General features: G+C 33.5%; 8 protein-coding genes across 10 annotated transcripts; 6 read left to right on the forward strand and 2 right to left on the reverse strand.

Annotated features, from left to right (window-relative positions):
- Nucleotides 1-11,360: 11,360 nt before the first annotated feature.
- On the forward strand, nt 11,361-15,464 carry LOC128168028 (retinal homeobox protein Rx2-like). The gene is made up of 4 exons (XM_052834099.1): nt 11,361-11,560; nt 12,046-12,180; nt 12,761-13,020; nt 15,039-15,464. The coding sequence occupies exons 1-4, from the start codon at nt 11,429-11,431 to the stop codon at nt 15,235-15,237; spliced, it is 726 nt and encodes a 241-aa protein (XP_052690059.1). The 5' UTR covers nt 11,361-11,428; the 3' UTR covers nt 15,238-15,464.
- Nucleotides 15,465-20,155: 4,691 nt separating this feature from the next.
- LOC128167696 (probable thiopurine S-methyltransferase) lies at nt 20,156-35,071 on the forward strand. Its single transcript, XM_052833560.1, has 9 exons — nt 20,156-20,333; nt 26,379-26,493; nt 27,089-27,181; nt 27,379-27,508; nt 33,173-33,228; nt 33,599-33,673; nt 33,876-33,961; nt 34,044-34,088; nt 34,687-35,071. The coding sequence occupies exons 1-9, from the start codon at nt 20,315-20,317 to the stop codon at nt 34,797-34,799; spliced, it is 732 nt and encodes a 243-aa protein (XP_052689520.1). The 5' UTR covers nt 20,156-20,314; the 3' UTR covers nt 34,800-35,071.
- A 2,038-nt stretch (nt 35,072-37,109) lies between these two features.
- On the reverse strand, nt 37,110-42,098 carry LOC128167751 (uncharacterized). The gene is made up of 3 exons (XM_052833642.1): nt 42,059-42,098; nt 39,019-39,270; nt 37,110-38,314 (listed from the first exon to the last, which is right to left on the reverse strand). Exons 2-3 carry the CDS (start codon nt 39,242-39,244, stop codon nt 38,106-38,108), a joined length of 435 nt encoding a protein of 144 aa, XP_052689602.1. The 5' UTR covers nt 39,245-39,270; nt 42,059-42,098; the 3' UTR covers nt 37,110-38,105.
- An 8,850-nt stretch (nt 42,099-50,948) lies between these two features.
- Nucleotides 50,949-56,523, forward strand: LOC128164532 (carbonic anhydrase 1-like). Its single transcript, XM_052828442.1, has 7 exons — nt 50,949-51,109; nt 52,366-52,578; nt 53,381-53,535; nt 53,906-53,998; nt 54,147-54,213; nt 54,382-54,539; nt 54,636-56,523. Exons 1-7 carry the CDS (start codon nt 51,049-51,051, stop codon nt 54,837-54,839), a joined length of 951 nt encoding a protein of 316 aa, XP_052684402.1. The 5' UTR covers nt 50,949-51,048; the 3' UTR covers nt 54,840-56,523.
- A 6,582-nt stretch (nt 56,524-63,105) lies between these two features.
- Nucleotides 63,106-68,871, forward strand: LOC128164533 (carbonic anhydrase-like). The gene is made up of 7 exons (XM_052828443.1): nt 63,106-63,306; nt 65,698-65,889; nt 66,178-66,323; nt 66,432-66,524; nt 66,781-66,847; nt 67,020-67,189; nt 67,326-68,871. Exons 1-7 carry the CDS (start codon nt 63,243-63,245, stop codon nt 67,518-67,520), a joined length of 927 nt encoding a protein of 308 aa, XP_052684403.1. The 5' UTR covers nt 63,106-63,242; the 3' UTR covers nt 67,521-68,871.
- A 26-nt stretch (nt 68,872-68,897) lies between these two features.
- On the reverse strand, nt 68,898-73,959 carry LOC128164534 (uncharacterized). The gene is made up of 2 exons (XM_052828444.1): nt 73,807-73,959; nt 68,898-69,489 (listed from the first exon to the last, which is right to left on the reverse strand). Exons 1-2 carry the CDS (start codon nt 73,907-73,909, stop codon nt 69,020-69,022), a joined length of 573 nt encoding a protein of 190 aa, XP_052684404.1. The 5' UTR covers nt 73,910-73,959; the 3' UTR covers nt 68,898-69,019.
- Nucleotides 73,960-74,147: 188 nt separating this feature from the next.
- Nucleotides 74,148-85,840, forward strand: LOC128164531 (extracellular signal-regulated kinase 2-like). Of its 3 annotated transcripts, XM_052828439.1 has the most exons (15): nt 74,148-74,289; nt 75,446-75,544; nt 75,715-75,835; nt 76,016-76,146; nt 76,310-76,479; nt 76,672-76,811; nt 76,987-77,044; nt 77,393-77,527; nt 78,023-78,128; nt 78,914-79,139; nt 79,310-79,416; nt 79,856-79,933; nt 80,635-80,787; nt 82,439-82,603; nt 83,690-85,840. In XM_052828439.1, exons 1-15 carry the CDS (start codon nt 74,224-74,226, stop codon nt 83,879-83,881), a joined length of 1,947 nt encoding a protein of 648 aa, XP_052684399.1. In that variant the 5' UTR covers nt 74,148-74,223; the 3' UTR covers nt 83,882-85,840. The 3 variants fall into 3 exon arrangements, with proteins under 3 accessions (XP_052684399.1, XP_052684401.1, XP_052684400.1); XM_052828441.1 differs by lacking the exon at nt 82,439-82,603; XM_052828440.1 differs by lacking the exon at nt 79,856-79,933.
- An 862-nt stretch (nt 85,841-86,702) lies between these two features.
- On the forward strand, nt 86,703-101,366 carry LOC128164530 (uncharacterized). Its single transcript, XM_052828437.1, has 12 exons — nt 86,703-87,077; nt 92,824-92,946; nt 93,032-93,220; nt 93,320-93,634; nt 93,907-94,126; nt 94,208-94,290; nt 94,602-94,809; nt 94,904-94,995; nt 95,159-95,455; nt 97,082-97,218; nt 99,139-99,190; nt 99,294-101,366. The coding sequence occupies exons 1-12, from the start codon at nt 86,732-86,734 to the stop codon at nt 100,427-100,429; spliced, it is 3,198 nt and encodes a 1,065-aa protein (XP_052684397.1). The 5' UTR covers nt 86,703-86,731; the 3' UTR covers nt 100,430-101,366.
- The last annotated feature ends 7,353 nt before the right edge of the window (nt 101,367-108,719 follow it).

Below are 108,719 nucleotides of genomic sequence, written 5' to 3' on the forward strand. Positions count from 1 at the left end.
AAAGAAATATTTCTAATTGCAAATTTAAAAAAAAAATTAAATTTACAATATGGCTGGTATATGTTCAACCCTAATTACGACCAAACGTCAACCAAACCAAACGTCTATTTACCGAACACGGTTTGTTCAACCATCTCTATTTGTTTGACTTGTTTACATTGTAAAAACCTCAGAAATTGTTCTCCTGAAATAAACAGCTACATCTGTATGCTAAAAGGCATACCAAGCGATTTCTTATGCCAAACAAATGTTTGTCCAACGGAATTTAAGAAGATGCCAAACATTAGTTCGTGATTTACAAAATTTATGCAATTAATTATTTATTCCTTTTATTGACTATAACACGTGTTGTGTTCACACTTTTCTAAATCAGTGCTAGCTCTTTAATATATTGAACGAAAGTTCAAAGGCAACTGTTGTGAGGTCTTCAAATATGTATCAGCTTTCAACATAGGCTAGCTTTGCATCCAATTTATAACATTTGATCATATTAGTGTAAACAATAAATTGCTTTCTTTGGACTTTTATGCAGATATACATATATTTATATCTTCAGTGTTTTTGTCTGTGATAACACAACAAATCGATTTTGTAATGTACAGTCTAATAAATTCTAATAACGTATTGCTGGAGCGCAAGCAGGGTTTGCAAAATCAAAAGAAAAGAATCACATAACTTTATGTCAATACCCCAATATCTAATCGTACAAATTGCGAAAAATTATATAAATATATATACTAAGGAATCATTCTTTGAATAATGTGAGGTGATTATTTTGGTCGGGGCGTGATCAAAACTATCATAAAACCCGTTGGGCTTTATTGGATTTGACCACGCCCTGACCAATATATCACCTCATAATACTTAAAAAATTATTTCTTATTACTTAAATAAAGGTAGCGATCATTGCAGAAAAAATTAGATAGATCAAGTTTATCCCTAAAAGATAAATAACTTTATAGAAAGACTGACTTTTTAAATGAATAAAATCTGGAATTGTTGTGTCCCTTCAGTCTTTTATTTATCAAAGGCATACTCATCTACTTCCTTTTATCGCTGTATCATAAATCAACCGCCTTCCCTACCCCAAATTTTGAATTTTTACTATTTTCGACTAATGTTTGTTTCAAATGCTGTGTTTCTGCTTGTGTCTGTTTATGTTTTAGAAATATGCAGAAAAAAGCCGTCGTCATGACTCAATTCAGAAGAAGTTATGAAGAATTGATGTGTAACACAGTTTTGACAGTAAAACATTTGCGGTCGGATTCTGTTATATCCAGATCCGACTGCACTTTTACGCTATTTTACCATAAACATTTGTTTTCTTTATCAAAATATTGTTATCTAATAAAAGTCATGACATTTCTGCAAACCATTTGTTTTGTGCCCTATTAATTCTAATTAATCCTTTTTTGGTATCTCTGTGTTTTGCTTAATAACCCGAATGAGCTAATAATGTATTTTTCTGCAATGTTTGTTACTTTTTTGCCAATACGAAACAGCAAAGAGAGAGCATTTAAATGTTTACATTTACATCTCTTTCTAGTTTCTTACCAAAACCCAAACAAGAAAAGTTTGATGTCGCTAGGATATAGGTTTTCAGTTTTACAAATTTAATTTGTTAATCTAAATATTGAATCTCCAAGTTTCGAATTTCGAATCTCGTATTTTGAATGATTGGGCTTTCGTCCTTTTTAAATATTTCTACCCAAAATAAAACGAGAAGAAGTACGTAAAACGTTTTATTATCGATCACCATGTTACATTGAAAGACAGTTTATGAAAATTTTACTGCCACCACCGTGAAGCCCGCGGAGTTCGTGTCCGTGGAATCCCTGCTCTCAATGAAGTCGATCACAAAATAATCCACACAATTCAATCTCAAAAAGTTTACAAAAAAGCATAGATGAACGATGTGAACATGATTTTTGGGGGGTATTTGAATTTAAGTTGATATATAATCAGCGAAACATTGCATTTTTGAAGCAGCTTTTAAAAGTTAAAGGAACAGATTTTTTTGACTGCTTGGAACGGATCGTGTAGATATATCTGTAAGAATCACAACATTTTATTTAAAAATAGGGGAGAAAATATTTAGATATACATATAAAAATGTAAGTGAAGAGTGAGTGATTTTTGTAATGTTAGACAACCAAAATATTTTTTCTGTCAAATCACCCTGTCGGTTTATAGCCATACATTGTACTTATTACGATGCTCTCTGTGCAAAAAGAAACTTAAAAAAAGTAAGTACTGTAGACTTGCGGCAGCAGTGCCAGGGTACGTACGTTTGTTTGAGCTTCAGTTTATTAGTGCTATGGTGAATCAATAAAGCTTCTTGGTCTGAGACGCCCTGTGATCAAGAGAGATTTATCGAAATATGTAAATGTATATATGTAAATATGATCGAAGATAGATTTGCGATTTGCAGTGCAAGTTGTTTGCATTTCAATGCAAGTCTCCTTCATCGCCTCTTGTGTAAAACATTATATACAAAGGTTGCGGAGAAGTGCAGACCTATTATTTTTCATCCGTACAAACAAAATCACAGAGGCAAATCAAAAAACAGGAGAGATCATTCAAACTTTTTACTTAGTACGAGTAATGTCACCTGATGAGCATTTTATCTCATCGTATCTAATAGTTATCAATAGGACAAATTGCATTAAGTAAGTAAAGTGGGTATTTAAACAAAATTGAAGAAGTGATATTCTCAAATAAATATGAGTATGTCTTATAGGTGAATTTACGTCAGAGCTAGTCTTGCCCTTCCTATTTGTACCTATTCGGTGGCTAAGAAACTACACAATGTGTATTGAATTTGTGAATTTAATAAAAGCTTTATGTTGGATTATTTTTACAGACCGTTATGATCAGCAAAAATTGTGAATTTTTACAGAGCATCGTGTTTTCTGCTTAACGCCCCTGATTTCACTAATACAGACCAATCGCCCGTGTTCCCGGTCAAAACAACAAAAAATTGTTGTATTGTGTAGCGTTTTAACAATTACCTAACTGAATCTTTATTACAAATCCAAAAAATAATTATATGCTAGTACTTACAAGGTACAAAAAATATAACTTTACAAATTTATCTAACTTCACGTGAGCTTCTTTTGAAGAAAAGATAATGAGGAGCTTTGAGTAACAGTGTGTTGGAAAGATAACATCAGTTTTGACAATGGATATACCCGGGGCCTATTTTGAAATTTCGACCCAATAAATATATATTAGAACATCGCAGGTCAAGCACCGGCACAAAGTCTACTCCACTCCTTATGATATGAACGTAGTTTCGAAACAAAATGTAGAAAAGGGTTATTCTTGAAGCCGAATGACGAAAATGAACATTTCAATTCTTGGTGAGATTCGGTTTGGTAATGATACTTTTACACTTCTATTCAATTCATCAGGTCGTTCTCTTTTAAGCCTTTCTTGAAATATGGTCTAAACTTTTCGAGGCATTTCAGTCTCGCATATCCATTTACATCTCGATGATTCGGATGTTGTTTATAAAAATATAGAAGAATTCGATTGAACGGGGCAGATAAACAGACAAACTAATCAAGAAGAGTCTCCATGCATGTACAGCAATTAAAAGGAGGACAACTCTAAAAGCAAAGATTATAATCCTCAAAGGAGACGCCATCCAGAGGCTTCAATGATTGAAAAAAGCTAAGGTTTAATACTACATATGAATCTGATATTATATATATATATATATATATATATATATATATATATATATATATATATATATGATAATTTGATAAATATCTATTTCAGGTTCCTAGGGTCTTGAAAAGAAGCTGAAAAATGTGTATTTCAACATGCTATTTTATTTAATTGTACTTGATTATGTGTTATCGTTTTTATTGACGAATATTGTTATAAGTTTTGAATAGTAGAACTTAAAAATTAATGTTACATGTACACAATAGCAACTTAAGCAGCTAAATTCTTTCAGTTTGTTACGAATTCCTGCAAACATTATATATATACATGTATATCGATTTCGACTGATTGATTCGATTTGGGTGTAAAATGAGATGTCCCAAAACCTTATTAATATGAAAGAGTAATTTCCGTTAATTTTTAAGATATAGACCGTCAAATATCCAATTCATAGTTACTTATGTTATAAAAGTATAAAAACCAATACGATTAAAATCATTTTAATAAATAGCTTGCTGTTAGCAAATTTGTGGGAAATATTTGAAAAATTAGCTTGCTTTAAGACTGTTTCGAATAATTTTGCTGTCGCCAAGGTGGTAATTTTCCAAAAGGTGGTAATTAAGGTGCAAAATTTTTCACAAACATCCATGGGGAAATAATATTCTTTAAATTTTTTTTAGAAAATGTTACAGTTTTATATTTCTAACAGGATAAAAGTATTTCCTACAGAAAATTCATAAAGGAATTTTAAGATTCATTCAAAATCGGATCAATAGAAACGTCTGATGATATATGTAAAATATAGTTTTAAAGGAACCAAGACACGGTTCAAAATTTGTGGATTTAATTTTTCCATGTTCAAATGTATAGACTGGTTCATATGCGTTTTTATAACGCTTTGTTGTAATTATAAAAACAAATATCACGTAAGAAGCAACATACAGAATTTGAACTAATTTTTTTTTTAACAAATCTCAAGATTTGTTTCTGTTTACATATGTTTCGTATTGGTATAAGTTTCAATAAAATGTTGTTTTCTTTTGCTGATAATATTATATTTATGAACATACCAAATCAGTTTATCTTGTTAGCAAAGAGTCATTTTTTTAAAAAGAAATGGTAAAATTTCTTTACTCTATATTATTTGTTGATAAATATTATAACACTCGATCTCTGTTTACATAACAATGAATTCTTACCTTTGTATCTCACTTGTAGTAGCTTGTAAACTGATTTTTTCGGTAAATGATTAAAAATGCACAAGTAAACAATTTTATACTTAAAAAAGAAATAAAATAAAACTTTGATCTAAAATCGTATCCACGTCCCTTTTAATTATAATTAAGGTCTGATTCAGTAACCAAAAGGTATACATAATAATACAACCAATATCCATTTTGTTGAATTTTCCTACTTCTTCTAGCATCAAACATTGAAAAAACAGATCATGCAATGAAAGGATGAAGTGTAATGTTACAAAGTGCATGATGCACCGCATGAATTCTACCGTCATTTGTTGGGATCTAAACACAGTTTTACAAAGGTATATAGAGATTAGTTTTACAGAAAATATAACCGACTTTTACCTATGAATATATCACGCATAAGGACTACATGTATAAGAAATCAGCTCAAAATGCTACAAAATGTACAAATCTGGACTATTTGGATTCTAGAACGGGGAGCATATTTTATTTATAGTCTTTATGAAAGAGCATGGTATTTTTGGACAAAATAAAAATCTCAGCGAATTTTCTATCCCATTTCTAATTTTTCTAATCATAATCAAATCTCAGGGGGTTAACTTCCACAAAAAAATTATCTAAAGTGAACATAAATATTTTGCTGATGCTACACCCTAATCATGATAAATGTATGACATTAAAACTACAATCCTAAAAGAAGTTTATAAGTTTATATACGATCAAATTAACCGTGAAATGAAGTTAACGATAATAATTTGGATGTTTGAAATATTTTCGTTAAGGAAGGAGTCTTCTCGTTATCAAACATACTTCTGATAATAAGAAATTCATAAAATTTTGACACAGTCAAACGGATCATATTTGCAAATGATTCTATTAGTTTAATCAAATTTGACCTTTTTGTTTTCGCATAAAGGACAGGTCAAGGTCACTACCTTTTTCCCCAACTTAAAGGGTGATAAAATTAAATGTATCTTTGCAGTTATGTGGACATTTGTTTAAGATTTGAAGATTCTATTCTTCAATGAAATGGTTGAATATCAGCATTATCAGCTAATACTAGTAAATTGGAATAAATATTTATACTAAAATTGATATTGCTTAGCCCGCATTTCCTCTAATTTTCTTAAATTTTGAAGAAATTTGATTATTTTTTTATGCTTCCAATAATAAAATATTTCTGATTTTTATGTTTTATGAAGACTTTATAGAAAGATATAAATTGACAGAAAAGCTAATATATTGACCGTTTAATAAAAGAGAAAAACTGATTTTAGTGATTTTTTTCACATAAGTCAATGTATAGAATGGGCGCTTTAAAAAGCTTATTAAATTGTAATTTGATAGGCAAATCATATTTTAAAAACATATTCTGAAACCCAAGTATCATATCATTAGTTCACATTAGTAAAAAAAAAATCCAACATTAATGTTATTGTTTTTAAAAATGCTAAAACAGACCCATTAATCTGCAGCAATTTTGAATTGCGAAACATGTGATCTTTTCCTGCGCCAATATTCCGCCAAAAATATAGTCCTTGTTAGATTCCAAACATTGATTACTTTTTCTTTGCCAAGTTGTATGATAGTAAAGAGGCAGAAAAATATACTATTTTAATTTCCTTTCATCTTGATTTAATGAACAATTAATCAAATTTACGTTTGACAAGTCGAAAACCAGAAAAGACTCCTTCCTTAAGTGTTTTAAATGAGCGTTATCACATGTAGCAACTTTTTTGCCCTCAAAAATCTATAAAATGTTACAGGACCAAGACACAATTCAAAATTTTTAGATTTAATTTTACAATTTTTAAAATCTCTGAAATGGTTAATATGGGGTTTTGTAACGCTCTGTCAACAGTTTGAAGATAAAATATCGTGTTACAAGCAAGATACAGAGTTTAAAAATCTTTGTTTTGTTTTGCTACTGTTTACATGTGTTGTATGAATTGGTGTGAGTTTCAATAAAATGTTGCTTTCTTTTGCTGATAATATTATTTATGAACAAATTAAATTAGTTTATTATGTGAGCCATGAGTGATCTTTAAAAAGAAATGGTAATTTCTTTACTTTATATTATTTGTAAATAATTTAATCCTGGTTGTAACGCGCTTTCTGATTGGCTAAAAAATTATTTTATATTGTATAAAGAATGGTGCCTACGTCATAGTAAACTAACGTCAAAAACGTATTAATACGCCTGATATTACGTTTGAATTTTTATTTATTTTTTTTTTTTTTTACATTTTTACGTCATTTTAAAGGTCAAATGACCGTTTTTATCTACAATGAAGAGTAAAAAAAAATAAATTATAAGCAATGAATTCAATACTTATTAATTCTATACGATATAAAATTGTTTGAAACAGTTTACGCTTTTTTAAAAACTGCCCCAAACCATTTTATCTCGTATAAAACAAATAAATTTTGAATTCATTCCTTAAATAAATATAAGACTTGAGCTTTGTTTACAAATATGTAACAATGAATTCTTACCTCTGTATCTCGCTTGTAACTTGACAAACATTCAAATATTGGTCAATCGTTAAAATGCACAAGTGAATGACTTTACACTCAAAAGCAAAACATAGAGCTTTGATCTGAAATCGTATCCACGTCGCTTTTAATAAAGGTCTGATTGAGTAACCAAAAGTACACAAAATAATACAACCAATATCCATTTTGTTTAATCTTTTTACATTCTTCTAGCATCAAGCATTGAAATAATAGATCAATGAATGAAAGGATGAAGTGTAATAACAGAAAATTATGATGCATGGCATCAAATATACAATCATTTGTTGGGATCTAAACACAATTTTACAACGGTATACAGAGATAAGATTTACAAAAAATATTACTGATGCTTACCTATAAATATACAACGCCCGAAAAAGAATATAAGAGATCAGCTCAAAATACTACAAATATGTAGTGTAGGAATTTTAGATGGGGAGCATATTTCATTTATAATCCTTATTTAAGAGCACGGTTTCCTCGACCAAATAAAAATCTTAGTGGATTTCCCATCCTGTTTCGAGATTTTCATTGTCATAACCAAATGTCAGTGATAACTTCCACAAACAAATAGTATACATAAAAATTCTACTGATTGCTACATCTTAATCGTAATAATTTTTAAAAGACAATCGACTGAAAAGATGGATGGCCATATGTTTATATACGATCAAATTAATCGTGAAATTATGTTAACTGTTATTCTTTGGATAAATGAAATATTTTCATTTTGTTTCTTAAATGAACGCTATCGAATTAAGCAACTTTTTCCCCTAAGTACCTTTAAAATATAACGAACAAAGACACGATTCAAAATTTCGATTTTTTTTTACTATTTTTTTAATGTCTAGAATCGTTAATATGGGTGTTTGTAACGCTTTGTCAAAATTTGGAAGATCAAATAGTAAGTCACAAGCAAGATACATAATTTGAAATTCTTTGTTTTATAAACAAAACTTAAGTCTTGTTACTGTTCACATATGTGTTGTGTTGATATAAGTTTCAATTAAATGTTGCTTTCTTTTGTTGATAATATTATTAATGAACAAATTAAATCAGTTTATCTTGTTAGCTACGAGTCATTGTTCAAAGAAATGGTAATTTCTTTACTTTGCATTATTTGTAAATAAAAATAAAACTCGACCTTTGTTTACCTAACAATGAGTTCTTGCCTCTGTATCTCACTTGTAGTAGCTTGTGACTTGACTTCTAACATTCAAATTTTGGTCATTCATTACAAATTCATAAGTAAACGATCTTTACATTAAAAAAAATAAAAAGAAAATTTTGATCTCAAATCGTGTCTAGGTCCCTTTAATTTAAATTCTGATTTAGTAACCAAAAGTACACATAGTAATAAATCAATTTTGTTTAATTTTCTTACATTCTTTTAACTAAAAGCATTACAATAACAGATTATAAATGATTAGATAGAGTGTAATACTACAAAATGATACATTGCATCAAATCTACATTAAATGTGTAGTTTTTGGATAGAAACACAATTTTACACAGCTATACAGAGATTATATTTACACAAAAAATTATTACTAATCTTTACCTATAAATATTAAACGTTCGAAAAAGGATATAAGAAATACTACAAATGTGTAGTATAAGGATTCTAGATGGGGAGCATATAATATAAATTTTGTTGAATCTTCTTACATTCTTCTAGTATCAAGCAATGAAAAACAGACCATACAATGAAGGGATGAAGCTCTAATATACTTATTACTTTCCCATGCTTTGAAATTTTTTAAAAATTCAATGCTATCATAATGATGAGTTGATATGAATCTGTCTAAATAAAAAAAATACCTGATTTTCTCAATCAAAATTTAAATATTTGGGTAAACAACAATATTATTTTATTCCAATTTTCTTTACCATCTTAAATGATGAGTTTGAAATTTAATTAATTTTCGATAGTTTTAGCAATATATACCGAATGTATTAAAGAGTAATGAAGACACGGTATCAACAAAAACAAGCATGTGTACCCTGAGCACACGAATTTCAATACAAGCTCAAACACTGTGTTTGAGAAATAAATTGTTTGACATTATGATTTTCCCTTACTTTGAAATGTTTAAAAAATCAACGATGTGATGAGATAATTGAAAGAATCTGCCGAAACAAGAAAATATGCCTGATGTATTGTATCTAAATTTTTCTTGAAGAAAGTACAAAGAATTTCGAGTTGATTTTAAAGAAAAGAACAGATACTTTGAAAGAGAAGATAGTCACTGCAGTGTGTTACTGGGTATAAAAATCCATTTTTTTTTTGAAATGTACTGATCCTTTCAGGTAAAATTACAAATGCAGGCAAAAAGTTATTCATTAGCGGTGGATAGTACATGTATTACAAAGTTCATATCTTACTTTGGTCCCACTGTTTTCTCGGCATATCACATCTTGCACAACATAATTGAGGTTATCACGGCCACTTGTTTTAAAACATTTTCACTCGTACAATGATAATGATAATGACAATTTCTTTATTCTCTTAGCTGCATAATTAACAGTGTTGAGAAAAAATACAATACACAATTTCTATTATACAAATATTACAACGCATGCGTTGAATGGCAAAATAAAGAAATAAAGAAATAAAAAGAAATCAAAGGAAAACTGACCTAGAGAGCTAACTGCAATAGAATTCTTATAAAGAATAAATAACTATAGCTACACGCAATGTAAAATAGCCAACATAGATTAGACGTTATCTGTAAAAACGTACGTTCATTTTTCCAACTGAAGAGAGTCGGTCCTGCAAAGATCAAGTATTATTTGTTTGAACGCTGACATAAATAAACTAAATTTCTCCCTTCTTGTTCATTTAATGAAGGCTAATATTTCATTTCATTTTTCATTAATTTGAAATCTAACCTGGCTAAAAGGTTCAAGATGGCTTGTTTGACATCTCGGGCCTTCATTACAAACAGCCAGTATGATTCTAAGCTCTTTGATTATTTCTTTGTTCTCTTCAAATTAAATACAACAAACATTGATGCTGTTTCTCATTACAAACTTTTCTGTGAATTATGACCATTTGTAGTTCCTAATTGTTTATATTAAATCTTTCTCGGTTTCACAAAGTGATGCAAAATATTGAATGATGTCTACAACGTCAGTAGTTATTAGCAAACTAAAACGCACTGGTGTGCTTATCCCTAATTTCATAATTTTTCATGTGTATATCTTTATATGTATCTGTACAATTTACCTAAGCCTTATAGAAATTGACCTAACTATAATTTTTCAGTTATATTTGGTTGTAATCTTGAATACTAAAAATTACTGAATATAACAATGTCCTCTACATCTACCTGTGTGCCAGGGTAACAGATTCAGCAGAAGAAAAATAATACCGGTCTAAAACGAAAGTAAACTCACTTCTTTCTTATTACTTTTCGTAATGAAAATCTGGCCTACTCTTTATCATCCAAATTAATATCAAATATTCCGGTTTTTCGTCTCCATTGTTCTTGATTACAAAGAGGTATCTTAATTTGAATGGTAACCTTTTATTAGGATTCGACAGACATCATTATTGGCTTTGACAGAGCTATCACAACAAGAGAAGTTTGTAAAATCAGGTGTTTGTTCAAATAATTCCCATTAAGTTCTAAATAAAGGGTGCATAATACCTTTAATTAAACTGATGTTGATGAACATTGGGCAGGCAATAAAATACACATATTACAATTTCCGACTACTTTCAGCAGTATTGTGGAACGTTTTTCTTTCAGATATTAGTTTCATTTCTAATAAAGATTGATGTTCTTGATGCGAAATATTTATCCGTTTTCTAATAAGCTGTAAATTTCTTTTACACGTCCTTTCCATATAAGGCGTGGGTCTCAAGCCAACGGCCAATCAAATAAGAAACCATATAGCTTCTAAAAGATATATTTAACTAATTTGTTGCAACTTTCACAAAATACCAGTTGAGTTCAGAATTCGAATGATATTTGGCTTCTCAGATCTGTCCTGAAATAAGACCCCTTGAACCTTGTTGTCTCACAATGGAACCTAAAGAAGCTTCTCTTTCATCAGAGAAACACGACTTACAAAAATCAACGACCTGTGAACCTCCGAAAGAAGTTTCAGAAGATACAGTTTCCCTTGAACATTTCCTTATTGGTCGAAGTAGACAGGTAAGCAATCTTTACAAATTGAACAAATTGAGTATTTTAAAATTTGAAAACTAAAGCCCATTTAAAATGTAGTCGTGAATGTAAAATTGAACCAGAGTCGAATGAAATAGAAAAAACAACACAAAAGATTTCTGATATCGTTTCTTTATTCAAGTATAACAAATTAAATAGTATCTTTTCGTTAGATGATATTAATGATTTTGAATTAAAAGATGTATAAATTAATTGTTTTCCAAATTAAAGGAATAAAAATTAAATAAATTCAAAGAATAAAAAAAAATACTTCAAATATTGGTTTTATAAATCAAAAATTAAGTTTCTGATTTAATCAAATGATTAAGGACACATTACCTTCCAAAATGTTTTTTAAAATGCTAATTATCTAAAAATATCTTATTATTATTATATCAATTATTTGATAAATAAACTAATGTACGAGTAAAATCACATACGAAAATCTGAAACCTTTATCTCTCTCTGCACAGAGACGACAACGAACCACTTTCACCCCCTACCAGATCACCGCCCTGGAGGACCTGTTCTCCAGGACCCACTATCCAGACATCTTTGTTAGAGAAGAACTGGCTCTCCAAATCAACCTGTGTGAGGCTAGGATTCAGGTATAACTAAATAGGCACCGTTATTAATAAATGATGTTCTAAACTGCTATAAAATCCAGTTTCATACTTATTCTTTTTTAAATCAGAAAAAAATTAATTATCAAGTGTTTTTTGTGGTCCTTTATTGACATTATTTTTATTTTTTCCCTTGAAAATAATATGGTCATTTAAGCCAGTGATAAACTTAGTTTCAGATCAAAATACTATGAAGTTCTTCAGACTTTTTTTATATTACCAATTTTGAATGTAACGGTGGCAGTACCGTATATGCGGTAATTTTCGCGATGATCTAATTTTATTTTTATTTAATTTTTTTTTTGCGATGTCTTTCAAATCCCAAAATATTAAAAATCGCAAAAAATGATCACTGACGCAAATTAAAATGCTTAACATTTTTCTCATTTCCGCAAATTTTATGATACGCTTAAAAACAGGATGTACGGTATATGCAAAATGTGCAATATGACAACTTTGAAAATATTGTAATTACTGGCACCAAGTTAAATCAATATTTTAATCATGACATTTTTGTGAGGCTTTCAACTCATGTCAAATATTACTAGAAAATCTAAAATTTCAGGTTTGGTTTCAAAATCGAAGAGCAAAGTGGCGGAAGGAGGTCAGATCTTCTGGATTAGATTCCTCCATTCGTCTTCGGAATATGATGCAGCAAATTCAGAATCAAGTTCAACCTTTTCAACCACCGATGAAAAGAGGAATTCCCCAAATATCAAATGGTATCTTCAGTTATCCGTTTATGCCTCCAAACAAGATGGATGTTCTGTCTCCTCATCAGCAGACGACATCGTGTCACCAAGAGGAACAAACAGTACAGCAGAAGTAAGTGGCGGCTGCTTTCTTACTAAAGTTTTCTCGTTAAATATAGGGACATTTGGTACAAGTCAACCCTCTCCTTTCTTATAACAATATAATAATTTTTTCTATATATAATGGGATTTTATTAACCGAAAATACATGTAGATTTGGATCCCCCTAGCTTATTACCCTATCTATTGAAAAGCATAATACCATCTTTGTCCACTATTCTTCTAACGTTGATCTATGTTTCCAAATGAATTGACAAAAGTATAGTTGTATTGGTTAAATTTCGTACATGTTTCGTATGAGTGAATTATTGTAGAATTCTTTAGATGTGCACAGTTTTTGTCAGCAAAAGAGATTCATTCTTTTGTATGACAAAAACTATAGCTATGTTATCCGAAACTAGTTTCGCTGTTATTTAAAAAGGTGATGTCAAACTGTGCACATTGTGACTCTTTTCAAATGTTCTGATCAAAGAATGAAATATATGTATTCAAATGTTGTTTCAATCAAGCTAAATCTTAAGTTGGAGAATTAGTTTTAATTTTTGTACATATTTTAATTTAGAGAAATCTTCGTCTTTTTTGCAGAAAACTAATATCAGGAACAATTATCGCATTAATTTATAAATTGAAATCAAAACAAAGTTTACTATTGTTTGAAAAATGATATCGTGTTTGCGAGGCTCAATTATGATGAAAATTGCAAGACACAAAATTTATATGTTAGCGATATGACCAACTAGCTATTGACATTGAAGTTTGTAAAAAGTAATTAAACAATACAGGCTTGATTAATTATCATTAGACATAAAATACAATTTTTTCCCGGATTTACAAGGGGTATCGAACATTGGGAATAGGAGATCCTAAAACAGCTAAATAAAGATCCACTGTGTTTGAAAACATTTTATACAGATGCCATGAAAGAAATCTAATTTGGACAATTTTTATGAAATATTTTCTTTGCCAAAATATTTCAACCGCATGATAATATAATTACAAATTTAGAATATTTCCTTATTTCCATAGTTTATTAGATTTATTATTATTCAATAAAATTCAAATTTTACGCGATAGTTCTTTACAAAATTTTCTATTACATATTAATTAATTAATGTCTACTATTTTCAGGCAATTTTTACCCTTATAATCTATTAAAATAACTGATAGCTTTAAAAATATGTGAAACTATTTCAGAGAAGATGCTTTAACAATCCATGAAATTACATTAATGTAAACTGGGCTGCAATTTTTGTTTTAGAATTTTTTCTGGTAAAATCATGCTTTCTTCTCGATTGAAAGAAATAACTATGATTTATTTACTTTTGTTATTCATATTTCTGTGGGGAAAACTATGCTGAATCTCTGATTTATAAAAAAGCACATTAAGTCATTTGCCACAATTGATTTCGATAACATGCTTTATATTGCATGATAAGAAAAATTGTTATTTATTATAATGTGGATTAAAATCACCTGTACTTTCGCAATAGCAAATTTTCATCAAAGCGTAAATTATTTTACTCTATCCGCGGTCCGAAACAATGTTTTGATATTGTAGAATGAACATATAAAAAAAACCCCAACAAATGAATGTGGATTTTCTTTAACAAATGGGGATATTAAATCGCAATTTATATTTATCACGCCGTCGCATCGCCGTCAGGACCATACATTACAACGCGTTACCCCACAAAAGGCCGCTGTTGAAGCAACGACGTCAAAAACGAAGTATTTCATGAATCAAAGCTGAAGTTCTAAAGGTTTATTAAGCATCAGTTTTTTTTTTAAAAAAATGATAACGAATTCTTACGGTAAAAATAGGCAGTTACACCAAGTTTACGAAGTAGTTCATTCACAATTATACATACTTTTATACAGGGATTAGGATTAAACAGGTAATTGGGGTTAAATTTGCTATTGGCAACACTGCAATAGATGATACATTTATGATTATGTACTCTAAGATGTATAATGAATTTACCAAAAAAGTAGCTGTTACCTGCAGATTAGCATTGGGCAGTCCATTTTCAGGGCTGTGCATTTACTTCCGGGGTTTCGATCTCATTACGGCGCACTGTGCAACTGTTTACACCATTCCATCTCTCTGTCCACGGATCCCAATGCGCATGCATTTTCGTTGAAGCCATTGCCATTGATGATGAAGAACCAAATCAACATCGGAAATACTCTGGAAAACATTTTAGAATGTCCAAGTAGAGAGAAAAACTGAGAGCTCATGAGGCGATAACTCCTCTTGTGCTTAACCGTACTTTCGTAATTTAACCCTTTTTTCAAACATTGATTCCGAATCTGTTTATTGTCTATTTGTTTAAATAGCTTTTTCATTTATGTAATTACAAGTTTCTTCGTCCTTATATTAAATGGTTTGTATGTTGAAATAATATAACATGTATTGTACATGTAAATTGATATTGTTTAAATTTACAATAAACTATACTACGGTATACCATATTAGAAATGTGTTGAATCGATCCTATGTTAATAGAATTAATTTAATTTTCAAATGAGGGCCTCATGGGGCATGACAAAACAATTATGATTGTATAAAAACATGGTATAGGTGTAAGACAGCAAGTTTTGACGTCTTTTTAATTATCTGATATCTGCTGTTAAAAGGGAGAGGTATATATACTAGATGTTTGTAATATGTAGCAGATAGTCGTGCAAAGAACTTCCTTTACTATCCACCTCTTCCAAAATATTTCAGGTTCTTTATTTCACAAATGAAAAGGGAGAAGCTGAAGCATTAATGATACGATGCCGTCTAACTAAATAAGAAACAATTATTATTCCAATATACCTTAAGACAAAGTGTATTTTTCATTGACGTAAGCTGTAAGCATTTTATTCCTCCCCCCCCCCCCCCCCCCCCGGGTCCAGCATCCTTCCAACCTTGTGTAAATATTTCACACTTATTTTCTTGAGCAACAAGGCCATATTAAAGTAATTTGACGGAGGATATTCTTTAATGAAAGAAAAACATTATTTTCAAGTAGAGTTTAGATGACCACAATCTTTTCTAAGCGTTAATGATTTAAAAAAGAACTGTATTTATTTAATATTCTAAAAATTCAACAAACGGCTAATGCTATACTGGTATATTAATTTCCATTAGTCTAAAGAGAAGTTATTCTGTAATTGTGTGAAAGTCTGTGTACTTTATCAGGAGACGGACATAAACGTTATTTTTGTCGTAGTTTTTTAATCGAAATTCAAAATGCTTATTCATGTCATCTTGATATCAAACAAAACGTTATCTGAAGGGGTTTCTTTACTACTGCAACAAAATGTTTAATGGAATGTAGAAGCAAATATAATTTGCATATCTATATTAGTTTAACCCGAGCAATGATCTTGCAGTTTTATAACAAACGTTTTATTTTTAAAACTGAATTTTCTTTCATGTGCTCCATTATACTTTGGAGGTTGATATTTCATTACAGAATATTTCAGATTTTACAAGCGTTCATGAATAGTTTGGTGAGATACCTATACCGTGTACTGATAAGAAAATTCTTCACAGGGTTTTGAATTTCTACCTTCTGTTATAGAATGACACTGATATAAAATGGGATGTTGTAATAAAGATTTCTATCTACGCCTGGGTATAATGATGGACAAGATGTTGGTACAAAGTACCTCCCCCTCATTATTTTTATAAATACATGATCACGTGACGGACGTTGTGCTTTTTTGACACAAAATGAATTATCCTGTATTGTTCTAGATATTACTTATGACAATATGTACGAGTTTTAACATGACGCAATCACTAAGCCCTGTCACGTTTCCATTGTATCAAGTGTCCCTTTGAAGGACAATTATGACAAAATTAAAACCAAGTCGGATAATTAAGTTTCTTGCTCACGTTTTCCCTTTCTTTATATGGTATAGAAGACTTAACAACAATAAATCAAATAATGGCTAAAAGCCTATACATTTATTAAATTACACATGGTCATTAATGATAATATAAACTCTTTGTTTATTATTGTCTTGAAATGGGTTATATAATGTGCTCCTCATTGACTGAATGTCGGTCATGTTCATTTATGAATAAAGATGAGATTTAAAAAATAAATGAAACCACACAAACCACAAAATCTTACAGATAAGTGGAAATTAGACAAATTATTTGATTTGTTGCAGGTACGCGGTTTTGTAGTTTTTCTAAATCATTGTTTGCATAAGAGAAAGCAACACTTTCAAGTATTATACTTAATGTTTTAATTTTTCACCAGTTCATATCTGCTGTTTGATAGTATTCCTATATATAGAACTGTCATATTACAACTGTGATTTGTAAACAACATCGCCTAGAACAGATTGTCGGTTTGATTTTCTCAGACTGATTTTGTTTTCTCGAATGCATTACAATACATTTCTTTTAAATTTTTTTTTGTATTGTACTACTCAATCATGTAACAAACCTGAGAGTTGAAATATTCATGTTCAAAGGCGAAAAAAGTAAGTTTTGAGAACCTTGTTTTTAATCATTTTTATTCTCATATACAAACAATCAAAAAACGAATGAAAATTCGATAGTTAATGATAAAAATAAATATGAGTTGTGAAAATGAAATTTACATAAATCAAGAAGGATGATTTAAATAGAGGATTTGTTTGTTTGTGTAAGCTATAAAAATATTGTTTATATTCTTCTTATATATTTACCACAAAATTACCATATCAGGTAACTTTATTTAAATGATCATTTGATATGAAAAAAAATGTAATTCTCTAAATCAGAAACAGAAAATCGAACGTTATTTCCCCCCTTTTTTTTATTCGAAATGACTTGTACCTTCATTTTAAACAAAACCCCAGTAAGGGTCGTAATATTGAAAGTTGATTGTCTTGTCTGTTTTGGATTGTGTACTTCACTTCACTTGAAGCATAATTTCAAAAACTAGTTCGACGAAAACCCTGGATTTTTTTTTTACGAAGTAACAAGGAAATAGGAAGCATGTTTGGAGAGAGGTCGGTCCCGCCGATGTTAAGTTGTGGTGTAAGTGTGATTAAAACAGGGTCAATATTGATTGATACGTTGTCAAATATTTCCATGAAGTACTGTTCAAACACTCATTTCTTTTTGTGTTATTGCTGCATCATGACTAGGCATTTTTATCGGTATTTCTCGGGTTTGGGGGAATGTAAGCTGTCACGGTATCTATTTCAAAAGATCTGTCATGGTTTTTTTTTTTTATATAAAAATGTCTTGGTTCAGCTTCACCGGAATGTATGCGAACTATTACTTTGTTCTATTTTTAGAACTACATGTAATATGATTTTATTTCGTTTTGAATTAATATATCCATTTTTCACAATACATTAGTTATTCACTAGTATATCAGTAAAAAAAGTAATATATAACAAATTCATTGGGCGAATTTATGTAAATTGGCTCTAAATTACTATCGTATATTTCAAAATAGTTATTACCATTGTCATCATTTGGTTGATTTTGGGATCGCGGCGGGTAAATGAGGAGTATAAAATCCCGCAATGGCCCGTCACACAACGATCGACTTAGTACCAAGTGTGGCAAATTGATGTGGTCTTCTGCGATTACAAATAAGTAATTGTTTTACCATCGAATTGTTAAAAGTTTATAAGTTCTTTGAAAAATTGCAGTGCGTAATAATCTGTGATAAGACATATTTTGCTAATAAATGATATTTAATTTTACCTACTCGTGGCATCACGATGAAAGAAGTACACGCAAACGGTACTTACAAAACCCACAAAGATGGAACACAAATCAATTGGCGTTGAAACGGTATTTATAAGTTCAGTTATTTAGTTCATTTTATTTGTGTGAAAATCCCCGTAAGAATGTTTGACAATGGAGGCAATTACATTGCAGGTCATGAACCTTGCTTCTTTTCACGGATGTCCTTTGCAACTATCAAAGCGATACCGTTAAAGAAATCTCCAATCTTTGCCACAAAATTAAATTTTTTTTCCAGCATAAACAGATCGCTGGTCACAACCAGTTAAGAACTACATTATAGAAATTTAATATGATGTTTACCTTAAATTGTAGTTAAGGTCTCGAAGTTATTAGAATGCCAAATACGGTAAAATTAAATCAAACTGTAACTTCATGAAGTCATAAAAATCATCTTGCAACTGGGAAATTCTGATAGGAGAAGAATCAAAATGTTCTGAAAAATGATTTCAAACTTAAATTCATATTAAAAAGTCTTAATATCTTTCAGCAGGAAGCTGGTGTAACATTTCCTGAAATTGTATATGGTTTTACATATGATAATATTGAAACAAATGATTTTAACCTTCCTACATTGATACTCTGAAGAGAATATCTTTGCCAACCTAACACTGTACGAAACTTCAAGTGGCAAAGTGGATAATCTAAAATAGAACACGGCCATTTATAAGATAGGATGACAATGTAAATTAAATAAAATTGATGCATTGAAAATGTAAAATATGATGATAGATATTTCACCAAAATGACTCAGCAAGAACCCTATTTCTTTGGAAAGTGATTGGAAATAATAATAGGACCTGATCGCCTTGTGCATAAACTGCATGGAAACGTGACTAAAGTGATCGATCTCCGAAATATTTCATTCAAATCCTCTTCTGTATGAAATTAATATCCCCTACATCGACTTCTGTATAGGTAGGCAGAGCAAGGGGGAATTCTGGCAGGAATGACAAGCACATTGGGCGTGAAATGCTATTTCGTAAAGCAATTGGTCACTCGACCAATCACTGTTCATCCTGTCGTATGTTTACAAGGCAGTCGATCCTAACGGAGTTTCCATATTAAATTCGACCAAGCACTGAATTTCATTCCAGTCTGCACGTCCACGAGGGTAAGTGCATGAGGTTTATTTTGTAAATCAGTTCATAAATATCTGTATAATTTTTCCAAACAAGCCTGGTATGCATAATTCGACCTTACCGGGTTCAAATTATCATCCAGTTTTAATAAAAAATTAATCCATAAACTAATCGCTATTTATTTCTCGTCATATTCAAATTAAATTGGTGGCTATCATATTAAATGGCAATCGAATAAACTTAACCGTGCTATTCAATAAGGAAGAGTTAAATCCTTACTCTCGTTTTTTTAAACAGACGTTAGATTATTTAGATAAACAGTATGCGTTCAATTGTAGAGTACATTTAGGTGGAAAAGACAGACCGTTGAGCGACATCTTAAAGGAGAGTGTTTGTACTGTCTTTGTGGCGGGTCATCCCTAGGTGTAGATTGTTTACATTGTCATCACACGGATAGCAAGCATACAGCCGACATGAACGGCCACAAGCAAGGTAGGACTGCAGCTTGTTGCAGTTTATTTATTTATTGCTTTTTTCCCAACGCATTATTCCTTACGCCGGTATGTTTTGAAATCGTGTATATGATAAGATGTGTGACTCAGCAAAACTAAGGGAAATCGCCTTACCTATTATTTATTTATGTCCGACAGGCTTATGTCCGCTGTGGACTTTAAACAAGAGTACTGCCACGGCCTTATAAACTGATAGGACGTGTCTATGGGACTGTTCGTATTTTGACAGTTGTCTTTTGAATATCCAATATTTAATTGAAAAATGGCAAACAAAACACCATTTACATCTATTGAAAACGGATTTAAAATTCGGTTCAAAATCTGTGCAGCGTGTCTTTTTTTCATTGTGTACATCAGTATCATTTGCATTTAGAGCAAAGAACAGCATGATTAATTGAATCGCTTTAAATCAACCTCCTTCCTTTATAGAAAGTAGGTGAACGTTTCAAAATCATGCATCTGTCATTTAATAGAACGTTAGTTCAAGCATACTACAATGTATATGACACTGCAGGATAACCCTTGAGTGTCCAATGGCTGAATAATAAGATATAAAATCAAGATACATGTATATTCATTGCCTCACAAACTATATATAAATTAAAAATGATACAATGCTTGTACATGTATTATATTAGTGGTTTGGCATGTCATACTGAGGTGAAGGTATTTCATTTCCAAATTATGTCTAATTCATGTCGTCAGAGTCCCCCCCCCCCCCCTGCTCTCTATGTTTGTTGATTATAGTGTGCACTGCAAGGTGCACTAGCACTGAGAGAATCCGCATCAAGTATGCGTTAAATAATTCATACTAAACATTTTTTGTTTAGATATATCTTGATAAGGAAGGTTTATTATCCTTAAACCATCCTCCATCAGTCATCATCAAGGTCTTAGCTTTGGATTGATAAGTAAATCGATAGTTTTAATTAAAAACATATTCCGAATTGGCCACACAAGGAATGTCATTCATAAATCTTTGTAATCAGGCTGTGGACTGATTAAGTCGCACCTTAAATGACAGAAATTAGTAACTTGGAGCTGAGAAATGTATTTCTAATCAACCCAGTGCGCATACAAGATCTATGAAGTACTGATATTGTATTTTCCTTCTGGTTTATTACTTGAAATTAAAAATTTCTATGCAAACTTTATCATTGAAAAACTTCACTACCTATTATTCATTGCACTTAGTTAAAATCTCAAGCAGTTTGTGTTGGGATATAACAGGAAATAGTGAAACACAATGACAAATAATGCTCTGTATTGGGTGCAAGTACAGCAGCGTCTGTGCTATTTGTGTTTTTGTACTTTAACAGGGGTTACAATAATGGCAGTTCTGTCAATTTTTTTTCATTTTATGCCCTAACACTTGTCTCTGCATCCAAAATTTCGCTTATATTATTATTATACTATGGGTAAACTTTATCGCAGACGTGATTTTAATGACCAACGTAAAATATGAAAGACAACAAATTTTTATCTGATTATGATAGTGTATAACCAGGATGTGATGACGTAAGGCACGTAACCTCATCGTTACGTCCTCTTGAAGAGCTTGGTAAATAGTTCATGAAGCACTCTATGTGTTTTCACTGAACATACTTCAGAATTAGTTTTTGGCTAATAACGTTCATAAATTCAGATAAATATTACGCGATTTTTCTAAAAAAAAAAATCCATTTTGAAGACGATCGTGTATGCAATGACGTCACACGAAGCGTCATGTTGTAAAAAAAACACTAAAGTACTTGATTTTTTTCTCATGAATATGAATGAATGCAAAATAAACACCTTTAACTGATATGCAAACATGTAATGAGTTGTTTTTGAACGTACATGTAATATTCTAAAAACATAACGAACAGCAGTAAGATGGAATATACAAGAACTAGTTATCAAAAGACTGTACTCTTCAAATTGCGTTTGTAGCAATCATCCACACCTAAATTCAAATATATAATGCAACTAATATAACACAGAACGGCGTACTTTGAACATATATTGAAAAAAACGGATGAAAGGTACAGGTATTTCACAATGAAAATCGAAACTCTCCCAACCTATAAAGACAAAAAATATAAGAAAAAAAATCGAATAATTTGTACAGTTACTCTAGATATCATTGCATGCATTGTTTATAGACATAAAATAACGACGCAGAAAGGAGAGGTAATCTGACATACTGATATTATGTGAAGAATTATTATTTCAGTTTAAAATATATTATATATATTATTTTTCTTCCTAAATAATTGTCTGAATCATAACTTTTGGGTATATGGTTATATTTGAAAACATGTATGAACAAGCATGTTTCGTCCGACATATACATGCATATTTTACATATTGTGTGCATTGATACGGTTTAATTTGAAGACTAATAAAAACCATTTGTCTGCTGAGTTAAATTCTTAAAGGCAGAAATATTATACTGACATGGTCCGCTAAAGTAAAATATATTTGTAAATGTTAATTCAGGAATGCAGGAAGTCTACATTATAGATAGAGTAAGTGCAAAAGTACGACCAGGGAAAGAGTGCACCACCATCCACAGAGTTGAAATAAAACGACTTGTGTCTATTAGAGATTCGTACTTCTTCTGAAATCTTCTAATCACGTGAAAACAAAATAATTGCATGATGATTAGGATTCTAAATAAAAACCAAACAGAATTTTGGTTATCACAAGAATATCACCTAATCATCTCTGAGTTCTTTGGATGATGTCAAATTTTGCACGATGTTGTTGCATAAGGATCGCTGCAACTCTCTGTCGAACAGAAGAAACCGGACTTGATCAAACATGTAAAGCGCATGTTTTGTGATCTGCATTTGATGACTAAGTTTACACACCCTTTATTTATTCAAATTTCTTTCTAAATTAAAAAAATCCTTTTAAAAAGAAAAATAACTGTCAATATTTTTTATAAAACAGGGCGTTCGATTGTTATAAATATTAATGCACCCTTTTTAAAATTCAATATGTTTTGGGATAACCGAATCTGATGTCAAACTGCAATGGAAATCGGGACGAGACAGAAAAAAGTTTATCTATTTTTCGGGCACTCTATATGCAAATGGCTTTGCATCAGGTATTAAGAATTCAGTTACATTGTTGCATTTCATTCAACGAGTGTTAAACTTCAATGGTATTTTTTCCTCTCGCGCGAAATCGCGGAAAGAGGCCAAGAGAGAAACGATCACCATACGCCATGACACAGCATTTACAGAGTTTTATATTCCCAAATAAAATTTCTACACTGTCTGTCGAAATTTCTTTCGTGACTCAGCAAAAAACATGTTTAAAACGTTAATCTTCCACTAAAACATTGTCGTTCTGTGTAGTGTGATTACAGGGGTTTAATCCAGAAAACGTCTCGACTATAGTATTGAGTGACACATGGGGTTCTAATTTTTATTAGCTGTACTTGAAAATAGTTTTATGAGAGAAAACTAGCGCGTTTTACCCGGGTCCCTTCTTAGCAATGCAATTTCACTCCTTGTTATTGTACTTGAAATTGAGATTTATTTAATAAGATTATCGTAAAACCAATCTATTAGAGGAGTTTTAATTCAACTTTGAATTGTCAAAAAATTAAAGGGCATATCGATAATTAAGTAAGTCGGTCGGCGGTGGTTTGAGATTTGATTTATATATAACAACGAATTTCAGTGAATTTAATTTCGTTTAACATGTCGAGACTCCGTGCAGTGCCCCCAGCGTTGGGGGGAAATCTCCCAGGGGTATTGCTCTATCATGACGAGGCATTATCACAAGGCTAACGACAGAATTGCATGTCGGCCTTTTGAAGTCTTTGTTATTCCCCGAGACAAATCGGGAGGACAATCGTTAATAACAAATAACCATTCAACTCTCAACAGTTATAGATAAAAAAAAACTTTATTAAGTTTTAATATGACGATAAACGACATATCTTAAAACACGAAGAGTTTTATATTCATTTTATTTAATTTGCAGGCTTTTATGATTGACAACAATGAAAGCCCCCCAAATCTTTTCTGATCTTCCGAATAATATGCCCATGATATACCCCCTCTTAAATGGACAGGAGAAGACAGTTAAATTATACTAGATGATTAATTGCAATGAAATTAACTAAATTAGATTATTTTTGTGAAACATCCAGTCACCAATCTGCTAAGACAGATTAGTGGTTCCCAAGTCTATTCAGGTTAAGAAATGGTTCTTGCTTTTAGTATATACAGACTCGTAAGCTAAAGGATCCTATATAATTAAGTGGACTTTAATTTTAGTTTAAATTAAAACTTAACATAATTGTGAAACAATTATCGAAAATAAAATCAAAATAATAGTACATGTATATGTGTATTGATTAACAATGGTTTGAAAACAACATTCAATGTACTTTGATACATACAATGATAATCATTGATATTTTTACGATCAAAACAAGTCCCATTAATTTTCGTGTGAAATAAAAGTTTTTCCATTGTAACATTTCATTTTGAAGCAGCATCCACATCAAAAAATGTTATATTAAAAAATAAGGAATAAAAATATCAAAATTGATTTGACTTAAAAACATTACAGTCTATTATGTTTACAGTGTAGTGTTTGTAATAATAGTAGTAATTTCATTTTCAAAAAACGGTTATTTATTCGAACGAAAAGCCTGAATTGAATGGAAAAAAACCTTAAACTATTTGTCATTTTAAAGCCATTTGGAATAGAATGTATTGTTTAAAACATGTATAAGAAGAAAGAGGCCATTTTATAAGCAAATTATAAGATAATTTCAAAAGGCAGGAGTATGCGCCGGCAAATTTATTATGCTTAGAACCTTGACTTTTGGATGAAGACACTACCCATATCACATTATATTTCATAAATATGTTTGTAATGCTATTATTGGCTTTTTATTACGCAACCATGCACATTTTCCTCATCAATTCCAATTTCAAAAGCGTTTCAATCAATTTTCCGTCTGTAAAGCATATCCAAGATACTATCAGTTCACAAATCATCGATGACAAATAGAAAAGCCATTGAGGTGAGAAATAAACTCCCCTGACTTTCATAAAACTGTGTTTAAATATTTATCTAACACATAGAAGTAAGGATCAGCTGACATCTTGGTACCTGACGGGTCTACCCTGAGTCTGTAGCGTGACGGGGGTGAAAGCACTCGCTCTCTCACGATGAGTGAGCAAATTCTACTTCATACCGTATAATTAAAGAGGCCATCCTGCGTGTAATGCTACTGTGGTGGAAATAAGACTTGGTCTGGCGGTTACAAATAAGATGTTTATGGACATTGACATACGATAATTATACTTTACACGCACATTTTAATGAAATTATTTTCAAGTTAAAATATTTTCAAATTTGGGAAAGGTTGGAATGCTGTGTCATCCAGGTGACCAGCATTTTACTACAAATTTCACTTTTTCATTAATGTTATATTGCTATAATAAATAAAAGTCAGATATGAATAAAAGCAATATATGTCAGACTTTATGATATAAGTATTTGCTCTCTAATATTAAATGTATTCGCACCAGAAAAATCTTAATGATGGGTCTTTAACTTTTCTTTACTTCAGGTATGATACATTTTAATTGACAAGTGTGATTTTTTTAGCTCATAACAAAATTGTAAATCTTGAAAATTACAGAAGACTTTCGTCATAAAATTGTTATCCTTCAGAGTGTTATAAAACGCATTTTTCGTACATGTCAATGAACTACATAGATTTACATTGCAACTGATATGCTAGTATTTACTTTTCTCTTTTGAAAATAATTTTTATATTTCAGTATTTGAATACATTGATGATGACAATGAATAGCAAAATAATAAAAAATTAACAAAGGTTCGTTTCAGTCAGTCAGTGTTCCCAATAACACAAAGCGGGATTTATTAGTGAAAGATAATCTTTTTTGAATTCTCTATCGATGCAAAGATAAAGGAATAGTGAGTAGCCGTTGAGACCTCCCCTGTTACATGAACATGTATTCAGTCATGGAGTCATCTGTTGTAGATCGTAAAATCAACCAGTTCGGAGACTATGAGGACACATCCAACATGAAACCGGAAGATTGGGACTACAGATGGGGTAAATCCCAGACACAATTCCACATGCCCAAGATTCACCCGTATGTATACATGATACGTGCACTTTTAAACTTTTTGTATTCTTTACTGTGTATGAAAGCAGCAACGGGCTTCTCGTTTGGTTAACTCTTTCGTCGATACAAGAAACATTAGCTATTCGTTTCGAATTTCTCGACGAGACGTTGAACAACAAACAGATTAAAGCACGACGATGACTCAGACTGACTGATCAGTTATAAAAATAAAATTTGTTTATTTGAGTATTCATTGTTCAAAGAGTGTGATATTTGAAACAAGTTTTATTTGTTTTCATACCATATTTTATCCTGTTCAGTAGTATATTTTGATGAAATGATATAAAATCCGCTTGAATAATCGACAGAGAAACGTATAAAGCCATAATTGTCTCTTAGAACAGCACGTATGCAGCTTGTATCAGGGTAGCGGACCTTTAAAATTGAGACCCATAGATAATTCATAAAAAGTGGCTTTTACTCAATTGATTTCTCAAGAGCAATGTTTCTTTATTAGAAAAAGTAATACCTTTATGTAACCTATACTTGATATTTTATATAGTTGGCACTTTCGTTAATTTACTACGATGCTTTTTAGTTCGATTTTTTTTTTTGGTTTCAGGATGCTTTCAAAACATTCTGATACACTAACTGGGAAAAGGAAAAACTTACGTATTTTCCTACCCCTTTGCGGAAAAGCAGTTGATATGAAATGGTTAGTTAATGTATCAATTAATAGTAGTATGAAAATAACTACTAAACTTTTTAACGTAAAAAATATATTAAATTGTTCATTTATAGTTTTAAGCTTTAGATCAACATCGACAACTATTTTAGCCAAAATTTGAAAAAAGCTAAATTATATCTGTTTACCTTTTCTGTATATAAAACCCTCTTGTATGTGGTTGAAAGGTTAGCGGACGACGGACATGACGTGGTGGGGCTGGAGTGTGCCGAGAAGGGATGCCGGGAATTCTTTGAGGAACAGGATATGCCCTACACCACCGAAAATCTGACCGAGTGCGAGGGCAAGGTCTTTAAGGTAAGATTGATTGATTGATTGATAAATATCCCTATGAGATTTTTGTTTTACTCAAAGCACCAAATATATAAAGACAGAGTCTCCATGATAAGATAAATGGGCTATGACATAGACAAGTTAACTACATCATGCCCTATTCACATCTCCAACATCAATGCTAATGGATGTCAAACGGATGTTAAACCAACGACCAAACACAGTCCGTTGATGGTTGTCCGTTAAAGGACACCGTCCCCGCTGATTCTCGTGTTGCCGCGACCAGTGTATAATTATTGAAACATGTAAAACTGATCACAACCTTATAATTACTGGAAACGTTCTCCGCAAGCCATGGTCAACTAACGGACTTACTATTTGAGTATCGAACAAACATAAACTACAACAAACGCGCAATGCATAGGTTTTCTTTTTCATGACCGATTATTATTGTATCTCGGGTCTAAAGGACATCTACGAATATCAAAGTAAGTTGGCTGCCAAATTCAGAAAACAAATCGAACAGTTTGCGTGCATAACGGATTCACAGCGCATGTAGCCATATAGCTACTGTGCCAATGCTAAACGGGTTTTATCGTGTCATTGAATGCATCTAACGAAAATGGTGAAAATAAAAGCAAAAAAGTTTTCAGTCTATGACAAACGGATGAAAATTGTCGCCATCTGTTGGACGTTCGTTAAGCGTTTAGAAGAAATATTAATTGCGTTTCTGGCCGTTGCAACTGATTTTTTGCTTCTCATACATTTGAAGTGCTATTTATGTGCATGACCTGTCGACTCCTAAATTACCCCGAAACACGGTTAAGTGCACGTGTTTTCACGATTTTTGTATAGGTAAACTGAAAAGACCAACTGTTTAAATGTCTGCACAAAAATTAGGCATTTCCATAAAAATAATCTCGGTAAGCTTAATTGACGGGCGATGAATGAACATGATTACGTGTTGTCAATGATGTTAGTTTTCAATGAAATGTATCAAACAGGCCAATTGTGGGCACGGAGAACTCAATTACCAGAAAGTGCAGGAGTCAAGAAATGTCAATTCACCTTAAACGACTGTAATGAAATTTGTTGCACAATAACTGACCTTCATTCTAAAATCTGATGTTCTACTTTTGGAATGATGTGTATTAGTTTTTAACGAATAAAGATTGACTATTAAAGTATGTTAAAGTTCATTCAAACCGGACCAAAGACTTGAATTGCTTATAAGGTTTCTGTTTTTGCAAACGCGCTGTGATTTTAGTAATCAGAAATGACTTGGCGATTTTTTTTTACTTTAAATACGGGTTAAGCTATCAAAAGGCGGCAAACATCACACACTTCCAAATGTAGGCTTAAAATCTATTAAGAAATACTTTAAAACGTATTTTCATGTGTTAATAATGCCCGTATTTTGTCAGGCTTAAAGCAAATACACGTATATCATACAGTACCGTCAACGCGGATCCCGTATCTGACCGCGCTCCCCCCGCGGTTATTTAATCCTTTCCGCGTTACACCATCGCGGTTAATTCATCGCGGTCCTCGCTGCAGCCATGTTTAAACCGCGGCGGTGTGACCTACCGTTGAATAAGGTGATCGGAGATTTTTACCTGTACGCTATTAGACAATAAGACGGCCACCTAATATTAAGAATATGTACTGATAATGTCTGATGAATGGCTTCATTTCACATTAAATGATTACGTATTAAATGCACGTTTTCAAAACTCTCTATTGATTTTTAAGAAATAATTATATGCAACCGTAACAATTTTCATGTAACGGTGGATAAAGCTATTATTTCGAAGACATTTTATTTTTATCATTTTCTTAATATAATCTACATGTAGGATAAGATAAAAACTAAAAAAAAATACCAATTTTTTAATGAGTTTAAACTTTTCCGATTCTAAATATTTTTAAATCCATATCAAGAAGTAGCACATCTTACGGCTTGGTCTCTCGATGCCAAAGACAGTAAATGTTATACTATAGTCCGTGACAAGCACATGCTTCACGGTGAACGTTTACCTTACGATCAACGGCATAAAATGAAAATTTTACTTTACTCTGAAAATACTACATGATATTATCATTCTATGTGTGTTGATTATAAATAAAGGTGCTAAAATATGTTGTAACAGTTGCGAATAACGTTTTTCGTAGCCCCCCCCCCCCCCCATCTTGAACTTTTTATGACTGTCAAAGTAAACTGTATTTAACTTTAGTCCCAATTGTTTTACACAGAGGTGTGAAACCATCGCACTGACAGGAAATCCACTCTACGCTTGAACGCACAGAATACACAGGTATAGACTGGTGGGTCATCCGTGAAACGAGTGACCATAAGGAATTCTACCCGTATCAAACAATTTTACTAACAGTTACAATAATTATTGTGTCATTTTATTTCGTTCTTAAATTGTTAAACGTATTTTAAGATGTTCCTCTCCGCAAAAAAACCCCATTAAAGCTTCAGTATAAACTAATCGAGAGAATGAAGATTAACAGAACGAAACTTTTTTTCCTTTACCATGGAAGAAACGCGTAGTGCAGCTAGCAGGCTGATTTGATTGACAGGTGTAGCACGTGGACTCTAAACTGCATGTTGGATTCAATCACAATGTACCCTATTATTATATGAATATCAATTTATGAATATCTAAAATTGGTATAGTTCAAATGAAAGTAGGTAAATTACGCCTTAAACTCTCTCTCTCTCTCTCTCTCTCTCTCTCTCTCTCTCTCTCTCTCTCTCTCTCTCTCTCATATGAAGATCAATCTTGAATTCCGGAGGGATTCCTTCAGTTGTGGGCGTTGATGAAGGGTTCTCTTCTGCGCTAGTCTGGCTGTGCATCGCCGAATTCAGCTGCGTCAAAGTGTTGTCGCTGGACTGCCTCCTTATAATGTCAATAATGATGTTTGTATTGGCAATGGCTGTTGTCAGTAGAGTTTCTAGATGGGTTGTGCGCCTGTTGGTGGCATCTATCTTCTTATTAACAATATCGACGGATTTACGCAGATCGGACACTTCCTTCAAAAGCCCGCCGACGAGAGAGTCACTATCACTGGTGGATAACCGGTGCGGACGGAATCTCACGACTGGTGTAGAAGCTCTCGGAGTTTGAAGTCCTATGGGCACAGATGCAGGCACAGCAACAGGCGGAGTCTGCGGTCCAGTTGGCACAGATGCAGGCACAACAACGGGCGGAGTCTGCGGTCCAGTGGGCACAGATGCAGGCACAACGACGGGCGGAGTCTGCGGTCCAGTGGGCACAGATGCAGGCACAATAATCGTATAAAAAGATACACTAGTATTCTACAACATGTAGTTCTCTGTTATATAACATACAACGACTTTTATTTCATATACTTCATGTATGTAAAAACCCCTGATTTCAAAATAAAAATACTGCAAGTATCACATACGCCACTTTAATATACAACGTCAAACATAATAGCTGCTTCTTCAGTATAACAACACATGATTCTACAAAATATACAACTATATCAAATATAACATTATATCTGTTATTATATACAATTATGTCAAATATGAAATGTTACAATATACAATTATATCAGATATTACATGTTGCTTATACTATAATATACAACTATATCAAATATAACAAGTTACTATAATATAAAACTATATCAAATATTACATGTTACTTTATACAGCTATATCAAATATAACAATCATGTTACTATAATTATACAACTATATCAAATATTACATGTTACTATATACATCTGTATCAAATATTACATGTTACTATATACAATTATATCAAATATTACATGTTACCCTATAAAAGCATAAGTACATGTATAGATGGTTACATATATTTTATATTTTATATACTTGTATATTGTAGTAACAAATATAACATATATGTTACCATCTACATCTATCTATGCTCGTCTTTTTTTTGCCTAGTGACTTGCATTTTCACCTTCTCACTACCCGGTCTGTTTGTATTATCCCAGGAGTCTGACCCCCCTCCTCGACTTGTACAATCAAAGGGCGATGCTTCTAGGGGTCCCCTTTTGCTCTTTTGACAGTTTAAGTACAAAAAGGTCACAGTAGGAGATCTCGCGGCGTTGAGCTCGTCCTTTGGGGGACACATAGTCAATATTGGATCAGGCAATCAGTACACAATGGCGTCATTTATCGTTCATTATAACAGCTACACTGAGTACCCGTTATATTGAGTAGAGTTTTTGAAATACTCAATTTTTTAAATAAAGCCCATGAATCTTCTTATCTCAGCTTGTCTAGGTGGGTCGTTTACTTGCCTAAGAAGGTCGGCGAAAACTAGTATTTTTATCTGGGATCGAGTGGCCAGGCTAGAGTTTATTTTTTTGGAGGTCTGATATAGAGGATGTAAGCTCTGTATTGTTTCATACTGTATATATGTGTGTGTATTTGGAGGGGATGCGGTAGGGGTGTGGAACCTATGGGGGAAATTAAAAAACTTATGAAATTCAAATTTCAAAATTCCCTAAAAGAAATAGGTATATGAAGTCTAGGATCTGACTTTATAGTTTTGAATTCGACGTCACGATAATGTCTCGTATTTTTATTCTCTCCTCGTTAGTGGAGCTCTACAACTTTGTGCAAAGGACATTCACACTTTGAAACTCTCTTTCGTATGCTCGAAAAAAACCCAGGTCTGGCATATGTACTATAACGTATACAAATTGCTGTATCACTCCTGAAATATTAACACAATAATTGCTAATATACCTGGCTTATCTAGCGCCCCATTTCTGCACCTATGGTTGATGCGATCAATTGTGAATGTCAACAATCTCGTTTGCCGATGTCTGTCATTTCAAAAATGTGATCGAATTAAGTGATTTTATAACGCTTTATATCATCTTTCTATAAATATCCATAAATTATGAATTCGGCAGAGTTTTTTCTTTCTGTGTCATGAATTTTTATTACTTTGATTGTATACTTCTTTAGTAAAATGTTCTGTCGGAACAAGAACTAGATGTATGAAAGCAATTCGAATTCAATATTATGAATGATTTATAAGCCTGTCCCAAGATATTGCTTCCATCACTTTTTGATGATTTTTAATAAAAATACACATACCTGTAAAAGAAATACAATTGAAATCGATGAAAGGGAATATATCCAAGATATTTTCATTGAACAATTATCCCTTTTCACTCATAAAATTTCACAAGAACGAAAACAATTTTCATACGGAGATTTATAATGGGAAATGTTTACATCTTATCTCCATTCGGAATACACTCGGAATACATCGAGCAATTTTTTAACGCTATCATCCGGGCTTATTAATGGCTGATGCAATGCTAAATCTCCGTAGACTTTCAATTTTTTGATGTGTATTGAAACCTGAAGTGGTAGAGGGGGCGTTTCAAAACAGATAATCTGGACATTTTTCATATTAGCGGATGAACGTAGTTTGAGCACAAAGGTATTTACTATTATTGAAATATCAAGCAAAAAGTGGTGGAAGCAGAAACTGGGGACAGAGTATAAAATGTACATCGCGAACGTCGGCCATCATCAATGATATAATATGTATTTATAGTAAGTTCTTGGTGATAGAGAAATATACATAAAGCAAGTCGATGGAATAAAAAAGGAATTTATCTGTTCAAAGTTCTCTATTTTGATTTTTTTTTCAATTTCAGGCTACAACTGATAAAAAGATAGCCATATACTGTTGCGATTTCTTCAAGATTTCCAGGTAAATTAATAATTAATAGCTAGAAAAGTTCTTTTATACAGGTATAGTCTATTCATTTATATTTCAGAATTAAAATACAATTTTATAGTAACTAGTGCACTTAATCAAGATGAAAAGAATAGACACTACGTGCTAGTATTTTTTCTGAGACAAAAATATATTTTTTTTTATAAAATAAAAATTCTTAGCCACTTTAATTCGATTATTTTGCATTATTTATTAAAATAATTCCTTTGCGCAAATCTCCATACACACAGTATTCAGAAACCACTGCTTTTGAACTCTATTAGAAATGGCTGAAACGGCAGGAATTTTGCAGACGCGTTCGAGGTGAGTTTAATAGAATGATATTGTATGACCTCTTTTTCAGCAAAACCCTCGGCAAGTTTGATTGTATATGGGACAGGGGCAGTTTTGTTGCGATTCCAGTTACACAAAGAAAACAGTAAGATCTTTTTATGTATAAATAAAATTCTAATAAGACAAGCAGCAGATTTTTTCGGTCTGAAAAGATAATTATGTACTGGACTTAAATTGACAATTGTTCATAACATAATATATTAAAACATAATTTGAACAATTAAAAGTAATATTGTTATTTTTGTTGAGTTGGTAATAACTACATGTATGATTTTTTATTCGTTTAGGTATAGTAATATCATCACCCCCACAATGCATAAAGACACTGTCTACCTTTTGGACAGCTTTCTGGTCGACAACACAGTGTTTGGAGGTAGGCTGTGGTGGATTAAGTATCATTCTCAGAGATTTTCTCCTATAATAACGCTTGTTATACCTATGCTTATGTATTACAGGTCCACCATTCAATTGTACAGAGGATGATATCAAAAAAGCATTTGGTAAGAACAAATTTTACACCCCCTCCCGATTTTATAATGTGAAGTATCGCGGCCAATTGGAGTTAAAAATGTGCTTATACATGTAGTATATAGATTTACTTGTAAAATAAAAGTATGAAAACCGTGAAAATGTACTTTAATTTAACTCTAGTAGATCTGTTTTTTCAAAAACATAATTTAATTACTATAGTCTGAATACGCATTAGATAGAAAATTGAATCTTTTAAAACCATTTTAACAAGTAGTAGGACGAAGCTATCTATTTCTTGCGTCAAACCAAGTTAAAAATGCGGCTGTTTCAAGCGAAATATACACCGATTGCGTAGTCTTAGCTCAAAAGCCAGACAAATTTTGTTGATTTCAAAGAGCCATTGCTGAGAGGCCAACAATGAAACAGACAAGCCTACGTCACATTGCTGTTTGACACAACTACCCAAAGTCCAAGCTCTTGTTAAAATGGTTCTAAGATAAATCTGATTCACGGAGACATATTTGTTTCCGAGTTGTCGATATAGACCGAAACAGGTCTTACCTGATTGACATGATATACCTGTATTTATTTTTACCTGTATTTATTGGAATGTTCTACCTTTGCCAGGTTCACAGACCGACATCAAGAAAATCGACGAGAGGGACGCGTTCGGAAAGTGGCAGGAGAGCTGGGGACTCAAAACGTTTGTGGAGGAGCTGTATATGTTGAAGATGAAATGAAGCTTTTTTGTGATATTGACTATTACAAACTCTCAGAGTTCTAAACAGCATTTCAAGTCTGTCGTAACGAAGAATACGCAATAAGCTGATTGGAGGAGTATATACAGTTTTATGAACTTTTAATTTATTTATTATGTCAGTTTCATTTGTTCACAATTTTTATTATTATTATTTCATTTTAAACACCTTTGATGCTTGATAAAGATTTGTTTTGATGTAATATACTTAATTCATTTCAATATTAAATGATTATAAATTACAAATTGACGAAAGGTGCGTGTTTGTTAGTACATGCAGTTTTCTCTGCAGGGGCTGCTCCTTCATTGCCCGTATGAAACACTAAGAAAGTTCTGTTCTGTCTATGTATATGTCTCTTAGAATAATATCTCGGAATAATTTTCCTTATTCATATCAAATAAGGAAAAGTACGCAAATTCTCAACACGTTACAGTAGATGGAACAACTAATATTCCATATGCATGTATGTGTAAATTTATACCTCCCTCGAGCTCGTCTAACGTCAGCCTGTGAAATCAATGGGGTACTTGCTCTCAGTTCTGAAAGTTTTGATCATCACGAATTAATCTTCTCAGATTTAACCTTAAAAGTGTAAAAAAGAACGATGTATGTATTATGTTTTAAAGTTTACAATTAATAAGCAAGTTACAATTTATTAAAATGCTGTCTTTAAAAGTTAACAAAATTTGTGTAGTTATTCATAAGCGGGTTGATCGCTTTTAAATTGGATAAAACTGGATCGTGTAAAGTTTTTAGTACAAATCACAAACGATTTTTATAGGAAATAGAGAGAAAAATACTGATTGGGTAAAATATTATTTCACCATCGACCTACCATAACTTGGCTTTATTACTAAAACCGATTTGGTTTGACTTTACCGATCGCGTCGCGTTCAACTCTTTCAGCTACGTCATACATAAACAATACCCGCACCTTAACCACAATTTTTTTTATTGGTGGATTCAGCTTACCGCTGATTGGCTGCTGGTTAACTAAGACTAAATTATGCACGGACAGAACAACAACATATCTGAGAATGAAAAATTCACATGGGTACTCGTGACTGTCGAAATTGGGCTATTTTTCGAAAGTGTACACTTGTGATAAAACAATACATACGGTACATAACATATATAGCTGTAGCTCTATGTATAAATTTTGGGTTAGAAAATATAAAGCTACAGTGCATACAATACTTACATGTACAAAAAAACTTTACGGCCATTTGCCGCATATAAAAATAACGCTATTTTTGAAAAAATAATAATTCTTCATTTAGTTTACTACTGTTAATAATTGTATTTTACTTGCCCCAAACTTTCTCCTATTAAACAACCTTCTTCCGTACTCGGAAGGCGGATCAAGAACTGTATTTTTTATGTATGTAAACAAACCATTGTTCATGTATGGAGCTGGTGATCGGCGGTTCAGAGACAGGTAAAATAAAGAAATCTGCAGTAAATGGTTTGTGGATATTTTAGTATATATACATGTATTTACACCGAAAGTGATAGGGCAACAGAAGAGAAACTAATCGGACCTTGTCTAATGAAGACGCACATGTACAAACCCCCTTGCACTCTCCACTTCCGTCTCGTTCTTTCACACCATCGTTCAATTCTTTTATTGACTGTCGATTGCCGATCGAAAGGTGTAGAAATCGAGGAATTCATATCTATCACTTCGACTGGCAAGTTAGTAGGTAATACATGTGCATATTACACATTTACGGTATTTACATGAATTGAACGCTTAGCACATGCAACTTCTAAATATTATATTTTTTATAACGCCGTACTCTGGACCGTAGCTTGAGTTGAGGCTATGCATGCGCGGATCTAGAGGGGGGGTCGGGGGGGTCCCGACCCCCCCTGGAAAATGAAAATTTATTAAATTTACATAGTAAAATTATCGCGAAAATATGCCTCGGACCCCCCTGGCAAACACAATTATCCTTCGGACCCCCCCTGGAAAAATTTTCTGGATCCGCGCATGCTATGGTTTAACGCCCGTTTACAGAGAGAGAGAGAGAGAGAGAGAGAGAGAGAGAGAGAGAGAGTTTTGCACAGAATTTAAACATAGGGGATAGTCGATTTTGAATGAATAATATTGGGGGGAAATGAACTGTTCTGAGAAATCCTTCAGCTCTGGCATTGCATAAGCATGTACTGATAACTCCGCCTAACTCAACCTCACAACGGCGGCGTGTATAATTTATGCATGACGTAGCTGACAGAAATGATCGTGACGCTATAGAAAAAGTCAAACCAAATCGGTTTTGATAATATTTAAAGCACGGGACTCACGCTCAGACGTCAGATTTTAAAATAATTACAGTTTATGACTTATATGAAAGGATTGGTTGTTCCTTCTACGCAACCTATTGCTCGACAGTAATAAAAAATTGAAGTACTTAAATCCCTTCCTGTAAACGTGGACAATGAGAGCTAGAGAGAGAGAGAGAGAGAGAGAGAGAGAGAGAGAGAGAGAGAGAGAGAGAGCTTTCTTTTTAAGGTGTGCATACAATTAAATTTTTAAAGGGACTTGGACACGATTTGACTTAAAATTTTCAAATTTTATTTTTCCATTTTCAATGTTTATACTGATAGATATAGAAGTTTTTAATGCTATGTCAAAATTTGAAAGTCAAACATCAAGTTATAAGCAAGATACAGAGTTCATAATTCTTTGTTTTGTAAACAAAGCTCGGATATTGTCATTTTTACATATATGCGTTGTATTGATGTAGGTTTCAATCAAGTGTATCTTGTTTTGGTTGATACTAGTATTTATGAAGATATTGTTTTAGTTTAAATTGTCTTTTACATGTCATTTTGTCTAAGAAATGGTAAATCTCTACATTGCATATTTTGTAAACGACTATAAGACTCGAGCTTTGTTTACAAAAAAACCGATTCTTACCTCTGTATGTTGCTTGAAACTTGACTCTAACATTCAATATTTTGGTCAATGATTTAAAATGCACCAGTAAACCATTTTATACATGAAAAATAAATACAAAATTTTTGGTCTCAAATCGTGTCCATGTCTCTTTAAGGAAATAGAGAAAAAATTACTAAAACATGTAAAAGCGGTATTTCATCTATCAGAAGTAATACAACTCTAGTAAAACCATGCAACTGAAAACATTCAGTCTATGAATATCTAACATTTTAGCAAACAATTTATTTTCTTAAAAAATATGAAGATCAGTTACTTCATCGATGCAGTAAAAATGAATATGAAATGGTAAGCATTCCATTTTTTTTTTTAAATGATCGTCCCAATCAACTGCTTTTCTTTCCTTGGAAATGGCGGCAGATGCTTTGTAGGTCGGGGTTGTCGTTCATGATACTGATGGTGTTCTCCTTAATGCGCTGAGGGGCCTCAGTATCGTCAAAGGGGTGGATGTTTAAAGCACTTCTCCGGACTCTGAAGACAAGACCCACATCAGTTCTAGCTGCTGCTTTTGGAAAAGGTTTTGTTTTGAACAAATCTGCGGGAAAAAAATGATCACACCCATCGTCGGATCATCCATCGTCGGATACCCACGGGTGATCGCGTCTTTTATTTATCACCCGGTGATAAGTAAAAGACGCGATCACCCGTGGGTATCCGACGATGGATCACACCGTACACTCTTGATAACTTACGCGCGGATCTAAATAGGGGAGTGGGTGTTAGCCCCTCTTCTAAAATTTAGTTTTACACAATAGGCATTGGACCACCCCTCCCCAAACAAACAACACACTACGTGACAAATTCTGATCATTTTAATTGTCAATTGTAGGTCAATCACTGGATATTTTAGTCTTGACTGATGATAATTTGGTAAAAATTTAACCTTTTGCAGAAACACTTGATTGATCGAGGAGTTAAATACACTCGCACACGTAAATTAATGAAGAAAAACGCAGTGCCTTAACATCGTCGCAAACCACAGCCATTATGTACGCTCCTCGCCCATCTGGAGAGAGACATGCGGACTCCGGATCGTGGCTTGAGACGATAAGTCTTTATGAATAAAGTTTCTTATTGATGAGGGAAAGAGAGCAGGGTCAGTCTCCTTCCATCTTCGTTAGCCAAGTGTCCGATTCGTTAGAATACTTGGCTAGCGAAGATGGGATCTCTCTATCACTCGAACACATGAGGACGTTGGGCACGAATATTTACCAAGAAGGGTAACTCTAATTGATTTACCATTGTACTGGGCCCCGATTCCGCGGAAGGCAGGGCGGTATCTCTGTTCGTAGAGTTTGGCGACAGAAATTTTCGCGTTCTCTGTGTCCTTATCAGGTGGCTCTTTGGGTCGTTCTCTCTGGGGTGACCGCCTGTTTACCAGCGCCAGAACCCCGAAATGTGGACTAGAACGGCTGGCAGATGTGACGTCACTGTGGCGTTTTCTTGTAGACGACGAAGATCCCATCAAGTTGATAGCACGTATACCTGATACTGAAAAGGTTATGTGGTGCCGGTGTTAGTGAATTTGCAGGACTTGTTTTGAAATAAACGGTATTAGTTATATGAGAAACATTACATTTAAATGTATACTCGGGTGCCAAAAGTATGTCAATTTTTTCTTTTCACTATATACTAATATTTAATTGAAAACCAACATTTTTTCAAAGAATCGTTAAAAAGTAACCAATGAATTGATTTTTAAAAGACTTGAAGTGATAAATTCAGAATTTCTCTAGCTATTTTTGCAATGTTTAAATATTTGTTCAAACTCTAGTCATTGAGATTTGACATATACAATCCAAAGGAAGATTTTTTTGGTTTGCATATTGCAAAAGTCAATAGATATACAGTGTATAGTAGAGCTCTTAAAATTATATTTATGTTGTGCACGTGTTTAAAATATCAAATTTTACATATGAGTTGACAAAAAAAATTCAATGTAAGTCAAAAATGCAAATTGAATCTATTTTAATTAGTATAAATTTCTTCAAAATCGGACAAATAACAACAGAAAAACGTTTTTAAATAAATATTATTTTAAATATTATTTTCAATGAAATATATAAGGAAAAAGAAAAAAAATTGACGTCCCTTTGGCACGCGAGTGTATTGAATAAACGCTTATTATGGACGAAAATAATTACATGAAAAAATAACACAATGACCACTATATAAAAATGCATGTACACGTACTTAAATTTTGATGACATGGCAAACAACCTCTTAAATTGAACAAATGATGGCAGATACTGAATTCAAGCGCAACTTATATTTTATAGAGGTTTCGAATCGTTATTCAGAATATGATTTTCATATCTTGTGTATGACGTATAAAAGTTTTGCAATATTCATTTCGCCAATTTAATTGGAATAAAAGGAACCAACTATAAATGTTGCTTTCTTTTTATAAAAATTTTTACGAAATGATAATGCAATGATACTTTTCTGTTAAGAAGTTAACATTATATAAATAGCGCCTGTTTGGGAGGGTAACAGTTGAAATTGACACCCCGAGAAAACCATTGTCAACCGACGCGAAGCGGAGGTTGACAATGATTTTCGAGGGGTGTCAATTTCAACAGTTGCCCTCCCAAACAGGCACTATTTATTTTATTATGCTGAATGTCTTAATTTCAAAGAAAAAATTATTGCTTTTATACAGAAATAAAGTGAATTCTACGGCGAACCGTACGCGCATAATTTACGCACATGTAACAATTCGTTGTGTTACCCGTTAAGTGTGTTGCTAACGCTGAGGGTAATAGAACGGATTACCAACTGCGTCAAAACCAATCAGATTTCAGTATTTAACATGAAAGTATAATAAAAAAAATATGGCTTACTTTTTTTTTTACATCTTACGGAAACATAACTCTACAGAAACAGCCAGACTGACACCTACACGCCCGGTTTATCGATTGTTCGAAACCTACAGCGACTGAAACTGACAGGAAACAGCCAGACTGAAATATACGTTTATCGATTGGTCAAAACCTACAGCGACCTAAGAAAAATCACAGGCTACACGAAATACATGTAATCGTGATGATGTCAGACTCAAATCCCATAGGAGACGATTAGGTTGTTTCTTTTAGCTATCATACTGATATATTTACATCTACCGAGTATGATTCTTTCTATTTCTTACGGAAACTTATACATGTAGTTAATTCGCAGCTCTATCGAAACAGCCACACAAAAATCTACAAGTCCCGTTTATCGATTGGTCGAAATCTCCAGCGGCTGAAACTCACGACTGAAATGTACACGCCCTGTTTATCTATCGAAACCTACAACGACCAAAGAAAATCACAGACTGTACGAAATAATCATGATGATGCCAGACTCAAAGTCTCATAGGAAAATATTTGCTTGTTTCTTTTAGCTAACGTACTGATGTACATTAACAATAATTTAGTGAATTTTTCTTAGTTTTCATAAACAATTTATTAATTAGTTAAAAGGAGGATGTAAATATAAACTATAAAATGCTTTCTTTGATGGTTCATGCGGGTTATGAAGGTAGCAATCATTGCAGAAAAAAACTTCACAACAGCGCTCATGTAGTTCATTCCTTGGTATATTAATAAGTACATTAACAATATCTTGGTCAATACGTATATATGCATATATGATATAAACTATAATGTAACAGAGACAAATACTGCCCCCGCTGAGATTTGAACCAGGGTCCCAGCACAAACGGTACCAATGGCCTAGCCATTTTGAATTTTGAATAATAAAGCTCTCCAGTTATAACATCCAATTTGGCAAACATATTCAAATTAAAATAATAATAATTGAAAGAAGTTGAAATTAGCAATTTTCTGAAAGTGAATTCATTTTTTTTGTTATCAATTCATTTTTTTAACACTGTGAAAAGAAGTTTGCGTTTTTAACTGTAATTTTACATAAATAAGAAGAGAATCAGAGCAGTCTCTCTAAAATCGTGTAGTCAGTGTGTTCTCGGCCCTTTAAAGTTGCATGATAACGATTTGATTTGATATGATGTAAAATTGATTATAGGTATTCTGATTACTATTCATTATGAATTTGAATGATATGTCAAGAAAAGTTTGATTTCACTAAAATTATAAGTTACGGAGAAAAGATCATGGTGTCATAATGTATAATTCCCTTTTTTGGTCTAAACCTACAGGTAAGCCTGATTGCTAAAAACATTTTATGTTTTGCAAGGAGTATTAATAAAGTAAAGTTTGCTAACATAATATTCAAGTTAACGCATATATTAGAAAAAATACAATATATAATATCTTACCATTTTTGATCCCTAACAATACATGTGACGTCACAATGATGTGTCGAGGTAAGAAAGATAACTCTGACCGTCTTCATTGGCGCTGTGCTGAAATAGAGCTAGAGTAATCAATACTTTTTAATTTTGCACATATTTAAAATATATCTACAGTGTGTATACTAATAAATATTTAGGATTTTCTTTATTTTCTTCGTTTATCAAATCAAATCGTTCTTTAGGGGGGTCGATATCAAATATAATTTATACGTTGCAAAAAATCAAGTCTATCAACAAAATCATCACGTTTAACTTGATAAAGTTTTGAAAAGCTCTACGCCAGTACCGTTGTTATTATAATACTAAACGTTTTTAAATATATTGATTTAATGCTTAAATAAAGCACTAAGAATAAGCAATGACAACACAAACAATTACACAATGGGGAAAGTCCCTACTTCAGGACACCCAAGATGAAAGATGCCACATACTTGTAATAAATGGTTAATGGCTACAAAAACAACATTTAACTATCAACTCAATATCAAAATAATATGCTTAAATTAAAAGCTCGTTTAACAACGGCCTAAAAAGAAAAAGACGGGCATCCACTGTCGGGGACGGTTTGTGTTCTTAAGATTAACTGAACAAATTAATTAAATACTAGTAGATACTTCTTACGGGAATATAAAATCGGGGGGTTAAAAGAAAAAACAGACTGTGTAAAAAAACCTTTTTTAGTGTAAAAGTAAAATGTTGATTGTGAGCGAAATAGATATATTAAAGCAAATACATACATGTATAACAAAATAGTAAGCTCATTGTTCTCGAACAATCTCATTAATTCTTATGTTTTACGCATTTTTGTCTCGGTTAAATCAATACAATCTATTCCCTTCATTCTCCCTTATTAAAGAAATTTGATGTCAAAATATATAGGTGTTTAAAATTTTCTATTTGACCTTGACCTTTGACCTCTATGCTTATTTTGATCGGTCAAAGTGGTCCGGAGCCTCTACAAAGTATGAATCAAAAGATGTGTGTTTTTTTATTTAAAATTTTTAGGGGGAAATCACTGCCGAAAGGAAACATGGATTTATTTTGCATGAAAACAATTCAGATTTAAAATTTTCATAAGTGAACTGATAAGATTGTTAATGTTTTAGACTCTATCTCTAATGGTTTTATAAAAGCGTTTCATTCAATATTGCAAAGCGACAATAATCTTTAACAACTTCAAGGTGGGAACGGAAGGGCTAAATTTTGAAATGTCTTAAGAAGTACCACTATATCCGTAATAAAGTTTATCTGTACCATCCAAAATAAAGAGATACAAAAACTCAATAATACGTGGATTGTTTTAATGACCTTGACCTCGCAAAGGACCATTTGATGTCATTATAACTTTAATTTCCAATTATGTAAAGAAAAAGAAAATGTTTCAATAAAAGCTGTCTCAGCAAGAAGAAGAAGATACACAAAAAATACAAAAGGTCACCTTAGAGGTTGGAAAATCTAGTACAAGTAACACGCGATGGCTTGAAATTCGATCGCTCGAAGTTCTTGATCTAGATCTTGAAGTAAAATACCGGTCCCGCTTCTTTTCTTTGTATATATAACTCTATGTAACTTAAAACGGATATGAAAGATGATAGTTCACTGAACATAGATATGAATTGAATAGTGTCAAGGTCATTTTAATAAAAGTGTATAGGTGCTCTACTGGAAATTCATCTTAGTACAGTCATTTAGCTAAATCGTGCAAATAGAGCGGAATAACTTCGACCCATGAATTCTCTTTGTACTTTGTTCTTCTGTCCAATCAGTAACCATGCACTATCATCTAATCTTCCCATTTGTGGTCACTTAAGTTAAAATGTTGCCGATGGGTTCTTTTATTTTTCTTGATTTGATGTTGGAACGATGGTTTATCTGAATCTTTAAGACCTGACACTTACAGATACTAATTGTTGCTGGCTTTTCAGTCCGTTATACACTGTATATATTTATATTTACAACAATAAAAACACCCAAGGCAACCTCGGTTTTCTATTGGCGGATGTAGAGGGAGGATATATGGACTGCAACCCACCTTTTTTAAAAATTGCAAAAAGTGGGGAATAAGATAAAAAAACGAAGTAGAAGGATAAGAGACGGGAGGGGTGGGGGGCGATGAACACAAGGGTATTCTGTTAATCATACACTTCGACCATACACCCTGATTAATGTCACTGGCCAGCGCGAATACGTCACATTGTCGAAGAGCTAGCGGTTCCCCGATTTCCGTGACTGTGAGTGAAATGATTTGAAAATTTATCAAAGGGGTTCACCCATCGTCTCAAGCCACAGTCCGGAGTCTGTTTAGCTCTTTCAAAGATAGGAGAGGACCGTCCATAATGGCCGTCTTTTGCGACGATAGAGTTCTCACCTACAGCTACAGCATCATTTCAACTTAAAAAAACGATTTATGTAATTATGTGTTTATGTATGTGTTTATGTATGCGTTTATGTTAAATGTAAGTAATTCTTTGCATTCATGTAATGCCAGTGTTTGAAAATTCGTTTTTTTAAAACATTTTTTGCTGAGACTGCTTTTTCCATTCGAGTTACATTACATGTTGTGAAAAGCAGTTATAATTAGATGGGTTTCTTAGAGATCAAATACATTCACCTTTAATTAGACCTGGAAAAGGACTGATCAGCCATTGTATTCGGTAGTGTCAGGGAATACCATTGATGTATCGCACCTTTGATAAAGAGTATGAAAAACACCATCTCAAAATCTTTATAATGTGCGTTTGTAAACAAATTTATTGACATGTTCAATTCACATACTCCAGTATTTTATAATCAGTGTATAATGTACTTCAAGCGAAGAAAGACCCATCAATAAAAAAGCAAATTCTTTTGTTTGTTTGCAATTATTGCATATTAATCTTAACAAATATAAATAATTAGGTATAGTCATGTCCTCCTGTTGCTCATTCAAAGAAGCAACATCTGATCTAAAGATAATAAAGCTCTCAAGGTCTCTTTAATTTCAAACTATTCAAAGACCTAAACTCTACTCAACCTCCTCTCAAAACATTTCTACATCTCTTTGATCATATGACAAAACCTATTGCATTATATGCATGGTGGTGAAATTTGGGGAACCCTTAAATCATGCATACAGGAAAGAGACAATCATTTATATGATATCTTTAAAACTTGAGAAATGGAAAACCTAAATTTGAAATTTTGTAAATATCTCTTGGGAGCTGGGATGTATTTTTCATTAATTCAAAACATCTTATTATACTGGCATAGATTAGAATTATGTGACGAATCTTCCCTGTTTCACAATGCGAATAAAGAAAATATTAATCTTAGTCTATCCAGTGTTAACTGTTGGTACAAAAGTGTAGCTATTTTAGCAAGAAAATAAATATTTCACTATCTGAATGTAAAAAGTACAAAACCACATGTTTTAAACATAAAGTTAAGAAATATTTAGGAAAACATTTCTTAAACTACTGGACAGTAAAAGGTAAAGAGGGACAAAATTCTGGAAAACTTGATACTTTTATTTGTATAAAGAAAATTTTACAATGGAAACATTGTTTATTCAATCTCATGAAAAAAAGAAAACACTTTGTAGATTCAGAATAAGTGCACACGGCTTATGAGTTACAAGCTTATCTTTTAAAAAGATTGGTGAGCTAGCGCTGTATCCATCATAAAACTAGGAGACAGATTTCTAAAACATTGGTTTAAATTTCTGAATCGATTAATTAACAACGGGAAGCCGGGTACAGTGATGTACAGGAATTATGCTGGAGTGAGGTCTTAATTTAGAATTTTGAATCTAGAGTGGGCTTCACATCGGCAATGCATGGCATAGCTCGTGGACTGTGCCTTAATCATTATGTATCTACTGTAATTTTAATGTCGACGTGAAAATTCAAGAACTATTGGTACTGTTTTTTCGCAATCGTATCTTCTCGGGCCTTTCCGGCAAGCTCAGAAAACATATCCGAAGTTGTTTTCCGAGCTTAAAGGAGTTTAAGATAAAGCTAGCTATTTATTATAATATTGAAAATAACTTTGCATTATAAGTCCTTTAGCTACTGTTGCTTTTTTACATTTATAATAAGAAAATTCAATTGGTACAGTTTATCTACAGTAGTACAGTATTCCCAGAATCCCCTACTATGGAGTCGAGCATGCGTATTTCAGTGAAAAAGACTAACGTAGTTGCTAGCGCTCGAAAGCGCTAGCAAAAAGAGGTAGATATGAACTTGTAAAAAAAATAATACTGACAAAAGAATTCATTTAGAAAGAAACAAAAGGACATGTTTATTATGTAACAAAATTGTGTAGAAGATAAATGTCACTTTCCTACTGACTGTCCATATATATATATAGATGGAAGAAATTCCATTATGTCTCAATACTTAACAAAAAATTAATACTTTTATCAATTAATGTCCAATGAAGACAAAACAATACGTATATACAAAGTTCAGTGAATTTCTAATTGAAGCTTTCAAAAAAAGACAGAATACTTTGAGATCTAAGTGAACTAATGAAATACTGATACAGATCGTGATACCATCATTGTATTTGTAATTAGCTACTTCTCTGACTACATAGATATGTATATTAATATGTTATGACGTACTGATGTACATTTGCCCAGCTGTTACATGTTCATGCATGTGTATGGATTATCTTGTAGCTAGAGTCTCTTAGAAATTTCTCTCTAATAATTGCAATTGTGTATGCCGTCTGGGCCAAAAATTGGAAATAAAACTAATATGTTTTACGGTGCTACCGTTCTGGCGAGCGCAGCAAGAATTACACATACTGTACCTTGCATCATTGTCAACTTATAGTTTTATTTAGGTATCAACGAACGTCAAAGAATTTTTGAGAGAGTATTGCTCTACAATAAGTATGCCAAAGGTACTAATTTTAATGGTTATGATACAGCGCAGAGAGAGAGAGAGAGAGAGAGAGAGAGAGAGAGAGAGAGAGAGAGAGAGAGAGAGAGAGAGAGAGATAATTTTTTTTACCTGTTTATTTCTTCATTTTATTCCTTTTTATTTAGTTCAAAATGTCTTATTGTTTATTTCCTCCCTTCTCATATACTTACCTGCCTACTGTACATGTATGCACAATTAGTTTAAAAATTGATCGATATGACAGTAAAGTATGGCTCTTGCGAGTGTGTGTGTGTGTATATATATATATATATATATATATATATATATATATATATATATATATATATATATATATATATATATATATATATATATATATATATATATAAAATGTCTATATTAAAAAAAGATTAAAAACAAATCATATGTCAATGAGGCAGGTATTGCAGACTATACTGATATAGCTAGTACACTCATTACAGATGTTTGATCCACCTCTAAATTTATCGCGGGAAATGTAGCGCGAGTGCACTGTGACGTCATGCATGACTTTGTTCGTCTTTGTTTACGTTTCTCGACTCAATACGGAGGCATGGAAGCATGTAACAAATGTTTTGAGTCTCGCCAAAGCATATGCGGTACTCAAAACGTGTCTTCAAACTTTAAGTCACCGTAAATTACGATTTAAACGTCGGCCATTTTTGGCATAGCACCACGGGTGAAAACATTAGAGAGCATTATGGGACGTAGACAAAAAATTTTGTTTGATGAACTGTAGGTTTAGCTCGTTCTTTTTCCCGCGCACACTGGTTCTTAGAGCTCGCTTCGCTAGCCGGAGCTGCGCGCCGGCGAGCTGCGCTCGCTATTACTATTAAACTTTAAAACAAACTCAGCTTCTTCCATACCGAGACCCCACCTTTGAAAAGATCCGCACTTGGCTGTTGGATCTTGGATCTGATAAAAAGTCTGCCCCTTCCCATTTTGAAAAAACCCCCAAAAATACTATGCCCCAGCTTGCTTCATGACCTTGGATCAGGTCACAGTAGTTACATACATACATAATAACATAAAATTACCCACCCGATGAGAAAGCAATTCCAAGTTTAAAAAATCATTCGCTACTGTATATAATGAGGCCAATTCAGAAAAATCACAAGTTTGAATTTATTCCGGTTCAAATTCCGATTTGAACCAAAGGAATTTTAGTCCCAATTTGGTAAATTTGGCTTTGTACACTGTTACATATATTTGAACCCATTGACGCCTTTTCCAGATACACAAGCTAGAAAGCAAGCACTAAGAAACAGAAATTTGATTTATATATCTATTATACAGCAGAAATTTATCTTGGTTGAACGTAATATAGGCTGTTAACCAAATTCCGACGGATTTAAAGTTGGAATAATGGTTTCTATTGCAACAGATTATTCTTTTCATATTGAAATGTATTCTAGTAAACCGTGTCAATATATCAGTATCTATAACGACTTCTAACCTTCTTGTATTACATGTATAACACAAAAAATAACGAGGATAATCGTCCCATAAATTGATATACCTGGGGTATCACGTAGCAAGTAAACAAATTTGTAAACACGCATCTGATCTTATCACTTATATATTTTGGCAGGAGTGCACCAAGACCTTCAAATAACACCAAACGATCACACCACCTCTAAACGCGCCAATTAAAGGAGCAAATTAAACGTGTATGTGTTAGACCACACAAAACGTTGAACGTAATTTTCAAACATTGATTCGAAGTAACAAGTAAGTGACAAACTGGAATAGAAATGGAAACTGTTTACATTATCGGCTCCTGGTCTATCTATATCTAATTTTAAGATAAATATGCCGCTCCGCCAAAAGCGTTTCGTCATTGTGATTTGGAATAAAAGTGAAATGTCATGTTGACATTGTAGATAAATACATTACAAATAAAAGTAATTTAAAGTATTGTAACTTTCCATTATATTTATATAATGCAATATAATTTTGGGTCGTGTATCGACCAGAAGGAATCGATGTTTGAAGAAATAGAGCATTTGTGTAGTCATCCATAAAAAGCTACATTTATGTGACCAGGGCAAACGGAACACTCTGGTAGTGGTATTGTCCAGACCGTTTACTAGCGTTTTTCCTGTGGGAAATAAAGAAGAATATCTTTTTCTTGTTCCCAGCTAGTTAAAATACAAGTCCATTGTACAACTGTAAATAACAGGTCTTGGAATAAATGATACACGAGTTTTAAAAAAAATTGTATTAAGAACGATAGCATATTTACATAAACTGTCAACACCGATTACATTATTCTGTATTTTCAAGTTAAAAACAGTGTAAGTGTGTCCATAGCGACATATGACTCCCTTTGTATATTGACCAACGCGTATTTCAAACCAATGCCTGGAACTCGGTCAAATCAGAAAATAAAATTGATTTTAAAAAAATTTCACTTAATCATGATTTAGGGTGGTGGAAACTTGATAAACACACAAAATGCCATTTATAAAGAATATATCAGACGTGTGGAATTTTTCTTCTCATTTGGTCTGAAAAATCCTTTAATATAAGTAAATTTTCTGCATTAAGAAAGTTTCGAATATGAATAGTATTCACTCAAAGGCCAAATATTTAGAATTTTAGGGCTACGCGTGAAAATTACAATTTTTTTTTTGCATTATAAGCCTAAAAAAATGTTAGAATCTGATATTATAGATTACTTACTCCCACCAAAGACTGCAAAATAGTGCAATCCAATACTGCAATGGAAAGTTTTTTTTCAATTTTCTGACTCTTTATAAATTGGAAAGAAGTTTTTTAACATACCGTGAGAGACTAAAGATTTAATTAATTTGTTAGATATAATGACACCAAGTTCTATGAACATTTGTCGATTTCAAACTTCAAAAATATAAAACATAATGAAAATACAGGTGTACATGTATTTATGACGTAATGACATAAAATTTACTCCAACCTTTCTGTACTAAACGTGTTAGAAAAAAGTATCCCGCTTCGTCTGTCCATAAATATGTACATCTTCCGTTCGATCTATCTCTTGAAAGGATTTTAAAGACTGTTTTTCACCTAATTTACAACTTTTCGTGGAGCTAGTAAACTGGTTTAAGTTTTGATTAGAATTTTAATTCAAATCTTTTTCTTCTTTTTTACTCTTTCGTTAAGTTTTTTATGACAATATGACAGGGAGTGGAAACATTTTTAAGCATCAATTTACCTGGAATTGATTTTCTTTTACAATAGTAAACAGCTTCATTGAACATGACATCTTTGCAGCAGAATTGTCCAGCGTTTGACACATCAATTATTTCTTGACCTCGGCATAATCATTATCGGATCAACTTACCTAGACGCAAGTTAGCTGATTTTTTTCTCATCAAAGAGGTTGAACGGTATTTAGACTTTTGTTAGAGAAATGAAATATGTGCTTTGTTCATTTACACGTACCGAAAAGGTAGGTGAAACATGTTCCATATAAAATCAGAAATAACATCATTGGCATCGAAAAAAAATTTGACTTAATTATTCACAATGGTATTTATTTTCGATAAATTTACTTTGAGATATCAATAATTTTAATTTTCTAGAATTTCCACCCCTCCAATATCTGCGCATGGACTGCATCAACACATGCCAGGCTTTGGTTTCAGTAGTGTACTATATGATGATAATTGATGATAATGTCTTTTTAAATAATATCTCCTGGTCATCATAGGTATTAGAGGGGGTGGTGGAGGTAGGTAGATGTATTGAACCCCCCACCCCACCCCTCTTTCACAAATTCCTTGTCCCCCTATACTTGATGGGGAAAACTTCCATCACCGAAAGGTAGACACAAGTGCCTGTGGATGTGTATTGCATATTGAAGGCAGCACTGGGCTGTCGTATCAAAGTCAGAGCTGGATAAGCTCCTCCAATACCCCTCGCAAGCGAAGCATGGAAAACCACCAACCGTTACCATTACACCATTCACCCGATTAAGGTTAATACATATCAAGGTTGTCTTTTCTTTTCAGCTTATATACTAAAACTTTGTTTTTAATAGAAGACAATATAGAGTTAGGAAAAATGGCGCACACCCTTTTTCAATTCGTAGTGTTTTTATTTGGAAAACTGCACTTTGAAAGAGGTAGGAATTCAATATATAGATATACATATCTTTAGAATTATACATACATATTACTTTTGTCTGTACTTAACTTATGTACAAATAGATATATTTAGATTACTTTTGTGATGACGGCATTGTAATTTACGTAAATCAATGAGGTTTTTTAAAATATATGTAGACTTGGGAAAACAAATCGAATTTTCAGGTTTCGCTTGCTTGACGTTCTAAATCAAACTGTTACTAGGCTATCAATTCGTCGTACGTAGAGTGTTTGATATAAATTAATAAATCGCTGTGCATTATGCATACGGTGTTTGTTCAGACAAAATAAAATGTCGTTTTACGTCTCAGTTTCCTTATATAATTTTAATGTTTCTTGAACTCTTTGAAGTTCAAGACTTTTTTGCATTATACCCCGTCGTAAAGTTTTCCTTGACCCCTTTAAAACACCATCGTCAAAAGCTTTTTGCATAGAACTCAGCCATAAATTTACACTTGAACCACTTACATCTCTCTCTCTCTCTCTCTCTCTCTCTCTCTCTCTCTCTCTCTCTCTCTCTCTCTCTGTGTTAAAAACACATATCTACTTTTAAATCAAAGAACTGAAAAACTGACGGGGGTTGATTTTGTCGATGTTTATTTATTTTAAAATCAATGGTATGTGATTTTGCATGACAAGTACATGTAGTTTCTAATTTGAATTACGCACATTTTTATAATATGAATTTTTGGACTTTTTCGACAAGAATGTCGAGAAACCCCCACATGAATCATGTTTAATAATATTTAAAGATAAAATTAATTTATTCAAACTATGTATCAGTAATAGAAATATTTCTCAAAAATTGTATGGATCCAAGCAATATTGAACTCTAGTCTCGTTCAACCAAACGCTCGGCTGACACCGTAAATCTCCGACAAGGATTTACGGAGACAGCAGAGCGTCGAGTTGAACGAGACTATATTGAACTCTGGCGTAGGAATACACACGAAAACAAAAATTTTTTAAATTGTTCGTACCATTTAAAATCTGACTATTTTCAAGGTTTTTATAAATAAGTTTCCTTGAAAAACAATGCTTTAGCATACATTACATCGAATTTATCAATTATTTTCAAGAACTAAGTCTTGTCAGCAGCAATGATTTGTGCTGAGGTCCAAACACTGTTTCACTTTCGGTTTGACTGAGTAACTGCATATGAGAGTTGATTAAAATCAACTCCCAAAAAGGAACGCTGATAGAAATGATTAATAATCATAACTCTTATACACAGTATCAGGTGCTAGCTGGTCATACGAGGGGACAAATGGTCCCTCTTATTGGAAGGATAACAACCCAATATGTAACGGTCAGTCGCAATCCCCGATCAATCTACCACCCCTGGCCGAGGTAAAATATGACAGGAAACTCACTCCCTTCCGGCTGCACGATTTCGACAAGCCGGGCTCTGTGTACAACCTAACCATGAAGAACAACAAACATACTGGTAAGTGTGGACGTGCCACGCCCACCAGTCTGTGCACAAACAACAAGTACATTGGTAAGTGTCGCCAAGTACACTGGTAAGTGTCGACGTGCCTTGCCCAAGAGGCTGTGCACAAACAACAGTACACTGGTTAGTGTCGACGTGCCACGCCCACCAGTCTGTGCATAAACAACAAGTACACTGATAAGTGTCGCCGAGTACACTGGTAAGTGTCATTGTTTCACGCCCACCAGGCTGTACACAAACAACAATACACTGGTAGGTGTCGACGTGCCACGCCCACCAGACTATGCGCAAATACCATACACTGGTAAGTGTCACTGTTTCACGCCCACCAGGCTGTACACAAACACCATTACACTGGTAGGTTTCGACGTGCCACGCCCACCAGACTATGCGCAAATACCATGCACTGATAGGTGTCACTGTGTCACGCCCACCAGGCTGTGCACAAACACCAATAAAATGTACTGGTAAGTGTTACCGTGTCACGCCCACCAGGCTGTACACAAACACCAATACATTAGTGTCGACGTGCCACGCCCACCAGAAGTTGCACAAACATAATGCACTGGTAGGTGTCGACGTGCCACGCCCACCAGACTGTGCACAAACATAATGCATTGGTAAGTGTGTAATGTGTCACGCCCACCTTTTTCACTAATAGGAATTTACTTATAAAAAAAGGACACAGGAAAGAAGTTTCGATTAAGTATATACTAGATTAACATGCAATATACTTGGTTTCAAAATATGCAGTTTGATACAATGTATTTATACGTGCGTGTATTTTCATCAAAAGTTCAGGTGGACGTTGAGGGCGGATCCACTTTGATGGTGTCGGGTGGAGGGTTGATTCACTCCACATACAAAGTGGCGCAGTTCCACTTCCACTGGGGCAGCGACAACACCAAAGGATCTGAGCACACTTACAATGGAATCTCTTATCCCATGGAGGTATTCGGCAACCACTCTTAATGCAGTCACTTGGTAGCTTGTAATAAATGGTGGTACATGTAAACACCGAAATGGCCGTTTGAATTTTCATTCCCACATGATTAACAGTCACCGTTGAAAAAAAAATTCTCAAAACATTCCGAGAAAATTGGAATTAAAACAGTGTATAAATTTGATTACAGTGTATTTGATTTTTTTTATCCATTGAATTAAACACAATACCTTTGTACTATAACACCCATGCACAAAGTTTAATTTATATATGATTTCATTAAAAAAAAACCCTGGTTCGAGAAACGTAATGTTGTAAGAAGTTGAGAGGGGGCATTAAGGGTGTTTACAGAACGTGTTTTCTCTCCGTTTCCTGTAGCTTCACATTGTGACCTTTGACAGTCGTTACAGCTCGATCTCAGAAGCTGCAGACAAAAGCTCCGGACTAGCCGTCTTGGGTTTCTTTTTTGAGGCAAGTGTTTCTATAAATTGCACATAAAACAACCTGATATATGGCAACATTGCCTGTAAAGTCTTCTCTTTTGTTGAGCAATGTTTGCTCTTTTGGTAATTGCGGCGTACTTAAACATCTCGTTTTGATCCGGACATTTTTTTATTAGATTAACGACGACAAAAACTGTAACTACTCTCCCTTGGTGGATCTTATGATGAACGTAGCAGCAGGAGGTAAGTTCAAACAGACAAACAGGTGTCGGAACACCTCGGGTATCTATGATGCATGTACTTAAAATGTGCAAAGGACCTGAGAATCTCGACTGTTTCGTTAAATCTTTTAAATGCATAAAATGTTCTCATCTATGTATGCATGAAATGTTTTTGTTCTTTAACAAAAAGGGACAACTGTTACTCTCCCTGATTTTAAATTGCGCCATCTGATGCCTATGATGTTTGGCGACTACTTCCGGTATGATGGCAGTCTAACCACGCCTCCCTGCTTTCAATCGGTGCAATGGACAGTGTTTTGGCAGAAAATTCATATTTCCTCCGCCCAGGTGTGTTTAAATGTTAACAAATATACAATTTGGGATTCAAACAAAATCTAATTTCTTTTAGTATCCTATTCTACTTCATTTGTTTGTTGCTTGCAGATGGCTAAGTTCAGGCAGTTGTATGGAGATACGCAGTCTTATAGCTTATCCAATAACTACCGCCCAGTTCAGCCTCTTAATGGTCGCTCAGTCAGGACTAACGTCAACATTCTAGAAACTGCATCCGGTTCCGGTCATGTGTTCCAAAACAATGTGATAGTTTTCTTTATGATTATGTTTCCTTTTATCATGTCTTGCTTTTAAATTTACCGGGGTTTTGTTTATCTACATAATCGAAATATTTTAAATTCTCATTATTTTTGTACAATCTATGTTGACATATCATTTAACTTTGTTGCAATAATGTTTTAAAAGATGAAATCAGTTAGTGTGTCACAAAAAACATTGATTATGGACGCAATGGCCCAAATGACATGCCAGTATTGTGTGTGCCGTTGTCTGTATAGATACTTTGAAACCTGAACATGTATTGTGTTCAACGCGTATTATGCCTTAAGTTTCAAGTGTCAAACATTCATAAAAAACAATAGAAAAAGAAACAAGTATCGTGTAATCTCAAGATAATAGAACTGGAACGATAATTTAGGGGGGGGGGCTTAGCCCCCTCCCCCCCCCCCCCACTTTTTTTTGCAAAGTTAGACCTAACCATTAGGCACATAGCAGAATAGAAAATAGGAAATATAATTATTCCTTAATGTACCCCCCCCTCCCCCACGGATTAGGAATTTCGTGATTTTTGAAGGAAAAAAAATTTGGTAGGTAATATTTTTGGGAGTTGATTTTAATCAACTCTCCTATGCAGTTACTCTGGCAAACAGAAAGTGAAACAGTGTTTGGACCTAAGCACAAATCATCACCGCTGACAAGACTTAGTTCTTGAAAATAATAGAAAAATTCGATGTAATGTATGCTGAAACATTGTTTTTTTTAAGGAAACTTATCTATAAATACTTTGAAAATAGTCAGATTTTATATAATACGAACAGTTTAGATATTTTTGTAGTCCTACACCAGAGTTTAATAAACAACCAGACGCTCGGCTGTCTCCATAAATCTCTGACAAGCAGAGAGGCTCTCTTGCCAATCGCAACTTCTCGGGCCTTTCCGGCAATCTCGGAGACAATGTGTTTTTTCGAGCTTGCCGGAAAGGTCCGAGAAGCTGCGATTGGCTCTCTTGCTTGTCGGAGATTAACGGAGACAGCTGAGCGTCTGGTTGAACGAGACTAGAGTTCGATATCAATAGTGCCTGGATCCATACGATTCTTAGAATTGGTTCAATTACTAATACATACATGTAGTTTGAAATCTATCTTCAAATATTACACAACATGATTCATATGGGGTTTCTTGAAATTCTTGTCGGTAAAGTCTGAAAATTCATAATAAAAAAAGCAATTCAAGTACAGACTAGAAACTAATTGCCATGCAAGATAAGTTGATTTTAAAATAAATTATAATCGATAAAATCAACTCCCGTCAGTACTTCAGTACTTTGATTTTTTACTGGAGCTACAGGAATACCCCCCCCCCCCCGGATTAGGATTTTCAATTTGTTTCCGACGCCAGTGCAAAGTATACATACTTGAATATAAGTCACAAATTTTGGTTAATTCTTTAGTTTTTTTTGTGAAGATATCATTACGCAAGTATGTTATTTTATTTGTACGACACATTTATTCAAGGATTGTTTATGATACTAAAACATTCTGACGTGTGTTGTTAATAATAATAAATCAAAACTCAAACACAACACTGTCTATATACTGTCTATATAACATGTATAACAAGATGAAAGTAACATTTTGAAAGGAAGATGAGATTTTGAATTTCCCCACAGATATCTTCAGTTTCATTTGTAGGATATCAAATTATAATAATGAAATAATGATTATAATATTTTTTTTTATTAAAAACTTTTATATTGATATCTTGAAGTTTTCTTTTATTCTTGAAAAAGCGTAGAATCCCAAAATGGCAGTATTGATGTTTAAGAGTTTCTTCCTAGTTCAGCGCGCGATTTGCGACTGTTCTTTCCAGCCATGTGTGAAGGTCGACGTTTTGGTATCTGCCTTTGCTAACAATAGCACGTTAACAATTGATTTAGCCTAGAGATTCAAATAATTAGGTTACTGATACATGAAAGTATGCCAAGCATAGAGGCCATCTCCCTCCTGTGACAAAAAAACGACTGATTTGTGACAGCTTCAAAGTATTGTATGGCACAATTGTTTTGGAATGCCTCTTGTGTTTAAACACATTAAAAGTAATTCAAGTCTGTGCGAGTTTAGTTAAAGAGAATTATATGCGCATGCACCTTCCAGTTATTAATTTTAGAATCTGAACTATGAAAAGGACGAAATTCGAAACGAACTGTCACCTTGACCTAAATTGGGGATAAAATGACTTTGCATTTACATGCAATAAGGATGCTTAAAAGATGATAAAACTACCGTGATCCGAGATAAGATAGATTTGAAGACTTGAGGCCTAATTATTTGAAATATACGTTAACCTTTTCAGAAGTCTTAAACAAATATTAGACGGACAGACAGACGGAAGGAAGGACGTACAGACGAAAAGACATAATGCCCCATACAAATATTCGACCACTGAAGCATTTGAATCAGTGGAACTTTATTGGCATTTATCTAAATAATTTCATTTTATTTAAAATCTTTATGACTACTAGACCCTTCACTATGTTTTTTGATAACTGCTCATCAGGAGTTTGTGCTAGTCTCAATAAGCTCGATCACAGGGATGAAAATCATATCAAAGAATCGAGCTTTGGCCTTGACCCATGACTCATATTGTTATGAGACTTTACAACCGTTAACTACAAGCGCGCATTTAACGTAGTATAAAGTCTGAACCAAAATGGTCATGGAAAGGGGAAGGTCAAGGCCGTAACTGAAACTTGGTTGATGTCACAACATGCCCTTTACCCAACAGCAATTTTTATGTGAAGTAAACAGAGGGAGCTAAAATGGTCCGGACAAGGATTTTAAACGATCTAGAATTCGAAAAAGGCGTGGTCTAGGGTCATTGCATAGCATTTACCTAAAAACTTTCTGTGAGTTAAGCATGAGCCAGTTTTAGTCAATGAAAATATATATTCCAATATCAACATTTTGACTTTGACAAACCGGTCAATTGATATTCGCTATTGATTCTTTTAGGACAATGCAAAAACAAAGTACTGAAGTACTGACAGGAGTTGACTTTATTGATAATCATGATAATTTATTTTAAAATCAACGATATGTTATTTCGCATGGCAAGTAGTTGAATAATTTCTCATTTTTTTCCTGCAAATATCCCGGGCTAGACGGAAAACCCCATAAGAATCATGGTGTGTAATATTTAAAATTAAATTAACCCTTCGAACTCTATGATGGATTAAAATCTGCCTTTTTCGAGGTATCTTAAAATAAGTTTCCTTGAAAAACATTGCTTTGGAATACATTACATCAAATTTATCGATTAATTTCAAGCACTAAGTTATGATTTGTGCTAAAGTCCAAACACCGCTTTTCTTCCGGTTTGCCAGAGTAACTGCATAGGAGAGTTGATTAAAATCAACTCCCATAAACTCCCGGTTTGGCAGAGTAACTGCATAGGAGAGTTGATTAAAACCAACTTCCGAAATGGGCATTTTTATGCCGACAGTTTTAAAAAAAGTTTAAAGAAGAATCTTGTAAGACATACAATCATGTATATACATCTTCCTTTCCATTGTCAGCGAAATATGTTCATAAAAACTAGACAAAGGAATGATCACCGCTGTAACAATACCCGCTGTCAAAGTGATGGTAAGGATACACGCGATGAACGTCGGTCATCAACCTATCTGCCTCGGCAGTGCCTGAAGGTTGTACCCAGCATACCATTTACAGTAACCTCTCGTCCTTCAGAGATTTGTATGAATCGTTCATCCATAAACTCTTTGGTATATCAGAATTCAATCATTCATATTTCACATCCCAAATAACCGGTTTTCAGATATATTTAATTACTGACATTATTAGTGTGCATATAATCTTTTACGCCGATCCTTTTTTTCAGGTATTCTTTGACATTAAGGATCACATTGCCTCAAAATAGATATATTGCACGACCAAGAACCCAGATCGTCTTTAAACCCCGCTTTAAAGTCTTAAAATGAAGTATTTTACAATGATTAAGGGGGTTTTTCCCACGACGGTGGTTTTTGTCGTTGAAATGAATTTATTTTATGTCCATTTGAATTCTTAAAACACGGGTATAGTTTTGCTTTTAAATCATTTACTTTTTAGTCATATTTATGTTTTCATTAAAAGTCCATCAAACTTTAACGACCATGTAAAAATTTGTATTCACTCGCCAGTATGACGGAGAATGAATTGGAGACCGCTAACCTCTCGACTGCCAAAATATATAGAAATAGAATAGAAATTAGAAATAATCTTATTTCAATAAAATGCCCTAACGTCATATTTACTCGGAAGATGAAAAAAAGTTCAGTCATAAGCGGAGATAGCATCATAAATGTTAGAACCTTTGAATGATGCAAGCCGTAAAAAAACCTCACACTGAATTGTTATCATCATATTTCAGAAATGAATGGTAAATTATTATCATATTATGCAAAAGAAACGCAAACCATATTTTATCTTTTGAAAATAAGTCAAAAAATGAATTTGAAATCAGTTTTCGGTGTTGTGAAATATGTTGGTTTTCAATGAAAAGTTTCTTGAAAGGGCGAAATTTGAGATCATACCTCTTGCCTATGTAACTTTAGATGTATTGATTTAAATACGTTCATGATACAGTCTGCACTCGTGTGTTTGATTGACAGATTTTAGATACTTAATAGCTTAAAGTGTTTACTTATATGCAAGATTTTAGAGTAAAAAGAAAAAATGAAACCGCTATCCTCAACTTCCTCTATCTCGAACGTATATTTTCAAATTTCATGTTATAAAATATATTCTTCAAAACTGTGACAATGTTTCTCTTTTTGGCTAAACTATGATACGAACACATCACAGTTTAGCGAAAAAGAAAAAAAAAACCCAGTCTTTACTATGAGGGGTGAGTCAGCTCTTGGTATGGAGCAAAGAAGGCAAATTATTGTGTCGCCAGATCCCATGCTGCTTCTAAATACACGATATGGAGAGCGCACTGCTGTGTGACATCGTTTAATGAGGCGAATACGTGCTGGAAGTCGTGAAATCCATGGGTTTTCTATTCAATAATTTATTTAAATGTGATTTGATTTTCCAGAAAATAGCATTGTGTGATTTTTTGACCCCGGGAGTTTAAAGCATGGACAGACCACTTTTACTGTTAGGAAAATGATAATATTTATAGACTGGACAAAGCCTGAATAAAGTGCTAACTATACAAAAAAAGGAACTTGTGCTATTTAGTTCAGTGGCTAGTTGATACATGTTCATGTACTTAGATGACCCGCTGACATGACCTGGTGATTGGGCTGTTAATATCAAAGTGAACATCTTTTGCGACAAATCCATCTAGACTAGCATTTCCAATATAACCCCCCCTCTCTCTCTCTCTCCTATCTATCTATCTATCTATCTATCTATCTATCTATCTATCTATCTATCTATCTATCTATCTATCTATCTATCTATCTATCTATCTATCTATCTATCTATCGAATAGATGCACACAACAAAAGTATCCTTCACTAATTTTCACAATTGTTAGTGAATACATGTTTAAGATAAAGCTACATATTCATGAACAATAATAAGAATTGTTAATTAGTGTAAAACAAAAGTATCTACATTTTCTGTTGACTATTTTAACTGCTTAAACATTATAAATATACATCAGAATAGGATGATAAACTTACATAGCTATTCGTTTTAATTGCCGAAAAAATCGTCTAAATATTTTACACTTTCTTGTGCATGACGCTGAGCACTTAATGAAAAGAATTACGATGCACAAAGTATTACAGCAAGAACTTTTGGTGATTGAATAATCTTAAAGCGATGGATGGTTAAATTGCAAAGAGGGTTGGGTATAATCTTTTCATAACTGCTTGGGAAAGTTGTTTCGATGGATAAAAAAAGATATGAGTGGGTCCAAATTAAAAATCCAAACAACGCTCCCTTCCTTTAAATATTTTTTCAGAGAGGTGTCATCTTGTAAATTTCTTGGATAGGTTGTCTATTTCAAATGGAAATATGGAGTAGATATTCGTTTTTGATTGAAAATTTTAGAAAAGCGTTCATTACCATGGCATTTATTCTGATCGTCGTTTTATCTCCTCTTTTTAAAGACTTTCAATAACCAGGGTTATATTACCCAGTTAAGTTTAACGCTCTATAGCCTACTTATTCCCGAATTGACTAACAAATGCATTTCACAAAATCGTTTATGAAAAGCTTTAATTTTTGCAATGGAATGTATCGCTGTGAACCATGGGTACATGCAATTACATCCTGTTCAGTTTACTGCACAATAATAAACAGTGAAGATGCAAACTCACCGATGTAATCAACATTTCTTATCAAGAACATTGGTATAACTTTATGAAGCGCCCTTTTGGTATTTTTGTCATTTAGCAATATTTCCTTTTCAAATAGGTGATATATCACTAATTTAAACTGAATAGGTGATACTAAGTATTACTTATTCAAAAAAGTAATGATTTATTCAAATAAAGAAATATCACTTTTTTCGAATAAGTAACATTACATATTTTGAAGAGGTGATATCACCTTTCCTTTTTTGGATTGGTGATATCACCTATTCAAATAGATCACTGATGATATTACTAAATTGACAATAAATACGGAAAGAGCGCGTCACAGATATCACTTCATCGCCAGATCGAATATTTGTTATAATAGGTGATATCACCTATTCAAATAGATCACTGATGATATTACTAAATTGACAATAAATACGGAAAGAGCGCGTCACAGATATCACTTCATCGCCAAATCGAATATTTGTTATAATAGGTGATATCACCTATTCTGATATGCGATATCTCTCATTTGCATTTCTCACTGCTTCTTTTAAATAATAACTTTGAATCAAATATGGCTGCCGCTGAAGCAAATGTTGTTATTTCAAACATTTAGATTTTATACGCAACTCTGTCTCCTGAGCTGTTTTTCAGTAATAATGACATTGATATTGATACTAATTCATAAAATGGATGGAATATATTAATCGCTGAATTTGACAGCAAAATCTTTTGAACTGGCTTAACTTTCCATTCATCCGGTCGTATACAATATTATTTCGGCATTTATATAAGGAATAAGGAATCATTCTTTGAGTATTATGATGGGCTTTATGATAGATTTGATCACGCCCCGACCGAAATTATCACCTCATAATATTGAAAGAATGATTCCTTATTACGTATATCTATATCATTTTAAACTATCGTACGATTAAATATCTAAATACAAGTAAGCAAACCCCGCTGGCGCCTCAATTTGGCGTCATTTGAAGTTATGGGTTTTATAGTACAAAATACGTATCACAGGCAAAGACACTGGGAAATGTAAATATCGTTAAAAACAGGCGATCCAATAGCTGTAACCTCTCATCGTAACACCAAAGGGAAACGGTGATGGCAAGATAAGACACAAAAATAGTTAAGAATGTGACATTAGAATCAACTATTCGATTATTATATTATATTATTTGAATAGGTGATACTACAATTTACTATCGAATCCATGATATCGCCGATTCGGATAAACAGTTTCACTTATTGGAATAGGTGATATGAGCAGTTTAAACTGAATAGGTGATGCCGCTTATTCGAACAGCATTCTTCTATCTGTTTCTGGATGATGGAACGTTGCGATGCACTTGAATTCTATTTTGCAGAAAAGCAGTGAATTTCATTTGAAAAATCTTACCAAAAAAACACGTCCTCGACTTTATAGGTAGATAATGCAAATAAAATAGAAAGACGAGGCGGTAAACTTTGTTTGCAAAGACAAGGCATGTAGCATCGAAGGGAGGGGGTGGTGGGAGGAGAGCCTGTCCCATTCCCCGCACTTTTTCTCGCTACAAACATTTTTCATAAATCAACACAATAAAAAAGGAGGAGCCACCACCCAACACATTTTAGATGCAGATAAAAATAAACTTATAATAGAGATAACGAAATTTATCAAAAAATTGAAGTGTTACTTGTAGGTAGTTATCGCTCCTCGCTAAACACCCCCACCCACCCACCCACAACCCCCAGATTGGAGTTTTGAAGATTTTTGGAAAAAATTTATTGCTTTTTGATATTTGTTTCTCTTTGATTTTTTTTACTTGTCCAGATATATCGGATAAGCTTGGCACCAACTTTCAAAAGCTGAATTCTCCCAATTAACCTTTCTGGGATTTATTGTTAGCCAAGAAAAAAAACTTTCAATTATATCCCTAACAGGCTTCCATTCCAGAAATGGAAACAGCTTATTATTTCTGTTTGTGTTTTAAAATCTCTAGACCTTTGACCTTTAGAGTCATACATGCACGCATGACTGGGACATTTTTTAACCCGAAATACCCTTGTCTACCCTGTTATTAATCTCAATACACATTCCCATTGAATTGTTTATATCGGCTGATACTACTTGATTTTATTCTGCTTTTGGATCATCTCCCCCAAAAATGAAATATTTACTAGCAGTTTTCGTAATCTTGGAGAGTTTTTTGTCAATTGAGGCAGCAGCAGGTAAGACATTACATTTCAGAAGTTTCAATCATTTGTGAAAAATTAAAATACCAGTTTTAAAAAATGTATACACATATATCTTCATATAACCTCGTTCCATGTATACATGTATTTTGACGAAAATTTCAATCAGATTTCGATTTTTAAAAAAAAATTTCATTTACCGTTGAACATTGCTTTATCAGCTGTTTACAAGTTAAACAGGATTTTACTGACATCCTCTGTATTTTTTTTTCCACCCAAACCGTATTGAGAAAAAAAAAATATTGAATATAGAATTTGTCAACTTTTTGCGCCTAAGATTTATTGAATAAAAAAGAAATCTAAGATCAGCAACTTAAAAAACTGTGCGTTTTTTATATTTTTAAGATTAAAAGATTGTAGGACAAAGTATATAGTACACATCTTCGACAACATTAATATTGTTTTAAACAAATGGCCTTCCATTTTGAAAGAATAAAAAGATTATAAACCCTATTGTAAACAATAATTAACGAAGAAGATTTAGCGGGTGTTTTTTTTTATGAGACATGTACTTATTAGTGGAACGATTTAAGATCCCGATGGTGGGATAAGATTAGTCACGGCAGTCTTTTGTGTATTGTCCAGAACTGGTCTTACACTGACCTCAAATACTGGTCTTTTTGCACTGTTTCAACAACGCCCAGGTCCTGGACTGATGAACAACAAATTTTTAAAGTGCCACGTACTCAAACCTACAAAATACTGAGATGTGAAGAGAAAGCGGTGTAAAATTGAGGATAGAAATTCTTATTAATGCATTTATTTATAAATATGCGTCAACGCGTCTTTTATGAAAACTCAATTGAATAAAATGCATTGGTCATTTTGAAAATTATCCACTCGATAATCATTCAATTGACATGGAATTTAGGTAAACCAACTTCAACTACATCTAAAGCTATAATGCGCAAGCATTTAATTTAATGATCTTGACGTCAACAGTCTTTTGATCGAAGATCTTTATTGAATTTATTTAATAAAAATATGTTTATGCTAGATCACCAAACATATTTTGTGATTTTAACTAAATACAAATAATGTAGAAGAATTACAAAACAGTCAAACATTTTCTTTCAATGTCAGATCAAAATATGATAAAGGTTTTGACTCAAGTTCAAAATAATAATTGACTTTGGAATATTAAACCATACTTTCATTTGTAAGGAGTTATTTGAAATTTTTTTGGTGTTACAAACTAAAAAGCATACAATGTTAGTTTTTTCTTTATTTGCTCAATTAAATTAGAACATAAAAAACCTAACCCACCACATGTTCACATATTTAAAACCCACATGTTCGATGCATGTAAACTTAAAATTTACGGATCAGTGATCTAACCCGGATTAGCCTGAATACAAAACGTTATGACGATCTTTTTTTTTTTCTTTCATTTTGTTCTTCTTTGGTCAGTTGTCCGAAACGTGGGGGTCCTCCATGACCAAGCAGTTCTCCCTAAAATCCACTCAAGTACAGACCCTTCATCCTCTGTTGAATTAAGTTCTACTCTATGCGAAAATAAATATCTAGATCTTACGTTTGTTTTAAAAGGGAATATCAGCAAAATCCAACTCACAAGGTTAACTTTTGTTATTTTTGAAGATTAGTTTGGATTAGCTTTATTCTTATCGTCATTGTTAATAAAATTGTTCATTGATGCGTTGTGGATTTTTTTCTCTGACATTCTTATACTTATCAGGTCATCAAATTCTAGGGTGTGGTGTAAAGGGAAGAAATCGTTGAAATGAGAGAGAGAGAGAGAGAGAGAGAGAGAGAGAGAGAGGTATTTGAAATTTAAACATTTATACAGTTCGCCAACTAAACGTAAAGAATTTTGTTCCTTACTCTATTGGAAAGCAACAAAATTACACGATTTATCCTGTTGAAACAATGCATGTTAAACTATCGGCGTAACATAGAAAAATACAATGCTGACAACTGATATCACATGCCGATCATTCCTTCAAAAGGAAAACTTGTTCCGAGCTCAGTTTTTCAGTAACATAGGCGTTATCACAGGCACTTGTTTCTGAGAAAAAAATTAACCCTATAGTATAATAATGTGTTAGTATTATTCTATAGGGTAAGTTTTTTTCTCAGAAACAAGTGCCTGTGGGCGATATACAGGAACCAGAATGAAACGAAATTTGCCGAATTATTCCAAAAAGAATGTCTCTTAAATTGGTGTGAATCTCGTTGCATATAAAAAGCATACAAAGGCAGACATTGACATTGACCTTTAAGTTTAAAAAATAATTGACTGGCAATGATGTTCTTTTTTAACATAAGATACCAATGAGAGAGAGTATCTTAATACCGAAAAAGCGACAACTCGAAAGTATTAAAAGAGCGATAACTCTTATTTTGCAGACAAATGGAACTATACTGATCAGGCCTCATGGAGCAAGATGTCGGGATCTCAGTGCAGTGGGACCAGCCAGTCCCCCATCAATCTGCCTCCCATGGTAGAAATGGAGTACAGTAAAAATCTGAAACCGTTCCAGTTTTCTGGCTATGAGGTGGTGGTGACAGACCCTGTGGTTCACAACAATGGACATACAAGTATTAGTCTCATGCATTTAAAAACTATCAAAGATAAAAATTTCATAACATCACTACGAGGTCTTTTGCTTTGAACAACATTTTCTTTAACTACTTTTAATGAAATATCAAATGAGTTTTAAAAAATATATATCAAATGAAAATATGCTGAACTGATGTTACGATATATTTAGTTAATATTTCCTTTTTGAAATGCTACTGTATATAAATATGCTTAATTAAGCAGCTATATGTTTTAAAAATTTCTTACTTCTGAAATATTATAACCTCATATTACGTCAATTTTAGTTCAAGTCGGATTTACAAATGACGCTTCGATATCAGGGGGAGATTTAGGTCAAACATTCAAAGCGGCCCAGTTCCATTTCCACTGGGGCAGTGACAACACCAAGGGGTCGGAACATACCTACAACGGCAAGTCCTACCCTGCAGAGGTACGGTACCACCAGAATTCATTTCTCAGAACTGTAAAGTTCATTTTACGCGCACGTTAATTAAAGTAATCAATTAAAGTACAACACTCTATCATTTTTTTCTTTCAGCTTCATATTGTCCACTACAACACAAAGTACCCAAGCCTAACGGAGGCGGTAGACAAAGTAGATGGGCTCGCAGTATTGGGATTTTTCATCGAGGTGAGTGAATTTCTGCGTATAATAAATAAATTTTAGAGTCCATTGTGCCGTTCACGTTAATTATAAAGGCAGAGGTTGTCACGTAAATTTGACTTCAAATGCAATTTTTGTGCATATTTTTGGTGCAAGTATGTATAGGCCTATACATATAGTACTTTCACAGGAATATCGATCTGATACATTTGTGACCACCTGTAGAGCTCGTTATACTGTGTCACGCTATGTTATTTACATGAATATTTATTTCAATTTGCAGGTTGGTCCAATTCATAACTGCAATTTCGGACCAGTTGTAGATGCCTTAACAAATGTCCAACCTGGGGGTATTTTTCAGCATTTGAAAATGTCGTCAATAATTTTCACAAATGATTTTTCACATCTATTTTTTAAAAAAAAAGAGCATAAACTTAAAGCATATGAAAACCCAAAACGAAAATTGGAGTAACTTTTGAATCGGTTTCCTTTGAATATAATACAATGCATCGTACGTTTCAGTTTCTCAGTACAGCATCAACACGACAGCTAACCCCTTCAAACTCCGCCACGTGCTCCCCATGCAGCTAACCGACTACTATAGGTACATGGGCAGCCTGACCACACCCACCTGCTTGGAGACCGTCAAATGGACCGTGTTCAGAGACCTCCTGTACATGTCCGAAGAACAGGTACGCAAAGACTGTGATGTCATTAGGATAATCGCATAGACATATGGTGTCATTAGGATAATCATACAGACATATGATGTCATTAGGATAATCGAGTTGTAATTTGTTTCATGCATTAAAATATTTTTTCTTCCAGTTACAAAAGCTGAGAAGTGTATACTTCGACTCATCTAAAACGATGCAGATGGTGGACAACTGGCGGCCCCCTCAGCCCCTGAATGGGAGAAAGGTCTACATTAGTTTCGATGTGAAGGCAAACTCCTCCCCTACTCCTGTGTTCAGCTCCGCCATGTTCCTCGTTCTTCTGTGTATACATCGCGTGTTTATATAAAAACAGTTCAATATTGTGTATAATATAATCATATCTACTGCAGAATGACACTAATGTAGCCCCGTGATAGATATATCACCCGTGATAGATAAGTGATAGTTAGTACCGACGATAGATGATCACCGCCTATAGGGCTAATCTTGGGCTCCCTCACACTAACACCTAGCTGCAATAATGTAGCCCTCTCCCGATTTTTTTTTTGGGGGGAGAGGGCTACAACTCCATAGGATCTCCGTGATGGTGCAAGTGCGGTCCCGAGTGATTCACTCCCGCAACGATTTAGTCTCAAATCGTATATAAATGACAATAACATCTGCATTTCTTACCTGAACTCAAACATTGTAGATGTCTATGGCATAAATTAATCCAAAAATATCAGATATAGTCCATATATCGGTTATTTTCGTATATGTCAACAACGCAAGTTGAATTTGTCTGCCATGTTTACTGACCTTGACCGGTTTTATTTTGGGACAGCCAATGAGAATTTAGGAGCGGATCTTGAACTGAATATAGGAATTCCCCTATTTTAAACATAATTAACGCGGTAAATATGAATTTTCCATTATATACTATTTCCTTAAATGATGTTTTAGTGATAGAACGAGGTAAGATCGATTATTTACACTGACATTCACGTTATCAAGCCCATCAAAACTCCAAGCATAAATCCCATAAAATCACGCCAGAACTGCCATGGCTGCTGAAAAAGACGACTGGTAAACATGCTGATGTGTTTTATCTGGTTTTGATTTATATACGATCATTACGGAGATCCTTTGGAATTGTAGCCCTCTCCAGTAAACATGAGATATAAAAAATCGGAGAGGGCTACATTATTGCAGCTAACTAACACCCAGTAACACCAAACAGCAGAGACTTCAGAGACCAGTGTTAGCGTTTGTGTGTGAGTCTTGGATTAGCTAGAAACATGTACGTTGTATAGTCTAGATATATAGTCGCTATAGCATTAAGATGGTTGGATGGTCGTGGCCATTTTTTAGACCATGTTAATCTCCTTGAGAAGAAGAGCTTCATATAAGATATGAGGGAAAATCAAATTTTAAAGCTAAAATAGTTAGGCTTTTATTCACTTCATGATAGTTTAAGGCCAAAATATCATATATAAAATTTGAAGATACTACTAGATCACCCAGCATCCTTAAAAGTCGCAAAATGTTTTACACAATCATGTATAAACGTTGTAGCTAGCATTGACAAATACTAGTTAGATGTAGTCTATTTGTAAAAGGTGATTCAGGTGAATGGGTTTTATTTTCATTCAAAACATTTATTTGTTGTTATTCAATAACCGTTCAATTATTGCAATAAAATTTATATTTATAATTAATATGTGTTTATCATTGCACGAAAGTGTTCTTCCAGTTAAGGTCATGAACATTGGCCTAAACCTAACGCATCAGAATCTTCTATAAGTGAAACAAATTTGCTGTGTCCTCTAAACAATACAGGCCAAAATTCTTAGGTTTCTAGAAAATTTATTTCACAATTTTTTCCATGTTAAAAAGAAATTTAAACAATCGAGGTCCACACATGCTTTCAAAAGGTTGCCCTACTTGGACGAAACCCATTTTCTCAAAGAAAGCGACAGCCCTTTCGGCGCTCTGTACACGAATTGGTCTTCTGGTCACTGACAACATGGACAACACAGCTCTGTCCAAAAGTTGTCTCCCGACGCCCTGACACTGAAAATCTCCTTTCACAAACAGAAAAGCTATGACGTGGTAATAATCCGAATCAAACGTCGAGTCCGGTTCGGTCAAACGAGAGTCCGCGGTTTTGTAGCATATAGCGCCTATCAGCGTACACTTCCCATGCAATGTCTCATAAGCGAAGATGACTTGATGCTCCTCTGGAATATCGAACACTTCCCCGCTGACATCACGTGACAGCTGTCTAAATTTAGGTCTTGAGCGATTCCTTGGTTCCTCTCTAAACGTAACCTTACCTAAATTAGAAACAAAGGACAAAAAAAAAAAATAGTAGAAATCTCCAAGAATTGAGAAAGGTGAATAGAGAGATGTTGGTGCACCACTATAATCTGTCAATTAGACTGACAAAATTGCTTCTATATGTCTATTATTTCATATTACAAAAATTAATTATTTACGCAGTTGATTAAACAATGGATACTTTTTCTTTGAGAACATGCTGTTTCTTTGAGAACATACATGTACGGGTATAACACATAACACGGGTTATATTTTACCCCAACAACTCTCGAGACCTTTAGTGGACCCATTTCCAAACTTAAACGACATTCCATATTTATTATTGCTATACCTGTGTGTATTTTCACTTTACAAAAATAAAGACGAATTTAAGAAATAAACAACGTTATTTAGTGAACATGGCGTTATGAATAGCAACTGCTCTGCTGGGATATTCCATGATGCGCGATAATAACGCAATGTTCACTAAATAATCGTTGTTTATTACTTATATTTGCATTTTACCACTTGCATATACCCTGTATTAGCCTAGACCTTGTCATATAGCTATTGCATCAAATATAAACATTCAGACTGTAATGCATCTTTTTAATTCACATAGATTTGTTAACAGTATCAATGATATGTTATAACAATAATTCCTTTAAAATGTTATTATAAGGCATGTTTTAATTAAATACATCAATTTTATAGAGAAAAACACACATGATGTTACGTATCGTATAGTGGTTTATAAATCTATAACGTCATGGAAAAGTATATGACGTCACACCTTTATGATGTCATAGTATACAGACACAGCAATTGCGATTATAGAAAAATATTTACATTCTACTGTGTTTTTCCATTAAGGTAATGGTCCATACCCAACTGGATAAATAAAATGCGTACAGAATTTTTTCATATTTTTCAAACGTGTATCTGCGGATATGTTCTTATCAAATTTTACCCTGTTGGCTGGTCCATCGGTATTATAAAAGCTAGGACCGTTGCTAAAAATAGAACCGATTGCGGAAAAGGGCGCTTTTTTCATACATAAAGAATATAAGCCTAAGCCTGAAATTAGACTTTCACAAAATCATTTTTTGACTTATATCCTGTGTAAAATAAAGGAATTATTATTTAAAAAAAAAAAAATTTATGTTACACTTGCTTATTTATAAAAAAATAGATAAATCTGCTTACAAATTAGATAAAATGAATAAATTTTCAAAGAGAATTTAAGCTCTTATAATTTTATTTACGTACAGAATTCTCTAAAATTTTGATATTCTTTAAACCTTAACGCCCTTAATCAATTGGAAATAAAATTACCCTAGGGACCGGCCTTTTCAGGATCACAATTGTCATATTAATGGTAAAATCATTAAAATATATATATATTAAAAAAAGATCCGTAAAAATAAAAACTGTGCATTGTTTTATTATTTCATAACTCTAGAAAATATGTTTTGATTATTGTTGAATAGGAAACATGATTTAAACAAACTGTTGATTAATCTGTATTATTTAAATCGCAAAAGATGGTTTCTTTGGATATCGGTAAGTATTATGGATCGAGATCGGTATTTAGAAATTGCAGTCACATGCGTGGATAATGCTAACTACCTGATATATGCCTTCAAGACAAAACCTCTATTCAAACTTTTTTAACGCGCGTTACTCAATTTGTATGCACACACCGCTGCAGTTATGAGAGTGTATACTTCAAAAAATCATGATTCAATGCTATAATAATTGCAGTTCCTCCGTATGGGCTTACAGTGGGAAAGAACAATGAATATGCAAATTAAATAAACATGCTATTCTATCTAACTGTGAAATAGCCTTCGTGCTATCTGGCAGTCTCTGCCCATGGTGAATTGTCACTTCAAGAAAATCAGCATCGCCAACAAATAAAAATTTCTTAGGTATAATAAAATACTATTTACTGACAATTCGGACAATAGTAAGCTAATTGTCCATCTCGACAGCAACTACATGTATTTCCCTCGGCTTCGTCTCGGGAAATAGTTTCTGTCTCGGGAGACACTAAACTTGCACATTCTGTTGATCCATGTATTATGCAAAATTCATTCGCTGTTAAAAACACAGTGTACAGACGTCGAGTGAGACTGTATATAACTACCCGTGTGACCCCTCCCCCGCTCCCTGCCAAGATTGTGGATGAATTCAATGTTATCGAAAACCAAAGAAGACGTTTAAATTTCAATAGACTGGTTGGATTGTTTATTTTTAACATAACCCGAGTGATTAATTATTTCAAAAAGACTTGTTTCAGAGGATTAAATTAAAATATTTACATTTGCAAATATGTTTCCTTATATCTGAACCGAAACGTTCAATATCTGTATGAACTTTTTCATGACGTCACAATGATCACAGCACGCGCTTATCGCTTGTCTTATTGTAAACTTAAAATCTTGGTAATAATTTTAACAGTTCTGGACGATTTGTTTTTTTTTCAAACGTAAATATAAGTAATAAATGTTAAAAAGTTCACCGGGATATGAAGTTGGTTGGTACCGAGAAGCCCTTCGGGCTTCACAGGATTTGATCACGTCACCAACCAACTTCATATCCAGGTGAACTTTTTAAATTGTTGTTTATTTCTTAAATAAACTTGATTGTCTTATTAATATTACCATCCATAACAGTCTAAAAATTGAAATGGACAACTGAATAGATAAATACTATACCAGTATGGTTTTTTTTCACGGACGTCACCGCGGATTTATCCGCCTGTATAAACTACATGTACATGTATATCTTTAATTAATAGCGCAATGGGTAGAGCATCGATCTATTGACCAGCAGGTGGAGAAGAGCCTTAAACAACCAAACGACATGGACAGCCAATAACAAATGTAGTGTTTTGTTTGGACATTCATTTAAAAAAAAGTGTTTTGTTTGGTGGAGGACCAAAATCGTTTTTTTTTTCTTACAAGTATTTATTGCAAAAAAAAAAATCAATAAAAAAGCGTTCTGTTCATCTGATAGTTTGTCATGGATTGTCATCCAAACGTTACGTAGACAGCGTTTACGTGACGCGTTTTATTCAAAGCCAGAGCGTCCTTCATGTCAAAGGCAAAACAAAATATGACTAACAAATCTTTATGACAAAAACATATGATGACGCATTTGATGGTAAATATGCAAAGGGAAATAACAAGAAGAGTCTTGAATTATTACTTTGGGTTTAAACAAATCAAGTGTGAAAATTTTCATACATTTCATAAATTGTGCCAAATTTTTTTTTTTAAATCTTTAATCGGATTGTTAATCCTATCTTGGTCATGCCATTGATATAAAAGTCTGTCCCAAGATATTTTTGCCACACATTTTCTTAAATTGTTCTATATTCATGAATACCTCTGGGTTTAAACGATGTTTATTCAAAAGTATAAAAAAAAATCCAATGGGTTCCCTCTAGCTAGTCAGATTTCAATACACGGCTGAAAATAAAAAGTCTACAGGGATTTTTCATAGCAAATGAGATGAGTGTACGTGGAGGATAACGTTGAAAAATTTTGCGAGGTATTCCAAATCAGTAACTTCTGAATGAAGAAAAAAGTGTAAAAATCTCCGTAAAAATAGGTTTTTGTTTCTGTTTCGAGTGAAAACGATGCGTCTTTGACGATATCTTGGAAATTTTCCCTTTCATTGATTTCAATTGCACTTCTTTCACAGGTATTGTATTTTTATTAAAAATCGTCCAAATATCTGGTATAAATATCTTGGGACAGACTATATCAAATTATTTGACGGTTGTAGGAACATTGTAATTTTATTTTTTTTTAACAATTTCAAACATACTTTGACTCTGTAATCATGGTATTCAACAATTTTAAAACGAATTATAGCATGAAATCAGAATCCATAATAAACAAACTACTATGATCACCGTTGTCAAAAATCCAGAGACTGCAAAATATCAATACTATATTAATATTTTTAAAGTGTCTCTTATCAATAATCAAAATAAAAAGATAACACTAGCTGTGTTTAAATTCAAAATTTGATAATAACATGTATTTTGAAAATATCGCAAGGAAAATAACATGATTGTACGAAACCACCAAATAAAAAATAAAAAATTGAGAAAAAAAAATTTATTGTACATATTTGGGATCCGCCCCATAACAAAAAGACAAGATGGCTGCGATTCTGTGCATGGCTTCCAAGAAATAACGATTATGGTTCTAATCCTCAAATTGCTCAAAATTTGCTTACTGTAAATGCACGAGAAATGTGTTGCATAACTTCAGAAACGCGCATATTTACACAAACCGAGTCTATGAAGAAAATCGTACCTTTAGATAGATACGTCATTTTCCCGCCATCTCCGTCTTCACGGTTTTCATCGGTAATCATCGGCCTATCTGACGGAAAAGCCCGAATATTCCCCCTTTCCATAACAACAACACAAAACTTCGCAGAAGCGCTTACGTCACTTAAATCTGCGTATCGGGCACTTTTCTGTGCAATATTCATTCGCGGGGTAAATTATATTAAAATTATTAGCATTTTTAAATATATATATTTCATTTTTATATATAACAATAGTTTTAAAATGTTATTTTAAACTGTTTCACAAATTATTGCGATGAATTTTAAACCTTTTACAAACACTCGTTTGGACTCTTTTTTGTAGCGTAAGAATTCTTCAAGGTGATTTACGTCCAATAATGGTGGCCAAGTAAGTCGAAGTAGACATTTAAGAAATAGCCATGAGTTCAGAAATAGAGCCCCACATTACGAAAAAATATGAAATCAAGAAACGTCTAGGAAAAGGGGTAAGTGGATTTGTAATTGTTGGTATTATTTTGCAACAGATTCGTAAAAATTTTTAGTTGTAAGTTGGTAACGAGGTACGCTTTCTTTGCCATAAAAGAATGTGTCAGTACATGCCTTATAAACTGTCAGCTTTTTATATGTAATTACATTATAACATTTTTACTAGATTTTCCCCATCTTTGTAACTTACATCATTTCGGTCTATTTGTTCAAAGATATTTAAACTATGTTTTTATTACTTGTAACAATATTTATATAATATATACGTATAAATATGAATAAATACATTACATGTAATGCATTTACTGTTTATTTCGATATAATACTTATAGTAAATTACTATTGCATCAAGAACGCTATATATTTAACAACTGAAGCTAGACATAAATTATAGTGATAAAATACTTTTACAGTTGTTGATGTTTTGTTGATTTACTTTTAAAGCTGCTTGGTCCGATTTTATATCAAATTTTATGCACGCTTTTAAACGATGGCTATGCTTAGTATATGTATAATAATAGACATTGCAGTAGTTTTACCCGTCAATTATGCCAAATTTCAATGAAGAAAAATACGTACAAAATTTGCTAACAAAACAAACGACATTAAAAGGTACCGCGTTATTTCGCCTCATGTTAAATTTCACCCCTGACGACGCGACGGGTATGGTTGTATTACGACTTTGACATCGCTTTAAATAAAGGTCGAAATGATCAGACAATTACAAATAAACATGTGTACGTTTTGTTCGCTAATATTTCCAAAGTCTGCTTTCTTTACAATCGATGCATAGCATGCGGGTTGAATAACCCCAATCATTCGGGGGACGAAACCAAGCGGTTTCCTTTTCTAAACATTCCCGTGATGCATTTTGGTTTGTTTTTTCGTTTGCCCAAAGAGAAATTATTTTTATTTACTTTGAATATTTCTAATTTACTTTGAAAGGAGACTGATTCTGCTGGTGTAAATTGGAGAAAGTCCATAACTTTCTAAGATGAATGATTTGTATGGAAAAAATTTTGATACTGTAATTACAAAAAAATCGGACCAAGCAGCTTTAATTTGATAGCTCATCACAACTAGCTAAAATATATAATGTGTTGTTAATACAGTATATCAAGTGAAGCATGATTCAATAGTGAATTATCTCTACAGGCTTATGGAATAGTATGGAAAGCAGTTGACAGAAGAACAGGAGAGGTTGTTGCTGTAAAGAAAATTTTTGATGCCTTCAGAAATCAAACAGATGCACAGGTACCTTAAATAGATCTATCGAAGAGATTTGACCGATTAATAGATAAAAAGATTTTTGTAAGAATTTCATTGTTGTTAGTTCTTGACAAAACTCTTCCAACTCATCAGAAGTATACTCTTCATTTTCCATGAATTAATTTCATTATCTTTTCTTTGTTACTAATCTCCAGAGAACATTCAGAGAGATAATGTTTCTCCAAGAATTTGGAGATCATAACAACATTATTAAGCTGCACAATGTGATCAAAGCAGAAAATGACAAAGACATCTACCTCGTTTTTGAATTTATGGGTAAGAAAACAAAGCTATAGTGTTTTCATACAAATTAATAATGCCATTTTTTCTCTCAGTACATTGGGAAAAAAAAACTTCAGAATATCAGTAATTATTGAATATTTGAAAATGTATTACCCCATTAATCTTATCATATCATTATCAAAAAAATTAATTACATTGTAAAATAAATTACAGAGACAGATCTGCATAATGTTATAAAGAGAGGGAGCATTCTCAAGGATGTACATAAACGTTACATCATGTATCAGCTGTTCAAGGCCACCAAGTACCTTCACTCGGGCAATGTCATACATAGAGACCAGAAGGTACATGTAACACCATGCTTCTGTATACAGAAATGTGTCAAACATTAAATCTTAGTACCGTACATTGAAATTATTTTCAACATAGTTATAATTTGATAGAATTGGAGACATGCATCAACTTGGAATTGTACAAAGTTGTGAGTTCACTGTTGGTTTTTTGCAGCCCTCTAATATTTTACTGGACAGTGAATGTGTTGTAAAAGTCTGTGACTTTGGGCTTGCTCGGTCCTTGACACAGATTGGGGTAGATGCCGAGACTGGAGACCCAAACTTGACAGAATATGTAGCTACTCGCTGGTACAGAGCCCCAGAAATCCTGCTAGCATCTCACAGGTACACAACATCAAGAGAGACTCAAAAAATTTTACAGCTTCACAGTAACATGCTTGTCTTAAAAGAAATAATAAAATTTACGTAGAATAATAATTATGTGCAAGTTTGGTAAAAATGAATTATATTTTGAGAGCACAAAGACAATGATACTAAGACATTCAGTAATGTAAGCTGTTTATGATTTATACCCAGGTACACAAAAGGTGTTGACATGTGGTCCCTGGGATGTATCCTTGGGGAGATGCTTGGAGGAAAGCCTTTGTTCCCAGGATCATCCACCCTTAACCAGATAGAGAAAATCATGAGCACTATTCCATTGCCATCCAAAGAAGGTAAAGCATTCTCATTCTGTAACACTGGGATTCTATTTTGCCATTTTAATGGAACAGAATTATTTTCTATGTGTCCTTTAAAAACATCTTTGTAGAAGCATTTTTATAAAATTTTCAGTTTCATTATCTGAATAGTCATTCATTTTGAAATGTAAAATGGTTTTGATATTTTCAGACATTGACAGTATCAAATCTGCTTATGGTGCATCTATATTGGAAAAGGCAACATTAAAGTAAGTTGTTTGTTTGTTGTACGTGATAAAAAGTTACACAGAATCATTCATTGTAAATAGAGCCATTTTGTAGTTGGTTTGATTCTTTAAACTGTTGGTTGGAATAATATACACAGAAAAAACACCACTGCATTACCATTACTTCTCTTTAAAACATACAGAAGCCAATAACATATAATTACTTTTAATGAGTTTGAACATGTAAGATTTCAACTTCAAATGATTGAAATAAATGTACAGTACAGACCATTTGCTAGATATTTTTCAGTTGGTTGCAGTGTTGAATGAATAATTTCAGCAGTAGACATATTTGGCATCCATGTAATTAAGTGTGTTACTTTAATACAGATCAAAGAAATCAATAGAAGAACTATTACCGGACGCTCCAAAAGACGGCATAGACTTACTGAAAAAACTGTTGTTGTTTAATCCGGACAAGAGGATCACTGCTGATGAGGCACTCCGACATCCATACATCTCCAGGTAAACCAGGCTACTACTGTGTTTTCATCATCTTTTATCTATAAACTAGGATGCAATAGTCAAATTTTTCCTCCTTTTTTTAAGATCAGAAATATGTATTTAAGGGATATTTAAGGGAATATTTGAAAAAAAAAAAAAACACTTAAGGAGGCCGATTTGTTTTTTTTTTAGCGTAAAAACCAGAATAGAAAAACTCGCAATTTTAACCATATGTAATAAATACCAACATTAGTTTATTTGCAAAGTTTTTAAAAAATCTACCATCTGGTTCTTTTTAGAAGCCATATCAAAATACAGATTTACTATTTTACTAGAATGTCCAAAAATATTTGCAATGAAAACTTAAGTCGTCCTTCTTAAAAAACGTACCTGTATTTTTTTGTTGTTGAAAATTTAGATGAAAAAACTCAACTGAAAAATGAAATGGAAATTTGGTATGATATTCATAAAAGATTCAACATGTATTACAATTTGTAATGTATTTATTTTCCATAGATTTCACAATGCTGCTGAGGAGGTATCCCTGAATTACGATGTTGTTCCACCTCTCAGTGATGATGTTCAGCTGACTGTGGAGGAGTACAGGAATAAGTTGTATGAGGTGAGATACTGAGACTATGACGTGAGTGTCTGGGAATGAAGTGAAATACTGAGACTAAAGACTTGAGAGTTAGTGAGTGAAGGGAGATACTGAGACTAAGACTTGAGAGTTTGTGAGTGAGGTGAGATACTGAGATGTAGAATTCAGTCTGTTTACATGATGCTGAGATTATGACTTGAGAGTTTGAGTGCAAGATGAAATACATATGAGTTGAGAGAGTGAGATTGAGACTTTAGGGTCTGTATGAGAGATGTTAAGAGAAAAACTAAGAATTTGTGAATGTGTTGATTGTGAGATAAAAATACCCAGAGACTCTGTGTTTGAGGTGAAATATTGAGACTAAAACTAGGTAATTGGTGTATGAGGCAAGATATTGAGATTGAACTTGGAACTGTGTGTGTATGCAGTAAAGTAGGAGACTAGATTGAACCCATGATTTTGAGGTGAAGAAGTAGACTGCTTGTATGAGGTGAGAAGCTGTAACTCTCTTAAAGCGAGATGTCCAGATTACAACTAAAACCCAGTGGTTTCTTTTTCTGGGGCTAGATGGTATTATCAGGAGTACTGAGACAACTTCACACGTCCATCACATTCAGATATATTGTTATTAAAATTTAAAGTGCATAGATTTGTCATTAGTACTCAGACTTGAAGCAAGGTATGGATTCGAGGAGAGTTGATGACATTTGGGCCAGATCAATATTCCTTTTATCAGTATTGAAGCATGATGTATACCTTGACAAAAGCATTCAACATTGCATTAATAGAGTGTAATTTTGTTACAGATGATAATACAGAAGAAACAAGAGAGGAGGAGAAAACGTCATGAGATTAGAAGTGCCCAACAGCTGAGGGAGTCCAGCCCTGAAGAAAACCCCCCACCCAGTGAACCTTACCAGAAAGAAAACACTATGCCAGCTAAATTCTCATCAGCATCCTCCAAATACAACAAGCCAGTAGCCGAGGTGCACCCGCACTCGGCCCCTCATCACCAGTCCTCCTTCACTTCAGGTCTGTGTCCAAGGATCAAGAACTTCTATTTCCTCATTTATCTTGTCATTCTATGACATAGGATGTTTGGAGAAGGCATGCTTTAAAGTGAACATTGATAGTGTTAGTGTCTTAAATTGCTGTGTAATATCAAGTTGATTCTTCATTGCATGTTATTTGAATCATTGCAGCCTTTGGAAGAACGACACACACAGATCCCAAGGACATGAGAGCCAGACAGCACAGTCGACAGAGGATGAACGACCAGATCCCCCCTTCCTACTCCAGCAGTGCTGCGGTGAGTAGACGCCCAGTGGACAGACATGTCTACAGGTGTCTCAGTGTTGATAAATGTAGTTAGGCCATGACTCAACAACACATTCTCTACAGCTGTATCCCTGTCAGATCCCATTTCTCCTGTAGACAAATCAATATCACTCTGTCCTTCCAGTCAGTTGCGTTTGATTAATATACAGCAGACTTAAAAACCTTGCTGTTCGTTTCCAGATGTGTCTTACACATGTTATCCTGACTGATTTTGAAAAAAATTCGGATCTGCGGTTATTAAGAGACTAATTAAATTTAACTTAGGCATTAGCTGTCTATGATATTGAATTGTTGTACAAAGTTTTCTCCTTTTGAAGTTTGATTTTCTTGATTTTATTTACCATTCTAAGTGAATGTGAAAAGATGGGATTTAGAGTTTTGGGGTAAATTATACATATGTATTGACACAGATGCAGTTGTATGACATTTTTGTTCGAGCACAAAATCCGAGGCTTCAAATGAACCCATTCCTTCTGGGTAGAAACCAGGTGAGATGGGACCTTTGATTGGCTGGTTTGAGGCAGAGCTTTCTCATACATAACCAGCATGGATGTTAGCTAGTTCTCACACTTCCTGTCTTGTGTACTAGTACCCTGTCCTTACTGTATTCTAACTACTTTTTGACCAGTCTTATTTTCTTTTGAAACAGTTATCTGGCAGTTTTTATTTTCCATCCTTTTAAATCCGTATATTATTTAGAAGAAAAAAATCAAACATTATTAATTTTGTGTTACCGGTATGTAATTTTGTAAAATGATGAAGTCCTTCCATAGATAGTGCTTTGAAACAACAAGACTGCTTTACAATTGGACAGTATCAGTTAAATTTTTATTTCAGAAGACTTGAGCTGAAAAATCAATGTGTGTTGACCTCTAATATTTTTGTTGTGATCCTTTGCTATAGACAGAATAATTATATAATTTAATTATATTCATTACTTGTATGTATTTTACTTATAGGTAGATAAATAATATACACTAGTAGAAATTTATTTAGTAGAGTATGCTATAGCTACATTACAGTTTCATATAATTTATTGTATTTCTATTGGCAATACAAACCCTGCAGTTAATATCTTTGGAAATAAAAGACTATTAGAAGTTATGTATGTATAAACACAGAGAGATTATATCTTAAATATCTAAAATGTCTTCTCAAATGTGTTCATCCTTATCATTTTATCTTTCAGATGCAAGACCCTTATCCTCCTATTTCAAAAAATAGACAGACGTCTGCACCAGCAGCTACTAGAGCAGGGTCACGACCCAGCTCAAAATACGGCAGTCAGCCGGGCTCAACAAAAGAGGACAGGGGAGGCTTATCTGTAACCAGTTCACGCCTGGTAAGTTATTACAGACTGGCAGATTTGTGGTCCTCGGAGGAATTACAGATTGTTCTTAGAATATTGCACATCTTTACAGTGTCACTGTAGGCTTTTGCTTCATATCTAATAGTTATTCTTGACAGAAGTTGAGTTTGTCAGTACTGAGTCATAACTCCACATGTGATCAGCAATCCTGAAAACAAACTGACTGGAATGTTTTACATGAGATATTTAAATCCAATGATTTTTTCCCCCTGTATTTCTATAAAAAAAGAGACTTGCTTTCATGGAGCTGTCATAACAATAAGAACTATTAAGAAACTGAAGTTGCAAGTTTGTCTAGAACCAAAAATGTTACATGTACCTACTTGACAAGCTGGATTTTATTTTATTTTATTCTTGTCAAGGTTAAGTATGATTTATATAAGCATTAAGCCTTGACATTGTGAAGATGGTATTTTCAGAGGTCCTTGTCCTTATTTTCTTTAATGTTCTGTAAATGCTTTGCTTTTTAATTTTAAGAAAATTGCACTGGTTTTCCAAGGAAATCTCTCCATTTGAAATGCTGCTTTTTTAACCCTCAGCTATTGTTTTCTTTCAGTCTGGTAGTAAAAAATAAACGTATGTTGACCTTTAAGTTCACATATACACACTGTGTTTCCTTTGATTGCCAGTGATTTTTAAAGCTGATTATTTTTTTTAATAATGAATTTTTATTTTTTTTTATGTTGAAGAGTATCAGGATGTGTTGTATCATTAATCAATGTTTCATTTTCCTTAATTGTTTATCTCTGAAAACTTAAAGAAAATGAGCATGTACATCAGAAAATTTTCATCTATATATATTCAATTCTGCTATGTTGTACCCCTAGTCATGGGAACAAATCTGTAAGAATTTAGGTTTTATATTCAACATGAGAAAGACTTTTTGACAAGTAATTTGCTTATCTTAAATACCTACTACACAAATTTAAGTTTCAATCCACAGAAAAGTCATGACTTAAAAAAATCTTCTATGGTAGTTCAATGTTGTATTAGGTATGAATTCTTTATAGAGATGTACACTGATGCAACATCACATCCTGGTTTCTTCTGTAAATTTACACTTGTGTATGCAGTGTTCAGGCTAGATATTAATTAATACACATCTAACTTTTCTGTCCTGTTTTCTTATTTGAAGTGTGTGTGCATCAAAATACACCTGAACATATCATATCTAATTAGATTTCTTGTCTATCATCTTTCTTTTAAATCTATCTCTCTCTTTTCTTTTTTTGGGTGGATCCTGGTTTCGGGGTCATTTTATCAACCAAAAATTATATATAATGATGAAAATGACCTATTAAAAAAGACTTGAAAAAAGATCCTTCTGGCCTGAATGCTGTTTTGGTATAAATGAAACATGGAATACTCCTATTTTTCAGTACTTTATACATATTTTTCAGTTGTTTTAACCAGTGTTTCATTGTTAGAATGCACGCTGGTACATATTCTGTATTTTTTATGGTTCCCTGAAAAGAGGAAAGTAACAAAAAGTTGAAAAGTAATAGAATTCTATCTTTAGGCTGTATTTGATTTTGGACAAGAACCCTTATATTAAAGACACGAGTTTGAAGGTGTTCCATTATAGAGATAGGGAGTGTATTATGATGTAAAATTTTCTCTACAGTTAGGCATTGGTCGGTTGATAAAATGTGCAATGGATCCACCACTTCCACCTATAAGATCTTCCTATCAAGCATATTGCGACTCGTACCATGACACATACCATCCCGTCAGTGTGCATGGTAACACGTACCACAATACGTTCTACGATTCGTATCGAGACGGTGATGTAAGTGCTGGTGTGGCTGATTCTTTGCAGTTTTTCTAATCACAGAGATGTACTTAATCTCATCGTAGTTAGTAGCTTCTTGTACTTCATCAGTACATGTACAAGCAATTGGCACTGCACACGTACATCCATTGTCCGCTAATACTGAGACCCCCTCATCAAGAAATACCGTTACATGTAGTATTTTCCATTTTTTGCTGTAAATCCATTATTATCATTCTCAGAGTGAACTTTTACATCTGAATTTTTTGCTTTGCAGATTTTAAGCTTATTTTAAGCATGCTCCTTTACCTGATGCCTAATTTTATATTATTGAAAATATTTTTATTCCATTTGCTGTTCTCACAGATTGTTCTTAAGCAATATTCATTTTGCTGTGTTAAGACATCTACATTATTTATTTACTACATACATCTTAGTTTTGATTCATAAAATAGATATCATTGTTTAAAAATTTTATCATCTTTAGATTTTGATGTTACCTAGCTTTACTCCTAAAAACTTTAGGTGTAACTTCTTTTTGATATATCATATTTGACACAATTTTTAGTCCATCAACTTGAGGACTCAAGTCTTGCTAACCAATCAAGTGTTTTTCAAGTGTAAACATCCATGTTTGATTTACTGTAAATTAATGCTACTAAAATGATTCAAAATTGCACTTTAAAATTTATATATGTGCATTTCAAGCAATGAATTGGTGTGTTTAATTGTGCTTCACCTTCGTGTTTTTGACGAGAACTGTATTTTCTGGTGTGTACTTTGAGCACCATAGGTTGTAGCTTTGGTCTGATGCACTCGATTAGAGATCACGCCAGCAGACTTTGCAGTGTAGTGTATGATCAAGTGAAGTAAGAAGAATGTAGTGATTAGAGCCAGAGATTTCTGTGTTTTGTGTCATGTTTTCTACATGTATATTGAGAGTTATTCAAGTAGAAAAATTTGGATATAAGATGAAGTTTGAAAACAGTTTTGAAAGCAAAGCATGTTCTCAATATTTTACAGGTTCTGGATATGTGATTATTTATGTATAGGAAATACATCATGTACAAAGCAATTTCACTGTGTATTTTTTGCCTATTTTAGGTTCCTGGCCAGAGACCAGTATCAGCCACGACCCAGAAACAGAAACCAATCTATGGAAAGAAGCAGTTCAGTAATGCAATCAACAACCCCTCCCATGGGGCCCCAAAGGCCTACTTTGGAAGTTACAACCAGAATATTGGAACCATCTCTGCCTCAGGTCTGGCTGCCATACAGGGGGGCAAAAAATCCTGAAGACTGACTGACAGAAGATTCACAGTACCTTCCCATGGACGCCATTTGGCCATACAGACTTTAATTTCATATCTGATCAAGATATATGTGGAGGTTATTTTTGTGGACTAAATGGTGAAAATTTTACACTAAATGACAGGGTCTACGTATACATTGTATAAAAACAAAACATAGCATTATTTGACTTTGTATAAGTGCATTACCAATCCCAAGTTATGTTTATTAATAGCTATTGATAAACAGAAGAGGATAGATAATATAGCCATGGCCATACTTAAGTTGCCATAAAAGATTTTCCTAATGGGATTATATAAATTAATGTGATCATTACCTGCTATCTATGAATATAGAGTGATCTCTAGAATTGGAAAATTGCAAAACATAATATGTATTCATATCTTTGTAATTCACACCTACATAGTTCCCTGTCTTTTACTTAGAGAATGGAGGATTTCATTATTTATACATTAACTTAGTTGGTGCACAATTAGCTTTTAAAAGTTTAAAGGTTATTTGTACTTGGTGTGCTAAGATCTAGCATTCATAATTACTCAGTGGGATTATTTCTTCTTAATCTCAGCATTAAATCAATAAAAGTAAGATTAAGTAGGTAATATGCTTTACAAAATTTTCTAAATTAATGTTTAATGAATGAGTGGGTGGGGCTGTTAAAATATCGTACCAGTAATTAAGGAAACTTTCCTCTGATTTCTTAGGTTAATGAGAAATACATCCCTAGTTATAATGTGTTCATTGTCTGTAAATATTAGCATTTGTCATTGTACAGCCAATCACAAATCCTTGTCATACCACAGTATTATTCCATCCACAAACCAAACATTCCACTAGTGTAGGGCTGTAACAGGGGTGGCTAGCTAGCCAATCAGGTGAAGGAGTACTAACTATGATCTACTTGTAGCAGCTCCAGTTGATGAGATCCCAGGGGGGCTAGGGGTCCATTGTTTACTACTGTCCCTGTGGGGATGGTGTGGACACACCATTACTTAAATCACTTATGACTATTGTTACACAGTGTATTGTATAAAATTGTTATTATTATGTAAGTTATAAAAAAAATCATTAATATATGACAGATGTGTGTATTTTTATTATCATATTTATTGAACATGTATTGTTCATAATGCATGGCTTAATTTTATTTGGAAGTATGACTGAATGTTTGCCTGTGCATGAAAGAATTATTCTATCACATTTTTGTTTTATATTTTTATTTTGTCTCTATGTATATTGTAAAAAAAAAAAAAGAAAGATGAAAATGTTATCTTCTTGTCAAGACTGATACTTGGTGAATAGTGAAAGGAAACCTTAAAAACTTAACATACTAAGGTGAACAGTGATCAAATACTATTCTTATTACAAGTATGTTTTGATACTGTATGCATCCATTTAGCTGATAGAAAGAAATCACAATAAAATGATGCTGATTTATGTACCAAAATTCCTCTATGAGGTAATCCTAAAACCACTAGTACTGAGTGCAAGATTTGATTTTGTGATGATGCAAGGGGTCTCAGTGATAAGTATGTGTGAATGAAGCTGTCTAAATAATAAGAAAAGTCCAATGGACTTTATTTCATAGTGAGTTTGTTTTGAGGAATTTTGTATTTCTCAGATTGTTGATGTATTTAATTGCCTATTTTTGTGTTTTTATTGCTAATTCCATACAGATGTGATATTTGATTCATTTTATACCAGATGACCGTTTATATGTATATATAGAGTCTAATCACCCAGTGTCCGTCCTAAACAATGTGATTGTAGATCTTTTATTTGACCTTTTTTATTATCATTGATTTTTAGCATTTTTCTGTTTAGTTGTACTATGACACATCAGCTGCCCTTTTTACCAGTTGGTTCACGTTGATTCGTGTCAGCCTAGAAGTCTAGAATACCAGCTACATATAAAAAGAAATTGATAATAAAGGTGGATGAAATCTATGACATGTTTGTGTGTTTTGTTTGAGTTTCAGAAAGGCTCCTCTTGTTGGTGATAAATTCCCTGCAAGCTTGAATCTTGACAGTGTCAGAGCTGCTCTAGTCCTCCGTGATGGAGTATGAAACTTGGACCAGCTTTTCTTTATGATGATGTCTTAAATGTCTAGCGCAAAGCTTCTGTAAAACACCAGTTTTGAACAAGAATAGGGATGGAAATAAAATTCTAAAGGAAAATTCGAAAATTGCATTTTAGTACCAGCAAAACCTAGCTGAACACGACCAATCATTTAAATGGCTTTTTTTTTAATTTAGTTTTGGACAATTATAATAAAGCATTGTATTAATGGAACTATCGGTCGATTTTATATGACATTTTTTATGACATTGTTGTCTTTCTCGTTATCAGCCGCATAAAGGCGTTATATTGACATTATGATTGAAAGTAAATATTTAGGGCTTTTCGTTTATACGGGGTATCGCCATTTGCTGCAATAATAAGCTCATTGGGGTAATTATTGTCAAAATCCGAGCAAATAAATAAACATAATTTTATCGCCCAAATTTGTTATAATTCCACGGCGCTGACCGTTAAACTTTTGTAGAGGCCCCTTCAGAAGGGTGTTTTCAATTTTACATTCAATTAATACAATAATAATTACCCAAAGGTCCAAATATGATTTCTGTGGATATTAAAAGGGAAAGCTGTTCCGTCGTTTTCCCATTTCCCAGAAAATTAAGGGATTTGATAAACTTACTATAACTGTTGGTCATTCATCCCATTTCCCCCCCTGCGTACTAAACATGAGTAACACGAAAGAACTTCCCCACCCATATTGAGGTCCAAATCAGATTGTGTGATGCTGTAGTCCAAAGTTGTTTTATTTTGTGAGAAGAATGCTGTGTAAAATGGAAGTGAGTTTTCTTGTTCTCTCCGTTCTCTTTGTCTTTCCCGCAACCGCTGATGATGACGTCATTTTGGCTGTTCTGGGGAGCACCGTAGTTTTGGACTGTAAGATTCCTCAGACTGACACCCTGATCTGGGACCGGCCTGACGGCACGGTGCTCGCCATCAAGGGCGCTGTTCATCAGACCGTGAACGCCAGCAGGTTCATACTGCGGAACGCCTCGGCGCTGCAGTCACTCAGCATCCACGACCTGTTCCTGTCCGATGACGGACAGTACAGGTGCTACGACTTGGCGGACGCCGGCAGGAAACAAAACTTCACAGTCAACATCTTTGGTAGGTCTTGTTAGTCCAGTAAAACACTTGTGTCTGCCGTGTCCGAGAATTACTTTGGGATACAGGCATATCGTATTTAGCATTTGCTTTTAGAAGTAAATGCAAAACAAATTATTTACTTAGTTTGCATTTTGAGATCATGTATTTAATAAGCACAAATGAGGCAAACTTACGTTGCATGTTCACTCAGCCAATGCTTTCTTGAAAGTGTTTTATTGTACCTAACCACAACGAACATTGTATTGCTAAATGAATTGGTTCAAGAACACTCTCGCAACGCAAACTCAAACGCATGTGCATTATGCGGTGGGTTGTTTTTTTTTTTTGTTTTTTTTTTAATATAAAGTCTTGGGTATATCAAATGTCATAAAATCTTGATATGTGTGTTAGGAACAATTTGATAATCAGTGCACATACGGGTGGTAAGATATCCCTGGTTATGGTTCTTAGAGCACAAGTATAACAACATTATCGGTATACAGCGTTCTGGAGTTATTGAAGAACTCCGACAAGGACGATTTATCATCTTACTAGATTGTACAACGACTAGAGACTAGTCTGCCCTGGCTCCAGGGTTTAACAGGTCAAAATCTAGTTAATGGAAGGTGTCTCCAGGTTGACGAAATTCAGGACGTAAATTCTTAAATTATGCTTCATAACAATAGTTTTGTTTGATAGGGTGTACTGAGGGTTAAACTTGAAAATGAAAAAAAATCATGTTTTAAACTGACATTTTCCATGAAATATGAAGGAAATAAGTTACACATTTTTGTTTTTACCGATGATGTATATATCCAAAACCGCCTGCATTCTCTAAAATAAAAAAAAGGCATTAAACAAGCTTTGAGCTCCTTTTTAAAATGATGTCAAATCAAAATATAGGTTACGTGATTATTTTTCTCATGATTTTTTACAGAATGTCAAAAAATTGTTTCATTTTCTACATAATTCCTTTAAAGCTGTAAAATACGAGGAAAAGATTCCTCAAATCAATTATGATTTCATAATGATTCTAGCACCAAAAAATGATAACAGTTCTAGCCTATATTATAGCTGTGATTTTTTTATGTTTGCTTTGAATGATAGATATGTTGATACTTGTAAGAGTGATTCTTCTACTGAAGGAATGATTTGTACATGTTATATCAAGACACTTTTGATAGCATTTCAATTTTGACAGTGGTTTTAATCAAGAAACATTAATACAGTGTACAATTTCTGCTTCATGATCCACCTGGGGCCTAGGCTTTGGTAATTTAATATTCGCCGTCCAATTTTTTGAGATTTTTCTCAACACTGTAATTTATGCAGTTCAGAGAATAAAGAAATTGTCATTGTCATTGTCAGCACGTAGCTAGCTTTTATAACAAGTCTTTATCACTTTTTGGAATTTCAAAAAACACGAATTCAATATACATTGTCAACTTTTCCGAAGTTGGGTTTTACGAGATTGTGGTAATCCATTGATTTGATGTCCTTATCTTTAGATCATGAGGTCACGTGTTTTGTTTGTCACCATCATTGTCCCTATTTTGATCATTAATGACCAAACCTCAATATCGAAGGCAGGTTTAATGTCTTAGCATCTATTGCGAGGTGCATTGATTTTATACGTCTTTAAAGATTTATTTTGACTAAGATTGCCAATTATCGACTAGTGTTCCCTAATTACACGGTAAACCGTATCGATCGTTACAGAGTTTCCTAGATGAAAATGCTCTGCACCTGCGCATCTATACCCCCGTTGTCATTAACGAGATATCAAATCTTTTTTCAAAGGAAACCCTTTTCACTAATTAGCAGTAGCGGTGTTTCTTTGGCGACTTTTTCAACTCAGAGTGCAATGTTATTGTACCACATAAGTTCTTTACATCTTTCCCTCAAAGAACAAGGAATATTTGCTATTGATTTGAACAACAAAAGCAACTTTTAAAAACTGTTAACTTAAATGATATCAGTGTCGTTTAAAAGTGCAAGAGAGTTAACAGATTTGGTTACATGTAAAAGCGTAGCGTCTGGAACTGCCCAATTTCGGTTAAAACTTGCTGAATTAATGACAGAAAAAAGTAAATATGATGGCGCCATACTAAAAAAAGAATTCAAGGATTTCAATTTATTATTACTCAAACCATAGAATGATAACGTTAAGCAACACTTATATAGGTAATTCAATACTAGTAGTTCCTTGTATTCAAATATAACAAAAGTCGCCAGCGACTCGTCCTGAAATTTGCAAAGTCTTTCACCGAATAGGATATTGTGTCCCATTGGCATTATATGGAAGTTCAGAATTTGAATTTCATTAAAAAAAATCTGTTTAAATATCTTTGAATTAATTAATATGATTATCATTTTTACTAGTGAATACAATGGTTGAACCAGATATTGAGTGCGGCTAATCAAGCCGTTCCGTGAGGTGTAGAATTACCTCCCCGGATAGAGCTACTCCAAATACCTGTTATCAGGAAAAAACAATCGATAAGAGATGAGAATTTGCGTCAAAAACTAATGATTTGATGAACAATACAATATCTGTGTCGACTTGTTATTGTTTTTAAACTCGATTTTAGTAAAGAATTCACTAAGAATACAAAGTCAATTAATGATCCTCTTTTTATGATGTGTAGTCTTATAAGGTCTCTTGGAGGCGACATTAATATTATTTAGTAGAAAAGCAGAGAATATCAGATCAATATATTATCATACACGGACTTCTTTCACAAGACATTACCAATCAAAGGAAGTATGGGACACATCCATTTTGTGATGGGCTTTCATTGAGATTTACTTTATCAAACTTGATATATTTTGAATCAAACTTTACTATTACATTTTTTCTTATTGCAAAGCATTAAAAATTACTGCTAACTTTCCTTTATCATAAATGGTTTGTTATACTTTCACGTTAAATACTGAAATCTGATTGGTTAAGACGCAGTTCGTAATCCGTTCTATTACCCACAGCGTTAGCAACGCACTTAGCAATGGGTAACATTACAAACTGTTACCCTCCCAAACAGGCATTATTTATATAATGTACACAGTACGAAGAACAGATACATGCGCATTGTGTCTGACAGTGACAACACTGGTTGGGGACCAGGCAAGCTTACTGTGGAAAGCAACAGGGAACCCCAAGTCATACCTTACACTACTTCGTGAAAAGTTCCATATATTTATACCCAGTAGTTTGTCTCCAAACTCGTTAACGTAATCCACACGTATTACATGCTTTTTCGCTTTAACATGGCAGGTTTTATGCCCCCGATATCGAAGACAGGAGGAAACACGTGTCCTGGTTTTGCTTTGTCCTTCCGTATGTCCGTTTTCTGTCTAATTTAGCCAGGCTTATCTTAAGATTAACTGTAACTACCTATTTTGACACTTCAGGGATTTACAATTACATTATCAACTGTCTTCGTCCATTATAACAAATCGAATCAATTTTAAACCCTAAAAACCAATAACTTCATAACACATGAGTGACACAAAACGGGCGTGTCTTTTAACATAACCGAAAAACGGTATTGGCTGCGCCGCGTATAGTAATACATAGCATGAATGCTGGAGAAAACGTACCCAGGAGAAAACGTACCCAGGAGAAAACGTACCCAGGAGAAAACTTACCCATTTCCTAGGGTACGTTTTCTCGGAGAGAAAACTTACCCATGTACATTTTTTCTTGGAGAAAACGTACCCTGTAAAAATTATAAATAACAGTTTTAATAAATATTCTGGGATGCAATCAAATAAATTATATACAATAAACATTTGTATCATTTGTTGCTTTTGTTTTTATATACTGTACATAATCACGTACATTAATTAATTAGACAATAATTGTGTTATATACAAATGCACAGACTTCGCCTGAGCAGTTTAATTGATTAGTCGGCAATTAAGCCATCAATATAGATGAAATCGATAAAAAAAAAATTGATCGACATAATAGTTTTGATTGCAATATAATCTGGAGAACTTAATTATTAGTATCTCAAAAAATCGACAGAGCGTTTTTGGGTGTTTTTTTTTTTTGGATAATTATAAGTTTTCTATATGAATAGTTTTTCTTTTCATCGCTAAAATGTCCCTAGAATTGAACTTTGAAAGTCTCAAAGGTCGAATAACATAGAAATTACTAATACTTAAAGCAGCGTACTTATTACAAAAAAGGAAAATTTATCAACTATTTAAAACTCATTTATGAAAATAAAGTCGAAAATTTTGAACTCAAATCATGTCCAGGTCTTTACAATATTCAATCGATACAAATATAAATAAGGGGTCTATATTATTATTTATCAAATTTATACATGTATATATTCCTTCATATTTATGCATTAGTGGTTTTAAAATAATGTTGTTGCGAAAATGATTTGACAGCGGGTTAATGTTGATTTTTTGTGATATATGGATGAAATAAAGTTTAAAATGTAGAAATAATAGGTTTGTTACGAAAATTCAAGGAAACTGGAGTCGTCACATTGGTCAAAGCGTAGACCGTCTTCGGTTCCGACATTAACTCGTTTTCCAGAATAAAATATAAGGGTTTGCGAAGAGAGATGGATGTACGCTGTGCCTGTCCACTTCTCAAATAGAATACAATGTAAAGCTGTACATGTACAGTTCGTCTGGAATACTGGTATACGTGAAACCATAAATCATAAAAAATCTGTATGAATTAAAAAATAACATCCGAATTTTATCGCCCAATTTATCTTTAATGTATGTAGACACCATTGATATGCATTTGACAAAACAACGGAAATAAAGAAGTACTTTGCCATCCTATAAACTTCCACCTTATTATGAGAATGTTTCCTGGTTTTAAAATGAGAAGGGGTTTTAATGATCATAACTAATGTATTGACCTAGGTGTCTTTAAAATAATTTCCGAATTCTTATAAATAAAAGTGTTGAATTACAAAACGTTTATTCTAAAAACCGAATTTAATAGTTTCAATTGTATATCGTTGAAAGGCCACAGGCAATATAAGAATAGATTTATCCTTCCCAAAGTATCGCCCGGCTCATCCTAGGATCAAAAAAAAATCTGAATAGACTTATGAGAAAACCTTCTTTATATACATGTACAATGAATAAATGAATATACACGTAAATCAACAAATAATAAAAATAGTTCACATTACTAAAATATAAGGAAATCAGAAAGTCTTTTTTTTTTTTTCTGTGTAAATATCATAGCCCACCTTTTCTGACATTATTGCAAAATCTTGCGAAATTCAAACAACGTGTTATGTATAAGAATCATAATAATTCTTAACTACATACATGTATATAGTTTAAAGCCATAGTGATGGCTTTTTTTAAAACATATTTTATCCTTAATTTACTAGCAAGTTGTAACTTAAATTAGCTCTGAATTTTCCTTTGTTTTTCCGCTGTTACTATAGCAACAGTGTCAAAACAATAAATGTGTGTCTTTTTCTCTATTTGCAAAATTATCTAGCTATACTGCGAAGAAAATCAATGTTTTCTGCGTCGCAAAAGAATTAATCTTTAAAGATATACCTTTATTTACCTTTATCCAGATATGAATGTAAGAATATGGCTCCGATTTGGAAAAAAGGTTATTTACAGTTCAGTTCTAACATATAATGATAAACTTGTCATATATATATATATATATATATATATATATATATATATATATATATATATATATATATATATATATATATATATATATATATATATATATATATATATATTGTCCTTTTATCAGTACGACCCACCCTGTTTACTGTGAACGGACCAGACACTGTTATAGATGAGGGATCTGTACAGACCCTAACATGTACAGCGGACGGCGGAAAACCTCCACCCCTAGTACAGTGGCATCTACTGGGTAAGCCAAACGGCAGATCGAACATAAAACTAGTATCACTGGATCCCGTTTTCTTGCTGTACTGACTGTAATTAGTATACTGTAGGTCCGAACACGAACGGAACCACTTACGTCGGACACGACGTGGACACGGTTCACGCCAACGGCACCATTTCTCGGGTGAACACCCTTAGGTTGACGCTCGACAGGACGATGTATAAGGGGTCTGTGATATGTGACGCCAGCATACAGTATTTCTACCAAGTTCAACAAACAGTGGTTCTGAACGTTAACCGTAAGTGATCGTAATCAAAAGACAGCCCGAAAACCGAAAGAAGTTGTTCTGACGTTTCAGGCTTATGGATTCTTCTTTCTTTGTTTTCCTTTGTTACAGTTGCTCCCCTGGCTCCGGTCTTTGATAGCTTCACCGGATTGTTTGATGATGGGGAGTTAAGAACCATCACGTGTCATAGTAACGGAAGTAGACCTGCAGCAAAAATCTTCTGGATGCTGAATGGCGTTCGAGTTAACAGCACCTTTGTACAAGTAATCAGAAACTCGGACGATACTTACTTGGTCAGAGGGACGTTGATTCGACACCTTACCAGAAACATGGAGAACCAGGCTCTCTCCTGTGTAGTTACAAACCCAGTTTTACAAAAGACGTTTATACAAAGTCTCAACCGCTCAGTTGTCCTTCTACCTAATTGTAAGTCATTAAATATTCCCTCGGACGACCGAAACCACTTTTCATCTACCGTGATTTAAATTAATATTATCCCCTATACTAGTAATATTATAAAATATTAGGCCTTTCAACGTTTCAACGTTTATCACATAATATTCTATTTAGAAATTTTGCAAAACAATTTCCTTGTTAAAGCAAACCTTCATTTTCTTCCCAGACTCCCCCTCAATATCCTATTTAGAAATTTTGGAAGACAATTTCCTTGTTAAACCCAACTTTCATTTTCTTCCCAGACTCCCCCTCAATATCGGCAGATAACGGAACTAGAACTGTTACAGAGGGGTCACCCCTGGTTCTTCATTGTGATATAGAGGCGCGTCCATTACCAAATCCAAGCCAAACTCTGTGGTTCTTCAATGGATCTCCTATATCGGACTCCAGCTTCAACATCACACGTGTGGACAAATCTGTGTCTAGACTTTCTACAAGTCTGCATGTGCAGCATTTTCATCGGTTTGCACTTTTTTACTTATTATTCTGAAAGTTTTGAACGTTGTGTTTTGACAGACATTTACATGTGTATTTTGTTTACAGTGACCAAAGTGGGCAGTATAGTTGCCAGGGTTACAATCATCTGGGAGCAGCTAAAAGTCCTCCTTTGAATGTTCAGGCTCTATGTAAGTTTTACACTCTTTACCATTAAACTGCACTTATCAGGCACGTAGTATCGGGGGGGGGGGGGGGAGTATGTAAAAAATTGGAATGGAAAGTGAGAGAAATCGAAGTTATAAATATATGGAAAGTGAGAAAAATCGAAGTTATAAATATATACGATGCCAGCGACCCGCGTACCCCCTACGATTTTGAAGATTTTGGGAAATTGACTTTTCCCTTTTTTTTTTTTTTTTGCTTATCAAGATTTTTTGGATGAGTCTGGCCCCTGCTAATTAACTGAGGAACATTCAAATAAACTTTTCTCTCTCTCCAGATAGTCCCATCTGCTCGTTCTCTGGTGTTCAGAAACATGCCGTTCGCATTGGTGATGACGTTGCACTCACGTGTCGAGTTACAGCCAGTCCAAACAACGTTACCATGCGATGGCGGTATATTCAAAGTAATGCGCCAATAAAAACTGGGCTTTTAGGAGACGTGGAATCCCAGGCCGTGTCCTCAACTACCATCCGCATAGATGTTGCGTGAGTTCATTTTGTGTTCATATATAGCTTTGGCTAGCAGTTTTATTTGTTGGAAATCACAAAAAAATATTTCATATTCATTTTATTTCTGTAGATCGAACAACCAATATTCGGACATTGTTTGCATTGCTACGAATATCGTTGGTGATATGATGTTTCCATGCATGTATCGTATTGTCGAACCCAGTAAGTTTACATGTCATATCATCAAAATTAGCCATCAGGTGGCAAAAAATCTAGGTCGCCTCTGACCTTTATGAGTCTCTCTCTCTCTCTCTCTCTCTCTCTCTCTCTCTCTCTCTCTCTCTCTCTCTCTCTCTCTCTCTCTCATGATCGAGTTTCATTGTAGGTCCACCCGAAATTCCTTTCAATTGTTCCACCAAAGCATTGAGCGACACATCCGTGCAGGTAGAGTGTAATCCAGGGTTCAATGGCGGCTCTCCGCAGCACTTCCTGTTACAGATGCTGGACATCTCCACGGAGAGACAGAGCTTCAACACCATCTCTAACTGGTCCTCGCCGTTATTCACAGTCTCTGGGTTAACACCCGGCTCCAACTACACGTTCAGAATGTGTTCTGGATCCAGTGCTTTTGCGCGCACTATCAGTTGCAGTAGACCATTGAAAGTTATTACATCAGCAGCAGGTAAGTAACCGATAAGTCACCCATTTCTGATAACAGTGTTAAAATTTTGTTTTAATTTTTAAATTTTTTAATATCCATTTCTCTCATTTGAATTAATATTACGCATGTATTTATTTCCGCGATTCCGCCGTTTTATATATCGCAACAATATAAAATTGCAATCACTGAACTTTTGTTATAATTTCATCACATAAGCCACGCTTGTCAAAAATAGTATTCTATAGTATTCTAGATCTGAGAGGGGTGCTTCTCTTAATTTTAGGTAAACATTAATTTTCGTAATTTAATTATACATATGTACTGCTATAACATTCAAAGGTTTAGCGTCACAACATTAATATTGTCTCCGGCCCTGTACCCCAGGATTTTTGTATTTATCCCCAAAAATTAGTGTCTGACAGATCTGATAGATCTATAATAAATACGTGCTTGGTACCTGGATCTGCGACCTCGATCCACCAAACTGAATAGAATTTTGGGAACTTTAATAAGGTCAATGGTCTTCGAAGATTAACCGTGATACATTCATTGGCTGTAAGACACGTCTCACGGATATAATCTTCGAGTTTCATGTGTCCCCGACACAGGTTACGTCATTAACTGTCATTTCTAAAACCTTTGGGACGATATCTTCTCATTATTTTACAGACAAACTGAGGAATGTCATGAGACAAAATTGTAATTTCTGAATACACCGATCATTTGTCAAGTAGTATGGGGTCTGGTCTAAGTAGTATGGGGTCTGAGTATATGGTACTTATTCTCTTGTGTGTCGAACGTGTACACTGTATACATGTAGTTCGTAGGATGATACACTAGTAGTGATATGACACGCGCATCTTACATGTATATACTTATGATAGGGTCTATTTCTATTTTGATTAGTTCTACATTCAGTATAGTATACACTATTTTGTCTTCAATAAATACAACACATACCGGTATATGCCGTAAGCAATGCTGGGGTTGATTGGCAATGCAACTAAACGCATACAACAGCCACCTGTTATATAAAAGTGTACCTATCATTGACGACGTTTAAAACCGGCTATAAAAAAAAACCATATACGACAAACTGGAAATCTGTGCCCGATGCTGTGTATTTAACTAAGGAGCGCCGGACGTTCATTAAATGCAGTATTTGACCATGAAAAAGCACGACATCAATTGAATACATGTGTTTATAAATACTTATATAAATACATATTCATTATTATTAGATTTTTTAAAATGTGTACTCTATAGAGCGCTGCCTTAGAATGATTTTAAAACCCCAATTTAATCTTTTATTCTCATCGGTTCCTATGGCCACGCCCATTTAAGACAGGCATACCAATCGAATACCTCCCAATTATACCTTTTCCTGCTAATCTACATGTACGAAACGCAGGGAAACCCAATTATCGCATACGAGTAGTGTAAATTTGTATCAAGTTTAATTATGTACTTTGAGAAAAAACTTTTTAAACCAGGAAAATGGTAATTTGACACAGATTATTTTAGATTTCACAGGACTACACGGTGCGTTTCGTGTCCTAAGGGTTGCACTTGTATTATTTGTCTGAAAACACACGTTGTAAATCGATCTTTTGAGATTTGACGAACACTTCTTCAATTACGTTGTAGGGGTAGTCAACAAGAAACGAGTTTCGTCGCCGTCCGAGACCAGTACTACGCCCTACATTATCGGGGGCGTCGTTGGATTTCTTGTGCTGTTGATACTGATATCTGTCTTAGCTTATTGTCTTCACAAGAAGCGAAAGGTTCGTAAAGATGAAAATGATCCTCACAAATCTCAGCCTCAAAATCAACTAAGCATGCCTTCTATGCCCTCTATCACCGACTGTTTCACGCATGCTCAATTCCAAAGTGTCGTCAATTTTCCAAAGAACAATAGTCCATTTCAACGCCAAAGGTCAGTAAGATTTAACTACAATGTCGTCATGTATGGCTATGATCCACAACAAAAAGTTCGTAAATCGTTGAAAATCAAGAAAAAAAATCACTCAATTGCCGGTCTGGGTCAATACTAGTTCTAGCTACTAGTAATTTTTTTGTTTGGCCTATAATATAACCTCCAGGCCCTTACAAATGTCTTCTGGGACAGGACGTGCTTTTCATTGCAGTGATACAGACGAACCCTCCCTTATTCGAGTAGCTAAGATAAACCTTGGACACCCAGACCCAGCGCAGACTCGGAATAGCAATGAATTTCAGATAGTGGGCTGTTATTTCTAACAAAAGCTGATACAGGACGGAGGCCGTTAAGAAAACGGAAGAAATTAACCAATCTCAGCTTGCATTCATTGTCGCTATCATTTAGATCTTGAGCGATCAGACAAGTCTTTTTCTGTTTCTAGATAGCTCTTTACCCACGGCAGGGCAGAGTGAAAAGAACAATCAGAACTCTAAAGAAAACCTAACTTTGGATTTTCCTGTACACAATCAGCTATCAGCACGACAATCACTGCACGTCTCTCAGATATGAATTAAGCATTGCATTACTATGAAGATTTACTTCACGTCAATTTTTTTGTTCTTTGTGTTCTTTTTAAACGTAATGTTCTATTTATAGTTCACAGAAGTCACGTAAAAAGTTGTACAATTCTTTAGGAGTTTCTATCAAATTTCGGAAGTTGTACCGCCCAAATTGAGCTATCACCTACGGCCGTCATTCGTATATTTATGTATTTTTATGAACTGTTTATTCTACGATGTCATTATTGATTGTTTATTGTTGTTTTGTGTTGAATATTTAAATTTTATTATTGAAGAATAAAATCCTACTTTTGACTTTTATCTCGTTTTATGCACGAATGTGAATGCATTGCACGTGAGCTCAGCACGTTTCTGGTAAGTGCACTGCTAATTTTTGGTTTGTTTATTCTGTGTTGCATGTTCTTCAGATATCAGTTAATCTTAAAAGATAGGCATGAATTCACTGGAACAAGAGACAAAATTACCAGTAATTAACAATGATTTGGCGTCTTCGTCATTTGAAGATAGAAATTGGATGAATTTTCCCTCTCAATGATATGATCAGTATACGTACACGCATTTCGAAAATGAAACTATATTTATACAAATTTTAATTAAGGTAAAAAACGGTGAGGCGAAAAGTCAACCTTGTGTGTAAACAATTTTTGTGCTTGGGCTACTCTAGTAATGAAACACACCCGAGCCAGTTTAAAAGAGCGAGCTCTTGCAAGAACTAAAAAAAAAATATTTCCCTACACCACATATTGTTGCACGCCTCTGTTGGCCTCTCCCAGTTGTTGCTACAAAAGGCAGAGACGACTAAACATTTTCAATGAAAACTTTTTATGTGTTGATTTAAAAAAAACATTTCAGGGTATTCATTGGTTCATGTCTTTATACTGTTATTTGAAGAAATATAAACAAATTCTGATACATCTTTTCGAGTTCTGATTATTAAATCGCATTTTAAATTGTGGATCGCCTTGTCATGATAAAATATTGGTTCAGGTTATTCGATATGATAATTGAGACTTAGACTTGGATAATGACCGGCCCTTCCTTAACATCTATGAAACATCTGAAGCATGAACATATGTATCAGAGAAGAGTACATGTCTTTGTGTTAAAGGATAAACGTGATCAAGTGGGCATGCCATGACATTTATACACAATAAGATGTTTCTTTTTTATTTTTATAAAAACAGAGAGGTGGAAATGTGATGCGCTCCAACCAAATACCTTGGAGAACAAATGATTGTGAGTAGTTACTTTGGTTTCATCCTTAAATACAGTCCCACTAATTGAATCAAATGATTAGGCCTTATCCTTTGTTGGTTTGTTGATACGTTTTTATTTGTAGGGTTGAAACACAGAAATGGGACGTCCACGGGTATTAGTGTTATTCCTGGAGCTCACAATGAGGCTTTTGAAGAAGACATTGTCAACGCCGAGAGCAATAAACCAGAGAATGCAGAAAATCAACAAAAATCGATACATAACCATGGCAACGAAAAGCTTCGCAAACTAGAGGAAGGAGACTCTATCAGGATTTCTAAACTGACAGCTCTGACCCTTTTAGCTTTGTCAAAAGAACACTCTTCCCATGAATCCGAGAAAATGGTTGATTTAGATTTTCTTGATGAGCAAGTTACTGATCTTGATGAGTTATCTAATCCTAGAAGTCCTGGCTTAGTATTAACTTCCGGTAGCCCGCGTCGTGACTTCTCATACAGCGAAACTCGGTTAGACACAATACACCCCGGTAATAAAGCACTAGAAACAGAGCTTAACACGCAACTGTCAGAAGAAACTAGGCAAATGTCGAGATCTTCGCACGTACTTAACGAGGTCACACCGAGTTCTGTAAAAAGTATAAATGATTATATAAATTTGTCCTATCCTGATCGGAACCTCAAAAACACAGTAAATGAAAATGAATCTACCAAAGAAGACATGGAGGCCATAAAGAAAACATTTGTTTCTAGATATAGCTTACAATTTCTAACGAAAAATGACGATAGCCCTTCTTTAATTCAAAATAGCCCTGCATCATCTACAAGTTCCGTATCTGGTGCGGGAAGCCTTCGCGGCGCACCGCGAAGACAGAGTTACACGCTAGCGATCAGTAGCGATGAAGAGGGTACCACTTTGGCAAGAGAAGTCTTGTCTGCATCATCCATCTGTGAATCTTCCATCTACGACGTCCCGATGAACAGCGGCGGGTTTGAGGTGGACGAGTTTAAGACGGAGTCAAAGGAGACTGATTCGGAGGATCGCGCCCCAGTGAACGCTGATTACGAGATAACTGATATATTTACTTCAGTGGAATCGGGTCAAAGAGAACAGCTAGACAATTCTGTTCTTTCTTTAGGGTTATACGGGGGAGTCGAGAGGGGTAATATTACCCCAGAGAAAGAGAACTCTGGCCTAAATCACGATGAAACTAAGTCAGACTCGAGCAATGAGCAGAGAGATTCAATCGGTGCTTATTTCTGAAGACATTCTAATAATGCGAAAGAGATGCTCTCTTGATTCCAGAGTTATTTCCATTTAAATCAATATTAGATCATTTTACATAAGCTGCTTCAACAGATTAGGTAACTTTATATTCCACATTGTTAGGTTTACCTTTGATGTATGACGATCAACCATACAGAGTCGCCATGACAACGTTGAGCATCGTAAAAAACAGAGCTGTACAGGTTGAAAACTCAGAGCTTTATCTTTAACTTAATTGCGTTTCTGTTTAGATCAAATTACACGGATCTTTTGAATTACATCATTAATTACACATGCCTTGGAATGGCAAGAAATTAATTAATTCTGTTATAGTTGTTTATATTGTTTATGAGTTTATTGACGGATTATCTAGGGCATCTCCCTCCGTAATGTGGCTGTATCAAGAATTTCTTGAGAAGTACATGTATTTCATTGAAATCATTCCCTTTAACTATGTGTCATATTTTAAACTTGGAATTTACTGGGTGGGTGTAACGACAAAATTTGAATTATGTCGTATTGTTAATTTTGAACTTTCATCCTTCCAGCAAATTTATAAATTTGACGCATTTTATTTGACTACATGTATTTCATTTAAAAAATATCTGCCCAATTGAAATTTGCCGCCGATATTTTTTATAACAGTTGTGCCGGTATGAAATAATAGTATTTATGCGATGATTAGAAAATACATAATTCCTAAATAAGAAAATAATGATCATGTGCGCTATAACCTCAAAACAGGACGAATGAGATACCTTAAGATCGATAAATTTTAAAGATCTTCCTGGACAATTCACATGTTCATGTTAATACATTAATATTGTACTTGCATTTTTATCATTGTGTCTTTGTTTATGTTCTTGATGTATGCTTCTAATCTACCTGTGATCTAGTTTTCAGTGAATAAAGAATTGAGAAATAGAGTTAGTTGAAGAGATAATTCTCCGTTATTTTTTTTATTAACTATGTAGCCCAAATCAAACAATTGTTTTACTGCTCACCATGTTTCTTTTTCTAAGTAACAATTTTTAATTGTCAATGAGTCCATGACTAATTATTTAGTTATAGACTCATTGACAATTAAAAATTGTTACTTAGAAAAAGACACATGCATGCTCTGCAATCAGATCAATCAATTTTGATTATTTTCATAAAGAATGTAAACTAAACTTTTCAAGCTAAAGGATTAAGATGATGCCAAAACCAACAAATTTATGCCAGATTTCTTAGATTTCAGAAAGCACATTAAAGGGTAATTGATATCCTTCATCCCAAGGATCCCCGGGCAAGAGCGCTACGACGATATTCACAAAAACCTAACTTCGCCTTACATCAATGGCCTAGAATTGGCATAAATTTGGCCTGACCAATAATTGGGCATCGTCTTAAAGTTTGTCTCAACAAGGTTATTTCTTCTTTTCATTTTTTTGTTTTTTGTTTTCTTAAAAAAGAGAACTTTAATCAACAAATAAAATAGACAAGTCAGAATTTAGGTACATACCAAAACTGATGTTAGGCCAATTTAGAGGTTGTGTTAGGTTTTAAGTTAAATGCCAAATTTCCAACCGTCTCGTTTTCAAGTTTCTGAAAGATATATCAAGTTTTGTGCATTGTGTTTGATGATCCTACCTTTACTATCATTGTTACCGATCAACTTTAGAAAACCGATCTATTTTGTATCTTCTTTACCATAAACATTGCGTAAGATACACGCAAGACAGTAGAGACAAGTAGAAGAGAAATCACGCACTTCGGAAATGTGAGAGGTTGTGTGTTCCGGGTTTTTTTATTCTGTCACTTTTTAAAATTGAAACTATGCATAATGACCCGTATCTGTATATATGTCGTTTACAAACATAACTAAATATATTTCATATTCTTTTTTTAACCCCCCCCCCCAACCTTTCTTTTCATAAAATCATTTTTGAAAATAAATTTTGAATTATGCATAAACTTAAGGACGTTGTTTCCTCAGGGTTTGAGTTCTCAGATTTGGATTGTTATTAAGTTCAATGTCATGAGTAAAATGTGTTCTAAACACAAAAAGTATTTATGAAATGAATAATTATTGACACAACATTCGATATTTCTACTAAATTATGGAATTAGGCTCAAACAAAGTGCACGTTTAGCAAAACAGAAGAAATTCGGACTACATTTTTCAGATTTCGTTTTTCACTGAAATATTTTTGGTGGTACTGTAATATTGAATGTTAAATTTTTATGTGTTAGTCAACATAATTTTGCAAACGTTCGGTTTGTTTTATCTCTTTTTTCATTTAGATAATCGTATGGCACACACTACAAAAATAAAAACGATAAAAGACACCATATTTTAAAATTATAATCATTTACCTCATATAAATTTAATGCCAACAGAGTACGGTCAATATACTTAGATCAATACTAATAATGTTTTAGTATTATCATCACTCATTATTTTGTTAAATGGAATAAAAAATGGGTAAACTTTGAAAACTGATAGAGGAAATTCGGACTTATATATATATATATATATATATATATATATATATATATATATATATATATATATATATATATATATATATATATATATATATGCCTAAACAAAGAGTGTGTAAAATTTCAAGCAACTGCGATACATAGTTGGTGAGAAATCTGAGACGAAATTTTATTTTAAAAATCTACGCTAAAAATAAACAAAGTCGTCATTTAACAGGAAGTTGATACTAGCGGTGTGTTTTTGCGTGAATGAAATTACACAGGACTATGTACTAGGATCCTATAGCAAAAAGAGAATAAAAAAACCCACTACTGATGCTTTTTACACACATCTATAATTCAGGACCAACGTTGCAGTACAGATAATCTAATTCTGTGCAGATTAGAACGAGTGTATTTAAGTGTTTTAACAATGAACAATCTGAAGAGCAACTTGTTTGTTCCACTGTATCTAATCATTCTGGGAAAATCCAACATATATTACCCGTAAGTTAATTTATTTAAAACGACCTGAACAAGATTTTAGATCAAAATTTTCTTTTTCCTGTTGAATGTATAAAATGGTGTACTTGCTCATTTTGAATGATTGACCATTGTTATGTAAACAAAGCTCGAGTCTTATATTTGTTTACAAATAATGTAAAGTATGGAATTACCATTTCTTTGACCAAATGACTCGTGGGAAACCAGGTAAACTGATTCAAAATGTTCATAGATAATATGATAAACAGAAAAAAAAAACATTTGATAGAGACTTATACCAATGTAACACATATGTAAACCATAACAAAGCTCGAGCTTAACAAAACAAAGATTTTCAAACTCTGTATCTTGCTGATAACTCAATATTTGACTTTCAAATTTTGGTAAAGCATTAAAAGTACCCATATTAACCATTGTAAACATTAAAATTGGAAAAATAAGATTTTAAAGCAATATGAGCTGTATTTCTTAGAATTTTATTCTGCTGCAAAAACCTGCTAGTATGATAAATCTGCATGTAACTTAAACTTTTATGATATATAAGATTTGAAAAAATCTTTTATTTTGGTCAGAAGAAAGATTTCTCTTCTAAGGAATATAAAACAGTTCAATTTTTGTACTGGACGACAATAATTCAATTTTGCTTCAATTAAGGCTTTTAAACAGCTTTTCCCACAAAAATAAGGCTAACAGAAATTAATAAACCATGATTTTTTTGTCAGTTTTAGTAGAAAATAACATTTTTTTGAAAAAAAAATTCAACGTGAAAATTGCAGCTCATATTGCTTTAAGTTTTGAGCTTAAATCGTGTCCAAGTCCCTTTAAACCACATGTTCAGCAACTTGACGTAGCCGTTCCTATTCTTGAACTCGGACAACTCGAGAAATTATATAACAGGTCGCATCAGGAGCACAGTGTGTGTCTCTACCAGGCCTCAAAGAATTGGTTGCACAAAAGGCACTTATGAGACAAGGTTCAGTGGGTAAAAAATGAGCCGTGTACGTGAAAGATTCGGGGGATCTGTGTAACTAGATAGACTAACCAAGGTCTTGTTGTCTTGGCTGGGAAATCAAGTATTTATGCAATGTTCGTACTGGTGATATTATCAAATAATGCTTGTTAATTTCTTTACGATCTTACATGTAATTGTTCAAAACTTGCCAATTATCAAGAACAAAATCTAAGAATCTTGGATACTGTGAAAAATCAATTGTTAGAAAGAAATATGATTTTGCAGTTGGATACATCGCAAAGCTAGACAATTGATATGTTGTCTGTATCGCTAGACTTATTAACCTCAAAACACACAAAAATAGCACTACCCTTTTCTAAATTTGGAAATAGATAAGATTAAACTTGAAGGAAAAAACCACGTCGACCAACTTAATTACAAGGTGACATCCAACAAGTCCAGGTAAATTTTGGAATTTAGCGACGTAGTTTTCCCATCCTCTCTGTAAACAGCTGGATATTTTATGGGTTACCGAGAGCATTATCTCCAATATCAATTATACATTTGTTACAGTATTAAAACGTTTAAAATACATCAATGATCAAACCCATCTATAACAGTTTAACTGTTTTAGAAAAGTCTGAATTAATGAATCTAAATCTGTTAATCAGCACACTGGCTGTTCACGAAGTTATTAGTACGTCCATCTTTTTGTCTATTAATTAAATCCATAACCCCTCGTCCCATCCCGAATTCAAAAGAAACCAAATGTGAATGTTTATCAGCATATTTTGTTCTTATGAAATGATGACCCTTGAAATATGTTAATCAAGGAGCCACATCGCTCACACAAGGAACAATGGCCAACTGATATATCGCTGATTCAATCAGTTTTACGATATATACATGATAGAAAGCTAATGTTTAAGTTTGGATGTTATAAACTATATGGTTATTGGGGAAATGTCTCTAACATCCTCTCCTATTTTCATTTTTTCCCCATTATCTCCTCCTCTAAAGGGCGTCTTGCCTTTAATTTGAGCAAACTTAAAAACGCTTTACCTATTAAGCATACCATTTGCCAAGTTTGGTTGAAATTGACTCAGTTCTTCTGCTGAAGATGAAAATGTGAAGAGTTTACGACGACAACGACGGCCACAGACAAAGTTGGTGAGAAATCAGCTTGAATGTTTGTCTCAGGTGAACTAAATGTATTTGTTTTTGCGATGACTCTAAGGCATATAATGTCATAATACGTATTTCAGTGTGTAAAACGGACAACTAGAATTTTTCACGGTCAAATCGATTTTGATTTACAAAAATTCTTCATAATATGATCTAAATCGTGAAAAAGGATAGCAGAAGTTTGTCTAATTAATATTTAATTCTTATATATTATGTAATATGAGTTATTATGTAATGTGGACTTGGTAGAATTTATCGACGCATTTTCAGTAGATTCAATTTGTACCATAACCCACCGAGGTATGAATGGCCTTTTTTGATTAACTGTATAAAAAATCAATACTCTAATATTCATTAACGTTAACAGGTAATTTTACCTGTACCAAATACCATATCAAGGACGGGAATTACAGTGTGTGTCCTTATAGTAACCTTGACTTATCATTGACAAAAGAAGAGCGTGAGAAATGTAATAATTTGGCACACCTAAAAACATGTAGTTCCTTTTTATTTTAGTTTTAAACCTCATTACTAACAGTTAAAGGTGTATGTGGCGTATTTTTAGTTAATGATATTAGTCAGATAGTACTTTTACATAAATTACGCTGTCTAAGTTCATCGCATAAAAAAGATACGAGAAATGAAAAATATAATATATATTTTATTTTTTATTTTATTTTTTTACGTGCCGTAAATAAATACAAAGATTTGAATAAACCCGCCTTAAATGGGGGTATTTATTCCATTTACCGTGACAATTACGCTAAAATCGTGTTTCACCTAAATATGCCACGTACACCTTTGACAGAGGACATCTAGCCCGTATGAAAAATCCCAAGGATAAGCATGCGATGTTTTAGGATTTTATCGATTATCTCAACATTTTTTATCCTTTTTTATCAGAAAACTAATTATTCGAATTATTGAAAAACGATAAATTGACATAGAAAAAATTGGGTTGTTTTTTTTTTGTAAGAAAACGACGTTTTTGCTTAAAAAGGATCTGGTGTATTCTATATTATCACCTGTGGTTCGGCATAATAAATAATTTATAGATAAATATATGAAGATTTATTCCCCGAGAAAAATCACATTTCTCATGGGCGTTGACCTTCGGAAATCCTCCTTTTTCCCTCAACATCATGGGATAAATATATAATTATATTGACTTTTTTATCTTATTTTTTCTGATGGTGTGAAACTAGTGGTGTATATGTTAATTATTGATATTGCTTAATTTTATTATTCGTAAGGGAAGTACTGAAGGAATAAATTATTTTGTCAACGTCATGAAAGTATTCTTATGCGAATAAATTCGGTAAGCAAACTTGTTTTCATGCCTCTTTCTCCATGCCATTTATCTGATTAATTTTACTGCGCACGCGCAATTTCACAAAAACGTGAATCGCTTATAGATATGTTTCAAAAAATATCCCTTATTGTTTTCCCTTCGACTGAAATGTCATATTTTCATTGGTTTAAACGTAGCACGTGATTGCCTCATATATCCCTATATTTGTTCTGTGAGAAATAATATTAGGCATTATTACCTAATCAAAGATATTTTGTTGTTTTATTACAAATTAAATATTTGCGTCTATTTTGAACTGCCGGTCAATAGACTGCGATCTATTGGACCGCCGGTCAATAGACTGTGATCTATTGGACCGCCGGTCAATAGACTGCAATCTATTGGACCGGCAACGTATTTCAGAACGCGGGTATGTTAATTAATGTTACATCCTTTCGATAGTTCTCAGGGAATGTATATTCCTTTACATAGACGCTGTTTTTAGTACTTGGTGAAACCAAATTCAAAATGGAGTATCAAATAATCAATTTATCAACAGTTTAAAAGCCTCATATAAGGTAAAAGACTATTTAAAAGATAATGCGTTGAAGATCCCCCCCCCCCTTCTTTGTGTAAACTTATATTAAATTGAGATGTTGTAATGCATGCAACAGGTTTTGTGCATGTAAAAAATGAAAAAAAAATCTTAATACATTGCATAATGGCACGAAAACCATTTGCAATATGCAAATTGTAAACCCCGAAAACTTAAGAAGGAATTAGGTAATAAAACAATTATTTAATGCTTGAACAGTCAATAGACCAGAATTTTTCCCTTGGTGCAGGGAACAGCTCAGTATGATCTATTGCCCTCGGCCGTTGGCCTCGGGCAATAGATCGTACTGAGCTGTTCCCTGCACCTCGGGAAAAATATTCTGGTCTATTGACTGCTCAAGCATTAAATAATTGTATAATATGGCCGTCATTGCTTCGCTTACTCATTTCGACATTTCATAGTATTTAATACATAAACCGCATGCCGTAAGTTCTTAAAGTATTTGGAGTAGTTGCCCTTTGAAATTCTTTAAAATTAGAGTAGTTGCCCTTAGAATATTGACGTCACATTGTTTTGTCTGGAGCAGAAAAAAATGGCAGCGTCGAAATTTGCTCAAATCTCTGCAGAGGAAAGGGAGAAAACATTTAAAATTGAATAGCAACAAAACATTGTACGTAAACATGGGTGAAGCAAGGATTTTTAAAGAATATTTAAAAGGTGAGATTTAAGAGTTTAAATGAGTTAAATTGGACGAGATGTTAGGCATCTTGTATACCAGTATAAATGGCTTTACGTAGATCATCGCTATTTGTGAATAAATATGTCGCTTGATAGTCCTCGGGAAAACAAAACACTTATTAGGTTAGTTACTGACTCACTACGGAAATATATTGGGTTGATCAATCTCATAGATGGCGAGGCGAAGCCGAGCCGTCTATGAGATTGATCAACCCAATATATTTCCGTAGTGAGTCAGTAACTAACCTAATAAGTGTTTTGTTTTCCCGAGGACTATCAAGCGACATATTTATTCACAAATAGCGGAGATCTACGCAAAGCCATGTATACAAGATGCCTTATATCTCGTCCAATTAAACTCATTTAAACTCTTCAAAATTATCAATACCACCTTTCAAATACGCTTTAAAAATCTTCGCTTCACCCTTATTACTTACAATGTTTTGTTGCTATTCAATTTTAAACCTCTGCAGAGATTTGAGCAAATTTAGGCCTAGACGCTGCCATTTTGTTCTGCTCCAGACACAACAATGTGACGTCAATATTCAAAGGGCAACTACTCTAATTTAAAAATAATTTCAAAGGGCCACTACTC

The sequence above is a fragment of the Crassostrea angulata genome, chromosome 10 (assembly GCF_025612915.1).
Source record: "Crassostrea angulata isolate pt1a10 chromosome 10, ASM2561291v2, whole genome shotgun sequence".
NCBI classification, from domain to species: domain Eukaryota; kingdom Metazoa; phylum Mollusca; class Bivalvia; order Ostreida; family Ostreidae; genus Magallana; species Magallana angulata.

Bases quoted from the DNA above. Each gene is read 5' to 3' on its own strand.
- LOC128168028 (XM_052834099.1), top strand. From the start codon at position 11,429: ATGGAACCTAAAGAAGCTTCTCTTTCATCAGAGAAACACGACTTACAA. The intron at 11,561-12,045 runs GTAAGCAATCTT...CTCTCTGCACAG, and splicing joins TTATTGGTCGAAGTAGACAG to AGACGACAACGAACCACTTT. The intron at 12,181-12,760 runs GTATAACTAAAT...CTAAAATTTCAG, and splicing joins TGTGTGAGGCTAGGATTCAG to GTTTGGTTTCAAAATCGAAG.
- LOC128164534 (XM_052828444.1), bottom strand. From the start codon at position 73,909: ATGGAAAGGGGGAATATTCGGGCTTTTCCGTCAGATAGGCCGATGATT. The intron at 69,490-73,806 runs GTACGATTTTCT...TTTCTAATTTAG, and splicing joins AATGACGTATCTATCTAAAG to GTAAGGTTACGTTTAGAGAG.
- LOC128167751 (XM_052833642.1), bottom strand. From the start codon at position 39,244: ATGGGATCTTCGTCGTCTACAAGAAAACGCCACAGTGACGTCACATCT. The intron at 38,315-39,018 runs GTAAATCAATTA...TTTTTCCCGCAG, and splicing joins AATCGGGGCCCAGTACAATG to ATTTGTTCAAAACAAAACCT.
- LOC128164530 (XM_052828437.1), top strand. From the start codon at position 86,732: ATGCTGTGTAAAATGGAAGTGAGTTTTCTTGTTCTCTCCGTTCTCTTT. The intron at 94,810-94,903 runs GTGAGTTCATTT...TTATTTCTGTAG, and splicing joins ACCATCCGCATAGATGTTGC to ATCGAACAACCAATATTCGG. The intron at 95,456-97,081 runs GTAAGTAACCGA...ATTACGTTGTAG, and splicing joins AGTTATTACATCAGCAGCAG to GGGTAGTCAACAAGAAACGA.
- LOC128164532 (XM_052828442.1), top strand. From the start codon at position 51,049: ATGGCGCACACCCTTTTTCAATTCGTAGTGTTTTTATTTGGAAAACTG. The intron at 51,110-52,365 runs GTAGGAATTCAA...TCTTATACACAG, and splicing joins AAAACTGCACTTTGAAAGAG to TATCAGGTGCTAGCTGGTCA. The intron at 54,540-54,635 runs GTGTGTTTAAAT...TGTTGCTTGCAG, and splicing joins TTCATATTTCCTCCGCCCAG to ATGGCTAAGTTCAGGCAGTT.
- LOC128164533 (XM_052828443.1), top strand. From the start codon at position 63,243: ATGAAATATTTACTAGCAGTTTTCGTAATCTTGGAGAGTTTTTTGTCA. The intron at 65,890-66,177 runs GTATTAGTCTCA...CGTCAATTTTAG, and splicing joins TCACAACAATGGACATACAA to TTCAAGTCGGATTTACAAAT. The intron at 67,190-67,325 runs GTACGCAAAGAC...TTTTTCTTCCAG, and splicing joins TGTACATGTCCGAAGAACAG to TTACAAAAGCTGAGAAGTGT.
- LOC128167696 (XM_052833560.1), top strand. The intron at 33,229-33,598 runs GTAAATTAATAA...CCTCTTTTTCAG, and splicing joins GATTTCTTCAAGATTTCCAG to CAAAACCCTCGGCAAGTTTG. The intron at 33,962-34,043 runs GTAGGCTGTGGT...TATGTATTACAG, and splicing joins CGACAACACAGTGTTTGGAG to GTCCACCATTCAATTGTACA.
- LOC128164531 (XM_052828439.1), top strand. From the start codon at position 74,224: ATGAGTTCAGAAATAGAGCCCCACATTACGAAAAAATATGAAATCAAG. The intron at 78,129-78,913 runs GTGAGATACTGA...ATTTTGTTACAG, and splicing joins ACAGGAATAAGTTGTATGAG to ATGATAATACAGAAGAAACA. The intron at 79,417-79,855 runs GTGAGTAGACGC...GTATTGACACAG, and splicing joins CCTACTCCAGCAGTGCTGCG to ATGCAGTTGTATGACATTTT.